The sequence below is a fragment of the Clavelina lepadiformis genome, chromosome 9, assembly GCF_947623445.1.
Source record: "Clavelina lepadiformis chromosome 9, kaClaLepa1.1, whole genome shotgun sequence".
In the NCBI taxonomy this organism is placed as follows: domain Eukaryota; kingdom Metazoa; phylum Chordata; class Ascidiacea; order Aplousobranchia; family Clavelinidae; genus Clavelina; species Clavelina lepadiformis.
In genome coordinates this window covers 10003273-10114416 of record NC_135248.1, presented here as the reverse complement: position 1 = coordinate 10114416, position 111144 = coordinate 10003273, and the positions used below count along the sequence as shown (strand labels likewise).

Sequence of the window (111144 nt, the reverse complement as noted above, 5' to 3'; positions counted from 1 at the left end):
TTTTCATTATGTTGTTTGGAAAATTCTGATTTACTTATCTATATACCAGAATTTTACGTGTCCCGATTATATATCCTTGCCAACAGGATATAGATACTTGTTTTCCACGTAATAAAATTACGTTATACAGTTTCGTAGCAAGGAGATTACATTCAAATAAAACTGTTGTGTTCTGATGAATACTTATTTGAATGCAGAATTAACGTTAAAGTTTGCTGAGCCCGCAATAACGTTATTTTTTGGCTCAAACCTCGATTTAACCGTAACAAGCTTGCAATGCCAATTTTATATGTAGATCCCTGAGCACTAATGAGCCTGACAAAAGTCTGTCTTTTTTCTAAACCGTTGTAACTTTATATAAATGTCACATTTCATGTTTGTATTGACTAATTAATTGTCCTGTTTTTGTTTATTAAGCGCTCTCAACGGTGTCAAGGCCCACTTAATATATAGAGAAAATCATAAAAAGAAAAAAAAACATCGTAACAAGTTCGTACAGTACTTTCAAAACAATGCATTTCGTAAATAAGAATTGAAAAATATTCTAACTCAGGGGACACAGAGAAAAGTTGCAATCTTTAATTCACAGTAGAGTTGAGTTCTAGGGGTTCGGTTTGTATGTAAAATCACAGCATTTAAAATAAAATGACTTGTATCTGTTTTTAAGGTATTGAAACGAGAATTCGGTGCAACTACATCGTATTAAGACTGCATCACATACCACGCAGTAAACTGGTTTGTCAAATTGTGGGGCCATTTTCCCTGGGTCATTGCTCGGACTTGAAAATAATTTTTACATGCGCATCCGAAGTCTGTAGTTTCGTCTAGTGGCAAGTTGGCAAAATCAAATGACAGGTGATCTTTTTTACGACGTTGTGGTTCGGGTTTCTTTTTATTGTCGTTTGAGTCTCCGCTTATATCTTTTCTTTTGTTTCCTCGGTTCTCCTGCTGTTCATTAGAGTTGTTGCTGTTCCGAGGGTCGTTCATTAGAGTCGCTCCTCTCCGCATTATGGGATCTCTCGTTTGTTGCTCCGAGTCGTAGCTCATCTGTTTAGGCAAGGCTAGAAGTTCTTTTGTGACTTTCTTTGGGGGATGGTGCTGATGGTGGTTTTTGCTCGTCCAATTCCGGAATCTAGGGAGTCATTGTCGGAGGATCTTGTCCATGTGTATTGCTGGTGCTTGCTTGTATTCGCTTGGGGCATTCTTTAAACTTGTGTCCTTGTTCCGTGCAAAAAGAGCAGGTTTGGATTTGTCCATCATAACTTACTGCGCATCGTATCTTGCCCAAGTATAGGTAGGATGGTCGCTGGTGATGTTTCATCTTTTGTTTGTTCACTTTGTAGGTTCTCCTACCGTCGTTGATTCCGTGTTTGTCAACACCCAACTGGGCTGGACCTTGGATATCGAAGTTTGCAAGGATTTTATCCAGGTGTTGTTGTGGGTAGTCAATGGCTACCCATCGAATGGTGAGATCTATTCTTTCGTCGCGGTGAGCGGTGGCAGACTTTACCTCCGGCCTCTTTCTAAGTATATCTGCTAGTCGTATTTCATTGTTCTTTTTATCTAAGGTAATATTTACCACATTTCCGGGTTTCTGGATGATGTATTCGATGTAACGTATCGGTATTTGGATTTCATTGAGTAGTGAGTAGATATCCTCTCTCTTGTTTTCTGTTGCCAATTGGAGGGTAACTTCCCGGTGATTACTGTACTCTGCAGCGAGGTCGTTGTTCCATTTTCTTTTCACTCTATCTGCATACGTGAAGCTCTCGGCCATTCTTCACATATACTTTTTAAAACTTTAAATCTTTACTTCTTGACAGCTTTTTTATTTCCTTTGCTCGAAACCATGTTGTTTGTGCACGTTTGTGCATGCAGATTGCATATTGACTAATTAATTATCATCACAAAATAATTGTAAGCTTCAAGCAAATAAATAAAAAAAACAAGTATTTCATAAATTTAAGAAGTTAAAACTACTTTGTCTATACCAAATATCAACAGTGCAGTGCAGCCGGAGCTGGCGAAGGTGTTGGAGCGGCTCTCCAGCGAGATCCGGCAGGATAGCACCCCTGACAGTGACTTTGTTACTTGTTGTTAAATTAAACAGCGATTATTCCATGGCTTACTGTTAAGTCCTTTACTATTCAAGTTAACTTTACTTTTTGACCAGCTCCAACATTACTTAGGTAACGTAAATAATTTAAAAAATTATTTGAGCTGGTCATTAAACCATTACGACAATATACATGGATATAGGCAATGAAAGACATAGGAGATTAAGATAACTAAAACTTTCAAGCGCTATAGCCTAAAACCCCATTAGAATGTACCTGCAACAACACCACACTTAATTTGGCGAAGAGTAAGTTATACTAATACACGAACAGATCAACAACGTCGTAATGGATCCATCGCTTCCAGGGAGCTTGCGGGAATTTTTACATAAACTGATTGTTCATCAACCGAATAAAGCACTCGTTCTCTAAGCCAACCTTTTTTGTATCGCTATATCTGGTCGACCTTATAGCCGGATCGAAACTAGGTGGTTTTAAAACTTTTTTAAATTGCTAAGTTCCAAGCAAGATTGCGTTTCCTTAACCACAAGGATTCAAATGTTAACAATAATATATCTGCGATAGAACATTTCTTGAAGAAAGAAATTTACATCACAACCAAAAGTTATCGGAAACACTAACACAGAAGTGCAGGCTCAAGAAACTGGGCCATGGAACAATAGCTTCAACTAAAAAACGGAATCACCAAATGCAGACTATAAGCACTAACACGAAACACATATTTATACATAAAACGGCTAATGTTAGTCAAATCTTTAATTTCAAAAACTTCGAAGATCCCTTCTGTAAAACAATCGTGGTGTAGCGGTTCAATTGTGTGATGTGGTGTTTGCAGTTCAAAAAAACAAAATCAGCAACTTCCCTACAAAAATAATTGTTATAGCTAAGAAAAAACGAAAACGACAAACCCTCCTTCAATAATTCTGAAGGTTCCAGACATTACCTCCATGAACATTCCCATTACAAAATATTTTGCAAAATCGGACATGTAATTAGCAACGAATTGTCAAGATAGAAAACTGAAGGTAGAAGTGCAAGCCATTACAAAGCCACCACCTTCATCCATCGCTCAACAGTTGCTTCTGCTCTATCTTTTCATAACTTAAGAAATTCTTTTTTTCATTTTCCGCCAACTCCTATTTCATTGATTTTTGATCTTTTTTTTCAGCTTTTGTCCTTATATAATATTTATATATATACATATACAGTCTATTAATCTCACGATATAGTTTTTCTGTTCGGAAGAGTTGATAATGGTTATTGTATGGTCTGAAACGTCTCCGGAATACACATTTTTTATTGTTCTGGCTTTTGTGTTAGATCCGCTTATAACTTTATCATTGGTTTATTCAACACTTTTTTCCTAGTTTCGTTTTTTTTTTAAATTTTTTACCGAGTTCTGTTGTAAGGATTTAAGTGCGATGTGTTAGCCCAATTCTCCTCCCAATAGGCTATAGTATATATTCAACTTTAATAAATTTAATGGTTTGCAAGAAAAGAATGGTAAGTTAAAGATAAAAAGTAAGCGCTGCCTTGAAGTATGAAGCATTTGTGTCTCCATCACGAAAGTCATCTTTCAAGTTAAGTATATTTAAAAGAAAGCTTTTACTGCAGTACTATATGGACTAACCCAGTGGTTCCCAACCGGGGAGGAATTCCTTCCTAGGGAGGAATTTTATGAGTTCAGGGGAGGAATTTCATAAAAAACTTTGAAAAAAATTTTTACATTGAAAATTTTACAGAATATTTTTGTATATACATTAGGAATGTGCATTATAATTTGGATCCAATTCACATTTGGAACCGGTTGTAAAGGATTCTGAAATGGACATCCCTAATTATAAGGTCTACTTGTATATCATCGATTAAATTAATCAAATATTTTCGTAACAAAGTTAATTATTTAAACAATCTTTGTATTTTGACAATCTGACTGTTACTTTGTTGCTTAAAAACTGAACAGTTTGTGATGATGGGTTTATGTAATACTACATCGCACTGATCGAATATAATGTATAGGCTACTTAATTCCTGGTTTGGAAAATCTGCTTTGCGAGGTGTTGCATTGTGCGCCGACGACTGCCTGTCTTCGAACATCTGCCTAGTCAATCATTGCATTGTGTGCTCAATTATTTCCTGTTTATTGTTTTAAATCGTGGCATTAAATATCATGCCTATATATTGCCTGAATTATTCATTCTTCCTTATTCGTTCATTCATTCGCTAACTAAGAGAATTGCAACATGGAGTTTTTTATGTTGTTGCTGTGCAAATGATTTGTGAGAACGTTATCTTTCAAAGAAGCTTCAATTTATTCAGTTTATACTGTTGTCATTCCTGTGAAACTATTATTGAATTCAATTTGAAGAAGTTCAGTATCAAATTAGACAATTTTGTTATCAGCTTCATAGAATAATAAGCCGATAAAGACTATAATTAAGTCCCAGGTTGAAAAGCAGACAACGACCTTATGAGACTCTTATACCATCGACCGCAATAAACAATTCAACTAGCAAACATTGTAGTGAAGTGAGTCGACGTGTCAAGTTCAACGTCACATACATCACCATTTCATTACAAGTTAACAGTTAGTAAACAGTAGGTGTAATGAAACTAGCCTAGAATCCTAGTTACATATCATTGTCTTGTGCAGATTTTAACTGTAGTCTAAGTTTTAGTCAACTGGCAGTATTTAAGAAACATGAGTAGTAAAAAGCGAAAATATATGAGATATATATGCAGTATGGGTTTACAGTAATCACTGAAAGCGGTGAGGAAAAGCCACAGTGCGTACTTTGTAATAAAGTACGTATTTAATACAACTACTTTCCGAGCCCAAACAAGAGCAAACTTCGAATTGAGTTGTCATGTAAAAAAAATTGATATTTCAAATTGCTATAATTTTTTAGGTTCTATTTGTTTTTCGTCTTATGGAAAGGAATGAATAGTTCGAATATGGGCAAAGGGAGGAATGTAACAAAAAAGGTTGGGAACCACTGGACTAACCTTTGAGAATGTGCAAAAAATGATGTTAAGTTTAACCTTTAAAACAATTCGAAAACTTTAAAGTTGGCAAAGCTATTGAATATGAACAAATTTTATGTATAGCAAGTTAAAGTGCAAAACCAAACCGGAATTTGTCAATCAAAACTATCTGAAGTGTCCCACGGGGCCTACAGCGGTACCTTGCGGACGTCAAATCGCAAGTAATTTTCACTCAAACCCAACATGTATATACAGTATAAAATCTGCCTTTATTTTGCGTTGGCGTTGCAAGCATGACTACATGAGTTTAATTGAAAAATTATTTGCTCTTAAACCAATAATCTATTTTCTAAGGCAGTAAATATATATTTTCCTATGCTACGCAATATGCCTATTGTGTATAAACTATATGAGATATTGTCGATTCTCTTGCGCTGTTGAAACCTAGAGCAATTGATAAGCGCAATGATTTAATGATTTTGTTTAATGTTTGAAGCAGTTATCGGTTATGCCTCTGCTTATGGTATTCTACTCTTAACTGCTTTACAAAAGCCCTAGATAGAAATAACGTTTTCCCTTTAATATTCAAGCAGCCATGAGTTGAACAAAACAACTTGAAGCAGATTATATACCTGGCCTATAAACAGTCTGACCACTTTCATCATACCCAAACATAACAGTCTATTGAAACCTTTCATAAAAAGCAGGTTATTGTCTATTTGAGCTTTCATCCAGATAAAGTGATGGTTTATTGACGCTAAGTCGAGCCCAACGACTGGTTAATGGATGTCGCAAACACTCGAAAGAAAAGCATTGAAAGAGTTACAATTACTAAAGTTTATTTGTAAAATTGCAGAACTCCAGCACGTACCGCTGTAATGTAATTATGCGGCATCAATTTTACGAATTGGCGTTATCTACGTTATCTGAATTTCCGTTATTAATTTTGGTTAAAGTCAACAGTAAGCTATAGCCTGCCGGCGAGAAGTTGGATACCGTTTGCCTATAGTTGCTTTCGGGTACTTATTCAAAATGTAAAGCTAGTTACCGGTTCATCTGTATTTTGCTTTTGAGAAAGGTTCATAGGCCTATATATAAAGGGCGGCTATATCATCAAATCATAAAAAGATTTGCAGACATTTTGTTGAAGAAATATTTAATTCTAAAAAAGAAGGCCTGAGTATTTAGATAAAATGATTGACATTTGTTATTGCACAGTCATATATATCTCACACAGAAGCCTAAATTGGACTGCAGCTGTGTAGAAACAACGTATTTTAATCACAAAAGTAGCACAGTGTAGATCAATATTTAGCACTCAAAGCTTCTACAAAGCTACAATTGAAAATATCAGATAACTGTAAAGTACGGTACAAAAGGAAAAGTACGCATATTTTTTCAAATTTAGATCTTTAAGAACGTACCGTACAACAAATGGAATAGACAAGTATCTAAAAAAAAGTGATAAACATTTTTCGAAATAGATAATACAGTCGTGGCCAAAAGTTTTAGACCAAACCGCGAAATTCTAGAAAAACAGTTCTTCATCCTATTTCTTGTCGCTTTTTTACTTATTTCTTGCTGAACTATATATAACACAAAGTAATAAGCATTTATATTGTATTTTGCATCAAACTCTCAAATTTTTAATATTTGGTGTGTCCTCCTTTCGCTTTGATGACGGCCGTGATTCGACTGGGCATACTTTCGATTAAATTTTTGCAAAGTTCTTCAGGAATTTCACGGATCCAGACTAACTTGATTAGACTGTGATGATATTATAATTAATGTAATATATATGTCGTGCTTGCCGTTTTTGCATGCGTTTAGTTTGCAGTAGGTATAAGTTTTCATTAGCGATTATTATTATTAGTATCAGTAATATTATGCAGTTGTCAATAAGTAAAAAGTCTACTAAGATTAATGCTATAAAATTGACTTCTTTATGCTGTTAATGTGCCAATGTTCTGTCTAAATGTAATCGTTCAAAGAAGCTTCAATATAATCAGTTTATACAGTTGTCATTCTTGTGAAAACTACTGTTGAATTCAATTTGAAGAAGTTCAGTGTCAAGTTGGACAACTTTGTTGTCACCTTCACAAGACAATAATTCGTTAAGGTGAACAATTAAGTCTAAGGTTGAGAAAAGCAGACTACGACCTTACGAGACTCATATGTCATCACTCGCAATAAACAATTTGACAAGCAAACATTGTAGTGAAATGGGTCAAACTGTCAAGTTCAACTACCATATACACCCCTATACACCCATTACAAGACTAACAGTCTAATTACGGATCCAGACTAACAGTCCTCCTGCTAACTGGCATACCGGCTTCATTCAAATTGGCCCTGATTTTATTGGCTGAGCATGTTGGAGACTTCACCACTTGCCTTCTCATGAAGATGTTAGCTCTAGGAATTATTTTCCGGGGACGGCCACTGCGTTTTGCATCAGTATAAGTTCCTGATTTCTTAAATTTCACAATTGCCTGATGCACAGCAGTTTTACTAAATCCAAGCCGCTCACCAAATTGACGTTCTGTGTAGCCTTCCCTGTGGACAATTTGACATCGCTGAACCTTTAGGCAGAAAAATACAGAAAAGTAATCTCTACTGGCTAATGTTCAATTGATATTTACTAAATAATGACTGATTACATCAGATTTCGACCCAGAATAAAGATGATGCAACTGAAACAATATCTGATGCAGTATTATGACGTAATAAAAAGCGTCATAAATCAAGTCTGGTTTTAAACTTTTGGCCACGACTGTCCATGTTAATAATTAATAGATAATAATTAATAGTTGTTAGGGTTCATTATTATACTAGTGATTTCATTGTAAATGGTCCTTCAGTGTTATACATATAAGCCTATACATCTGTATGTCAACCATCATGGCAGTTGCACAGAAATTGCTGCAAATAAAATGGTCGTTGGCATGGGCAAGGTAAGTCAGTTAAAATAGTCCAAGTGTTTACTATTTTGTACGATACATTATACCAATGTACGACTTTATTGCACATTTTATCTATATTTAGCGTCTGCGATATTATTTTAAGGTAGTCTACATACGTATCGAATAAAATTGAATGAGTTCTTATAAACACTAATTCTGTAGGCTATTAAAATCGACAATTTACTATAAGCTATAAGCTGATTATGAAAACCTATAGAAGCCCTTTGAGCAATTTTCTGTTTTCGTTATTGGAAATAGCCTACATTTGATCTAGATATATATAGGTGGGTGATGAAGACCTTTGTTGGAATGTATTAACGTTCAAAGAGTCTGTGTATTTTTAAGTTCTCTTCGTGTTTCACCCATAATTTTCATATGTTATAAGCTATTTTTGCAATATTTGCCATTTTACATCACGAAGCAAAATTTTTACTACTAAAGATATTAGCCTGTCATAGATCATATGCCGACAGAGCCAATTGGAGGGATGTTGCAGCGTAATACAATAATAAAAAAAACCTAATTTAATCATTCATTTCTTATTTTTACAAAACTATTACGAGTTATATCTTGCAATATACCTCGTCAGTATATATGACACCTAAAATGTTGAAACATATATCCACTTGTATATACGGTACAACCAAGAACTACATCTCGCCAAACAATTGTTTTTCAGGAAAATTTTCTTCTTTTGCACGCTTGCTACACTACTCACTTGCTTGTGGATTGATGTAAACTACACGTACGATGTTACTTACAGTAATAAGATAAACTACTTTCAACAAAAAGAAACAAAAGATGGAAAAGGCAACTTGAGTTCAATGGTGTTTAATGAAACGATTCGTCAACAGCTGAAAACGGCACTAAAGCTAGCATCTCAAGAAAAGGTATAGATTCAACTATATTTTAAGTAACTTTCATCGCACAAAAGACTTACTAAAAGTATACTGATAAAAGCTTTCTGGATTTTTTAAGATCAACATTGTTGTATGGTATCAGCCGTTTGGGAAATTTGGAAATATGTTGACTGATAAGGAGCACTGCGGTTTTTGCAATGTAACCGCTGACAGAAGTCTGGTAAGCAAATCTAGCGTACAGCTGCAGCTGTGATTAGTAGGCTATAGCTACTAGATTACTTTATTTCGTAATAGTAGTTTGCCGTGAGAGCAACCGGTAAACTTATTGACTGTATTCTTCAAGACAACAGGCCGAGTAGAGCTTCATTTTTGTCATTCAATTAATTGCATATAACTTTGTTGTATTTGATGAAATTCAGTAATTAAAACAAACTTATGTCGTAAAAATTTGATAAACTATACTTAAAATGATTTTGTATTCATCGTATTTTCAACCAACAACTAAACAATAATAAAAACTCCAACCCAATTTTTTTTAAACATGTATATTGTATAGCCTAAGCTATAGTAAGCGTAGTTCTAGTAAAAAAAATAATGAAACATAGCAAAAGTCCATTAACGGTTAACGGTGATTCCCATATGCTTTTAATTGGATATTTTAAAAACTTTGATTAGTTTCAAAAACGCATTTTTATCGAAACCAGAATATTTTTTATATATTTTTTGGTTTATTAAGGTCATTCTGACGATAGGTTGTGTAGTGTATTGAAGTGCTATGTTTATTGCATTGTCTTATGATGCCTATATTGGATCGCTAGCTCATGGCTTTGACGTCTGGGTTAATTCAGTCTTTATAGAATCATGTTTGTGACCAGCATGCTTATGATGAATACAATACAAAAGTAACACAGAACACGACAGGCTGACCTTAGATCCCAAAGCTATGTTGATATAAGTTGTGCCATGTCCTGTTCGTCTCTCTGCGAGTACTACGCAATCACTTGTGGGGCATTGGGTTTAGGCATAGACATATTATAAATCTTTGTAAAAATACTGATGTCTAGAATTAAAATACGTAAGTGCTTCCAATCACATGCAATTTCGAATTTGTTTTTGAATGAGGATTGAGGGTCAACTAAAATTAAACAGTTAAATTTCTGTGCTCTAAATGAACATATTTTAAGTTTTGGTATAAGGGTGATCTCTGCATAGGATGGAGATTTAACATAGAGCACAAAAAACACATAATTTATGTCTTGTGAACGAGAACCAATTGAACGAAATTCAAAGTGGCTGCTAAGACTGGAAATTTAGTTACATTTCTTGAGCTGTGCATACCGGTCGTCATAAGGTGTTTTAGCTGCCAGCTAAACTAGGGTTGCCATACGTCCGGATTTCCCCGGACATGTCCAGAATTTTAGTGTTCAAACTGCGTCCGGGGGGGAATGCTAAAATAAGCTTAAATGTCCGGAATTTTTTTAAATTGTTTGTTGCGTTACGGGTAATAATTTCATTGTTACGTCATAAACGACAATACAGTGCTCTATTTGGGATACAATGATACATGGATGAGTGGAGCTGGGCTATTAGCTGAAGGCCTTATATCTTGGTGGATATTGCAAAATTTAATTCTAAATTCTAAATGTTGTAAATTTTAGAACATGTCTGAAACGATAAGAGCGTATATTCGCTGAAGAAAATTATAAAGCAGTGAAAGCAGTAGAAAAATAGCGCAACAAGAAGTCTATTGCAGACCAAATGAGAATACCAAGGAAATTGTCGTTTGTTTAATGCTTAATGATTTCGAAGTGGGGCGCGGGTTTTGTTCGCACCGTCAAGCTGGGGCGCCTCTCCATAAGTTTTAGAACCCCTGTTCTAGTTGAAGATGCGAGCCGAATATGTTAAGTGGTAAAATTTAATTTTGTAATTGTTTTACTGTAGATTTAGAATATTGCTAAGCGAAAATGTAAATTCACGGATGAAATGCAAGCAAAACACCCATGCTTCAGAAAGGGTAGAAATGAATGGGAAGCAGAGTGTTTAGTTTGCAAACCGGGAACATACATCTCAGTTTCACACAAAGGTAGTGGAGATTTAAAATTACATCTCAGTTCTGATAAACATGGCAAAGCAGTAAGAGGAGCTTCAGGATCAACTCAAGTGACAAACTATTTTGCCACAACAAGAAGTAAAGCAGAAGATCAAGTCACTGCTGCCGAGGGTACATATGCTTTCACACAGTTAAGCATCACAATAGCTTTTTATCAATGGATTTTACGTCATCTTTGCTGAAAAAAACGTTCCCTGATTCTGACTTGGCAAAAAAGTTTTCCTGTGCCTGAACAAAGACGGAAGCTATTGTAACATCTGTACTTGCACTGTATTCGATAGATTCTGCCTTGAAAAGTTTTGAAGAAAATGATATTGCATATTGTGCAGTTGCTAGACGGATTTTAAAAACCGCTAGTGGGCACTAAAGAATGTCCGGATTTTAGGCCACGAAAATATGGTAATAGCTGCTATACGGTATCTGCAATGGTCAGTAAAGTAACAAAAACATTTTTATTCTCAAGAACCACAAGGAAGTATTAAATTGATGACCATAGCGTAACTTTTTGTCGTATTTTGGTAGGTTACAAAACCTTTTTGCCCGATTAACCTCTTTGGTACTATAGGCTAAATTTTGGCTAGTTTTTTGTCAACAAACTTGTTAGTCACTAATTGCTTTAGCAGGCTAACGGCTATCAGCCGGATTAAGCTTCCTAACCCCAACACAAACTAGAAGTTTTTCATATCGGGACATTATTCCGGGGTTAAAAAATTGCCCAGGCTTTTGTATAGCTTTGAACTTGAGGTCTACATTATGCTCCGGATAGTATAGTTGAAAAATCCACGCAGACTGCCGTCCTTGCGAATTGGTATAGCTCTAGAACGCAGATAAAAATAATTACATTGAGTAGAATGGAAATATACATTTGGACGGACAAAATGTTTGATGATTTGACTACTTTTTCAAACAGATTTACGAAAAAGAAACCAAAGCTTTACTGTTTCATTTCTCGAATATTAATTTTATGACAATGCCTCATTATAGGTATGTATGCTTACTAATTTAAATCTGTACTGAAATTTTACGCGCCACAAAAAATTGTGCTCATTATATCGGTGCTATTTCAGACGTCTTGATCAAAACTACGTTTGGTGGACAGCTGAATCTACGAGGTCTGTTCGCTTAGCTCACTGGTGGAAGCTCACTAATTTTCGTAACTACTTTAACCTCACAATGTCTTACAGGTATTTTAGTAGTATATTCTTCTAGATTATTGGGCATAAAGTATAATAAGTAGGGCAACCAGTTTTTTGACCTAAAAATTTTAAATTTTGACCTTAAAATTTGCAAATTTTGACCTCATTTTGACCTAAAAAGTTTAAATTTTGACCTCATTTTGAAAAACGCTATACTGATAGTCTCTACACTGTCTACAGCAACTTTCTAATCTAAAGCTGCATTTAAAAATGACAAAATGCTTTTCTAGTGTTGACTTTTTTTTCGTTTCTGCGTATTAAGATTGACAACTTGCAGTTTCAAATGCAATGACGTCACATCGTGACGTCACCAAACGCGTTGAAAAGCCTTCCCTCTCTTTGTGGCTTGGGTTCTAAGTAAAATTTGCGGGACTGGAATTGTTTGCGGTACAAGAAAAGAGAAAAACGGAAGAATAATATTACAAAATGGTTACAAAATTACAAGTTTAATAGATTTTGACCTAAAAAAAAGACCTAACGAAACAATTTGACCGTATTTTGACCTAACGTAACATTTTGACTTTATCTGACCTAATAACTTCTATACCACACGTCGTACAAAGCTGAAATTTGTTTTGTGCTTGTTTCATAGCATTCTGAGCAGGTAAAAAAAAATTGACCATATTGACTTTTGGTTGCCCTAATAATAAGTAAGACTTGTCATGGCAATGCAAATAATAATTAACTATACTGAATAGTTGAAGTCGTTTAATCATCATTTATCGCGATTCTTAAATTTTGTGTGATACAGTAGTTTAGTAAACTGTAGCTCATATACGATATCTATGATCGAAAGAAGTAAACTATTGTATATAACCGATGCGTTATAGCCAGTTTCAATTACTTATAGCCTAACTGAAAAAGACATCTTGGAAATGCCTGCACGGTTTATTCAGGTTAGAAGCAGATATTGTTCAACCTTATGGTACCGCAATTGGAAGTTTGTCGTCTGTTAGTAGTAGACTCAACCAAGACAAAGAAAGTTTGCTCAACGATATCCTGAAGAAGAAAGTAAAACTTGCACTTTGGGCGGTGTCAAATTGTGGATTTACATCTGGAGCTGTTTACCGGATGAAATTCGTAGAGCAATTAGAGGCGGCTGGTTTACAACTGGATTTGAAAGGAAAGTGCTTTTCGGGCCGCCAAGATGTCAATTTTGAAAACTACAAGTTTTACTTAGCATTTGAAAACAGCATTGACTGCGAATATTACATAACAGAAAAATTTTTTGTCAATTCATTAGCAGCAGGTGCAGTACCAGTAGTGCTTGGCCCTTCCAGGCACAGTTATGAAACAACAGCACCACCGGGATCTTTCATATACGCTCCAGATTTTTCAGTTCATGGTTTGGTAGAATATTTAAATTACCTGGACAAAAACGAAACTGCATACCGACAGTATTTTGAATGGAGATTTAGGTCTAAAGAAGACATGCCATATCAAGACAGAAGTTATGGATACTGTCAGTTATGTCGTGTTTTGCATGGAATAAACGTTGATAACTTGTATAATCCACTGTATGGTCAAAACTACTCGAATATTCCACTGTTTGGATTTAGCAAAAAGCCTAGAATTATCGCTTCCCTGGCCAACGCGTTTTACGGAAATGAAAACAGAGAATGCTTATTAAGTACAATGCATGAGTTGTATACTTTTAAATTATTTCTTTCCGGGTGCTTGTTTTTTCTGCTCTGTATTGTTTGCCGGTGTCTGGTTCTAAAAAAGTGGTGAATGTCGTATTTAATCAAAAGAAAGATACAAACTCCTAGAACAAATAATGTATAGCGCTAACATGGCTATATATTATAATGTAGATAACATTAAATAGTGTCACATCGTAAATCGTTACTTCAATTCGTTATTTGATTGTGCTTTGTTGGTTGCTTTATCGCATATTTGCACTCTTGATTGATGTTGTTCTGCGAATCGCGCTGTTGTTTTATGAAAAGTGCTTGATAAGTGTCCAATCGAGCGGAAGATTATAGTAAGCTGGTATTTTGTTAGATTCTGTAAAGTTTATTAGTTAACAAAATAACGACCTGGTAGGCTATAGTTGTTGGTGTGTTATACCATTCATTTATTGGATAGACATGTGCTTATTTATCAGCTATTGAAGAAGTTACAGCGCTTTTTAGACGCATATGCTTGTCTGCATGCCTTATTTTAAATATTTATGCAGTTCTTCTCCAAAATTCCAAAAAGATTCGCGGAACACCTGAAAATTTGTGGCAGCACACTAGTGTGCCGCGTAGGACAGTTTGAGAATCGCCGCTCTATAGTTTACACTTTAGTTGGATTTTATATGTTGTGAGTATAGGTTATTTGTATATATATATATATACATTAGGCTAACTAGTTTATGGTCAAAAAATGATTCATTTTATTTATTGTCATATTTGTATGCACTCCGAAGTATGGGAAGAACCCATGGTAGAACTTATTTAAGGGTCAAGATCAAAGTACTGAAACACAGTACAGTGATCATGGCTGGGGATTATGTGTAGACATAAAAATAATGAACCTTCTATTAGGACAGCAAGGTGGTTTTACACCAAATACCCTTGTTTTCTCTGCTACTGGGATAGCAGAGCCATAGATGAGCATTGGATAAAAGATAAGTAGCCAGAAAGGAGCAGTTTAACATCTGGAGAGAAAAATATCATTCATAACCCGTTAGTAGATACCAAGAAGATCATCCTGCTGCTACTTCCCATCAAACGTGGGGCAATGAATTGATATGCTAAGGCTTTTGATCACAATGGAGATTGCTTTAAGTAGATCTGCTAAGCCTTCCCAAGTCTCAGTGAAGAAAAGAAAGAAAAAGGCTGGAGTTTTTAGTGGCCCACAAATAAGGAAGCTGCTCAGAGATCCAAACTTTGCACCATCAATGAACACAGTTGAAGCAAGGGCTTGGAATGCTTTTTCTTTAGTTGTTAGTAACTTTTTTGGCAACAGAAAGGCAGAGAACTATCGAGACCTCTTAAAAGAAATGTTATCCAGCATGCAAGAGATGAAATGCAATATGAGCATAAAGCCACATTTTCTGAAAAATCATTTAGATTACTTTTCTGAAAACCTTGGGGACTTCAGTGAAGAATAAGGTGAGCGCTTTCACTAAGACAGTGGTTCTTAACCAGGGGGGCGTGAAGCATCTCTCAGGGGGGGGCGCGAGCTCTACAACAATTTCAATTTTTTTTAATTTCTTTAATGTCCTACGACCTATGCTGTTCGTCTTATTTTGTATTTTATCTTATTTTAGCTCATGAATGACAATGAAATAAAAATAATAGGCTACGGCGCTATGCGTTGTGGCAATGCTCATGCCTGACTTTTACTTTTGAAGCTGCATTTTCTGCTCTCGTTGCTATCAAGACCAAGTACAGAAACAGGCTGAGTGTTGAAGGAGACTTACGTTGTTCACTCTCTGGAGTTAAACCTCGCATTAAAAATCTAGTCGCTAAGAAGCAGTGTCAAGTATCTCACTGATATGTACAATAAACGGACAAAACAGCAATTTTGTTAGTATGATACTTATTTAAAATCTAGGGGGGCGCGAGGCAAATGACCATTATTGAAGGGGGGCTTGATAGAAAAAAGGTTAAGAACCACTGCACTAAGACATTATAGTTATATGAAAGAGCGCTACTAAGGCCGATGGGACTGCCACATGATGGCAGATTACTGCTGGAACTTGAAGAGAGAAAATTACACCACTACCCATAAACGAAAGCCATTAAAACGACAATTTTCGAGCACTTAAAGATTGTGGCATTTCTGTATCATTACATTGATTGTTCAACGGTTAGTTTCTAGTTATGTTTTTTAAATGATTTCGAGGCTTTGTGTTCGTGTTTTGCATGTTTAAGCGTTCCAGCAGTTTTGATTAAAACAACCTCTACATTTCAAGGCGGTTTCCGATTTGCGGTATTATTTATACTAAACATATATAATATCTCAAAAACGTGATGTGATTGAAAAAAAATAATGCCAGATTCGGATTCAGCGCCCCAAAATTAGTTAAAAAAGACCCCAACACAGTCTGCCGCAAAAATCGTGTTGACCAGTGTAATCTATTATCTGAGGTAGTAATTATATATTTTCCTATGCTACGCAATATGCGTATTGTGTATAAATTATATGAGATATTGTCGTTTCTCTTGCGCTGTTGAAACCTAGAGAAATTGATAACCGCAATGATTTTGTTTAATGTTTGAAGCTCTTATCGGTTATGCCTCTGCTTATGGTATTCTACTCTTAACTGCTTTAAAAAAGCCCTTGATAGAAATAACGTTTTCCCTTTAATATTCAAGCAGCCATGATTTGGACAAAACAACTTGAAGCAGATTATATACCTGGACTATAAACAGTCTGACCATTTTCACCAACCACTTTCTTTCAACAGTCTGACCACTTTCAGGCCTGAGTATTTAGATAAAATGATTGACATTTGTTATTGCACAGTCATATATATCTCACATAGAAGCCTAAATTGGACTGCAGTTGTGTAGAAACAACGTATTTCAATCACAAAAGAAGCACAGTGTAGATCAACATTCAGCACTCAAAGCTAAATGTTGATCATACCCAAATATAACAGTGTATTGAAACCTTTCATAAAAAGCAGGTTATAGTTGGGTTTGCTGGGTTACTTGGGTTACTCGGGTTTGCTTATAGTTGCTTTCGGGTACTTATTCAAAATGTAAAGCTAGTTACCGGTTCAGCTATATTTTGCTTTTGAGAAAGGTCCGTATATATAAAGGGCCGCTATATCATCAAATCATAAAAAGATTTGCAGACATTTTTCTCAAGAAATATTTTATTCTAAAAAAGAAGGCCTGAGTATTTAAATAAAATGATTGACCTTTGTTATTGCACAGTCATATATATCTCACATAGAAGCCTAAATTGGACTGCAGTTGTGTAGAAACAACGTATTTTAATCACAAAAGTAGCACAGCGTAGATCAACATTTAGCACTCAAAGCTAAATGTTGATCATACCCAAACATAAGTCTATTGAAACCTTTCATAAAAAGCAGGTTATTGTCTATTTGAGCTTTCATCCAGATAAAGTGATGGTTTATTGACGCTAAGTCGAGCCCAACGACTGGTTAATGGATGTCGCAAACACTCGAAAGAAAAGTATTGAAAGAGTTACAGGTACTAAAGTTTATTTATAAAATTGCAGAACTTCAGCACGTACCGCTGTAATGTAATTATGCGGCATCAATTTTACGAGTTTGAGTTATTTGATTGTGGTTAAAAGTGAACAGTAAGCTATAGCTTGCTGGTGAGAAGTTGGATACTGTTTGCTTATAGTTGCTTTCGGGTACTTATTCAAAATGTAAAGCTAATTACCGGTTCATCTGTATTTTGCTTTTGAGAAAGGTCCGTATATATAAAGGGCGGCTATATCATCAAATCATAAAAAGATTTGCAGACATTTTTCTCAAGAAATATTTTATTCTAAAAAAGAAGGCCTGAGTATTTACATAAAATGATTGACATTTGTTATTGCACAGTCATATATATCTCACATAGAAGCCTAAATTGGACTGCAGTTGTGTAGAAACAACGTATTTTAATCACAAAAGTAGCACAGTGTAGATCAAGATTTAGCACTCAAAGCCACAATTAAAAATATCAGATAACTATAAAGTAGGCCTACGGTACAAAAGGAAAAGTACACACATTTTTTCAAAAATGGATCTCTAAGAACGTACCATATAACATAAGTCATAAGGAATAGATATAAGTATCGCAAACAAAGTGATAAACATTTTTCGAAATAGATAATACAGTCGTGGCCAAAAGTTTCAGACTAAACCGCGAAATTCTAGAAAAACAGTTCTTCGTCCTATTTCTTGTCGTTTTTTTATTTATTTCTTGCTAAACTATATATAAGGCAAAGTAATAAGCATTTATATTGTATTTTGCATCAAACTCTCAAATTTTTAATATTTGGTGTGTCCTCCTTTCGCTTTGATGACGGCCGTGATTCGTCTGGGCATACTTTCGATTAAATTATTGCAAAGTTGTTCAGCAATTTCACGGATCCAGACTAACTTGATTAGACTAACAGTCTAATCACGGATCCAGACTAACAGTCCTCCTGCTGACTGGCATACCGGCTTCATTCAAATTGGCCCTGATTTTTTTGGCTGAACATGTTGCAGACTTCACCACTTGCCTTTTCATGAAGATGTCAGAGTTATTTTCCGGGGACGACCACTGCGTTTTGCATCAGTATAAGTTCCTGATTTCTTAAATTTCACAATTGCCTGATGCACAGCAGTTTTACTAAATCCAAGCCGCTCACCAAATTAACGTTCTGTGTAGCCTTCCCTGTGGAAAACAACAATTTGACATAGCTGAACCTCCGAAAGTAAGCACATTTTACCCATTTTAGGCAGATAAATAATACATAAAAGTAATCTCCACTGGCTAATGTTCAATTGATATTTGCTAAATAATGACTGATTACATCAGATTTCGACCCAGAATAAAGATGATGCAACTGAAACAATATCTGATGCAGAATTATGACGTAATAGAAAAACGTCATAAATCAAGTCTGGTTTTAAACTTTTGGCCACGACTGTACGACAGTGTACGTGTTAATAATTTAATAGATAATAGTTGTTAGGGTTCATTATATTATAGTGATTTCATTGTAAATGGTCCTTCAGTTTTATACATATAAGCCTATACATCTGTATGTCAACCATCATGGCAGTTGCACAGAAATTTCTGAAAATAGAATGGTCGTTGGCATGGGCAAGGTAAGTCAGTTAAAATAGTCCAAGTGTTTACTATTTTGTACCATACTTTATACCAATGTACGACTTTATTTTACATTTTATCTATATTTAGCGTTTGCGATATTATCTTAAAGGTAGTCTACATACGTATCGAATAAAATTGAATGAGTTCTTTTAAACACTTTTTCTGTAGGCTATTAAAATCGACAATTTACTATAAGCTACAGGTTAATTATGAAAACCTATAGAAGTCTCTTGGAGCAATTTTCTGTTTTTATTATTGGAAATAGCCTACATTTGATCTATATATAGGCTTATATAGGTGGGTGATGAAAACCTTTGTTGGAATGTATTAATGTTCAAAGAGTCTGTGTATTTTCAATTTCTCTTCGTGTTTTACCCATATTTTTCATATGTTATAAGTTATTTTTGCAATTTTACATCACGAGGCAAAATTTTTATTACTGAAGATATCAGCCTGACATAGATCATATACAGACAGAGCCAATTGGAGGGATGTTGCAGCGTACTAGAATAATAAAAAAAAACTAATTAAATCATTCTTTTCTTATTTTTACAAAACTATTACGAGTTATATCTTGCAATATACCTCGTCAGTATATATGACACCTAAAATGTTGAAACATATATCCACTTGTATATACGGTACAACCAAGAACTACATCTCGCCAAACAATTATTGTTTTTCAGGAAAATTTTCTTCTTTTGCTCGTTTGCTACACTACTCACTTGCTTGTGGATTGATGTAAACTACACGTATGATGTTACTTACAGTAATAAGATAAACTACTTTCAACAAAAAGAAACAAAAGATGGAAAAGGCAACTTGAGTTCAATGGTGTTCAATGAAACGATTCGTCAACAGCTGAAAACGGCACTAAAGCTGGCATCTCAAGAAAAGGTAGCCTATAGATTCAACTATATTTTAAGTAACTTTCATCGCACAAAAGACTTACTAAAAGTATACTGATAAAAGCTTTCTGGATTTTTTAAGATCAACATTGTTGTATGGTATCAGCCGTTTGGGAAATTTGGAAATATGTTGACTGATAAGGAGAACTGCGGTTTTTGCAATGTAACTGCTGATAGAAGTCTGGTAAGTAAATGTAGCGTACAGCTACAGCTGTGGTCAGTAGGCTATGGCTACTAGATTACTTTATTTTGTAATACAGTAGTAGGTTTTCCGTGAGAGCAGCCGGTAAACTCATCGACTGTATTCTTCAAGACAACAGGCCGAGTAGAGCTTCATCTTTGTCATTAAATTAATTGCATATAACTTTGTTGTCTTTGATGAAATTCAGTAATTAAAGCAAACTTATGTCGTAAAAAATTGATAAACTATACTTAACAAGATTTTGTATTCATCGTATTTTAACCTAAAACCTAAGAAACCAACAACTAAACATTAATAAAAACTACAACCCAATTTTTTTGAAACATGTATAGCCCAAGGCCTAAGCTATTGTAAGAGTAGTTCTAGTAAACAAAAAATAATGAAAAATAGCAAAAGTCCATTAACGGTTAACGGTAATTCCCATATGCTTTTAATTGGATATTTTAAAAACTTTGATTAGTTTTCAAAACGCATTTTTATCGAAAACAGAATTGTACCATCTTTTTCTGGTTTACTGAGGTCATTCAGACGATAAGTTGTGTAGTGTATTGAAGTGCTATCTTTATTGCATTGTCTTATGATGTCTATATCGGATCGCTAGCTCGTGGCTTTAACATCTGGGTTAATTCAGTCTTTATAGAATCATGTTTGTGACCAGCTTGCTTATGATGAATACAATATAAAAGTAAGACAGAACACGACAGGCTGACCTTCGATTCTAAAGCTATGTTGATATAAGTTGTGCCGTGTCCTGTTCGTCTGTCTGCGAGTACTCCACAATCACTTGTGGGGCATTGGTTTTAGGCATAGACATATTATAAATTTTTGCAAAACTACTGATGTCTGGATTTAAAATATGTGCTTCCAATTACATGGAATTTCAAATTTGTTTTTGAATGAGGATTGAGGGTCAACTAAAAACAAACAGTTAAATTTCTGTGCTCTAACTGAGCATATTTTAAGTTTTGGTATAAGGGTGATCTCTGCATAGGATGGAGATTTAACATAGAGCACAAAAAACACATAATTTATGTCTTGTGAACGAGAACCAATTGATGGAAATTCAAAATGGCTGCTAAGGCTGGAAATTTTAGTTGCATTTCTTAAGCTGTGTAAACCGGTGGTCATAAGGTGTTATAGCTGCCAGCTATACGGTATCTGCAATGGTCACTAAAATAACAGAAATATTCTTATTCTCAAGAACCACAAGGAAGTTTATTGCATCATAAAAGTACTGTATGTCATGCTACATCACCTTCAGTGCTCATGATGGAAAAATTATAATAGCAGGCCTAAATCTAAGCATTAAATTGATGACCATAGCCTAGCGTAACTCATTGTCGTATTTTCGTAGGTTACAAAACCTTTTTGTCCGATTAACCTCTTTGGTACTATAGGCTATATTTTTGGCTAGTTTTTTGTCAACAGACTTGTTAGTCACTTGCTTTTGTAGCAGGCTACCGGCTATCAGCTGGATTAAGTTTCCTAGCCCCAACACAAACTAGAAGTTTTTCATATTCGGACATTATTCCGGGGTTAAAAAATTGCCCAGACTTTTGTATAGCTTTAAACTTGAGGTCTACATTATGCTCCGGATAGTAGGCCTATAGTTTAAAAATCCACACAGACTGCCATCCTTGCGAATTGGTATAGCTCTAGAACGCAGATAAAAATAATTACTTTGAGTTGAATGGCAATATACATTCGGACGGACAAAATGTTTGATGATTTGACTACTTTTTCAAACAGATTTACGAAAAAGAAACCAAAGCTTTACTGTTTCATTTCTCCAATATTAATTCTATGACAATGCCTCATTATAGGTATGTATGCTTACTAATTTAAATCTGTACTGGAATTTTACGCGTCACAAAAAATTGTGCTCATTATATCGGTGCTATTGCAGACGTCTTGATCAAAACTACGTTTGGTGGACAGCTGAATCTACGAGGTCTGTTCGCTTAGCTCACCGGTGGAAACTCACTAATTTTCGCAACTACTTTAACCTCACAATGTCTTACAGGTATTTTAGTAGTATGTTCTTCTAGAATCTAGATCAGTGGTTCTTAAACTGGGGGGCGTGTAACATTCATAAGGGGGCGCGAGAGATGACAAACTGTCTATTATATGAGCTATGTCTAAACATGCTTTCTTGACTTTCGCTATAGGTTCATTTTTATTAAAATTTTAAAGTGTGTCACGATGGCAATTGCATTTTTGAAATTTGATTCTGAAATACGTCAATTGTTACGTCATAATATTTGTTGTCTCTCCGCGTTGAAGCGTATTGTTTTCCTTTACTCAGTCATGCAATCCTAGCTCGACTAACTGTTCTCTTTTAGCGCGACCTGTTTTTCTCACAACGGGGGGGGGCGGTGTAACAAGACAAACTTTTACAAATGTATCACTTGTAGAAATACTTAATTTACACTAAGTGCATTTTCTTTAGTTTTACAATAATGATGTACACAGGAAACCAGATGTTTTTGCTACTAACCTGTAAATATACGATCAGTTTACGACGTATAATTTTCGAGTCATTAACGATTGAAAACTTGTGTGCAGTGTCGGCCACACATAATAAAAATAGTAATGTCGCGCATCCGGTTTAAATACGGTAAAACCAACGTCAGCCAATATTAAAACCGTAAAATGAAGTAAAACTTAAATTTAGTATTGATTTAATAACCAGATATTTTAGTAATTAAACTAACTGCATTGAGTGGAAAAAAGAGAAAGTATGACCAAAATTATCTGACGTATGGCTGTATAGATACCACAGCGAACTAAAAAGTCGTACCGCAATGCGTGATATGCTTAGAAAAGCTAAGCAACGACGTTTTGAGACCAAGTCGTTTTCAGCGTCATCTTCATGAATATAAAACCAAAACCTAGGAACAAACTTGACTGTGCAGCCGACTTAAGATGTGCATTATCTTCCACAAAGCCTCGAATTAATCGTTTGGTTTCCCAAAAATAACTACATCCTTCTCATTAATGAAAGTTAATTGAAAATAAATTGTTGTTTTGTTTAATGCTTTTTTATTTTGCAATGAGGGGGGCGCGAAATTTTTAGGTACCGTCAAGGGGGGCGTGTACCAAAAAGTTTAAGAACCCCTGATCTAGATTATTGGGCATAAAGTATAATAAGTAAGACTTGTCATGGCAATGCAAATACTAATTAGCTATACTGAATAGTTGAAGTCGTTTAATCATCATTTATCGCGATTCTTAAATTTTGTGTGATACTGTAGTTTAGTAAACTGTAGCTCATATACGATATCTATGATCGGAAGAAGTAAATTATTGTATATAACCGATGCGTTATAGCCAGTTTAAATTTCTTATAGCCTAACTGAAAAAGACATATCTTGGAAATGCCTGCACGGTTTATTCAGGTTAGATGCAGATATTGTTCAACCTTATGGTACCGCAATTGGAAGTTTGTCGTCTGTTAGTAGTAGACTCAACCAAGACAAAGAAAGTTTGCTCAACGATATCCTGAAGAAGAAAGTAAAACTTGCACTTTGGGCGGTGTCAAATTGTGCATTTACATCTGGAGCTGTTTACCGGATGAAATTCGTAGAGCAATTAGAGGCGGCTGGTTTACAACTGGATTTGAAAGGAAAGTGCTTTTCGGGCCGCCAAGATGTCAATTTTGAAAACTACAAGTTTTACTTAGCATTTGAAAACAGCATTGACTGCGAATATTACATAACAGAAAAATTTTTTGTCAATTCATTAGCAGCAGGTGCAGTACCAGTAGTGCTTGGCCCTTCCAGGCACAGTTATGAAACAACAGCACCACCGGGATCTTTCATATACGCTCCAGATTTTTCAGTTCATGGTTTGGTAGAATATTTAAATTACCTGGACAAAAACGAAACTGCATACCGACAGTATTTTGAATGGAGATTTAGGTCTAAAGAAGACATGCCATATCAAGACAGAAGTTACGGATACTGTCAGTTATGTCGTGTTTTGCATGGAATAAACGTTGATAACTTGTACAATCCACTGTATGGTCAAAACTACTCGAATATTCCACTGTTTGGATTTAGCAAAAAGCCTAGAACTATTGCTTCCCTGGCCAACGCGTTTTACGGAAATGAAAACAGAGAATGTTTATTAAGTACAATGCATGAGTTGTATACTTTTAAATTATTTCTTTCCGGGTGCGTGTTTTTTCTGCTCTGTAGTGTTTGCCGGTGTCTGGTTCTAAAATAGTGGTAAATGTCGTATTTAATCAAAAGAAAGATACAAACTCCTAGAACAAATAATGTATAGCGCTAACATGGCTATATAATGTAGATAACATTAAATAGTGTCACATCGTAAACCGTTATTTCAATTCGTCATATTTGATTGTGCTTTACTGGTTGCTCTATCGCAGGGGTGGGCAACATACGGCCCGTGGCCGGATCCGGCCCGCGACGGGATTTTGAGCGGCCCGCAGACAGTTTCCGGTCTTACATGATAATGTGGCCTGTGGCCACATTCTGCCGCAATCCCTGTATTGCGTCACTGAATAAGTCCAAGTTTGCCAACCTGAGAAAGATGACCATGAATCTACTTGTTCTGTTCGGGTCTACATACATTTATGAGCAAACATTTTCGACCATGAACATTAATAAGACAAAGCTGCGTTCCAATCTATTCAGCAATCCGGCCCGCCAAGTACTTCATTTTCTCATATCAGGCCCGCCGACCGAAGAACTTGCCCGCCCCTGCTCTATCGCATATTTGCACTCTTGATTGATGTCGTTCTGCGAATCGCGCTGCTGTTTTATGAAAAGTGTTTGATAAGTGTCCAATCGAGCGGAAGATTATAGTAAGCTGGTATTTTGTTAGATTCTGTATAGTTTATTAGTTAACAAAATAACGACCCGGTATAGCTGTTGGTGCGTTATACAATTTATATGTGCATTTCATCTTATAATAGTAGAAGTTTTATTGTCTAATAAAACTGAATTGAAGAGTATATACTCTATACTTCTATAGCATACACCTTAGTTGGATTTTATATGTTGTGAGTATAGGTTATTTGTATATATGTATATACATTAGGCTACGGTAACTATTTTATGGTCAAAAAGTGATTCATTTATTTATTTTCACATTTGTATACACTCCGAAGTATAACGCTGAGAACATTGACGATTCCATAATTTAAATATACGTAGTCAGAAGAAAAGGTTTGGTAAGCGATGCGATATCTATTTTTTGTATTTGCTACTAAGTTATTCAATAACTGCTGTTGTTGTTGTTACATTTTGGCGTACCTTTTCTACGTTTTCACGCAAATTATTTTAACTTCTGCAAACTGTGCAGTTTATTTATACTGCAAGACGTAACTTACTAAACAATGCAGTACCGCTGACACAATATATCGAGTGTTTCTGGAGAGTGAACCTTGCATGTTCCCTATAGTTGTCAATTAAATTAGCAAAGGTTTTAGTTTCGACAGGCAGTTAGGCTACGTGTTTCCAAGATTAAAACCTAATCTATACTACCATAGAGACGTTTTATCAGAAAAATGATCTGGACATGGACATTATTTTATTTATCTGGAATTATTTTTATAATTGATGAATTTCGACTTCCCAGACTATTAATGATTGGAGTTACTGTTTTAAGTTTATAGTTCCTGTTGCCGCTGCTGTGCGACTGACGAGTTCGGTATTTTTTGAGGTTTCTGCATGAAGTTGTTGTAGTTTAGCAAAAAATGTACAGGAATATTTAAATTCGGAGATAAAAAAATTAATAGGCTATTTTGGCCGAATTCCCAGTTTTCATACGCTATGTCTTGTAGGAAGTTGACAAAAACACCTGAAAAAATAATATGTCTTACTAGGCTGGAAGAGATCTACTGTAGGTCTAACTCAAGTATAGGAGTCGATTGGAAAAGATAATTTTTTCTAATTTTCCAAAAAATTATCGTTTTAGAGATACCGTATTTTTAATTGACAGGGCAGAATTGTCAACGTAAATTTTATTGTTCAAAACTCGTGTATTTTAAATCAGTTTTACTAAACGGGTGTAAGTTTCAGAAAATAATACTAATAAATTTACAGGAGGATATATTTTTTGTAGCGATTTCGTGAATCCGGTAGAACCCATGGTAGAAATCGTTGGAGGGTCAAAATCAAGGTACTGACTTTTCACAATCGGAATACTTACAATACTTTAAACTGAAAACTCGCTAAATGGCTGTCATGGTTTAGCGTATTTTAACAAATAGTGTGATGTAATTAAAGAGTAACCATGATTCGCCATGTTGAAAAGCGCCAAGAATAATTAATTAATTATGTAAAAATTCTATTGTTGCTCAAAAAAGAACAAGTACAATCCATAACAACTTCCAACATAATCATTGCACACTTGAAAAATTACAGCACTGCTCATTGGCATAAAATAGTATCGTGCAGTTTTGCATGTTATAAAGAAAACGAAAATGTTTTATTTAAATGAAATCCTAAGAAAAAATCTGCATGGCAATACTACAAGTACTGGTGAGATTTTAGAAGTACTTTACATACTAAAACAGCAGGTCATTCCGGCATGTACTCAATACAAAGCAGTCTCCATGATAGTAACCTTACATTACTAAAGTTTGCAACACAGGTAAAATAGAAACAGAGTTTAAGAATTAAAAATGGGTAACAAGTAATCTTTTTTTGTTAGGGGATTCCATGCGGGTTAGATGCTTATTATACTTTTCACTAACCACAGGATATACCCTGGCCAACGATGTATGCAACATTTCAGAATATGTATGAATAAAACAATATATCAAGTGCCACCCTGAGAACCATAATAATTTCTGTGCCAGACTGGTTAATGTAAACGACTGTAGGGCAACTTCATTTCTTCAAGTATCCCAAACGGCGCAAGTAACGTACTAGTACCGTCACTGATACGACAGTAATGCTAATACGAATTGGCATCAAAAGCTGTATTGAGAAATACAAAGTTATCCTTAGTGTCGCTAATTTCCTCCAATGACATAAATGGTTATAGGCAATGAAAGACAGGAGATTAAGATAACTAAAACTTTCAAGCGCTATAGCCTAAAACCTCATTAGAATGTAGGGGAGACCGGGGCTAGTTGGAAAGCGGGTTAGTTGAAACATCGCTGTTTTAGTACTCCCCGAACATCTTTGTAAATCTTTACTGCCCCTTAGTGATTGACAACTATGTTAACTATTCGCCATATTAATTTTATTGGTCTCAGAGCAGAAGCATAAGAGTGGTACACGTTTTTCTGTTTTTTACACTTTGAACTAAAATTCGAGCTTGTTGGTAAATATAGCTTAACATAGTGCTTTAGAGAGATAAGTGAAAGTTCATTAGTCTATATTGACCGTAGATGCCATGGTACCAGAAAAGGCAGAGGCAATTAAATTACCTGGTTTAGTGGCTACATAAAAAGTAAGTTTTCTCTCCCATGTGTATACGGGGTTAGTTGGAAAAATTTGAATGGGGTTAGTTGGAATATGTAAAATCATATGAGTAAAAATTTATTTTATTAATGCTTGATGGAATTCATATTTTTTACTTATACAGCCTCGTACAGTTAAGTTGGAACTTGTTATTTGATACAGATCGATAAATAGCTACACTTTATAATTGAAAGTATGCGCGAGTATAAACGCAAAACTCAACGTGGATCTACGCGGATCAACGAAACGCTGTCAGCAGAAATTTGTCTTCCTTGCTGACTAGTCGGGCTAAAATCCACAATAGATTGATTGACATTCAAAGAACAGACACTTTTGAATACTGTATATAACAAATCGATGTATGTTCAACTAACCCCGTGTGGTTTTCCAACAAGCCCCGGCTTCGAGGTTAGTTGAAACACGTGACTGAGGTTTGAAAAATTAAAGTTTGTGCGTAAACCTGTAACAATTTCTGGTCAGTCTTTTGTAATAAGTTGTAGATGATCGTAGTCATTATGCCAGACCTGATAAAGGTTTCGAAGATCATTCTGAATTTTGGTGGTTTAAATTTTCCTAAAATTTTTTCCAACTAACCCCGGTCTCCCCTACCTGCAACAACACCACACTAAATTTGGCGAAAAGTAAGTTACATCAATACACCAACAGATCAACGACGTCGTAATGGATCCAACGCTTCCAGAGAGCTTGCGGGAATTTTTACATAAACTGATGGTTCATCAACCAAATAAAGCACTCGTTATCTTAGCCAACCTTTTTTGTATCGCTATATCTGGTCGACCTTATAGCCGGATCGAAACTAGGTGGTTTTCAAACTTTTTCAAATTGCTAAACTCCAAGCAAGATTGCGTTTCCTTAACCACAAGGAATCAAACGTTAACAATAACATATTTTCGCTAGAACATCCCTTGAAGAAAGAAATTTACATCACAACCAAAAGTTATCGGAAAGACTAACACAGAAGTATAGGCTACTGGAACTCGGCCACGGAACAATAGCTTCAGCTAAAACATGGAGTCACCAAATGCAGACTATAAGCACTAACACGAAATACATATTTATACATAAAACGGCTAATGTTAGTTAAATTTTTAATTTCAAAAATTTCGAAGATCTCTTCTGTAAAACAAACGTGGTGTAGGGGCTCAATTATTGTAATTGCAGTACAAAAAAGACAAAATCAGCAACTTCTGCACAAAAATAATTAATTGTTATAGCTTAGAAAAAAAACGAAAACGACAAACTCTCCGTCAATAATTCTGAAGTTTCCACCGGACCGGGTAAACCTGTACTTTGCGGACGTCAAATCGCAAGTATTTTTCACTCAAACGCAACACATATATACAGTATAAAATTTGCCTTTATTTTGCGTTGGCGTTGCAAATATGACTACATGAGTTTAATTGAAAAATTATTTGTTCTTAAACCAATAATCTATTTTCTAAGGCAGTAAATATATATTTTCCTATGCTACGCAATATGCCTATTGTGTATAAAGTATATGAGATATTGTCGATTCTCTTGCGCTGTTGAAACCTGGAGCCATTGATAAGCGCAATGATTTTGTTTAATGTTTGAAGCTGTTATCGGCTATGCCTCTGCTTATGGTATTCTACTCTTAACTGCTTTACAAAAGTCCTTGATAGAAATAACGTTTTCCCTTTAATATTCAAGCAGCCATGAGTTGGACAAAACAACTTGAAGCAGATTATATACCTGGACTATAAACAGTCTGACCACTTTCTTCATACCCAAACATAGCAGTCTATTGAAACCTTTCATAAAAAGCAGGTTATTATCTATTTGAGCTTTCATCCAGATAAAGTGCTGGTTTATTGACGCTAAGTCGAGCCCAACGACTGGTTAATGGATGTCGCAAACACTCGAAAGAAAAGTATTGAAAGAGTTACAATTACTAAAGTTTATTTATAAAATTGCAGAACTTCAGCACGTACCGCTATAATGTAATTATGCGGCATCAATTTTACGAGTTTGAGTTATTTGATTTTGGTTAAAAGTGAACAGTAAGCTATAGCCTGCCGGTGAGAAGTTGGATATTGTTTGCTTATAGTTGCTTTTTCGGGTACTTATTCAAAATGTAAAGCTAGTTACCGGTTCATCTGTATTTTCCTTTTGAGAAAGGTCAATATATATAAAGGGCGGCTATATCATCAAATCATAAAAAGATTTGCAGACATTTTGTTGAAGAAATATTTAATTCTAAAAAAGAAGGCCTGAGTATTTAGATAAAATGATTGACATTTGTTATTGCACAGTCATATATGTCTCACATAGAAGCCTAAAGTGGACTGCAGTTTTGTAGAAACAACGTATTTCAATCACAAAAGTGATACAGTGTTGATCAGGGATGTCCAACCTGGGACCCGCCTGAGATTTTTGTGCGGCCCGCTACCCGCTGGTCATTTTCACTCCAAGTGGTATTTTGTACTTTGAATTTTAGCCTATTTAAAATGCACCAATCAGATTTTAGGGCCGCAGTAATAGTATAGTATGGGAGCAACAGGATTACATGGAACTATAGAACTCAAAGAATTAAAGCACGCGTTTAGTTCTTGGGTTTCCTAGTTTTTAATTGTTTCCTTATGTACCCATTCTTCTTGAAATTTAATAGGTTCTGCGGCCCATTGAATTCTTTCAGGTGACAATGCGGCCCACTATAATAAAAGGTTGGAAATCGTTGCTCTAGAATCCAGATCAACATTTAGCACTCAAAGCTCCTGCAAAGCTACAATTGAAATATCAGACAACTATAAAGTACGGTACAAAAGGAAAAGTAAGCAAATTTTTTCTTCAAATTTGGATCTCTAAGAACGTACCGTACAACAGACGGAATAGACAAGTATCTAAAGCAAAGTGATAAATATTTTTCGAAATACATAATACATGTTACTAGTACTACACGAGTACATGTTAATAATAGATAATAAATGTTAAGGTTCATTATTGTAGTGATTTTATTGTAAATGGTCCTTCATTTTTATACATATAAGCCTATACATCTGTATGTCAACCATCATGGCAGTTGCACAGAAATTGGCACAAATAAAATGGTCTTTGGCATGGGCAAGGTAAGTCAGTTAAAATAGTGCAAGTGTTTACTATTTTGTACCATACATTATACCAATGTACGACTTTATTTTACATTTTATCTATATTTAGCGTTTGCGATATTATTTTAAAGGTAGTCTACAATACATACGTATCGAATAAAAATGAATTAGTTCTTTTAAACACTATTTCTGTAGGCTATTAAAATCGACAAAGTACTGTGTGCTACAGGTTAATTATGAAAACCTATAAAAGTCTCTTGGAGCAATTGTCTGTTTTTATTATTGGAAATAGCCTACATTTGATCTAGATATATATAGGTGGGTGATGAAGACCTTTGTTGGAATGTATTAATGTTCAAAGAGTCTGTGTATTTTCAATTTCTCTTCGTGTTCCACCCATATTTTTCATATGTTATAAGTTATTTTTGCAATTTTACATCACGAGGGAAAATTTTTATTACTGAAGATATCAGCCTGTCATAGATCATATACAGACAGAGCCAATTGGAGGGATGTTGCAGCGCACTACAATAATAAAAAAAAACTAATTAAATCATTCATTTCTTATTTTTACAAAACTATTACGAGTTATATCTTGCAATATACCTCGTCAGTATATATGACACCTAAGATGTTGAAACATATATCCACTTGTATATACGGTACAACCAAGAACTACATCTGGCCAAACAATTATTTTTCAGGAAAATTTTCTTCTTTTGCACGTTTGCTACACTATTCACGTGCTTGTGGATTGATGTAAACTACACGTATGATGTTACTTACAGTAATAAGATAAACTACTTTCAACAAAGAGACACAAAAGATGGAAAAGGCAACTTGAGTTCAATGGTATTTAATGAAACGATTCGTCAACAGCTGAAAACGGCACTAAAGCTAGCATCTCAAGAAAAGGTATAGATTCAACTATATTTTAAGTAATTTTCATCGCACAAAAGACTTACTAAAAGTATACTGTTAAATGCTTTCTGGATTTTTTAAGATCAACATTGTTGTATGGTATCAGCCGTTTGGGAAATTTGGAAATATGCTGACTGATAAGGAGCACTGCGGTTTTTGCAATGTAACCGCGGATAGAAGTCTGGTAAGTAAATGTAGCGTAGAGCTGCAGCTGTGGTCAGTAGGCTATAGCTACTAGATTACTTTATTTCGTAGTAGTAGGTTTGCGTTGAGAGCAGCCAGTACACTCATCAACGGTATTCTTCAAGACAACAGGCCGAGTAGAGCTTCATTTTAGTCATTTACTTAATTTCATAAAACTTTGTTGTCTTTGATGAAATTCAGTAATTAAAGCAAACTTATGTCGTAAAAATTTGATAAACTATGCTTAAAATGATTTTGTATTCATCGTATTTTCACCAACTAAGAAACCAACAACTAAACAATAATAAAAACTCCAACCCATTTTTTAAGCATGTGTAGCCTAATCTATTGTAAGAGTAGTTCTAGTAAGCAAAAAACAATGAATCATAGCAAAAGTCCATTAACGGTTAACGGTAACTCCCATATGATTTTAATTGGAAATTTTAAAAACTTTGATTTGTTTTCAAAACACATTTTTATTGAAAATATTTTCTGGTTTACTGAGGTCATTCAGACGATATGCTGACCTTCGATTCCAAAGCTATGTTGGTATAAGTCTATAAGACTATAAGATGTGCCGAGTCCTGGTGGTCTGTCTGCGAGTACTCCGCAATCACTTGTCGGGCATTGGTTTTAGGCATAGACATGTTATAAATCTTTGCAAAAATACTGATGTCTGGATTTAAAATATGTGCTTCCAATTCCATGAAAGTTCCAATTTGTTTTTGAATGAAAATTGAGAATCAACTAAAATTAAACAGTTAAATTTCTGTGCTCTAAATAAACATATTTTAAGTTTTGGTATTAGGGTGATCTATGCATAGGATGAAGATTTAACATACAGCACAAAGAACACATAATTTATGTGTTGTGAACCAGAACCAATAGATGGAAATTCCAAGAGGCTGCTAAGGCTGGAAATTTAGTTGCATTTCTTAAGCTGTGTAAACCGGTCGTCATAAGGTGTTATAGTTGCCAGCTATACGGTATCTGCAATGGTTACTAAAATAACAAAAATATTCTTATTCTCAAGAACCACAAGGAAGTTTATTGCATCATAAAAGTACTGCATGTCATGCTACATCACCTTCAGTGTTCATGATGGAAAAATTATAATAGCAGGCGTAAATCTAAGCATTAAATTGATGACCATAGCGTAACTCTTTGTCGTATTTTGGCAGGTTACAAAACGTTTTGCCCGATTAACCTCTTTGGTACTATAGGCTATATTTTTGGCTAGTTTTTTGTCAACAAACTTGTTAGTCACTTGCTTTAGTAGCAGGCTACTGGCTATTAGCTGGATTAAGTTCCCTAGCCCCAACACCAACTAGAAGTTTTTCATATTCGGACATTATTCCGGGATAAAAATTGCCCAGACTTTTGTATAGCTTTGAACTTAAGGTCTTCATTATGCTCCGGAGAGAATAGTTTAAAAATCCACACAGACTGCCGTCCTTGCGAATTGGTATAGCTCCAGACCGCAGATAAAAATAATTACATTGAGTAGAATGGCAATATACAATGCGACTGACAAAATGTTTGATGATTTGACTACTTTTTCAAACAGATTTACGAAAAAGAAACCAAAGCTTTACTGTTTCATTTCTCGAATATTAATTTTATGACAATGCCTCATTATAGGTATGTATTCTTACTAATTTAAATCTGTACTGAAATTTTACGCGCCACATAAAATTGTGCTCATTATGTCGGTGCTATTGCAGACGTCTTGATCAAAACTACGTTTGGTGGACAGCTGAATCTACTAGGTCTGTTCGCTTAAGTCACGGGTGGAAACTCACTACTTTTCGCAACTACTTTAACCTTACAATGTCTTACAGGTATTTTAGTCGTATATTGTTCTAGATTATTGGGCATAAAGTATAAGAATTAAGACTTGTCATGGCAATGCAAATAATGATTAACTATAATGAATAGTTGAAGTCGTTTTAACCATCAATTATCGTGATTCTTAAATTTGTGTGATACTGTAGTTTAGTAAACTGCAGTTGACATATGATATCTATGATCGAAAGAAGTAAACTATTGCATATAACCGATGCGTTATAGCCAGTTTCAATTACTTTTAACCTAACTGAAAAAGACATATCTTGGAAATGCCTGCAAGGTTTATTCAGGTTAGATGCAGATATTGTTCAACCTTATGGTACCGCAATTGGAAGTTTGTCGTCTGTTAGAAGTAAACTCAACCAAGACAAAGAAAGTTTGCTCAACGATATCCTGAAGAAGAAAGTAAAACTTGCACTTTGGGCGGTGTCAAATTGTGGATTTACATCTGGAGCTGTTTACCGGATGAAATTCGTAGAGCAATTAGAGGCGGCTGGTTTACAACTGGATTTGAAAGGAAAGTGCTTTTCGGGCCGCCAAGATGTCAATTTTGAAAACTACAAGTTTTACTTAGCATTTGAAAACAGCATTGACTGCGAATATTACATAACAGAAAAATTTTTTGTCAATTCATTAGCAGCAGGTGCAGTACCAGTAGTGCTTGGCCCTTCCAGGCACAGTTATGAAACAACAGCACCACCGGGATCTTTCATATACGCTCCAGATTTTTCAGTTCATGGTTTGGTAGAATATTTAAATTACCTGGACAAAAACGAAACTGCATACCGACAGTATTTTGAATGGAGATTTAAGTCTAAAGAAGACATGCCATATCAAGACAGAAGTTACGGATACTGTCAGTTATGTCGTGTTTTGCATGGAATAAACGTTGATAACTTGTACAATCCATTGTATGGTCAAAACTACTCGAATATTCCACTGTTTGGATTTAGCAAAAAGCCTAGAATTATTGCTTCCCTGGCCAATGCGTTTTACGGAAATGAAAACACAGAATGCTTATTAAGTACAATGCATGATTTGTATACTTTTAAATTATTTCTTTCCGGGTGCGTGTTTTTTCTGCTCTGTATTGTTTGCCGGTATCTGGTTTTAAAAAAGTGGTGAATGTCGTATTTAATCAAAAGAAAGATACAAACTCCTAGAACAAATAATGTATAAGGTACCTGTGCCTAATAAGGCCCGGTCCCTAATAAGGCCCATTGCTCATATTTCGCAAACCCGTGCAAATAAATGAAAAATTTTATCCCTATATAAAAACTAATATAAATTCATGATGGTTTACCAGATTTCATCCTTGTCACGTAATCAACCGATTCGCTAGAGCACCACAAAAATTTGATATTTGCAGTTAAGGTGGTTTTGTTAATTTAGAAAAAAAGTAAGTGAGAATTTGGCATGTTAAATGAACTGTTGTCAGCCGGCTGAAGTTTTCATGTAACAACCAACTTAGTATTGAAAAGGATAATGCACTTTTTTTTGCTAAAGTTTTTCTGATAATAAAAATGTGACATTTTTTTCGTGAATGCCACATGCGCCTAATAAGGCCCATGCAAGGTGCTTGGCTAATTGATTTCCAGACTTCAAGAGTGGTTCCAGTCATCAGTTGGCAAGTTGTTGCAGTTACTTTTTTTTTTCAACCCACGTTTGTTGGTCGTTGTCTTACACAAATTGGTGGTTGCTGTCTTGTTTTATTTGCTTAATACGATTTTTCAGCTATGTTTTCAATCAAAATACTCACAAAATTGGTGGGCCTTATTAGGAGCCTATAATCTCTATAAGGCCCATTGGCCCTATGGCCCTCCTATAATAAGGCCCATTTTCTGGAATTTTTAATTTCTTTATAAAAATTTTTTGGGGGGTTGTCAGGTATTGTGGTTTTAATATGTTGTAGTCATATACCCTCACTAATAGAATACGATTTTTCAGTCTATTCTCATTTGTGGTTCTTGAGTTATTTTCAAAAAAGTGTTAGGTGGGCCTTAATTGGTACAGGTACCTTAGTGCTAACATGGCTATATATTATAATGTAGATAACATTAAATAGTCTCACATCGTAAATCGTTATTTCAATTCGTTATTTAATTTAATTGTGCTTTACTGGTTGCTTTATCGCATATTTGCACTCTTGATTAATGTCGTTCTGCGAATCGCGCTGCTGTTTTATGAAAAGTGTTTGATAAGTGTTCAATCGAGCCGAAGGTTATAGTAAGCTGGCATTTTGTTAGATTCTGTAAAGTTTATTATTTAACAAATAAAGACCTGGTATAGCTGTTGGTGCGTTATACAATTTATATGTGCATTTCATCTCACAATAGTAGAAGTTTTATTGTCTAATAAAACTGAATTGAAGAATATATACTCTATAGCAGGGCTTCCCAAACTGGGGGTCGCGACCCCGCAAGGGGTCGCGTAACGAACTTCAGGGGTCGCAGAGCGTATACCAATTTTACACGAAGTACAAAATACAATCAAAACAAAATATACTTCCAGCCTAATAAACATAGAAACCGCCTTGAGACCAGCATTAACAGATATTGAGCCACGGCTGGACTTGCTTTGTAGCAGAAAGCAGTCGGACCAATCACACTGAATAAATGTGTGTGCTTTTTTGTTTGCAGTAGCCTACATATGTGTAAAGTAGTAAGTAGGCTTTGAGTACTGGTTGCTTGAATTCAGTCTTTGCATCTCAATAAATGTCACTAATGACTAATGTATATTTCGCACTGCTTATCAATTTAAACGTGAAGGGTCGCGGAAAACTTCAGAAGTTTGAAAGGGGTCGCGAGCAAAAAAGTTTGGGAAGCCCTGCTCTATAGCATACACCTTAATTGGATTTTATATGTTGTTATACCAGATTGCATTGTGGTGAGTATAGGTTATTTGTATATATATATATATACAACAGGCTAACTATTTAATGGTCAAAAAGTGAATCATTTTATTTATTGTCACATTTGTATTCACTCCGAAGTAAAACGCTAAGAACATAGTCGATTCCATAATTTATAGCCTATATACGTAATCAGAAATAAAGGTTTGGTAAGCGATGCGATATCTATTTCTGTATTTGCTACTAAGTTATTCAATAACTGCTGTAGTTGTTGTAGTTACATTTTGGTGTACCTTTTCTGCGTTTTCACGCAAATGATTTTAATTTCTAGAAACCGTGCAAGATATTTATACTGCAAGACGTAACTTACTAAACAATGCAGTGCCGCTGACACAATATATCGAGTGTTTCTGGAGAGTGAACCTTGCATGTTCCCTATAGTTGTCAATTAAGTTAGAAACGGTTTTAGTTTCGACAGGCAGTAGGCTACGTGTTTCCAAGATTAAAACCAAATCATTTGGTAGGCTATACTACCGTAAAGACAATGTATTAGAAAAATGATCTGTAGCCTACATAGGCCCACCGTTTTATTTATTTGGTATTATTTTTATAATTGATGAATTTCGACTTCCCAGACTATTATTGATTGGAATTACTGCTTTAAGTTTATATTTCCTGTTGCTTCTGCTGTGGGAATGACGAGTTCGGTATTTTGAAGGTTTCTGCGTGAAGTTACTGTAGTTTTGCAAAAAATATAAAGGAATATTTAAATTCGGAGATAGAATAATTAATAGGCTATTTTGGCCGAATTCTCAGTTTTCATACGTTATGTCTTGTAGGAAGTTGACAAAAACACCTGAAAAAATAATATGTCTTACTAGGCTGCACGAGATCTATTGTGGGTCTAACTCAAGTATAGTAGTCGATTGGAAAAGATAATTTTTTCTAATTTTTCAAAAAATTATCGTTTTATAGATACCGTATTTTTAATTGACAGGGCAGAAGTGTCAACGTAAGTTTTTATTGTTAAAAACTGATATATTTTAAACCAGTTTTACTGAACGGGTGTAAGTTTCAGAAAACAATACCAATAAATTTACAGGAGGATATATTTTTTGTAGCGATTCCGTGAATCCGGTAGAACCCATGGTAGAAATCGTTCAAGGGTCAAGATCAAGGCACTGACTTTTCACAATCGGAATACTTACAATACTTTAAACTGAAAACTCGCTAAATGGCTGTCATGATTTAGCGTATTGTAACAAATAGTGTGATGTAACTCTAAAATAGTAACCAAGATTCGCCATGTTGAAAAGCGCCAAGAATAATTAATTAATTATGTAAAAATTCCATTGTTGCTCAAAAAAGAACAAGTACAATCCATAACAACTTCCAACATAATCATTGCACACTTTAAAAATTACAGCACTGCTCACTGGCATAAAATAGTATCGTGCAGTTTTGCCTGTTATAAGGAAAACCCTTTATTTAACTGAAATGCTAAGAGAAAATCTGCATGGCAATACTACAAGTACTGGTGAGATTTTAGAAGTACTTTACATACTAAAACATCAGGTCATTCTGGCATATACTCAATACAAAGCAGTCTCCATGATAGTACCTTTCATTACTAAAGTTTGCATTACAGGTAAAATATAATCAGAATTTAAGAATTAAAAATGGGTAACAAATAAATCTTTTTTTTGTTAGGGGATTCCATGCGGTTTAGATGCTCATTATACTTTTCACTAACCACAGGATATAACCTGGCCACCGATGTATGCAACATTTCAAAACATGTGTGAATAAAATAATATATCAAGTGCCACACCAAGAACCATAATAATTTCTGTGCCAGACTGGTTAATGTAAACGACTGTAGGGCAACTTCATTTCTTCAAGTATCTCAAACGGCGCAAGTAACGCACTAGTACCGGCACTGATACGACAGTAATGCTAATACGAATTGGCATCAAAAGCTGTATTGAGAAATACAAAGTTATCCTTAGTGTCACTAATTTCCTCCAATGACTTACAAGAGCTCAGTGTTAAGCGTAACAATTTAAGTCAATAATTAATTAAATTATTTACAATAACGGAATCTTACCTTGTGCACAGCATATGCAATAACCATTGTGCTTGCACCACCAGCTATGCTTGAAACCTCAATTCCATATTTACTTAGAATGCCAACAACATCAACACCACTACAAAGAAATAACAATTCATGAACATATTTATACAAAAACTGAACATTGTTGTCATAAGTAGGTCACAGGGCTTGTTTTTAAAAACGGACCATTAGTTTGAGAGAAATCGTGCATATTTATTCAAAGTTGAAAATTAGATTACAATAAAAATATTGTAACTTCAAAACTAAGCTAACAGGGAATCCAGAGCAATAGTTTTACAGCATTTTCTTAGTATAGTATTGACAGTCATATGGAATATACACTGAAAACTTTCTAACACATCACTGATTGAGGGATCAAGTAAATCATAATTCAAAATATTCAAACCTTGAGATACCTGAAGTTCAGTGAATTGGTGGCAAATATACAATAAAATGAGACTTGGTGATAAATAGATACATTTTAAGAAACCAATCTTAACACCATGCCATCACCATTGCATAAAGTTTTATACGTCGGTGCTTTTTAAACGTTTTCAACTTGCGGCCCTCTTTCGCTGACTATTTTTATTTTGAGGCCCACTAATTTACCACAGTCACGTAATACAAACGTTATCAATTTAAAAACAGTCTGTTTTGAAAACACATTTCATACAATACCTGGAAACAATTAAATAGCAAATTCCAAGGGAGACAAGTGAAGTGACAATATGAAATGCAATTCCAAACGAGCCATAGATAGCAAAAACTTTCTTTAACTGGTTAGCTTTCGAGGCAGGATTACCATCATTTGGGGACAAATCTTCCTGCTTCTGCGAATCATTCGAAGCTAAGGAATGAGAAGTACGATACCATCTTTTCGCTGAAAAATGAAGTTTCCATATATCTATGGTCAACATTGGCTGGAGACAAAACATTCAAGGTCAAACAAATATACCATATCAAGAAATGATTTACCTAATTCAACATTAAAATGCAGAGATACCAACATTTTTATATGCAGCTGTAGTTGCATTATATCATATATATCGGATGCATATATTTAAGCTTAAAATCTTTTGCAAAAATTACCTTCATAGAGCCCATAAATATTGTGCTGTGTTAGTTCAGAATTATGTAATAAGTTGCAAAATGTAACTGGCTTGTGGTCATAATAGGGATGGGTAATCTTTTGCTGGTTACCTAAAGATTTGGCAAGGCATTCTGTGTTTTTACTGGCCAACATCAACAAACTTGAATTACACTTAATTTCTCTTTCTTTAAAAATTCCTTCATACTCCTTACAATATTTCAGAAAAGAGTTTTCAGTTTCTGTTGTAGCAGTTGAACTGTAGCATTTTTTTGCTTTTAGTAAACCATCAGCAGAGACAGTACTAGAAAAGTATGCACTAATAGACAGAAGTTTTCTACCCTTCAGAAATTTATTAGAAATCAGTTTTTGACAACGAACTGTTACATCTTTCAAGCCCAACGACATGTCAATGGAAAAGAATCATGCAGCAGGTCAGTTCCTTTTGCAAGTCTATAACTTGTAAGAAAAACAATATGTGTGGTTACAATAACAATAAGCTACATTATAATGGTCCCTTCCAAGTTTCATCCATACTTCTAAAGATAGCAATGACGACATATATAAACATAGGCTAAACTACAGTAATTATCCCTAATCTGATTTATTATATTGTTTATTTTTGGCTATTATATGTGCAAAGATAAAATTTATATTTTAAATCATTCAGAACTTAGGTGGCATACTCAGTTATGCTAGGCGGTACTGCATTTCTGACATCTCCAGGTGTTCTGTTTCTTACTGATTTATAAACATATTTTAATGAGAGTGAATATTTTCACTGTAAGTAGGCTAGCTCACGCAGCCTGTTGTTAAAGATAGGCGCTTAGGTTAGGAGAATGGGTATGCAAAAAGTTTATTTTAGCTAATTTAGGTTTTAACGGAGTTAAAGTTAGATTACGAGGTACTGTAGATTTAGTTAAAGTTTAGTTTACTATGTCATAACATTTAAGTTAGGTTGACAAGAAACTACAACAGCGGTTGCAGTCTATGTGCCAAGAGCTTGCAAAAAAATTTCAGCCATGATTGTGGCTCAAATGCGCTACCAGTATGGCTCAGATGCGCCACGTTTGTTGCTCAGATGCGTCACGATCCATGCTGATGGTTCTGATTTGATTCTCATTCATGAGAAGGTAAACGGTTTAGAAGTAATAGTAGACAAATGTTAGTACGCGTGAACTTTCATGTACCACAAAAATGGTATTCGACTAATTCGAGTAAAGCAGCTCGGCTACCGAGACGTTGACGTAAGACCATTAAAATGAATACAAAGCATTGACAACAAAACTGGGATATGTTGACACATAATTGCACGGAACAATGGAGTATAGAATACTTTATAAAGGAAAATACTGAACAATAGTCCGCAAGATTTTCATTGATTACTACCAACTATTAGTTAGAAAATAATTACATCAAATATTGGCCGTGAGCAAGATGCGCCATAACCGAGGCGCAAAAATGTGGCTCAGACACCATAACCCATTTCAAGCATAGTCGTAGCCAGGGGGGGGGGGGGGCGAAAGGGCCGTGCTCCCCCCCCCCCCCCCCCATTTTTGTGCCTATAGGCTTCTACATCAGGTGGCGGTGTCTTAAAACAAATTCTTTGTAGTTGCCTTGAATTCATGAAATAATTCGATAGCGGAAATCATAAAAGGCTTCTCTGATCTTCGAAAATTAAAAGTAATTGAGGAATGTCGTTCAGGAAATCTTTGCCCGAAAATAACGTCTACACAACATTTATTCATTGCGTCCAGAGTGGCGTGGCGACGTTTTCCACAATTATGACAGTGGCTTTCGTGAGCGGGACAAGAATTCTTATGAAAGAGGAAAATAAAATAAAAATAAAAACAGCACAATAAACTCCATAAAAACCACAATAAAACTCCACAATAAAAACAGCTGTTTCGAGTTTTAGATAACGATGCTTTAAATTAAACGATGCAAAACAACAATTCCCATAATTTGACGGCAGTTTAACTGCGGCCCCGGAGGCAATTGTGACCAGCTGGGAGCACATTCCGATGCCACTGAACTCGACTAAAGATGTGCGCGTTCTAATACTTCAGCCAGCTCCTCTAAAGTAAATGTCCTCTACTTCCAATAAGTGTTGCCGTATAGTCTAAGCCAGGGGTGGGCAAATGTATTCAATGGAAGAGCCATTTGCAGAAAATACAAGTACCAGAGAGCCTCAAAATTATTTCAATACAAAAAATAAGCCTTTGTTTTGGCTCAGTTTTGTTTTGCAGACTAGACACAGAGGTTTATTTCCTTGACTAGTAAACGCATTTTTTTCTTCCCACTGTAGGTTAAAACCTCTGTTTTCATCTTCACATTTTCGTTTTTTGCTGGCATTACATGTCATCGTTTTCGTTTTGTAGTGTATTTAAGTAGACTAAACTGAGCTAAAGCTTACTGTCTTAGCAATGAAATTGCGTTAACTTGCTGTTAACTAAGTCTTCGGATTTTATGTCTATTGTTACGTCATAAACGAAATCCTGACCTAAATAAAGAAAAGAAAAAGAGAGAAACATTCATAAACGGTACTCTTGGTAGCCTTTACAATTTTTTTGGAATTTTACAATTCGACTAGAAGAGCCACAAACAACATGCCGGAGAGCCGCAGTTTGCCCACCACTGGTCTTAGCACTCTAAGACATTAGGGTATTCCATTTATAAATGGCAGCGTCTATTTCACCGGCTGCCGGTTACCGAGTTTGGAAAAAGCTACTTCGGCAAATGGTGGCCGTTAAAGCAAACACTTATTTTACCGCCCGCTGTTTACCGAAGTATGAAAATACGAATACGGTAAACGGCAATTAGGCTTGTCTGTGAATTGAAACGTATGCTAATTTTCAACATAAAACGATTTACTAATTTTTGCAAATTCTAAATTAACCTAAGTTTAATGCTTTCTGCCCCAAATACTCACTTAAATTACTAAGTTAGGCTGCTAATTGAAATGAACGCTATTTTCAACCAAAAATGACAACTTTCTTCCAAAGTTTAAATGAATTTAAAGCTAATAACCTCCAACCCAAACTCTCATCTGTCATGACTAAATTACATCAAAAATAAATTTAGACAAAAAACAAAGTCAAAATTAGTGTTACGGGTTTATCGCGTCCGTTCCTACCACGTTTTACTTGAAACAACAATCAACCACCCCTCCAATATAATTAATATGAACAAGGCTTAGGCTATATAAGCTACTGGGCGTGCGTAAGAATGCTTGATAAGAAAAGAGAAACGAGCAAAGCGATAAAGCTGCATCACAAACACAAATCAAACCAAAACAATTAAAACATGTTGAAATGAGCTACTCAGTAAAACCTGAAAAAACATAAGTGTGAGATCATTGATATTTCTTTTACAATAGCAAGAAACGAACTAGATATTTCCAGAATACGTGCCCCATCCTTAACCACTACGCTACTTTATTGTTTTGAAAATCGAAAACCGAAAATCTGCCGGTCACCGTAAGTTGTGTGATTAAGCAACTTCGATAAACGGACGCCGGTGGAATACTCACATCGTTTATACATAAATGAGTCTCGAATTAGCTCGTCACGCTACTTTCACGACTGGCAACAACGTGTTCAAAGGAGCAGTCTTTGGCGTGTGTCTACAGAGCCCGCACACATTCAAACGACGCTTTTGGAATACACTAGTCAATGTATCAAAAATATTGTATTATATTGCAATCTGAGTCTTAAGAACAATTAGAAGGTTGCGAATTCTGTCTAGAGTTTTCCTAGACTTCAGTCGAATATTTATAATATTAAATACCGAGAATCCGACTAATTTTATTTTTAATACTTTACATTATTACTTTAAACAAACACGAAAAATTACAACAATATTACTGTTGATAAAAAGAGTTTTAAGAATCCATTAGCACTCAATGCACCGGCTCTACATCTGACGATCACTTAAAGAAATTGTTCACAGAGCTATTGCGATCTATCCCTTCTCATTCAACAAATTCTCAGAACTTTAAACTGGATACTGAAAAAGTCAATACTGAAATCATTGCATGCAATAGTACATATATACACTGAGTGAGAGCATCAAAGAAATAGAATTTCAACTTTAGACTGTATAACATCACAACTTGGAAGACAACGGAAACGGCGTCTTCTATTTTCTCCAGCAGCTTGCTTTCGGCTGATTTGAAGGTACCAGGCATAGATATTGTTTCTTTTCTTTTGATACTGTTCCTTTGGTTTCTTTGAGAAGGTTGCCAATAGCGTCAAAATTGTTCACATCTTTGACACTGTATTGTAGGTAGGCCTACGGTATTGTTTATTTTTCGCCATTAACTTTGCGGAGCGAAAGTTACGATGCTAACCGTTGTAGTTATAGCCAAATAAAACGCATGGTCACGAACAGTTACCGAGCAGGAAAAAGTGACAAAACCCAACGGCTTAAAACATGCAAGATATCAATAATATAATTGTGCTATAAGATGGTAGGTTAGCGTGGCCACTAAACCCATAAAACAATTCCTAAGTTTACCGAATTTTAAACCAAAATAACACAAACAACGAAACAACTACAATTACTACACTGCTGGAAGATGTAGAAGACATTTTCCCTATAGATAGATTTTCGGCGACAGATTTCTTGCAATTATAGCTTTTGTTTTTGTAGGCGTATTCGCTGTTCGCAATTCTTCCAGGGTGACGATGTAATCACACATAAACCTGGAGTCCATGACAGTCATACCCTTTTAACTTTCTTAAAAACTGCGTTACGCTCCAATAAATTTTAATGTTTAGTCATCCATGATAGCTATGTTTGTAAACAAAGTTTGGCTTCATGAAGCAGTGAAGCACACAGTTGGACTGCAGAATATAGTCTTTTTCAGCAAGATGTTATCTGCGCCAAACAACCAAAAATGATTAGTGCGGTGCGCGAAATACTCAGACGCAATGAAAGTGCGCAATTAACCTACACAGCGACATACATTGATTGATTGATACAAACTTTGACTTATTTTATCTTTAAATCAATTGTAAATTGATTGCACAGAAGTTCTGTTCAAGTCATTAAGAGGAAAATAACGCACCTGAAGTGCTAAACTGAAGCTCATGAAAATTAGTATTGAGGGTGGCTATACCAAACTTTGCAGTCTGGATACCCAGTATAGAATGTAAGTTTTTTGTGCACGGGACAGCGTAATTTTCAAACACTGGTATGCACTATATGTACCAGTTTGTCAGTATATATAGGCAACAAAAAGTGTGCACCAGATAGCTACGTTGTGCACTGTACAGATTTCCATATCATTGAAGTACTTTACGCTATAGGCCTAAATACGAGGGAAGAAAATAGTTGCTCTCTTATTTTTTGGAACTTTAGTTGGTGTGATTTGTTTTGTGCCACTTGCAGACTTATATTTTGGACGTTGAACAGTACGCTAACTCTTGAGCAGAAAATACCACAACATTTTTTGGTAACGTAGCTCAGTCAGTGCAGGGAAGTAAGCAAAACACCAATAGTAGAAATTTGAAAACAAGGGAAAGTGGTTCACTTTGACTTTACCCCTCTTTGCACATAAGGGCGAAATATTAGATTCTCCATTGCCGTTGGCTAACAGCAATACAAAAAACAATGATTTGTGTGTACCTATACAAAATAAAATCTTTCCAATTAAAGTCCATAGTGGAAAGTGACATGCACAAGATACAGGGACATCTATGCCGAATATGTTACTCATCACATTAACTTATAATAAATAAACAGAGATTTAAGGCTTCGATGCACACCATCACACCAAAATTTGCGTTTGCGCGTAGATACTTCTCGAAAACTGCAGTACCTTTTAGTTGGGCTAAGCCGAGGGCCACATTAGAAAGTTTGCCAAGTTTGCAGGAGATAAAATTCAATTGCGCTTATAATGGCTATTGTTCCATCATGTTGCGCATTAGATTTTTTAATCAAAAACAGCAAACTTTCCAATCTGAGGTGAGGACCGTTCAAAGAATGAAGACCTTTGTTTGCAAAACGTGCCTGTATAGTGTCGTGCTGGGGTCGACTGCTCACCCTATCTTGTATTTGTGCGTTGTTTTTGTTATGGATTTTTTGTACAACTATAGCTATAAGCTAGAAAACAAAAGTCAGTTCCTTACCAAAGCTTATCTTTGTAGCAAAAAAGTATTACGGACCACTTTGCCGCATATGGTTGGAGCAAATTGGAGTTTTATGTGATTTTTTGATCAAAGAAATGCTTGTACATGATAAGTAAATGCAAAATCCTATGGCATAACCAAAATATCCAAGTTTCCACGCAAGCTACATTGCAAATGAATTTGGGAAACTGACATGAGATGCTTGCAGTGGTTCGCTTTGCACCGCTTTCCCCAAAGCCACTGTATGGGAAACAATTGCATTTTGTCTGGTGTCAACACAAGCCTTTAATTTAAACCTGTGTCGTTGTTGTGGGACTACCATAGCAAAGCCTACATGAGAAATCATAGCAGTGTTTTATAATAATTTTTGTTGAAAAGTCAAATTTCATACATTTCAAAAACGAAGTTTGCTGTTGAATAGGTGGTAGGCTACATATCACATTGTGCATTAATGCAGATTACTGTTTAATTTCCAGTTTTACCAACATTTTTGTATATTAGTTTTAAATAAAATGGATTATTATCAACGAAATATGCAGTACTTTATGAACCAGCGCTACCAGCGAATCAAGAAATTGTGCATAGGAACTGCATCTTCTTTCGAGGATCAAGAGTTTTTGCCTGAAGCAAACAGTTTATTTTTAACAAGACAAGATGAATCAGTGCTTTGGAAACGTCCAAAAGTATATATTTTACCTGTATCATAATGCAGTAAATCTATATATATATACAGTATATAAATCTATATATATATATGAAATTTATTCAGTCTGTAAGTTACAAACCGGAAAAGCTTTTAAACGGCGGGGTCTAGAGATGCCAAAATTTTCACACAAGGTGCAACTCATAACGGGAAAGATTATAACACACTTCGATTTTCAATGGACTCTCGGCGTCTGCGCTAGAGGCATAAAAATAGCCCCGGAATCCTTCTCTTGGACCGTTTTGGAGAGAAAACAAGGGAAAAAAGCATGTGTACGTTTGCGAATCCGGCACGAAAACAGGCCTGAAATTTGTTGAACTTTTCGCTATTACTCGACTTAGGTTGAGTCGATTTCAACAATTAAACATGGCAAGACATTCCTCTTTCCAACCCTATAACTGCTTTCCATTTAATCGCAGCAACAAACGAGGAAACCGTACATATAGTAGCGCTTCTCTGGCAAAGCAAAACCAGCCAGCAAGTACTGTTGCAATTTCTCAAATTTCAAATCACAACTTTTGTGACGAAAGTGAAAGCAAGACTATTTCGTCGTACAGACAGGTACATTACATGACCTGTTGCTGAAGATGGGCACTTTAGTGGGGACAATTGACAACATACCAACGATATTACTTTAATCAATGGGAGGTAACAAAGACGCTTTGGAACACAGCAGATGAACATACAATGCACTGTATGTGGGGCAGCTAGAACAGGGCAGACGAAAATAAATACATTAAAAGGAATTTTTTTAGCAAAGGAAAGTTGCCATCCAGTGGATGGCAAGCAATCTAATATGTTTTGTATATAATGTAAAATATGTCACAAAATTTTACTTTTATCAGTTAGAATAAGAAGTGATAAAGTGGCTACACTCTTTTGTTTTGTAGGAGCTGAGTAGTAATCCCCACTTTGTAGTAGATGGAGTTTCATCAACAAATTTTAGCATTGGCTCTTGTGGAAGTTCATCTTTTGTGGCAGCTTGTTCTATGTTGTCTAATTATCCTGACTTTTGGAACAGGGTATGTATTCAAAGGTTTTTATGTATATTGCATAGTATCTCCCTAGGAAATACCAACATCTAAAACTATTATTTGCTTACAAAAATACATATCGCCTTGGTAGCCGAGTGGTTTGAGCGCTGGCCTCACAATACAAGCAGCTCAGGTTCCGTGTTCAATACCCAGTTATGCCATACCATTGTAATGCTCTTAGGCAAGGCATTAATGACGTTTGCTCCTGTTCCGTGAACCTAGTGGACAGTTCTAAACTCGGGCAATACTACAGAAAAAAAAAATTGTATTGCAATTAGAACTGTCTCAAAAGCTAGCTTGGTAACCAAGACTCAAGTAACAAGGAATCATTGTCGGCTTTAAGTCGTGCTAAGACTTTCCTCAGTCCGAAGTTAAACATTATCATATTATACCATGTTATCAATACAATCAGTTACATATATACCAGTACGTATTTAAAATAGGCTTATTAGTAGTGTTTAATTGGTCAGAATGTTTTCATACAGTGATGTATTGTGTGGTTGTTAACACTAGCATATATACCCAGTATATCTTCAAAATTGATGGAACAATTTTTGGTATTGTTTTCAAGGTCGTGCCTGATTTACCTTCCCAAGAAAATGTTATCAGTGTTAATTCAATGGAAGATCTGGGTATTTTTAGATTTCGGTACATTGATTTAAAAATTTAATATGTCAACAATAAGCCATCACTTACCAATTACATTTATGTACTTAGTGATTTTATAACTAAACAAATATTCAATCAATATTCAGACTAATAAAAATTAATGCAAGTACAATTGCAAGAAATATGGTTTTGTCAAGAAATTTCATTTGCTAAGTGCTCACAAGCTTGTTAATTGCACGAGGTAAATTTATGTTCGATTTAAATATTGAACATCAACCTAACCTAAACTTTATAACATGGTTATAGGTTTTGGAGGTTTGGAAAGTGGTTTGAAGTTGTTGTAGATGATCGACTTCCAACACTTGGAGACAAACCGTTTGGGGTGCATTCAAAAGATGAAAATGAGTTTTGGTGCCCGCTATTGGAAAAAGCTTATGCAAAGTTAGTTTGTTTTAGATATATACTGAGCAAGGACTTAGTTTTTGTCGTTTATCAAAACGTTCTAGTGTTTTACGAAACTTATTATTGTGTTTATGATTAAAAATCTGTTTACCATCGCTGTTTATGTTTAGCTTGAAATTTTTTAGCCAGTCTATAATTAAAGCGCACATTTTAGGAAGGAAGTTATTTTGTAAATTTTAAATCATGAGTGTGGGCTTCCTGCAAAGTGACATGTTTTGGTTCTCTTTTTTATCCTGGGAAAACAGCACTCCCAATCAAATTTTAATCGACTTTTCTTTATATCATTACATTGAGTGGTTGTGATAATTTCATTGTGTGCTTGTAGTTTTCTTATTCCCATTTAAGTTATTTTTGGTTGATCTGTTTCTAATTGCTTTCAAACTGTCTGTGCTTTGTTTAAAATCGTATTTGAAATATCTATGTGTTTAAATAATTTTTTATAATGTTGTGTTTAAATACTGATATTTGTTTGAATAACTATGTTTAAAACCAATCAATTGATTGCAGATTTGTTGGATGCTATGAAGGTATTGAGAATTTAGATGCCGGTTTGATTCTGCAAGACTTCACTGGTGGTATACTTCAGCATTTACAACTAACTGAAAATGCATCTAATCTTGACTGGCAGTACAACTTTTTCAATGATTTACAAGATTCAAAGCAAAAAGGAAGAACGATGCTTACCAGCTGGATCAAGGTAAAAAGGCATGAATGTAGGAAATCCTATGAATCATACATATTACAGTTTTGCAAATTGTTGAGTAATGAATGCAGAGGTTGACATAGTTTGTAACTGGTTTCGTTGTGTATTTCCCCTGTGCCTGACTTAACGTTTTAATTATATTACAGTTCTGGAATTTTTTTACGTACTTTGATTTTTGCATTTGAAATTATGTTATCCATATCTCTTTGTGTGTAAAATAGGAAGTGGATAAAAAGTGCTGTTATGCTCACATCATGTAATATCAGTGCTGGAGTTAGGTTTATGAATTTCGAGACAAAATTATTTTATGTTTCAAAGAAAGGGATATCGAAGTAAATCCTGAGCCATTACATTCTCAATGTTGTCGTTGTTTTTTTTATAAATTTAGTAACACACTTTGTGCGAGCATGATTTTGAGTTTTTGTGCAGCAAAAATTATAATGGATACCATTGCTAGGAATAACTTGATGAAAATTTTTGTGGAAGAGCATTTAAGTCCTGCCAAAGAATTTTTTAGACATAGTAGTTGTTTCTCTGTGCACTGCGTTTGCAGTATATGTGTCACATGGTGTCATACCTTGCAGTATCAATGGTTAAATGATCGGTGTCTGGCAATATGTGACCTTGCAGTTTACTGCAAGAAAAATGTACGACTATTAATCACATAGGACTTATAATAACAGATCGCAGTACCACAAACTGGATCCTAAATTTAACATGCATAACAAAGAATACCCTACTCATACAACATAACAGTCACTACTCACTGGTAAGCAAATGTCTTTAAAATCAATTTTTCAGAGCTTTAGCTTTTGTTTAAATTAGTATTGGCTTCGGCTCGAGCTCTGCTATAATTTTGAGTATTGCTCCAGCTTAATAGACAATGCTAGCACCCCAAGATTTCAGCTTCATGAACCTGGTTTTAAGCAGAGACTCAAACCGCACTTTTAATCTGTTTCAGGTTTTGCACAATTTTTGCTTTAACACTTCTTCTCCAGTTCGGGTTTGCATCCGGCGCACGCATATATTCCAGCCTGCATTTAGGTTCAACAAACTTGTTAATATATGATTTGCTTGACATTTCAAATGACATTATGTGGCTAATTATTTTTTAATTTGTTTATTACACTGCACAAGTAGCCCTTGATTAGCTCACAGAGTTTCGTAAGGAGTGGGTATTCTTAGTTTAGGATTTTTAAATTTAAAAATGGGCTTACTACAAACATGGCCCAATTCCAGTTTGACACCCTGGTTCCAAGACTCTGAGTCGATGACCCATATTTTTTGCATACTTGTATTTACATTGATTAGAAGAAGTTGATTTCGGCATGTTTGGCTCATTCATTTTAGAATTTGCTACTGCCCTTAGCTTTACTCAACCGTCCGGTTTGTATAATTTTTCTTCTTGGCTCGTTTAAAATATCTTTTTGGATTATTTTTACACCTAAATCAGGATCACCATGCAGTTGCAAGATTACGATTTATCATATGCTAATGCTCTAAACTTTTCTATTAATGCTAAAGTTAGTTTATTCTTTCCGTGAGTTTTGTAGCAGCAAATACATTACAGATGTACACGCTGTAACAATAGTGAAGTAGGGTATATATTGTCAATTTTGTCCAGTGAAGTAGACACAGCTACACATATGTGGGAGAAAAACTGTGCTACAGCATATAAGCCAGGTATACAGTAACAACGTTATAACAGTTCAATAAAAATAGGTAGAGGGCGTATGCAAAGTAATATTCAGGTATTATACATTAAATTTTGCTGGGCCTGTTAATTTAAAATACAGTATATCCAAAAAGATAATTGTGTAGAAAAATTTAGTTTGCAATTGTGTCCATTTCGGATTAGATATTAAAGAACAATGTACAGTGCGATCTTGTTATCCTGAAGTTTATAAATCCAATAAAAGACTTTTTATGCAATATTGCTATACACGCAGGCAGAAGGTGTTTCAACTGCACCTTCAATTCGTCAATTTATGTAACTATTAAAAAGTTGATTTGCAATGCATCAGTTGTAAAATGCAATATCAATACATATGATAATATAAAGGAATGTAATACCGTGTAAATGAAACTGTTGTCCACGTATTGTTTTCCGATAGAACTTCTTGTTTTTTCGGGACATATAATATGCAAAATATTATTTGAAAAAGATTTTTGAGGAAACTTTTTACATCGAAACAGAAAAAGCAAACTTTGAAAGGAGGTGATGGGATCCAGACACAAATTAAAATAGGGAAAAAGCAAGCGCTAGTTAAAACTTTGTTTGCTTTGTCTGGAAATTGGCTAAATTGCAAAAACTTATCAGAACATGCATAACTGCATTATTACTTAACAGAATTTCCAGGGAGACAACATTTTCCCAACTACTGGCAACTCCTCAATTGTGTAACGCTGCTATGATTACTATATACAGTCGAATCCGTTTAATTCGGACACCGGATAACCCGGACAACCGCTTTATTCGGCCAAAATGCTCGGGAACGGAACAAAAGTAAAAATTGAACGTAAAAAACTCCTGTTAATTCGGACAATTCTCCGCTTAATTCGGACACAGGTTCGCAATTCCATCGTTAGGTTATGACACAATAAACAGTACTTCGTTCGTTTTAAGAAAGATTCAATTGCATTATAAGTGATTATGGTGAAACAATGACGATCCATGCAGTAACAATCGACAATGAACTCATATAACGCCGTGCCAGCTTCATAGTCGCTTTTACTTCTGTACAATTGCGTCCATCTTGTAGGACAAAATTGTACAGAAAAGTTTAGCACAAAAAGTGAAATTGCTCACTAAAGTAAACGAAGATGTTTTATGCGATCAGTGCCAGTTACTGCAGTATAGCGCAGCTGCAATTCATTTATTACGCAACACTACAGTATTTTAAATGCGTTTTTTGCCTTTATGCATGACCATGAAACGAACAATTGATTTTCCGCTTAATTCGGACAAAGCCATTTCTCTGCTTAATTCGGCCAAAAGTGAGCGGAACCAAAGTGTCCGAATTAAGCGGAGTCGACTGTAGCTTAAACTTATCCTGACTATATGTCTATGTTTCACAATTATGTTTTTTGTCAGCCTCGAGAAGTTGGAGAAGAAGGATCAGAAACAGCCCAGGGATTAATAATTGGCTGTATGTATGCAGTGACTGCATTGAAAGAGATAAAACTTGGTACTGGCCTTTTAAAATTCTTCAAGTGAGTATTACCTACTGAATGTTACATGTGATTACCTCAATTTATGTTCTATCAATACCACACTTAATGGTACCTCACCAATATGCCAAGCAGTTTAGTTTAGTTTAGTTTAGTTTAGTTAGACTATATTTATTTCATTTGAATGATTTTTTATGAAATTGTTTATTTTATATGATTAGTCACCAGACCGATGCCCTGGCTTCCATGGATTGTAATAACATAACTAAAATGCCTAAATTCTGCCGACTTTAATCTTTCTAGTTTTCAGTATAACATCTAATGTATGCAGCACCACGTTTCCCAGTCAGCATGTATTTTGTACTTCATTTCGCACTGAGCTTATAAATATAATACATTAGTACTTGGCATTGCCACAGATTATTTATTTGCATAATTTTTATTCATTATTATATGTCAGTTTTGTCCTAAGTCAGACAGTTAGCTAACCAGCTAAATGATTGAAAAATCCACAATGCAAACCTTTAAGCGTGCTGGCGATTTAATTGATTATTTATTTATTTATTTTGGACTTATTGGGTTTTCAGTAAGTGTTAATTGCTAATGCCAGACTGTGCACTAACACATGTACAAAACGTTTAGGTCTTCAAAGGTTCGTATGATAAAGTTACGCAATCCAGTGGGATCCACTCAGTGGAGAGGATCTTGGAGTGATAGGTAAATTTTTTGTTTAGGATTGTGTGCAAAATGTTACGGTTCCTGTTAGATTTCAATGTTAGTGGTTGTTTATAATATTAAGGTCTGATGAGTGGAGTTTAATCAGTGAAAGCGAGAAGAGGAAAATGGGGCTGACTTTGGATGAAGTTGGCGAGTTTTGGTAACTAACTAAAAGGTTTAGCAACTCGCTGTTTATAGTAACACCTTCATCAATACAATATTGTGGAAGCTCTCTTTAAGGGACAGACAATACTTGTATATTTTGTTTTATATCCTCTTTAATATATTTGATTTTGTGTTTTTCTTTACAATGCCAAATCTGTGAAAAGATCACTTCTCATCAAGGCTAAAAAATTAGCATGTTAGCTTATTAATAAAGCAAATCTTCAAGGTTATTACTTTGCAATGAATATAATTGAAGGCAACCACAATATCAGACCCTGATACCACAAACACACTCCGAATGAAATGAAACTTCAAGTTATTGAACTTCAACAATTAGCTTTAGATGTTTACATGAATTTTAGTAGGCAATTCACCGGGATGTAATGTACTTTCATAACATATAAATCAATAAAGATAATATTTTTGTTGTCAAACAAACAGAAACTGTAAGAGTTTTATGAAACTTAGGTTGTCTTTTTCGGACTTTTGCTCTACCTTTACTGACGTGTCCATTTGTGGTGTCGTTCACTCCAGTGTACTTGTAAGACATTCTTGGAGGGAATCCTATTCTTATGGAGCATGGCAGTGGCAGACTGATCCATATAGTGGTGCTGACACTGCTGGTGAAACATTTCTTCACAGCCCTGTAAGAAGTACTGTATGTGTTAACAATAAGGAATTATCAAGTTATTAGCAGCCTAAATTTATCAAATTCATTATTATGTAAAATAGTAAGTAGAGATATGTCACAGAATTTTTTAATGTGATGATATTCAAATTTTGTAGGGTTTTCAGTTAAATTGTAATCACAAATTGATAGTTTGTCTGTTTCGCATGTTTATTTGCAGCCGAAAAGACCCAAGTAAAACACATATGTATTAATTAATATATATATTAGGGTTGGGAATTTAGTTGGTTTTCATTAGCCATTAGTTGGCGGATAGCTCCCATAGTCGCTGATTGTCAGTTCACACAATTGCAAGCAACACTACTATTTATTCGTAGGAAATGTGATGAAAAGTGTTGTATTAGCAACTAATGTCATTGTAGACCAAAGTTTATTAGGAAAACTAAGTATTCAAGCAATAAGATTATTAACAGTCAATGGATGACCAAAAATTTTGCTTTAAATTCTATACCTACATGTATGTTTTTGGCTAATCACTAACAGAATCTTTAGTGGTTAAGACCTTTTAGCCATTCGCAGCTATTAACCGGCCAAATTTTCCCAATCCTAATATATAAACAATAGTATGTTTTTCTATGTAGGAGAAATATCTCCAGAATGCACAGTACAAAATTGATGTACCTGATGATTCAAGAAAAAAACTTTTCATAGAGTTGCAACAGAGCGAGCCAAGATTGCATGCATCACATGACAGAACAACACTTCTTGAAATTGGCATGCACATAGCTAAGGTATGTCAAGAATGTAGACAGATGCTTCAGTTATTATTGAAAAATCTTGTGTCATGTTTATTTACTGACAACTATTTTTTGATTTGTGTTCAACTTGTTTTTGCACTTGCCCTTCCCTTTAAATTTCCCTAGTTTTAAATACAGCTTTACACTAGCGAACCATAATCATTAACGCTTGAAACCTACGACATTTTGAAACAACTCCCACAATTCTTACATCAGCTTTGAAAATAATGTAAAGGTAATAATCTGTCAATAGCTTAAACCATAAGAGATTTTAAATACACCAAGGTTGTGCTGTGTTATGAAACTACTCGCTGCATGCAGCCAATTCTCCCCTAACAGTTCTGTCCATCTATCAGGTGGTTTTCAAAGTATGCACGTTTTTCGTTGTTTACAGTGATGTTGTAGAGACAAATCAGCATAATTATTTGAGCCAATAAAACAATACAATGCCTGACTGAGCAAATCATATGGTTGTAAATATGAACTACCAATCTTTCAGTTTATATTCTGCCTATATTACTCACTAAGAACAAGCTAAATCGAATTAAATTTGATCGTTTTGAGGTTTAGAACAGTTAAATGTTCAACTATTTACCTTTTCAGAAAGAAAGGGCCAAACTTAGTACAACAAACTTTCATAATCAGCAAATAACGATGAAGAACCACGATTCATTACCATTATAATCCAACCTTTCAGAGGCCAACCTAGCCTTGCGAAATAAGTTAACACTTTGTGGGCACTGGACAGTTTCTGTTTTTAGTTTTCATGGTTTTTGTAAGGAGTCAAAATGAACAACAGATGTGATGAAGATTGTAGTCCTCTCAGAAGCTGCTCATATGATGTCAAAAAGTTATTTGTTTTTAAGGTCGAAGAAAATAGGAGCTTCAAGCTTCGAAAGTTGCTTGAAGGCGGCACAGATTATCCACCAGTTCGCAACCGGAATGCATTTGCCGAGTTGTCATTATCTAAGGTTTGTACGTTTTGCTTAAAAAATTTTTTGTGGTTTAATGCAGTGCTTTTCTACCTGTGAGACTGTACGCACTTGTGACCTGTGAGACTTGTGCGTATATAAAAAAATCTAGTTTGGATGAAATTCGTCCATCTGATTTTCAGTTATTCTTAAGCAACGCTGATTGGCTGTGCAAGTTTGACGCTTTCACGCTTACCCTCGCGTCGGACTATGGTCGAGGCAAGCTAATACGTAATGTGCGTTGCACAGTTATCACTAAGCAAATCCAGTTTTTTCAATATATTTTCCATGAATAAGACTGTCAGTAAAAAGAGCATGACAGATTGGTGAAGGGGCAAAGATAAAACAACATTGAAGTAACGAAGCATGTTGATATCAATTAGTAACAAAGCGATGGCTTGTATCTCGTTGCTTTGTATTTAGTTGAAAAGTAGTCGGGTTCTCGTTTACGTAAACGGATTCTGGTACGGATTGTTTTATATGTCATGGTACGGATTGTTTTATACGCCACGTCATGGAACACGTCACGTGCGGATGAGATTTTCGTGACACTAAAAAGTGCGAATCGTCATCAGAACTGTTGAAAAGTACTGGTTTAATGTAATTAATGCATTTAGATACAACTCTTATTTATTAAATGTTTAATGGCATCTTATTAGTTTCATTTATGATTTGTAGAATATATACAGTATGTGATTTGGTTGGAAAAGAGTATATTTTTATATATTGCCGTTTGCCCGCATTTCTTAACCAAATTTTTCAACCCAAAATTGTTTGTAAAGCAGCAATGACTACATACAACCAAAAAGACATATACTGTTCAATTACCGGTATTGTAATAGCTGTGGCTGTTTATGAGCAAAACATTCTCCTAACCTATCAGTACAATTCTGGCTACCAACCTTATGGTTACGACATGGTTTGCAATTATGCAAATACTTGTATATTTATAATATTTATTGCATATAGGGTCGTTATGTCATCATACCATATACATTGGCCTCAGAAGTATCAAGTAAATTTCTTTTAAGGGTTTACTCTCAGGCTAACGTCAGTTTTAGGTAGGTCCATTCGTTTGTATAAATTTTTGTTATTGCATTCATACTCCATATTAATCCGGAGAAATCTGATCGTTGATGAATATTGTTTAAGTGTTTTATTTCTTAGTGAACTCGCATGGCGATACCCAGATCAGACCTGCTGGGCTTTCTGCTTTGGCTATCCTAAACTTGTAACAAGAGTGCGTGTGGCTTATGGCAATAACTGCATCAAACTGGAAGGTAAAGGTAAGAAGGTATAATGCATTTACTCGTTGTTTGACAGTTTTTTTGTGTGAACATTTGCTTAAAACTCTTCTTTGTATGAAGTGGCAAATCCCTACGTTGTGATTGGCTGTGAAGGCAAGACTGTGAGATCCAAAACCTTCAAGGAAAATAGAAATCCCAGTTTTGATCTTTTTGCTATTTTTTACCGCAAAAATCCTGATGCTCTCATTGTTTTGACCGTAAGCTTTGTTTTTATCTTGATCTTCGAGGGGGCGGCCAACACTTAATAAGTTCTATTTTTGGGTTTGTAAAATTCGTAAAAAAATGAAAATTACTCTTAATTTTGCGTTTTCTGATAATGTGCACATAGATTTAGCATGCATAAAGCTATAACGTTATGAAATGCTGACGAAATTCCTATTCCAATTCCTGTCTTCGAAAAATACTTCGTGGTTATGTAGTTATCGGCAAAAGAGAACCGCAAAAACTCTCAGTTTTTCAGCCTTACCGTGGTTGGTCTATAGGCTGTCACCTATCAAGCTCTTGGCAGTTAGAACAACCTATACAGCTGTAACAGATATATATGTGATATGCAGTCGGTATTGCTAAATGTATCAATTTGCAAATGTTGTCTGTAATTACTTATGACATCACATAAGCCTTGATCTACGTCACGATTAAAGCCAATTTTGCAATTTTCTTTTGCTTATAGTTACCTAAGCAAGAATTTTTTTAAGACTATTTTATCAGCATATTCAGTGAGTAGTGTTCTTTCATATAAGATCAACCTGTTTTTGAACTTGGGCCTCACTTTAAACTACAGTCAGTTACTTGGTTTTTCAATATTTTTTTAGAAATCACAATTTTTGGGTGTTTGTCGCCTCCTTGACGTGAATAGCCGATCCCTGAGCTACTTAGTGTAGTTTTGTTTTCGAAAGAAAATATTTTAGGATTGCAATGTTTTGACGTGAAAAGCGGTCATCGTCACCACATGAGAGATGATTTGCTTGTACTCCTTAGGTATACAATGATGGTCTCCTTTGTGACAGTTTCATGGGACAAGGTACGATTGCAGCTGGGGTTGACGATACTGCTAATTCTGTTGAAGTCCCTTTGTTTGGTCGTAGAAAGCAAGAAGGAGTGAAATATCCTGGCTCATTGTTTGTTGATATTGCATCAAGTGAGGATATTAATGAGTTGTAGATGACGTTACTATTGAGTTTTTCTACCAAGTTTTAACCAGATTTTGTGCAGTGAACTTTTCCTTTCTTGCATTTTAATAATATGCAGTAACATAATATGTGGTAACTGTAATCAGTGTTTATGTATTTACTATGTGTTTTATAATTTGCGTTACCATTTTTTGTGAGTTTCCGAATTTAATCAGTAATGCGGTTTTTCTTGTTCTATGGACTGGGATGTTGCTTTGCATACAATATACATGCAGGAATGCTTAGTAGCTTCAACACATACACAATCATTGTTCTACCACTGTGCTAGTTACTTTACTTAAGCGAGGCCATTGTGTTGTATCGTAAGTATTCTTAATTATCAAACAGTTGTGGAACAACTATTTTTAAATGGTATCTGTGCAATAATGATAATCTGCAATGTACAGCAAATTCTGTTTGCTTGTGTCCCATTACTGCCTTACGAAAGTATTTTGCACGTTTTTAAGTGTTAACATGAATAAAGTTTGCAAATAAAAGTTTCTTCAAAGCTGCCTTGTAAAGCACGCAGATCATGCTCTTTTTAATCTTATTAGCAAATTAAAACAAAAACATCGATTGCCAGCAGATAAATGAACTACAATATAGAATGTAAAGCAACTTACACAAAAAATTGAAAATGGTTGTGGAATCTTGGCTAATAGGATAAGGAAGCATATAACCATACTAAACGAAAAATAACACAGCTTCTAACAAATCCAAAAGGGGACAATAATAGCAGTTATATTGTTTAAGGTAAAGATATGAACCAGCATTCACATGGGCCCTAATTTCAAGTTAGCAAGGATAGATGATGTTTTTCACACCTGAAGAAAATATTTGCTTTACAATAACGCTGGTACAAAAATGACTATGCCCAACATTTCACAATCATTTGACAAGACATTAAACTAAGGTAAAATCACGGGCACAGTTCGCATAATACTAGTAGTGCAAGCTTTGTGCACGATTTAACAAATGAACTCCGGAAACTCCCAAGTACATAAACAACATGAAATAAAATTTGATTGTAGTGTAGAAGTACAGTATGTCTATTGTGTTAATACGGAAATTAATTGTTTTTTTCATTTCGCTGGAAAATTTTACTTTAAAAAATCAATAATAAAAGCACTTGAGACAGTGTGGTGAATGTGGACTATGTTATGGACTATTACAGAATATCGCATCACCCTTTGTAAATGCAAAAAACACAAGTTTAAATGTCTAAGACAAGTATTGCTTGGGCCATTACTCTGTACATAAATTTCGCATCTCCTCATAACTTATTGCACAAAATGTCTGTGGACCACGGTGTTAAGAAAAAAAATCCAATGCATTAGGAAATGACATATGCCATAACTATACTTTCCATCAACTTTATGTCTGTTTAAATTCGTGTTTTGTCAATATAACGGCTTATTCAACTGGTAATAATGAAACAACGTGACAAAGTTATGAGATAACAAAAATATATGCTGAACGGGCGGGCCTCAAACGTCCAGTGGATAAATTTACCTTAATTATCATTTTCCACTGCACAAAAACAACTTCACTTGATAAAATTTTAAGTTGAAATGCAAATATTTTTGCGTACTATCCCGAAAAATAATACAAAAAGATAAGAAAACAATCATTGACTTCCATTCTTTAGCATGAACAGATATGGCATTTATGGCAATTTTTGGATAAAATGTGCATCAACCCAGAAGGATGTGTGCTTGACAAAACTTACATGATAAAACACACTATACTGAAACATGAAGAAGGAATTCAATAGATATAAAGTAACAGGCTTGAATGCAAAATACAGTAACTGTACTTCATATATTGAATAAGATGTGTTATCTCTTTGTCCAACCAAGCTTTTGTTGTGTTACCATACCATACATACGATTACTGAATCTGGACTAATACGAATAATATGTCATTGGGCGATAATGAGATGCTGTGCCAATTTTTCAACATAATTTGCACTGTACAGCAACTAAGTCTCCCGTGATAAAAAAAATTTAAAACATTCATGAATGTGTCAAAATTTCGATTATAAACATGTGCCAGAGATATTAATAACATAATGGCTAGAAATGCTTCTTCAAGCAGTTTCCAATCTCTTTGTATGCCACCTTGCAACAAACGATCCATACAACAAATTGTTTCATCTTTCATCCATGATGTTTTGCCACTTCCTTTGCGGCAAGAATCAATGGATTAAGCGATGCCAGAGGGGCTGCCTTTTGCAAAAATGGATGCTGGAAAAATACATAAGAATAAACAGTTATAAAGTTATATATAATGACTCCATCAGATATTATTGAAGTTTCAAATCGATCTTATTAGAAAGACTTACAGATAGAAGTTCAACTGCACTTGAGCGTTGGTCAACATCCATTTCAAGACAGCAATGAAGAAAATCGTGGAAGACATCTGAAAGCCTTTCTGGCTGCTGAATTTCAGGAGTCCCATTGGTCGCAATCAAATACAGAGCCTATGAAGATTTGTTATATGATGAAGGGTATGCCGTTAAATATGAAAACATACTCATTTGGTACAGAGTAATATACGTAGGTAAAGCTACGATATTCCACAGGAAATAAACTAAAAATCATTTCTGTAAATACAGTACCCTCAAAGGATTCTCATTTAGGTATGGAGGTTCGCCCTCAATCATCTCAATGGCCATAATACCCAAGCTCCAGATATCCACCTTGTAAAAATGAAAAATTTAATAATTTGCTTATGTACAAATAGAAATATTTTTTTCATAAGTGACGTCATGTCAAATTTTTAAACCTTACACAGAAATCACTTGTTAGCAAATAAAGTCATGACATGAAGTAAAATAATAAATTAAGCCAAACTGAATAACAAAAGCACTAACTTTTGGTCCATATGCTTTCCTAGTAACAACTTCTGGCGCCATCCAGTAGGGGGTTCCAACCATTGTTGAACGCTTGCTCTGTTCAGGTGTAATTTGTGCACAAAAACCGAAATCAGCTGCAGAAATAAATTCTTATGTCAGGATTTAACAGCATCAAGCTTACACAACTGCATTTTGTACTTAAAATAAGATGGTTGCCATATATTTACGATTCAATAACAGAAAGAAAATAGCTCATTCCAGATGGGTGTGCTCAATTATCTGAATGTATGGAAAAGCAAAAGCTTGGTATGTCCCATTCAAATACTATATTGGGCACTAACTTCACAAATTTTTGTACAAACTTATTAGTACAATGTACAGTATGCGACGTAGCTTCAAATATTAATAAATCTTTCAGTATTAACACTTTTGACTTTTTACATGAAAAGCATTCCAATAAGCTCACTAAAATTTCATTATTTTCACAGATAACACAGTTTACACTATCAATTAGCCTTCTTTCAGAGCCCTCACTCAAATTTTGTGACGAAAAAAAAGAACTAATTCGATTAGGACGCATCTGGATTAATTGACGTTTAATGGCATGCTGCGTAGCTGTACAACACTAAACCATAGCGAAATACTAGAAAACCGTAGTTTGCTGAAGTTTGGTTGATTTTAGTGAGGTCAGGCCAGTGATTTCAAAATTACATCCCACATAGCAAACTACTGCCCAAAGATATACTGCCAAAAACATGTAAGTAAGTGGTTTAAGCAAATTGGCACACCAGAAATATCCGTATCGAATGTAGATTGGTAATTTCTTTCATGTAAATAAGGCAAGTATATCTAAAGGCAAACATCTCAGTTTACAATCACCAACAAATGTCAAAAAGGTTTATGATACATTCATGATCTAGTATCATATGATTAGAATATGTTCCTACATGAGTTCACTCACTTTCGTGTGCTCATTTCATTTTCAAGAATGGCAATGACAAGTTACAAAGTATACTAAAGTTAGAAAATGAAACCAAGCTTACTCAGTTTCACACTTCCTTGCATTCCAAGTAAGATATTATCACTTTTGATGTCTCTGTGAATCACATTCCTGCTGTGAAGGAATTCAAGCGCTTGCAGGCACTGTAATTTGCATTAAATTTATATGAAATTGGTATAGATTCAAGATTTTCAAGAACTTGATCTCATGTGACTACACAGAAACAAACCTCTCTACAAACAGAAGCGATCTGGCCTTCATCCATGCAAGTTTCAGTGACAACATCAGTGAGTGATCCGCCGGGCAAATATTCCATCACTACCCATAGTTCTTCACCCTACAAGGGCAATCAAAAAGAACAAATAAAAGATGGCATTTACTTCTAAAGGGATATGTTAAGCAAGTTATACCACAATCAGAACACAACTTTGCTTACAGACTCATACCTTCAAATAAGAATCAAGATAATTCACAATGTTGGGATGTTTGTTTTCTCGCATTACAATAATTTCGTTAATAATGAGTTCTTTCTTTGGTTGTTGCGCCAGGTTCATTTGCTTAATAGCAACTTGATCACCAGTTGACACGTCCTCAGCAGTGTAAACTGTCCCTGATGCACTAAATGCATTTTTAACTTGTGAAATTATGCAAGTGCTGCTGAAGTAACTTAACATTCACTGTGAGTAAATTTCACTATCAGTAAAGATTCGGTCTTCTTACAGTAGAACACACTTTCCAGTGATCACTTACCCTTGTCCAATCTTTTCAAATTTTGTGTAGCGAATTTCAGGATTGCCCACACTTACAATTGTTCCTGAAATGTAATAAATTCCTAAGGTTGCGATACTTTCATTACTCTTCACATATTTAATTATTTATCTTAGAAACCCTGATTTACAAAAAAATGTAAAAACTAACGCAATTTTGCTAAAACTTCTTCATCTGATATTTTCTTTTTCTTTTGTCTCTCAGCCCTGTTATTTACAGCAGCAGTGTTGGCTGCAGGTGCAGTGGTAGTACTGGAAGGAGGTGGGCCAAACGGCTCAATAACAGACCTTGTGTAAATCTGAAAAGATACATCATATTTCGAGCAAGCTACGTTACAAGTATGATAAAAATTAATAGCATTTAATTCAATGTTGGATAATTATGCGATGGCGTACAGATTTTGTGTGGTCAGGCCTTGGAGCAATTGCTGGAGGTGGACCTTCTTCGTCAGATTCACTATCTTGCTCACCACCTGATTCTGTCTGCTGTGGTCGATGAGAAGCTGGCACAGGTTCTGCTTGCTTCAATGCAGAATTAGTACCAATACTGGGCTGTTTCAATGAAATAATAGATGTTTTCATCAATGCCACATACTTCAAAAACATATTACAAATATCAGTGTATGATATAAAGGCACTTCTTAAGTTGTGAACAATTGACACACATACTTTTACATGTAAAACTTTGCAAACACTTTATTCATTTCTAAAATGTTGTACACTTGGTGTGAAGAGACAATGCTAGTTATCAAGTGACTTTGGTAAAGTTTTTGAAAACCTAGCGTTACACAAAAAAGCTTGTGCTGCTTTATGGTCTCTGTAAATAACTTGTGTAAGTTGTTCAGACATTTCAACTAAAAGCAATTATAAGTCCAAATTATAACACATCCTTTTCTTTTGCAAACCTTGCAGTGTGGCATATACCCTATATACTATATAGGAACATTTTTTAGGAAAGACATTAGTTTCTCTTGATACTAGAACAACACAAAAAAATGTTATGTTGAAGACATGTTTTATGTAAGAGATTCACAGGTTTATCCTGGCTTTACAGTTTTTCAATCAAAACAAGGTTGTATAAGCTACTGTGCTGGATATAGTTCTTTCACCAAGGTACCAACCTTAAGTTAAGTTAAATAAAATATTTTATTGAAACAAGGAATGGGTGAACTCAGGAACAGGCAAATAAAGGGGCAATGAAAGGAACAATTTCAAAGTGTTGTATCAATTGTTGTCAACAGTTTCAAAGTGTTGTTTCAATTGTATCCAAGCTCCAAGTGACAGTTTGTTACTTACAGCCGGATACAATTCAAATTTGCACTCAGGACAACTACAAACTGCAGGACACGGCAACACAGGTAGTGATGGGTATATTAGAATATCGAATCCTTGAGAACCAAATCCTAAACTATTCGATTCTTATTTTTGGAACCGATATTATTCTGATAACAATCATTTCCCACAGAGCTTTTGATTTATGTCGCATGATCTTTTCGAACACGATTATTATTACATCACACGGTTTCACTGAACAGTTATTAGGCTACTACGTACTAACATTTAAGTTATAAAATTAAAAGCACTTAACCGAGTAATGCACCGAATCGCAGCGAAGGAAAAAAAGGCAGCAAGTGTATGTGTGACAGCACCTGCGTTTGAATGAGCTTGGGGTAACAGGAATGAACGCAAACGAAACGGTCATTTGTTGAAAAAGCCAATCAAGGTAGATTTGAACACCTCTAAACGATCTACTTCTAAAAACACATGAACACTTGTATAGAATGGCGTGAAAGTCGGTTTTTAATCACCCCTTGCTTTCATGAATTTACTGCTATGTTAGCTTTATTCACATTTGCATGGTGGTGCACGATCCAATGCAACGTTATGACATAAAAATACTTAAGTACGTGTAGCTCGGCTTTCAGTTACGAAACTACTCCAATTAATATTACGAACTTGTAAGAAGTTCCGCTTAAGCATACAAAACAAAACTACTTGCCAATACTACAGAGCTTTCTTTAGATCACATTAAGCAACATTGGAATGCAGACAATTACGATGTTAGAAGCCAAATTTTCTGGAAGTCATTTAATAAGTTTGCGGGAAACAAGGCAACAAAAACGTACGATGTTGACCAGGCGTTGCAAATAAAGATTAAGTCTACAATACTTACGCTCACGATTTCTTGCTTTTTTATATAATTATTAGTGAGTGACTATTTCACTGAAAGTAGGTCACGCAGCCCAAGGTTAAAGATAGGCGATTAGGTTAGTGCAGTGCAGAGGTAACTAAACTATGGCCCGCAAGATTAATTTGTCCAGCCTGCCTCATTGAATCACAAATGAGTTTATTGTACGGTAGCCTTTTAAACAGCGTAGGGATGTGGCTCGCCATCATCAGTTTTTATGATTATCAGGCCCTTTGTTAAAAAAGTTTGGTGACGCCTGGGTTAGAGGGTTGGTATGTAAAAACTTGATGCTAGTTCTTTCGGGTTTAAGGCTGGAAGGAAGATTTAGGTTAGGTTTAAGTTAAGTTACTATGTTATAACATTAACGTTAGCTTAACAAAAAACTGTGAAAAAGAGCTTTACATGCACGATTTTTTTCCGTTGAAATAGAGGCAGGCTAATTGCTATCACTGTTTAAGATGGCGTTTATCTTTGAAAGATCCGGTGTAATATGGGGTCAAAGGCTGACGTCGTTTATTGCAAGCAAAGTCAGGTATAAGTATAACTGCAGTCAAGTTATACACGGTAACAAAAACATTAACCGTATAGGAGAATATAATGAAGTAAAAAGAAAAATGAACATTCATACGGCGACTTTGCAGCTATGGATCTCCACAGGGATTCCCCTTGGGCCCTTCATGTTTGTTTAACTTAATTAAACAGGCGAGGGAGAGAACTGTTGAAGTTAAACGTAAAATCCTTTAAGCAAAAATATGTGTGAATTCATCCTTTTTACTATGATCATAGTATATATCATATCAGTGAAAAAATGACCAACTAAACTGTTTTCAGTCAAAGAAATGAACAACTGCAAGAACTTCATCTCGCATTGTCTCTCATACCGGATAATTGTGAAAAAGAAGTTTAATTGTTATTAGTTTATATTTAGAACATACATTAATTTTTAAATTAGTAGCTTATTATGGGAATACCCATTCGAGCAATCCCAATGTAATACTGTATACCATATGCTAGGTAAAAATAGCTTCAGGTTGTTCTGTGTGCTATCATGCAGCTGTACATTGTAAGATCCCCATAGACTTAGTCTTCCTAATGATTTTAATTCATGAGTAACAAAACGCAAGATATAGGACACTCTGGGGTTAACTTTATGTTTAATATCTGAACACGAGCTTTCACAAGCATTAGCTTGGTTTAACAGGTGTACTAAGAAATGGCAAAAATTATTTCAAAATTGCTAAGCTATGGTCTGCTTGGAAACAACAAACGCAGTAGTGATGCTACATCTACTTGCATCCAAACAATCACAAAGTACTTAACGAGTTAACACAGTGTGATAGATGGATGACCTCCCAATTGCGTTTGTTGTTTTCAAGCAGGCCATAGCTTAGCAATTCTGAAATATTTTCTGGAATGTAACTTGTTTGTTTCAAGTGCTTGTACAGTCCATTCAGATAATAATAATAACAACAATATATATACAATGTATATATTTAATTAAATCTAGGCATAAATGATAATTACTTTCTGTTACGTTATTATAGTTAAGAAAAAGTTGAAGGAAAATTCAGATATCATGTAATTTTGGATACAACACCTTTTCTTCAAGAAAGAAAAATTAATATGAAAAGCAAACCATATACAGCACAATGAAGCATTTTACACTAGAAGAGGAAAGGCAAAACAGATACAGTAGATGGACGTTTTAATAACTATATGGTGCTGGGGTACCAGGGAAAATGAAAACGAGCAAAAATCTTATCCCACATAATGAGCTAACAAACAAAAGTGTTAAATGCATAAAAGAATTGGTTGAATAAAAAACTAAACAATGGTAATAATAGCACATTTTTAAGAGGAAAGACATATCACTTTTAAATGTTTGTTTCATGATCAGTTTTATATCGGTTTAAAACTTTGAATTGATTCAAAGTTGATTGATTGAACTTTAATTTTGTGTGGAATGATACACAAATAACATTGGTTAAGTGTGCATTATTTTTCTTACATCATGTTCTGTTTATTATTAGATATATATCATAATGCTTCTAGGTGTGTCATTGTCAAAATGGCAAGACCAGTGTAATGTACTTGGAGGTGCAAGTGTACTACAACATATTGCTGAAGTACATAAACTGACGACATTTGCAATTGACAGCAAAATTATATTTTCTTACATAGGTAGATACTTTCTATGTAACTGCTGTTTCCATTTGATAAACAAAAACTGAAAATTTTTTTGATATTGTTTTACGGGATGTATAGTTTAGATTACCTTACCAGTTTCATAGTCAGATTATTTCACTAGGATAGAAAGAGAAATTAAGATGTTGCACACTACACAACAAATCTGAATACAACCCATGCCACTAAAGTCCACTTACTTTTAATACAGCTTGAGACTGTGCATAGTTTGTACTATTTTTCATCATATGTATGTATTTTTGATCCGGTCCCTTCTTTTCTGTTCGATCATAAAATTCTAGAACCTACAACAACATTTGCCATGAGCAGGGAACTGAGAAATACAACAACAAAAACTGCAAACACTTTTATAAGTCTATACCTGCAGTACGGCCTTTGGATTTTTCTGTTGCTCATATTTACTAATATTTGACGTTTGCAGTAAGCGAGACCATTGTTGTGGCATGCCCTGAAAAATCCATCATAAAACCGCCATAACATAGTATTCAGTTGTATATTTACATTTTTGTTTACATTTACCGTTCTGTTTCCACACGAGGAAACTTTTACTTGTCTTTATAACTATATCTCAAAGAAGTCATTGGAATGTCAAGAAACTTACAAAACAAGCAATCCTTTCAACCTACCGTAAACTCTCCAGTGATTGCATCAAACCCCACGTGCACAGTATGCTCGAAATCAGATGGATATGATATTTCAGGTCGTTCTTTAATTTTGTCTTTTTTAGCTGCATAAAAGGATTATACAGTAAATGTGTGCGTGTTACACACTTAATACTTTAAGTAATAACTGATACAGCACAAACAGCAAACATAGACTTCAAAACATTATTTGTTGTTAAGCTATAACCGCTAATCCGCTATTACAATGAAGTAAAGATGAAAGTTGAAACTCTCATTTAAGTGTGTACAGCTTATGTTGTACTACCAGTTGGACGCACTTGCAAATCAACAAACATTTCTAAACTAGCATACAACATGAGGCTTGTACATTTGAGTTTATAAGAGAAAAAGTGACATACGTTTGTCATCGCCAGTGAAAATGTTTTTTAAATTTGTCCTCTTTTTCTTCTTATCAGTCTCAGGAACTGAAGGCAAGGGCTTGCTCAACACTGTCTGCGTATCTCCTTTATGAGATGCACTAGTGTGTCTGACTGGAGGTGCAGGGGGCTTATCATCAGTGTCACTGTCCATTTTCAATCAATCTGTAAAAATAATTACAAAGTAAAAATTGAAAATTACCCAGACCGGAATAATATAAAAGTAGTATGCAGTGGCTTTCTGACATTTATAAGCCATTTTTACGTTGCGCAATATCAATATCAAATTTCTTTTCTACACTTGGATAAATCACATAAAAAGCAAAGGGCAAACTTTCATATACTTTTTCAATAGCCATGTAGATACATAAATGGTTGAAAACAAATATATATGTCAATTTATATCATATACCGATATATTGTTACTAAAACTGAACATTACTGTGTTGTTAAACTTACAAAAGAGTGAAATATTATTTACAAATTAGGAACAGCTTACTCCTTGCATCTTCAATAAATGTTTAGGGTTACAAGTTAGAAGTTACAACCAGAGCTGGGCACAAGCAAGTTCAAAATTGAGCACCTCATGTCCAGCTCCATTTATAGAAGCAATTTCGAGAGAGAAGCTCTTTTTTCAAGTTAGGATCGAAACCACAAGCACACTCTTTTGTAAGTGCTATCCACTCACCCCTCATTTTTTACACAAACAGTACTGTGAATGCATGAAATGGATGATAGTGGTTTAATAACAGAAAAAATTGAAGTCTTTTTATTGACTTCTTTGAGAGTAATTTTATTCGTTGCAACAATCATTATTTAAGGAGGACATAAGCATTAAAATTTCTTGTAGGAACTATTCTCTTTATGTATTCATTATATGTGGCAGATGTGACCAAAACAAAACTCTTTACCATCAGTTTCCATGAAATTTCATAACATTTATAAGGCTACAGTTGAACACCAAGTTCTACAATGCAACTTTGCAAAAAAACGAATGCAACTGATTTTCGAAACAGCTCTAAATGAAAATACATTGCAATTGTTAAAAAAGAGCGAGCTTCTTTTTTTATAGAAGAGCAAAAACTTGAGCGACTCTCTTTAAAAGAGGGGTTGCCCCTCTCTGGATACAAAGTAATTATATGTCTCTACAAACACGAACCCGAATATATTTGAATATTAGCAAATTTGTGGTATTCGTGCGAACACAAATAATGTGCACTATTTGTCAACAAATGCAATGTATGAATGATTATAACGTTATAGATCCATCAGGGGAAGCTTTCGTGTCAAATTAATCGTAAATCGCTTTAAACGATCCTAGTCTCCTTACTTTTCCTAAATCAGAGAAAAACGTTGTTTTCTTTTTATTATAGGCTTTTATTGTTGTAGTCACGTACACTTGCAGAAAAGCGAAAACGGATCGTGAGTAGGTTTGCTAAATAATTGGAATTTTGAAAACTGGCAAATACCTGTTTTAACCGTTTTTTACCCAATGTATTTTTGAATAATATCCATAACTTTAAAATGTGGTCTATTTTAGGGATGGAACAAAACCGAAATTAATCGGTAGAATAATTAACTAGTACCATTAATATATTGTTATACGTAAACGACAAATAATACGGTATGCAACTTACCAATATTTAAAAAGTTCCACAGCTATGCAGCAAATTAAAACTTTTCAACATAAAATTTAAGACAAAACCTTGGCCTAATTGATTCTGTAAGGCATAACGAAATTGATTGATTTCTCAAAACTTTTAACAAAAAAACCAAGACAATACAACCAAGCTATAAAAATAGCAATTTAAAACTGTAAAAAAGTTGAAAAAACGTAATACTAAACTACATAGTTGAATCTGCGTATTGGATCCAGCACCTAAATCAATCCAGTCATATTCATTAGATTTTCAAGTACAAAATATATCTACTCGGTTAATAAATTCAGACTTTAAATCTAACATACATGTTACTCGTATCTGTAAGTATACAAGTTAACAGCTAACAAACAAACTGGGCCTACTGTGGGTGCAGGTATGTTTTTAGAATTGCTGAGAGGAAACAGGTACCAGCAGAGCAAATTTGTGACTTAATCTGAGCAAATATGCAAGTATGAAGTAGGAGCAAAGAGTCATAAAGAAAAGTTTACATGACAACCAATTCACAGAAAGTAGGTACTTACAATACTATACGCCATTTTAGAGTGATTTATAAAGTTAGTGTACCTATTTATATAGAAAAGATTCTCAAGTGGTTAAACTCTAAATGCTGAAAACGCAACTACTATTGCAGGCTTGACTGCAGAGAATAGCAGTTTTTATGCAGAATAGGGCTGTGAATTTAGCTAATTTTCTTTAGCCGTTAGTTACCATAGTCGCTAATTGTCATGTCACATTGTTAAATGCACGCAAAACTTTTAATAATTATAAAGAAATTTGATACAAAGGGTTGTATTTGCAACTTATGTCATGTTAAACCACAATGTTTATCGAGAAAACAAAGTATTCAAACACTTCAATGATTAACAGGGCATCAAATTTCCATGAGTTAATGGATTACCAGCAATTTTACACCAAACTCTGTGATCTATGTACGTTTTAGGCTAATGGCTAGCAGAATCTATCGGATAATAACCAGACAAATATTCCCAGCCCTAGTGCAGAAGCAAACTTCCGATGAGAGGTGTGCTAGAAAGCAGCTGGTGATGCCAGTGAGAAACGCAAGTCATTTCTGGTATTCATGGTAGAGATGGTGGCTAGGTGCTGAGATGAGGACTTTCATTCAGAAAAAGAAGCAAAAGATGAATCTCTTATTTTTAGAGAGTTCATTCTTCTTCCACTGAAAAACTGGCATGTTGTTTTACCTACTGGTATGTTGGTGTGTGATACCGTTTCGGCCAAAAAATTACAGAAGTGCTACTGCCATACTCTGCAGTCTTGATTTAAGGTATCTACAAAGTATTGAGAAAATTGCAGTGTGCATTGGAACCCATGGCCAAGGCATGTCAGGCATTGAGGGTAGGCAAGGTACTAGACAAAGGAGAGAAAAAAGTATCTCCTTTTATCTTTAAAATCATCACTCTTTTTCCACTGAATGCATGCCATTTTATCCTACTGGTGTCAGTGGAGTATCAGGTGTGCAATAGCCTACCATTGTGCCCGACTGGAAAGTACATCAGTACTTTTAAGTACATATAAATGAATTTTTTTGAATAAAATGAAACAAATTACAACACACTTAACATATAGTCTTGAAACATTAGGTACGAGTTTTACTTTGCGCACGTTACGTCAGAGTTAAACAACCAAAGGTGAAATGTGAACCGGATTCGATTTACAGTTGCGCTACCATTGTAATTCCCTTTGGCAAGGTGTGAACAATGCTTCCTTTTTGTGTTACATAACCAATACAGTTCAAAATGTTAACAAAAAAACTTTTTTCAATCTTATTCGCCTTACAACAGTGCGAGTACCGGAATGTATAACCTACACGTCAAACGATCCCATGCACCTGTAACACCGGTCCAGAAGATTTCATTAGTGATGTGTGTAGGCTATAAAAAATAAAAATCAACACTATTTATCAACTAAATATAAAGCAATGAGATAAGTCATCACCTTGTTATGATGTGAAATCATCAAGTGTTTTATCACGGCAATTTCCATTAATTATAAAATTCTGATCGTGCAGTGATCACAGGATTATTGTCTATTGTAAAGACAAGCCTAGATTCAAAGTTAACTATCAAAAAACCATTTGAAATAAAAAAATGTGTGACAATTTAAATTTCCGTAAAGGCCAGCCTAACTCGGTAACTGCGGGGCTCGACCCATGAGGAATCATCGCCGGGTTTAAGTCGTGCAAAGACTCTCCTTTGTCCGAGGATAAACTTTGTCATACTATATAATCCCTTACGAAACTGCACGATATTTAACAGAAATCGTTGGAACAATAAACATGAAAGCCAAACCCACATATGGGAGGGAGGTAAGTAATAGACGGACTTCTACGGATTTTTACGGATTCCGTAAAATAGGTAAAAGACGGACTTTTACGGTCTAACCAATTTGGCTGGCTAAACATTCAAATGATTTTTTTTCTAATAGATGAGCATTTTAGTTTAAATTATGTAACTTGAGAAATTGTGTTTATGTTATGATCACAAGGCCCTAGCTTTCTTAAACGTGTCGAAAATGATATACTGTAGGCCTACACAATTTCCTGTCTTATGCAAAGATGTGCACGGTTTTCATGATACAAATATAAGCGTTCACCTGAATCATCCCTTTCAGTCTAATTTGGAATTTCATCTTTGGACTTCTTGTACTCGAGCCTGTGTCTCGTGGTGTTATTTGATCTTTATTGGACGATCGATCAATATATTACGATCTCAATAAAATGAACTTTAATATGGACAGAGTGTGTTGAGTTGAATGCAAGTTCAATGATATCAGAATACTGGCTGTGGTAGATTTCACGACCGATATAGATAGGAGACTCTTGAATATGGCTACAAGTCCATCGCTTATTATATCAACGAATTGTTTACGGACTTTATCTATACTGAGACGTTCAGTATGAAGTCCATCGCTTATTATACCAACGCAAGTGTTTACGGAATTTTTCTATACTGTGAAAAGCAAAGAGATTTAAACACATGAGTGGAAACTTCTCTTTTGCGCATGACGTCATTTTTGTTTCTTTTATTCTCTTGGAGCATATTCTACTTTCGACACGGTCACGGTTCACTACATAACAATAAACATGCAGACGACGACAATGATTTTCAGATCTGTTTGCTGCTGGAAGAGATTAGTCTTATTATTACGGTGCAGTTGTTGGGATCCAATAGGTGTTAATTTTAATTGAAATTAATTAATGAAATCAGGTGATAGTTTTAGGTTCAGCAATTAACTTAGTTTCGGTTCCTTGAACTGATAATGCTGCTGTTTTGTATCAAGGCATGGCTTAGCCTAGCCTACTTGAGTTGCGCGGGCAGATTTTTTCGTTCCCCACATTTCTCTTCGACCAGGCAATTACCAACTAAACTCATTAGCATAGGCCTTATGTTGCAGGTGTTGTGTCATTAAAATAGGCTACTGAAAGTCTGATTTCAGATCTTGTTATTGTGGTGCAGTTGTTGGGATCTAATGGATGTCAATTTGAAGTTAATTATTGAAATAGATTGTGACCCAGAAGACGATGCAGCAAACTTCATGTAAGATAGGATATGCCTATTAATCAATTAGCCAACTGCTGTTGAGCTTGTCCTGTATGGCAGTCACCCAGAGTGTACGTTCTCGCCAATTTATAATAAACAGCCAAGCAAAACAACAAATTAATGTAAGTCGTAACGAATATTTGAAGAAATGCTGTACTGATATATTGATGTCATTTAATCTGATAATGAAAATATTTATTTGCAGATGTGGACAATGTTTGCATAACTGCACAAGTAATGAAACTTTGCTGGCTCATCAAAAAACTGCTCACGGTATATTTGTTTTTTGTTTGAAACTTATTTCATTTGGAGCTCTATCATTGGCAGATTCCGATTAAAATAATCAAACAAACTTAATTTTACACTTGTCTTGCAGAATCTTCTTGCAATAATGTTACAAAAGAAAAGCTGATGGTATGGTGGGAAACAGTGGGTGGCGTTAAAACAGATCTAACTGCAGATGCGGTTAACTATTTTATGAAGCTATTTTCTTCGTACAGTTCACCGGATGAACTGTTTCATAAATTCTCCTGTGATGGAATTACGTGCATCCCATCACTATTTTTCTTGCCAAGAAAATTGTCATTATGTTTAACACGAAAATTGTTTGATGTATTTTTATCACACGTTACCACTGTTGCACACAACAAAAAGGGGAAACACTTGACATTACACAAGTTAACCCGAGACGAAGAATTCATAATTCAGTACATAGGTGGTTATATTTTGCAGAAACTCACTAAGCGCTGTATAAATCCGAGAGAAATAGATCTATTGTCTTGTTTAACTGATTATAGTAATGAAACCACTAATAGTTCCTTGATTTCCGCTTTAAATAATAACAATTATGGACATCTTACAGTTCCAGCAAATCACTAGTGAAATTGTTGATGTACGTAGAAAGTGTCTTTAGGAAACAAGACATAAAGGAGCACATCATGGAAAGTTGCATGTCTTCTTTGAGTGTTTGTAACATAAAAAATATATTTGAAAATCTTGTTTTTGATGAATGTTTGCAAAAATTGTGCATGAAAATATGTAAATTTTACGTGAAGATTAGATGCTGTCAAAAAGCCAATTATTTAAATTCAGTACTGCATGTAACCTCTGATCAAAATGTAAGTCTGAGAAAATCATTAAAATGAATGTACATTACATAGTTGTCTTCTTACATGTACTTCGTCAGTTTTAGCTCAAGAAGGATTAAGTGTTACTGTATTGCACAAGCAGACTGTCAAAACACTCGAAATCAAGTTATTTTTTTCGCTTCGGCATTGGATCATCGCAAACATCACCATGTTTCCAGTCAATAACGTGATTTACATTTGACCCCTTAAGTGACTTGATATTCTTTTTGCACATTATCACATTTTCAAATTGTGCATATTGGTGAATATCAGGCACTTCATTTCGACGGCCAGTTTGTCTCATATGACCGAAATAGGCCTCCAATGGGTCTTGGTTTAAGCGCTTAGTTAAGACGTATGAACCTTCTGGGCTGTTCATGAGGTCAAACCACCAAATGTTGATTGTACTTCATCATTCTAGCTCCACCTGGATGGCTGGATCTCACACAGTTACAGGCTGTCTTCAGCAAGTGTGGAGGGTCACTAATCAAATAAATAGGCATTTCTGGCTGATAAATATTAATGCACTTATAGGGGACGGTCAAATTAGAATTGTTGAGCAATTGGAACAATTTTCGATTGCAGGATGCACCATCAGCAACAAGTGCTAAGACTGTAAAACCACATCCAGCCAAGGATTCAACCACTTCCCAGAACATGCTAACCAAGTGAAATGCCTTTGTATTCTTGGTGGCATAAAAGACAATAGGCCGGGAAAAATTGCTAAGGATACTCCTACCATAAAATTGTAGGGCATGTGTGGCAGGAGCTTCATTATTGTATTGTCTGTCGACACCCAGATCAACAAATCCTATTATTCGGTCTGTTGCTGCATTATACACAATATTTTCTTTCACTGTAAACAAAATAAGCATGAATAAGAATCTTACACAGTGTGATTAATAGTGTTAAAAATACCAAGAAAAGTTTCACCTTTCATTTCATCGATTGATATAACGAGAAATCGTTCATGTGATGCTAGACTGAGACTTTTGGATTTCAGTTCTTCTAAAACATTATCTTGAATGCCAGGTGCAGTGCAGTAAACGTTTCTGAAAACAGTACAAAAGTGAGCAAGTGAAACAATTGCTCGTAGGTAGCCAAATTGCAAAGAACTGAACCCATACGCTACCGATAGTCATTTAGGGTGCGTGAGCTTGGTAGTCGTAAAATGCCACTTTGTCGTAATTCTTCATAGGCATTTTTACTTTTAGCAGCTAGACTCAAACAGAACCTATAAAGAAAATTGCAAGGGTTGATTTTAGCACGCTTTTACGAAATAAACAAAAAATTGAGGTCAACTGAACTTAAAACATGTTGATATCTTTACACCAATTACTTCAGTAGTTTATTACTCAAGGAGACCTAAACCTACTTTATTAACTCAGGGTGATATCTTTCCCCATTTCTTTATGTAACAAATGCAATAGGCACAATTGAAAAACTAGTTTCACCTGTATGCAAGTTTCCTAACTGTTGGTGCATTTTCAGAACTGAATGGTGTCATAGATCTGGTAGTCATGTGTGGCAGGCCACTTCCAGAATTATACAATCCAGAACATATTGAAAACGATTCAATATCTTTTATGGGGCCGTGTAGTGTTTGAGTAGTTATGTCCAGGGAGTAAATACAACTTGAGCGAGGTGCTTTCCAGCCATAATAGCATATCCTTAATGACATGTCATATAATACTCCAATCGAGTATTTAGGTTGATCACAGCCATCATAAAAAGAAAAAACAACATTTTTGTTTTCAAATGACCTCTGCCAACCTTCCGGCAAGCGAGCAGATTTCAAGGACGCAACAGATTTGAAATGTATTTTTGTTTCAAAGATACGCTTCTTCGGCGGCTTTCTTGAATGTACCTGCGCCAAAGTCAGCTTAGGCAAAGACAAAGTGGGTACTGCTCCTTCACGTAATTCTTTACGGGAACCCTCTGCAAAAAAACTCTTATTTGTGCATACATGAACATTTTCAATTTTGATACTTGTAATCGTACATATATTAATCTGAAACCACAGTGAAGGTTTGCACTAATAGCTTGTTACAGATGCAGTGTTATGCTGTGCTCACTCGCTAGTAAATTTTATGAAGTTCTGCATCAAACCATCTCATGGAAAACAAACACTGCATCAAACGCTAGACATGGCATTACATTACATATCTTTCCTCAATACACTAGCTACACTACATGTAAGTGTATGTAAAACAAATTTTACTTAAAACAATGTCAGATCTTTCAAAATGCACTTCACACATTTTCACAGCATCTCGAGCAAATAGATTTTTTATGTGCTCGTCGCTTCTGCAAGCCAGCACGATACACTCCAACCTTTCTGCCCAGCTTTCCTTCTCTTTTTTTACAAATTTTCTCGAAGGTATCTTAAAGAGAGTCACGGCAGGTGACCTGTTGTTGCACATTGGTAAACAGCACAAGTTTGCCATTATTTCAGACTATTTAGCTTATTTCAATAACTCAAAACCTGCAACATAAGACCTGTACTAATGAGTCTTAATCTGTAAAGTTTTTATTCTGCGCGTGGAGCGTAATTTTATGCGCAGATGAAACAATACAATATGACTCGGTCTATCTAAATTTTACATCCATTCATTTTATTTTTCACCTTAAATGTGGTGAACGAAAAAATCTTCCCGCGCAACTCAAGTAGGCTAGGCTAAGCCATGCCTTGATACAAAACAGCAGCATTATCAGTTCAAGGAACCGAAACTAAGTTAATTGCTGAACCTAAAACTATCACCTGATTTCATTAATTAATTTCAATTAAAATTAACACCTATTGGATCCCAACAACTGCACCGTAATAATAAGACTAATCTCTTCCAGCAGCAAACAGATCTGAAAATCATTGTCGTCGTCTGCATGTTTATTGTTATGTAGTGAACCGTGACCGTGTCGAAAGTAGAATATGCTCCAAGAGAATAAAAGAAACAAAAATGACGTCATGCGCAAAAGAGAAGTTTCTGCTCATGTGTTTAAATCTCTTTGGTGAAAAGTAAGAAAAGTAAGCTTGATTTAGTTTAGCTACGAACTTTTTCACGGACGCTTGAATGGTAGCAATCAGATACATTTGTGAACAAAAAAGGAACTTTTCATTTCACAAGAAAATTAATGCATGAATTAGAACTAAATTAAACTATAACTTAATTAGAACTATTAAGGTATGAATTGATGATTATATTTCTTGACAAGCTGTTTGATAAAGGAGTTTGGGCAAAGTTCGCACGTTCTATTCGCACGAACATGAATATTAATATCTAAACTGTTCTAAATTTGACACATCCCAATAGCAACAATTGTTTTGTCACAAGTTAAATGATAAAACTAAATTGTCAAAGGTAATTTTTGCGACTGCATTGGGCCTCGATTTGCTGAGCATCAAACCAAAAACACCTTATGTTTTTCCCTCTAAAACCCATAATAACTAAAATTAAGAGTCTGGCCACCTCCAAAACCGGTCATATAACTGAGTTAGGCTAATATGCTTTTAAATTGCAGCTAATATTTATCCAAAAGTCAGTCAGAAATAAATGCCTTTTAGCAACCTTTAATTATTTTCACAGGAACGTTAGAAGCTTGTCACGACGTGGGAATCTCTTGTTTCACGTTTTTCGGCCTGAAAGCATTTCATCTTTGCCCTACAAAGCATCAACCAGATTTCATTGGAAAAAGCAGAAAAGGTTAGGCTTACAAGCTATATAAGGTTTAAAACAACAGAAAAGCTAAAATATAACCTTATGTTTTTTAGGAAATTTACCTCGAAAATAAATATGTCCAAGTTACAAAAACATACATCTTTTTACACTTACGATACGACGCCGATCAAAGACATTCAAAACGATAGGCTCCTGTCAGCCCTTTTAACCAAACAAGAAAGAAAGCTAATGAACAAAAAATGGCCGACTTTGCCAAATCTTGAAATTTACTTTGAAAATAAATAATGAAAAAAATGTCAATAAATGTTACCAAAACAAATAAACACTTGCGTTGGTATAATGAGCGACGGACTTCGAAGTGAACATCTCAATATGAAAAAGTCCGTAGCTAAACTAAATCAAGCTTATTTGTCACAGTATAGGAAAAGTTCGTAAACACTTGTGTTGGTATAATAAGCGATGGACTTCATAGTGAACGTGATTGCGGATGGTCGACAGCTATAAAAAAAGGATTTTCTATTTAACCGACCAAATTGGTAAGTCCGCAAAAGTCCGTAGAAGTCCGTCTTTTACCTATTTTACGGAATCCGTAAAAGTGCGTAGAAGTCCGTCTTTTACCCCCTCCTACATATGGGTGCCACCAAATTATTATATAAGCTCACATATATGAGCAGATGCATGGAGGAATGTACTTGTGCATTGCGCAAAGAATCACAGTGCGAATAGTGCAACAACAATAACAATCTGGTAAAATAGGCCTACCATATTTTCATTGCCAAAAAAGAGGACAATTTCTCCAGCAAGTACAATGCAAATAAAGTTTTATGTTTAAAGAATTTATCACATGTTTTTGGATAATTATACGCATATGCACAAGTAATGCATTCAGCTTCAAAATCATTATTTCCTTTTCTGAAACAAGGATACTTCTGCCGCAGTTCGTCAGAAAACACAGTGTTCCTCTTTGGCATTATTACTTAGCTTTATTTAGATTTTATGTTTGTCTAAATTAAAAAAATGATAAGAAAAATGATTAGACCACATGCTGTCGCAGAAAAGTCATTTGACTTGACTTAGGCCTCATGCCGAAAAGTCACATAAACATATAATTCTGTTGAAAATATAAGCAAGAAAGTACAAAATGCAGAAAAGGAGGACATTTGGGCATTTTTCAGTGTCCTCGGAGGACAATTTGTTTTTCTTTAGAAAAGAGGACAAATCCTCTTAAAAGAGGACATATGGTAGCCCTAGGTAAAAGCACACGTACAGTTTGTTTTAAACATGATTCAAACAACTATGTCCTAACAAAATACATAATTTGCACCTAAGTGGAGAAGGAAAAACCTAACAATAGCGTATTTAAGGGGCCACTGAACAATAGCTCCTTTCCCACGAAACCAACTTTTTTTGCCATAAGATTTTGTACGTGTTTATTCTTTTTCGTCTAATGCATTTTTTTTTGCTACTGCTTATCAGCTATAACCTATCGTCCTATCCTATACAGCTATACTGGTCAAAACATATTTGTAAGCGTTTATATGACGTTTCAAAATTGTTATATACGGCCTTAAAAGTTTTACAAGGCGTTTAGAAAGCGTACATTATCAATTGACCGCTATTGTACGTATAAAGGTGAGAAAAGATATTATTTTAAGAAGTTTTGAAGCGGTGCCTGAAAAGTAAAAGCCCTAAATTTTTACACTTGCACGAACTTAGAGTGGAGTGGACAAGCACGGAAATTTTAGACCTGACACTGGAAGCTCTTAAAACATTTGGCCATTCTCTCAACGCAAGCCAAAATACAGTTTTCCATTCCACCAACTCTTACTGCTTAGAGTTTTTGAGATGTTGGCCTATATAGTGCATTATTATAGCGACATTTTAGACTTCAATTGAACCTTTTCAACCCATGTGCAAGCTACCGAAGTTATCAATACGATCCGAGTGGTCCATGCGAACCTTTATAATTTGGAGGTACCCCGTCCCCCACTGGGTTAACAGGGTTAACTGGATTGCAGTTGAGGGGTCCGAATAAACCGTTTCCGAATTACTCTGAGTGACAAAACTTTTTCGATCGCTTTGTATTTAACAATGGAATTATCGACCCATTTCCATTCTGTTTTAAATTGCAAGCGTTTTAGGCATCTGATTTTAAAGTTATGCACAGGTAAGTAGCACATGAATTTTTTGCAAGACAAAGAAAAACATCGAACTTTTTTGTTTTGGCTAGTATTCATTTTACAGCACTTTGAATTCTACGCACTGGACTTTTTCAATATTAGGAGCAGTATATAGCTTAGCACGCGACAAAGAGTGCGTAGGAGTGTGCGTAGTCTAATATCTGCTGCGCGTGTAAAATTAATAATTAAGTTTGTATATTTACTGTTGATATATTAATTGCTTTTCACTTTTCTTTATAAATCAAACAAAAATGAGTTCTTTTGAAAGGTCTGGATATAAAAACGATCATATGATTTATGTTTCGAATGTTGTTTCAATTTGTAAAAACTTGAATAGTAGGCTACAAAATATTATACTTTGAAAAGGATTTCAATACGTTTTTCTGGTTTTTTAGATTTAATGGCAAAAATATTCCATGCCATATAATTACTTTTGTATGAATTATAGTTGCATGATTTTTTGGCACATGTACAGAATTAGTGAACACTAGTGTGTAAATTTAAGTTCCCAGTAATCAAGCATTGTTTATCCAATTTCACTAACACTACTTTAAGCTATATTAGATTACCAATTTTCACCTTTATAAAATTTGTCTGCTATGTTGTGCGTGCAATGGCCTATACAAAAACACAATAGGCCTGATATATTCATCAACTTAACTTTTAACATTTTTTCTTTTTTATAGCTTTAATCTTGTATCAGCCCTGTCCTAGTGCTTCCAACTGCAACTATAAAATATTAGCTATAGCCTAAGTCTTAGACCTTTACACGGAAATAATTCTACTACAGGCCCACAAGGGAAACTTCATTAACTTTGGAGGTAATTTCGATGTTTGTGAATAACTTTGGTCGTTTGGGTTATTTGGGGCGGGGCAGGCGTAATAAATAAAATTATACAAATTTCCAAAAAAGTTAATTAGGATTTTTATTACAGAGTTTAGGGTGTTTCAGCTTTGCATTTAAGGTATATAGTGAGCCTCGTTAACAAGTAGCGTAATGAGGCAATTCATGTTTTTAAAATTATTTTTGGCATTAGCTGATGTGAAGATCTTCGACGTTTTTAATAAACGACTTAACTAAAATTACACTTTATTATTTGAAACTGCGGCATTGTAAAAACAAAAATAATTTTTGATTAGCCTTATCTATAGCGTCGCTAACAATATGGCAAGGTGTTACACAGATTTCAGTTAAGTTTTGTATAGGCCTATATGATATGAGCAGCAAATTAAAACTTTAAAGTCAAAGGTTGATGTGAGATAATATCAGTATAAGACATTGTTTGACTCGCCGATTTCTCATACTTCAACATATCATGTTTCGCGTGGTTGGTTGCCAGGTTATGAAGCGTACCATTGTTGAGCTGAAGTGTAGCGCTTGTATTTTGTCAATAAAAGTAATTAGGTTTTGAAAATACTTTAACGCGCTTAGAATCGTGTAAGTTTCTGGTCAGCACGTGTTATCAATAATGTCAGGACAAGAAAATTGTTAAATAAACCGGTAAAAAGTAAAGGATTTTTGAAATGTGTTTCATGTTTTGGAAACAAGCAGGTAATGCTGAATAGATCTACGTTTGCCTTTATTAGTTATTTTCGGTATATAGTACACACAACAAGAAAAGGTTTAAAAAGTTAGTGCATACTGTCACTGTATTAATTCGTGAGAGGCGTTCGTAAAATGCCTATAACAAGCCGTAGCATCATAACCGAAAGTTAGTAGCCTATCTCAAGTGTATTTATATAGCGATTGATTTTTAGTTTCAACAGTCAATTGATACGTTTGAAGTCGTCATGATACAAAATAAAGTGGTCCTAGCCCGCTTTAGTCTTCTGTGTTGTCATCATAGGCACAGACCTCTTACGCTTCCAAAAAACTAAAAATATATTTCAAACAAAACATGGCATAAGACGTCAAACATTTGTTTTGTTGAAAATGGATAAAACACAATGTTTTTGATATTTCATATTTACAGACTATATTAGTTTGTTTTAAATGACAACTGAAACTTACAAGAATACATCTTGATGCTTCTAAGTTTTGCAAAAGATGTCAAAAGTAAAACGAGAAGCTGTGGGTCAGTACAATTACTTAATTGCTACCCCACCGCAAATCACTGATGCAAGGTATATATTTAGCATAACATTAAATTGTATTTGTCATTTAAATGATCCGGACTAAAACAAAAATTCTTCCGTTTTTGACAAGGAAACAATTCAAGCGTAACCATCCTTTTGTTGCCGATGTCACCGTCGAAATTGTAGACCCAAACGCACTACAATTATTTAATGTAAGTGTATTTTAGTAGGCCTAAATAACAGTTGTGTAGAATGCACAACCGTATAAATTCAGCATAACAGCTTTTTTCGTATGGGCTATATTATTTATGTAAACTGTTGAAAAACTTTTTCACAGTTTTAATGTTCTTGTATTATACATTACGTTCTTGTAAAAAAAAAGAAAAATGTCTTGGCTTATATACAAACTTTGCCAAAGGGTAGGTTTGTAAAAATTTCAATCATAGGAATTTATAAAACTTTACAAAAACCCTAATGGTAAAATTTATGAGCGTGCCTTGCTAATGAAAAAGCCTCCACCGCTCTACTTTGCTTTCATTTTATATTTCCCCAGCTAAAGCCGCCAAAGATATTTGATACTAGTTACGAAAGAGACTACCGCCACCCGCCGGTGGAAAATCTTATACCACAAAAAACACTGGCACGAGACAAGAATTTAACCGCATACGATCAGAAACCGACTAATCCGATTACGGGTACAGTATATATCGTGTTGCTCATAAAATAATTAAAAACATTCTGAGACGTATATCAATAATTAATAAATGCTTCAAATCGGAGTCAGCAAATTTGAGTGTTTAGCTTTTTTATGTATAAGAGGTTCGAAGTACGCATTTCTAAATTTTCAGGTAAACAAAAAGGGACGAAGCAGCAAACGCCTGCCTGCCTGAGTTCAAAACAATCACCTTCTGATCGTGTTGTTAAAAGTGCAAGAAAAATCGAAGTCTCTGTCTCTTCTGCGTCAAAGAAACATCCAGGAAATGTCGCCCGCTCGCAGTCTGCCGAGCCACGACAGCGGCCAACAAAAGAAGACAGAATAAACACCGAGGTATTTTACCGAACTTTATTATACCATCAATTGAAAGTAGTCTTGTAATGCCAGCATAAGGAAACATAAAACGCATATACGGGTAATATTGGCGAACAGCAAACAGCGACAGGTACATTAAATATAGGCGTTGCAAGATATTATATATTAATTATATTACACGAAAGAATATACTGCATAAGAAAATGCTATGTTGTTACGAATGCAAGCAACGCCCATGATGTTTTATGGAAAAGCATGCACTGTTACTCTCATATTTAACTCATATAAAGAGTATATATAGAGACAACAACATAAAAAATGCCATAGCCTACTCTTTAAAATTCTTTAAGAAATAATCAAGCGTTAAAAGTTGTCGTAAAATTGATTACGATCTTTACGTTTTCTGTGTTTGTAGTTTTACAGAGCTCTTCTCAAAGCCCGTTCAGGAAGCGAATGGATAAGACCACCAGATGTTAGCTACGACGTTCTTAATCCTGAGAAACCAAATCAAGACCGCAAAACAAAGCCATACGGTGCTCAGATGGAGAAAGACCAGGTGAAACGTAATTAGTTTTCAACATTATTGATAAGACAGATATTTCTGTGACGAAAGTTTCTCACTTTTTTATTTGCAGTCATACAAAAACACTTTCAGGTGATTTTAAACTTTCTTGCTTCTCAGTTTCTGACGTTGTTTATAACGATTGCTTTGTACAAAAGCACTCTCCGTGCTTTATTTGGAGGTCACTTTTATGTTGCTCCACAATACTCAAGAAAAAACTGTGTTTATTAACATTTTTGTTGTTGTTGCTATTAATAAAGACCGGATTTGTCTACTTCCAGTAGCTGGCGTAGCGGTACAAAATTAACATGTAATAGAGCTTGGTAGATACCAACGAAACATTTTCAGCAAAAAATGCTTATTAAGTTATAGTAAAAGATGCGTAAACCTTGAAAAATATGTTTCGAACTCAGGAAAATCTAGCTGCAATACTGGAAGAAAGAAAACCGAAGAAACGACCATCAACGTCCGCCGAAGTGAGTTCAATCGCTCCAGCTCAAAAGGCATCCGCCTTAACACCACTTCCAGCAAAGGCCATCGACAAAGACCTGGAGACAGCAGCAGAAGGTGGACAACAAAAGGCTATCGTTAAGCTTAGATAATCTTCTAAGCCCTAATCTAACAGGAACGACATCGTCCGTTCTGGTTTATTTTACTATTTACAACAAAAATAAAAAAAAATATTTTTCTTTCAGCAAAATTAACGGTTCAGAATAAATACTTGTCAATCTTTTCAAAATATTTTGTGCTTTCCGTAGTTGAAGCTGCATCAAACTCAGTCAGTAGAATGTCAACCGCTAGTGGTCGGAGTGGTAGGCGTTCAAAGACACAGGACCAGCTGAGACCGGCTACAACCAGCAGTAGCATATCAACCATTGGGGATGATTATCTTTTGGAGACCGGGTTACATCTAAGCGAGCCTCTAGAAACGATACAAGAAGAGGAGTACAATATTCAACCTAGACAAACATTTTTTTTGAAATCAGGCATGATTCTATTCTAAATCCTAATTTTTTTTAGAATACTTGGACAATATGCCACTCCAGGTCCAAAAAGTCCCTATGCACGTCACACTTCTACCAGAAAGCAAAGAGGACCAAAATTGAAAAAAGTAGCTTAAAGCATTAGGTTTATAATACATACAATACACTATGCTATAATACATACTCTACACACAATACACTCAGGCGTTATAATACATAGCCACAATTTTTATTTCTAACATGTGGATTTGCGTGACTTCAAAATTAAACATACAGTAAATATTTTTTATAGCCACACCCACCTGCGGATCTTTTCAAGAAGCGGGGACCTGATCCTAGATTTTACGCATCGAAAAAGAATTTGAGAACTCCCAATGAAATGGAGAGATTTCGAAAAGCTCGTGGTCGCACATTCATGCGCAACGTTGAGCAAGCGATTCCCGAACTTGATTGTAAAGATCACGAAGTTAAATACCAGCCAGAACGACAATTACTTCAGGTAAATCTATTTTTAAAAAGTTATAGGGAAGATTGATTGGAGGGTTTCGTTGTTATAACAAAGACTAAGCCTTTGACACGGAGCAAAATTTCAAGTTAGGATTTTGTGTGCATTATTTTAATTTGAATACATTTGTGTTTGAAGATGTTTACGCCTTCTTTGTGTGTTCAACATCTGGGCCTTTTTGGATCAATAAAAACATTTTCTCCGAAAGTTCTGTAATAAACCAGTTATACCTAATTCGTGAATATTTTTTCCCAAATTTTCTATAATAATCACTGCAGTTTTGGAAAAAAATTCTTACATTCCTTTTCAATAAACTAAGCAAAACTTTATACTTTAGATTTAGAGCAATGTTAACTAGCTATTAGCTTGGCATGAGCTAACAAAAACAGTAACTCAGCTTCAAACTATAGCAAACAAACTGCTTGCAATTAGCAAAATGGACAGCAACCTAGTTTCTCCAAACCCTGATTACATCAACTATATTACAGGATGCACGCTGGAAGATAAGAAAAGATGTTAAAGATGTTCGGGATAAGAATTTACATAGCTTGGTCGACAGGTTTGAAAAACGTCACAACATTGTTAAAGAAGAAACTAGGACTAGACTTGGTGATCCAACGTATATAGGTGAAGACGTAATACGGTGTTTCTAAAATTTTAAACAAATTTTTCCATTTCTATAAACGCCTTGGATTCAGAAATGTATGTTTGAACAGTGATTTATTTAATGGCCAAATATAAAGGAAGATTATGTTTATATACGTTATATCATCTGTATTGTATTGTACCGTATTGAATGGTATCGTTGTTGTATTTGCGTAGGCCGTAATCCGGTCAGTGTATACAAGCTTCAAGAAGTGACAAACCAAGCAAGGGAGAGGCAGCCAGATTTGGGCTTTCAAGTCAAATATCCACTGCACAACAGACGACGTGTAACACCCTCACTCGGCTCCGTGCAAAGAGCCAGAAATCTTGGTTCTCACGCACAAATATTTAACCAGGCGTGTGCTCCACCACACTGGGGACCACAAAAGGTTGATCATAGCATCTTTCTGCCGCAAATGGCACAGGGTATTTAGGCTTCATTGCGTCACGTAATGACTTGAACTGTTTGAATTTCTTTGCTTTCTCAAATTTCACGTAACTTGCATGCATAACTGAACTTGAAGATGATGTTGTTTTTACTTCATATTTCTCAGCACGTTGCCTTTTAAAGGCGAACACACTTTCTTACCTAGAATAATACAGTTTTATTTAGCAAGCTAAATGTACAGTTTATGTTTTATGCTAATAAACAGAAAATTTTCCTTTTTGTGCATTTATTAGTGCTACAGTATAATCATAAAAGTGCCTTTAGTTGAACTTTTTTCTCTTTAGATATTGCCCTTGATAACTTGGCTTCATACAAAGCATTTCCTAGTTCTTTGTAAATAACGTTTGGAGCAGTTAGTAAGTCACAGCAGAAATAAACAGCCAAGATATTTGTAAAAAGAAAAGCAGCAGACCTTATGTTAATATCTCTGTAAAATTATCAACACCATGTCGATGAACAAGTGGTTTAATTAATCGTCTCGTTTTCTGATATAACTATAATGGCCCCATTCCAATTCAACCCAAGGACGATTAACCCACAACGACCCACCCAACCTTTGTGGGTTGAATCGTACTTGAATTGAATTGTCCTGAATTGAATTATCCGTTGGTGGAATTGACCGACCACCACCACAATGAGCTTACTAAAACCATCATCAATGCGTCCCATTTGACGCACACTCGCTTTGTAATAACCGTTAAGTTGAGCTTAATAATGATTTACTCATCCGCTTGCTAAAGCTATGATTCAGTACCGTTGTATACCTTTGTAGTACTGTGGCAGGTACAGTATGTGTTTAGAAATGATTTGAGTATTGCTATAATATCACTGTAGTGTGTGCACACAGACAGAGTGTGGAACAGTAAAGCTAATGGCGTATACAGTACAAACCCTGTTAGCGATGCTCTGACAAAAGTAAGACCTAAATCATTTTGACTTGAGACACGAACTTGATTTTGACTGAATAACAGATTTTACAAATTTGCTGTCTGCCTGAGCATTGATTACTTTTTTCAAAGATTATTTGCAAAGATGTATTTTTGAACTCAGATTGGTGGCAAAATGAATCAAGGGAAGTTTGTGTCACAAGTACAAATACTTAGTTTACTTAATGCCTAGTACACAAAGAGAAAATAGTTAGCGGTTTTGCCGTTTGCGAAAAAGGTGTATTTACAGAGCTGTTTCCCTTTGCAAAGTTATAGTTATGTAGATATTATCTTTCACTGTTGTGCATTATATGCATCGTGCCGTGTGATCCGTAGCCTCGTTATCTCATCGGTAATATTGCCTAGCAGAAGAACTTCGTAGATTTCTCACAGCTCATATTGTTATCACAACACCGTATTCACTGAAGCGAAATTTCCAGCTACAAAGGTCACCTGAAAACGACTCTTATGACTAAAATTAAGAAAAGAAAACAACGGTATATCGCAAAATGCTGCCATTTCGTATCCAGATTAGTTACAAGCAGTAAGAACAATTATAAACACTCCAAAGTTAAGTTTAATTTACGTTTGTAACTGTTGAACAAATGTTAAATTTCATTGGAGGATTGTTGCTGTTTTGAAACAACATTAAAAAAACGAAATTCAGAGCTCTTACTCAATCTACTTATATAGTTAAGCAGATTATATTATATTATATATATATATGTCATACAGATTCTACTTTCAAAATGTCATGAATCTGCCAAACCTACAGCAGCATACATGATTATGACTAAATTAAATAAATATGTCAGTTACAGGTTTGAAAAAGAAGCGACGCTGCTGCCACTTATTTATTGTTGTATAACACAAAATTGAGAACTTGCAATGACAAAATTGGTTGATATCATCAAAAAATACATTGTGTTGATCTCGCTGTCCGTTCCAGCTCTCTTTGCATACCTAAGCATGAGGGTTTTGCTTTGGATTAGTATCATCCAATGCAACATCACCAGCAAAAACAAAGGTAACTACGTATAGTTAAAAACAATAACTTTCTGCGGCTAAACGCCATGTAAGCGTAAATATTTTTTCATGTCGTTTCACTATTTAAAACAATAACTTTAATTTGATATAAATCCTTTCTAACTAACAAAGGTTAGGCTAGGGTGAAGTCTTCTATGCCAAAATGCGTTTTTCCAGACCAATCCCCACGAGTGTAAATTTCGCAAAACCTTTGCAAACTTTTACGAACCATGCATTCGATAACTATATTTATTAGGGAATGAAAAACCTATACGTAAGATATAGTAAACTTTTACGGGTTTATTTATAGAATTCAGTACATTAGAATTATTAAACTTACATCCGCTTTAAGTAGTTAAAATATTTTCACAGCCATGCGGGTTTCAGTTTTTATCTATGACGTATTAAAGTCCTATATTAAAATGTTTCATAACTCAAAGAATAACGTTTGTTCGTAACTTTCGCGACCAATTGAATTTATATAGGTTTGTATATAACCATGTATGATGTAGCATTGGTCATGCGATGACGTATAAGTATTGATCTATAGCTGTTTAGCTGCTAATCGGTGAAAACTAGTTTAGTTTGTCCAGCGCTTGGTCATTTTACCTTACAGCCAACAAAAGCACAAACTCGCTTTTTAGTAACACATAGAAAGTTTTTAAATGAGAATAAATTCTAACTTTATATCTAAAATAAGGTCATAAGATACGTTTTAAGTTTTGAAATGAAAAAATTGGTTGAAACTACCAATAAAATAAATAATAACAAAAAAACAAACAAAAAGTCAATCCATCAGTATTTTCCGTAACGAAGCCATACAGCTAAATCGTGATGAAATAAAAATGGAAAAATGAATAATCTATATGCAACTAAATGACACAGTATCCAAATATTTGACTGAGTTTTTTACATCATTATCTTGTGCTTGCCTTTGATACGTTTTTATTTGACTTTTGGCTGGTAATTTTTGCTTTAATCTGAAACATTTGTACATCTACAACAAATGTAAAAGCATGATGTAGAAACCATAAAATTAACATGTGGGTAGAATTAACAAAAATTTATTTGCAACCATTTTGTTGTTGTTGAATAACTTTCAGTTGAACTAAAGCCATTTCAAAACCGTCGCATGGTCGAAGTGAAAAGTTTATCTAAGGAAGAAAAAATTGACTTCAAAAAGCACAGATCCACAACCTACATTACTCAGTTAGTATTTGGTAGCCTTTGGGAACTTTCTAAGTTGGCAGGAAACCAGCAAATTGTTCCTTTAATTTCCGATGACGTTTTATATCGAGTTCTTCACAACGGTGTATTCAGCTACGGTTTATCACGCTCGGAGAATGGTAGGGAGGTTTTTAATCTACAGTAGGCTATACACTATTGAGTACTAATTCTGACTTCTTTCATTTTGCAATGCTTAAGTTATTGAATCGTTTCAATTTAATTCTACATAACTTGTTAAACATTAATTTTTCAGGTCATTCAGATGTTGAGTGGACAATGCATTTTGATATCGATAGTTACAACCTCTTTCAAGGATTTTACTGGGATGTTACCGAAATTAAGCTCCACGAGAACCAAACCCTCAGCATAACGGATCGCATGGGAAGGTTGCACAAACCAGGTTCTAAAAATTGGAATCTAGCAAAAGCTCACGCCCAGGCGCAGCTTGGCTTCTTTGGTCCAGGTCTTACACACGATAACGTCCATTTTGTGTTTCCTTCCATAATGGCAGCTCAAATTCGACTTATACTGCCAAAAAGCTCGGTGCTGAGACAACTTGTAGAGCCGCACACTCGTTTTACGCAGTATATTAATCACAAAGCTTTATTTGTAAGTACTCCTTCCATAGAAGGAAAAGTCATGCTAAAGTTGTATATCTTTTAAACATGCATTAATCAAAAATAAATTGTTAGGAAGGCCAATCTACTTCCAATACTGGAAGTTTGGTGGATAAACTATTTCGGCCATGGCTTAGTTTTCCAATCAACAACAATGACTTCATTAACGGACTGCAGAAAAGATGTGAAGTATTTTACTACGAAAAACAACAGCTCGCACCAGACATGGAACAGGAGTTGCCTTATCACATCTTCCTAGCTTCAGTAAATCATTTCCCGTTCATCAAATCATCACCAGTTAAAAGTTTGAATTTCAGTTAGTTTTAAAGTTGAATGCTTACGGTGAAACGCCTATAAAACCATAAATTTTATTTGGTTTATACTTAAGTTTATCATAATACCAAAGTTTCTCCACTTCAGTACAGAAGAGTTATCAGAGAATATGTAACACAATTGGCCCCTCTGTTAAAAGACGATTTTGATATTTTGCTTCCTCATGTGGCTATCCATTTACCCGCCATAAAACAATACGAAATGATTGATGTTGTTACCATACTGCTTTGGAAAAGTGCGGTGGTACATTTTTGCGACCACTACACTTATTTGGAACAATTTGCCTACAAGTACGGCTGCATAGCAATGAGGTTGGTATGATGAAAATAAGTAACAGAATTTACTACATGGTACACAAAAAAATGCAATAAATTGCAACGATAACTAAACATGAATCATGACAATTGTTACATGGCTGACTCAAGAAGTTCATCATAACTTCCGGGACTCTAAAGTTTTTAATCATAGAAGGAAATTATTTCATCTAGCAGTTTAAAGGGAATAACGCTTTATGACAAACAATACCTTTTGTATTTTACCTTTTTTATGATCAGAAAACCTTTAGTTGGATATGTGGAAAATCCAAATACGATTTCCGAAGTCATGCCATATTTTCACCCTGAAGATGTTTACAGAAGCCGTTGCTTTTTTAACTGCTTTGTACGTTACAACCCGAATACCGATTTAGACCTTGGACTATCCTCAACTAGGTCAGAAAAAATTAGACTAATGATTTTTATAACATTGCCGGTAGTATCAACCATGATGTCTCGGTGATTATATTAACATTTGTTTTATCTAAGCTATTTCTATTTTATCAAATTAAGGTACAAATTCACAAATGATCACGCCAAGCAATGCGCAGAAACATTTCAACGTAACCTCGGTGACCTGGATAATCAGTTGCAGAAGAGTGGCAAAGCAATGGTTCCTTTAGATAAAATTATTAGAAGTGTTTGTTTTTAATGGCCCAGCAGCTGGAGTGCGACACCAACAATGAACGGCGAATCTCTGTGACCCTTGAAACATGGAACTTTGCAAAACATTCGTGCCAGTTCTCCGTGCATTCAACCTATACTTCCTGTAATAAGTAACTGATGATATAACTTAATCTTTGCACATTATTGTAGAGTGTAGACTTTTCGTGGAAGATTACAAACTGAATAAATAAATAATGTTATGATGAATAAAAAATAAATAATGAGTGTCATTAAAAATAGCAAATATATGTATGTATCTTGTCTCTATAGATTTCAGCATAATTTTAAAAGAATAACTCTCTTCATTGGCTATAAAATTACGATAAGTATTATTATTTCGTATACACAACGTAAGTGCAGTTTAACCTATAACATACAATGGCATTCAAGCTGAGGGACAAGCAGCATTTACATACAAAGATATATTATGTATTTGGAAAAACACAGCATTAAGAAATTAACGGCTTTTAAATAGGCTTAAAGCAACTGGTACTTTCTACTTGCTTACTATTGCAGAAAAGGCAAAGTGCAGGGCAAGAATACAGTAAGTGTTGGGCAATTTGCCTGCTTCCGCAATCAGTGACTTCACTGTTTTGTGGGGATGGCGGTGTGGCTTGCTTTTAGGTTGGCCTAAAGCCAAGACTATTTGTCTTACTGCTAGACTCCTATAGATAATTGTCTTTGACTCCGTTGCGTTTGCTGTCTCTATAATGTTTCTTCAAATCAACACCAACCTCATAAAGTCTAATTGTTATATTGTCCGAATAGGTTGTATCAAATTAGAAACATTTACACCATCTTTCCACATTTAAACCAAGCTATAACTCAAATTCAGTAATGATTTCAATTCCGAATAATTCAGCAATCACTTCAATTCAGCAGAACAGAAGAAATAGCTAAGAGCGACAAAAGAGAAGAGAGAGATTTAGATCAAACCTTAGCTTTTATACTCCCGTATTTTAACCAATGAACGAATGCCACGCTAGCTTTTACCATGACACGCATACATGTGTCCATGTTACATTCTAAGCTTTTATCACAAAGAATTAAAATCGATTTTGCACCGGGTACAGAAAACCACTTGACACACTTAACTACGTCACATGTCGATTTGTAACTAAGATTGAGTAAGGATTAAACTAGGAACAATACATTTCAAATTTGTTTAGAATTTAACTGGAGAAACAAAAATTGCTTAACAAATGCCAATTATAGAACTTGTTTAATTTGCTTATATCCAAACGCCACAGTTTGATAATTGGATTATTATAATAATCCAATTTCATGCATAAAAAATTAAACTGACCGAAACCAATTTTGAATCTGTTGAGCTCGATCTAGCATTTTCTTGACATCTGATGGTTGGTTGGCAAAGCTTATGTAAAAAATGAAACATTTGAAACTTTTAGTCATTTGTTTCTGCAAAGCTTTTAAGATAAGAAGAGGTCTTCTTTACTTCGGTCTTAAAGTACCGTAGATTGCATTATGCTAATGAAACCAAATCGAACCATTATGCAAGCAAGAGGACTGCCAATGAAAATTATTTTTTGAGATTATAAATTAATAGCAAAAATGCATTAAAAATGCATTTGGGGCAAAAAGCAATCTGTAAAAATAACCAACCAAAAATATATGTGAAGTAAAAGTAGTAAGCAACATTTATTTTTCGCTGTTGAATGTGGAAAGCAAAAACTGATGCTAACCTTTGCGATACCTTTACTATACAACAAAAAACATGCTCACAAACATTGAACGAACGGAAAAAAGGGCAAAACCTCGACGGCTTAAAATGTGCAAGACATTAATCTCAGGTAACTTGATACGTATCTTACGCTTAAATAACAATTTAGTTGAACTAACTCCAGTAGTACTATGAGCAGTGGAACGACGCATCAATAAATAAGTATTAATATTAATTTTTCAGCCCTTGCCCTCTACACTGACGTTGATCTTTATTTAAACATCTTTATACATTTGCTTAAGGCGATATTGGTGTGACTTTACGATGTTGAATGCCCTGCACATTAAGATAACTTTTGAATTGACCACTTGTAAATTGAGGGCCATTGTTACATCTAATATACGGAGGTAAGCCGTGCATGGGCAGTAAACATTCGTTGAAGACTACCTAATATTTTTGTCGACGTAATCAATATCATTACATCCACTTCAATATGACGACCACAATAATCAACAACAACAAAAATGTTATCTCCTGAAGGCGATGGGCCAATTAAATCAGCTGCTAAGTGTTGCCAGAGTCTTAATGTTAATTTAGTAAAACTTATTGGTTCAGGACTAGCTGGTTTTGAAACAAATTGGCAACCGTAACACGATTTACAGAGCCTTTCGCTTTCTTTGTCAATGCCAGGCCAACATACCATTCTCGTAGTCGACGCTTCATTACGACTATGCCTGGGTGTCCTTCATGCGCAAGTTCCAGCACACATTTACGCAAAATTTTAGGTACAGCAACTCTTGTTCGACGAAAAATGACCTGTCCAGTATTCGTCAGCTCATTCCGAATAGGTAGATACAGCCTCACTTCTCCCTGGTCCAATCAATGCCAAAAATTTCATCAGCCAGCGACTGCATTTCTGGATCAGCTCTTGAGGCTTATTCAATCTCCCTTGTTTTCAACACGATAGGAGTTGATTCAACGGCAAGAAAAGTGAGTTATTCGTTGATCTCTCGTCCCCCGTTGTTACTATTGTCCTCATCTAGCAATCGAGATAGTGGATCAGCAATATTCTTCACAACGGTGAGTGCCGTACGACGTTCGTGGTATCTACAAGATTGCAACTTGAGAACCTATCGTTCCATTCTCGCACTGGGTTTAGAACGTGGAGAGAATAAAAATTCAAGCAGTTAATGGTTCGTTACCAATTGAACGTCCGAACCGTATAGGGACGTATGGAACCTTTCACATGCCCATACCAAAGCCAAAGCTTCCTTCTCGGTCAGAGAATATTTCCGCTCTATGTAGGACAGTGTTCGACTAGCATAACTTATGATAAGATTTTGTCCCTGTTGCTTTTGTATAAGCACTCCAGCGAGTCCAAAAGGGCTGGCATCTCCCATTACTTGTGTTTTACAGTTTTTGTCAAAATATGCCAAGACCTTTGCATTACACAGTCTATTTTTAAGGGCTTTAAAAGACTTGTCTTGTACATCTCCCCATACAAATCTAGCTCCTTTTAGAGCTCGATTTTTCGATTAACCTGCGTAAAGGTTCTGCTATGGTGGCTAAATGTTGAATAAATCGACCGTTGTAATTAACAAATCACAAGAAGCTCTTCACTTCACTTGTATTTTTTGGCGATCTCGTATCAGCCATAGCCTTTGCCTTGACGTTCTCGTGTCCAATTCCTCGAGTTGACCGCACATGTCCCGTAAAGGTAATTTCTGACATGTTGAACTGGTACTTCTTTCGATTCAGGGTAAGTCCACTTTTTTGTAATTCAGGGTAAGTCCACTTTTTTCCAGAACCGCCATCAGTCTTTTATCATGCTCCTCTTTACATCTTCCGTACACAATGATGTCACCCAGGATGTTTTACACCCCTTTGCATAGCCTGTTGTATCACACGTTGCTACATTTCGGGTGCACAACTCACACCAAACATGAGCCTTTTATAACGAAAGAAGTCTTCATGAGTGACAAATGTTGTTATTTTCCTAGACTTAGGTTCCAATTCGTTGTTGATAAGCCCATTTGATATCCAGTTTACTAAACATTTGACAATGGTTCATGTCTTGTAAGACTTCATCAATGGTTGGTATTGGATTGGTATTTCCCATCTTACAGTTTTATTAGCTTGCCGCATATCCGCACAAAGGCGAATGTCATCATCCACTAACCTTTTTAATAATATGAATGGATTTCATAGTTCCTTCAGCTTCCTGGTAAACCGGTCACGAATGTGGTAAGGGACAATGCCTCCAAAACAGGAATCATACTTATCTAATAGCTGCTCAGTTGAGATACAAGTAATATCTGCTTTAATTGAAAGAATGCCGAGATCTGTTACGGTCCGCTTTCCAAGAAGTGCATCTCCGCTTCCTTCGAACACCACGAATTCCACAGCAGGTAGAGCTTTCCGAGGAACGCTCACATATGCTTGAAAACCACCCATAACGTTCACGGGTTTATCACAACCGTAAGCGTAAATTTTTCTATCTGTAAAAAAAAATTAAGTTATATTTTAAAGATATCGAGTTGAAATGTTCCCGCAATGTATGATTTATTTATAACATTGCAAGATGTTCCTGAATCAACAAACAGTTCAACTTTCACCCCATCAACTTCAATTTTGGCTCTGCTACCAAATTCATTTAAATATTGTATAGACACTTCACACTCTCTCCGCCAAAAAGTTCTGTAGTGGCCTTGCTCACCTCCTACACATTGATAGGAGCAGTATATGCTGAAATTTTGCAATTTCCGGGATTTTGTCGGACTTCTACGTAATGATTAAAAAAGTGTGTTGCACTGATCAGAGGCCAGCATGGCGGTGTTGTTTTTCAATGCGAGAATTACATTAGCAAATGAAGCGTTAAAATCTTCCAGGTCACATGTTTACGTTGGCCTAAATTGTAGGTGAAAATTGATAAAATTTGACTTTTCCGGCCCACAAATGCAGTCTTGACTTCAATATTCTATTGCAAAAGTTAGAGAAATGTGATTATATTATGATTTCATGAAATAACAGCCTAAGCCTCGTAGAACGTCCAACAAAATCATGAAAAGCCCCATTCGACAATTTTTGATTAAATGCATTTTTTAGTAATATCACTTTATAACAAGATAAACTAAGAAATGAGGCCTTTTTTTGCAAGCATATACGGAGCCTCATAGAGTGATGGCGAAAGGATACAACACTTCTCTCACCGCTCTGCCTATCGCAATTTTGTCTGGGTATCGTTACTGTTTGTACAGTTGCCGTATAATGATAGTATGAATTGGCAATAAGTTTCCACCCTTAATAGTTCTGCTATAGCGACACTTTCTAGTACTGCCAGTGGCTTGAGGCGTCAGATTCAATCCAGTGTACTACCTGGGCGTATTGTTGGGGTTGTGAGCAGTTGTTTATTATTGTTTGATCGGTTGTTCGCTAATCTAACTCCATAGATAGCGCATTCATTAACCCCTGATGGCCAGTTAAGCATCACAGCACTAGAACCAAACTGTCAAAGTCTTTGAATCATCATTTGTTATTGGTTCTCAACGAAGCGGTTACTGTTTTCAGAGCACAGAATAAAGTTGCGTTCGGTAGACTGCAAATTACCAACCAACCGACATTACACCAGTATGGCCTATTTAGGGTATTTATTCGGACAGTGCAGCGGTACATTTCGGTAGCCAGTGCGTCGCTAAAAAGTAAAACCAAAAAATTTTCCCTGACCACGCTATGCCACAACGTCAAATGCAAGTGACACGTTACGGCTAAGCAAAACGGGCATCACGCTGGGCTCAAATCTGAAAGGTGCGGGTTCAGCGGCCGTCAAACAGGTAAAACTAAGATCTCTATTATTTTCTTGAACTCTTACGTAGGGCTTTAAAAAAATCTATTTTTACAAGTCGGAAGGCAGCATGGTTGGTGTTGTTTTCTAGTTTGGGAATTACCCTAGCAGTTTGCGTGCTTGAATATCTTAGGTCGCGTGCAGAATTAGGCTAAAATTGTTGTTTTTAGGCCAAAAATTCTGGTATCAATTTTGCGCCTTTGTTAAAAAGTTTGAGTCATGGTTTTTTGATGGCATTTTATGGAATGGTAGTCCAAAGCATACAAAAGTGTCATGCAAAATTTCAGAGAACCCTGTGGAGGAATTTTCGAGTAATCAGTTTTTTAGTAAATTCACTGTATAATAAAACAAACAAGACTTTTATGGCATTTTTTGGTGTTTGACGGCTCCTTCAAATCGTAGTGGCGAAAAAGCGTTGACGGCAAGTACTGTATAATTGTAAGCATTACTTGAACATAACTCGAACAATCAAAACCAGTTAATTGCAACTGACGTTCCGTCACTTGAAATTGTGTAGATTGTTTCAGTAAATATGAAAGCAAATCAACAGTGTTCAGCAGAATATTCATTTGACGTGTACAGTTAAATATTGCACACAAAAAATCATGCAGCAAACATAGTTATAGGTAAAGATTGAAGTAAAACGATAAATCAATGGCAATGTTAAATTTTGATCACAAGAACTTTTTCGAATGGAATCGTATAACACTTTATTTGACACAAGAATACAGAAAAACAATCAATTTTTAATCAAACGTGACGTAAAAGATTGTTTCAAGGTGAAAAAGAAGGGCAAACGTTTATCGGCAGCTTTTTGCTGTTTACAGCTTCAAATTGATGAGAAAATAGTCGTATCATTTTTTCGCGTTCAGTATAATCGCGGAAAGACAGTCTCCATTGTGCCGGGTTTGACGAGTCCAAGTTAAATTGCATGCAAATTGTAACGTCAAAGCCGACAACCCCGTCTATTTGAAGGTATTGCACATCAGCTAAACTGGCGATTTGCAAGCTTGTGTGACGCTGGCATTCTGGTGGTGTGAGTGCAAAATCGGGTAATGGATAAGAGACCAAATCTTCCTCACAAAGGCAGCAATAGTCAGATGTGAGGAAAAACGACTTAAGCAGCGTGCTCCCATTTTCATGGACAAGATGGACAAGGGAATACAACACTAACTCAAACTCGTTCGATGATGAACGTTTTTCAATTTGTCGTTGTATTTCCGCGGATGCAAAATTGAATTCCGTCATCGATTCCTCATTGCACAAAGTAAATCGAACTCCACTCCTTGAGAGAGTTGTTTCAAAATCTTCCAATAATTCGCATCTGTCCAATATGCTGCATGAAATACAACGAAAAGGTGTTACTATTATTTTCATACAAAAGCTAGAATAAAAGTATTACGTGAACGTTATACCGATGAATATACAAAAACATCCATATTAACTACCTTTCGACATCAGATTTTGCTGTAGTTTGACTAGAACCATCAAGAACTTGAAGCAAGTAGCGGGTGATATTGTCTGTTTCTTTGGAACTTCTTGTCAGAAACGTGAAGGTATCGTTAGAAGTCGACCCGGTGATTCGAACATATTGCTTAAAAAGGCCCACAACAACTTGACTTAATGTTGAGGTTGCACATTCAGTAAGTGGCAGTCTCAACGACCGCAACTTAGATGGGTCCCGGCAATGATCAAAAGTTTCAAGGGTTAGGATGTTCTCAAATATAGACTCTTCCACATCCATGAGAAGATATAATGCTCGAGTAGAAAGGAATATGGCACAGGTCACATTATTTCTTGGACGTCCATGAAATACAACGTCACACCAAGTGACATATAGCAGAGTTTCGCTTGACACTTCGCCAACTGAAGATGTAAAATAATGAAGAAGTTGAGACTGATTGTACATGGACAGATGATGCATTGGTGGTGAAGCAAACTGTAAATTCATAACTGGAGAAACATAAAACCTACAAAGTGAGGTATGAAGGGCTGGGTTTGACAAAGAATGCGAGCTGCTGTCGTTGACTTTCTGTTGAATGTCATCATTTTTGAAGTATTCTGTTCTATTTGAAGTTGTGCGTTCACTGACAGATAAAATACTCTCAATAGGTTCAACTGAGCTATCATTGTTTTGCAAATCAATGTTTTGCGGACAAGCATTAATATTACTGTTAAAATCTGGTTTTATTGGAAATAATCCACTTTCGCCATTCAAACTGGATGAACGCGGCCAACTGCATTGCTCTTCTCCATGTAATTTCCGGTAGAGTGGAGCTGTATGGGCACGTGATTTATTCTCCAATATATAGTGAGCAGATGCTTCAGTAACCTCACTGCTGATTGCAACATTTTCGGACAGACTTTCAATTGACTGTTTGTCTTGCAGGGTGGTGACTGCATCCTTATTTTCTTCAATATCTTCAACGTCTGTTGGTATTTCTAACAAAGGCTTTAAATCTTCCACAGAGGACTGTCTTTTGCTTTCATCCTTGCAAATCTTAAGTTGATTTGAAGAACTTTGAAAGATAGCTTCACCATCATCAATTCCTAACTCAGAAAGTCCACTTACCAACTGCTCATTTTCTTTCGGCTCACCAGCGTTGTAACATAAATGTCCTTTATCCTGATGCACTTCACTGCTTAGATCTGCAACCTCACTTGTTGGGTGGATCTCATCTTCTTCTTCCTCATCTTTAACTTGCTCAATTAATACAATTTTGCTGTTTTGTGAGGATAATTCAGGATCAGAAAATTTAACGGGGGGGATATTGTCGATTTCTTCGTTGGCTTCATTTTTATCAAGCTCTGCAGTTTCCAACTTTGCGTCAATACATGATTGACTAGATTGGCTTGATGCTTCAGCTTTGAAAGGATTTATAAGAGAAGAATCAGAGAGAATATTATCTTTTGGTGATACTGGAAGTGGTTGTTGGTACACATCAGGTGAACCGAAATCTGACTGAGGTACTGAAATGTCAGAAAAAACTGTGTAAGTTAACATTTGTATGTTTATTAACATTAAAACTAGCTATTAAACTTTTGTAAATCGTATCACTGATGTTAACGGTAAAAAAGAAACATGCTAGTTTATTAATAAAGTAATATACAGGTTGACCTCAAAGTAGGTTTACAGTTATTCAACTGTATATTTTGCGTTGATATGTTAACAGTTTAGATCTTAATCATAAATAATATCAAACCATTATGCTCTGCTAATATTTAATTTCCTCAAACTCCCATTTCCACTTATAATTGTTTTATTTGCAAGTTAGTAGGCGTGTGTAACGTTTGAGTCGTGGCATACATTTTAAACCAAAACCAGAGATTGGAAATTGTGCCGCAAAGCAAAGGATGTTCTGCAGAGGTTTGAAGAGTGTTGCAATGTTGAAGGAGAACATTTTGTGCGTCTGAGTGTGTACACAATAGTGATTTTAAGAGAAATGTGGGAAATGGTTTTACAGTACCTACTTTCAGTACCGCATAACTGCAACCTACTTTTGGTTCACCCTGTATAGTGTGTATATATATATAGGCCAGCCAATACCATTGGTATGAAGAAGTTGATTTTCACTGGAATTAGAATAACGCAAACGTCCAGGGGCAGACATGATAGTGTTACTACCACCACTATGGTCCTGAAAATGAAAAAACAAGAAAAAAGCTTAAACTCCCAAATAAAAGCTTCCCACAATTATACCAACAGTTCTAAACGGAACATTTTTTGTTGTAAAAGTGGTGGTATTGCACAAAAATCTAGCCAACAATAACCTTAGCCTCAATGAAAAAACTAAACAGTTGTGCTACGGACAACCTGGAGTTGTAACCTAGTCGATTTTTTTGGACTCGATTTAACCAACATACAACTCGATTCGGTGTTAAATTTGCATACATCACTAATGTGCAACGTCATCTAATGCACTAATGTCAACCTGGTTATCAATTAATTAGTCAATGCAGTTTTGAAGTTAGCTTGGTTGGAAAATGCTCAATCTTTTATGTCAAGAAGTGATATTTGGCTTCTACAAATATTGGAAGTCATTTTTAAGTCAAGAAAACTCACCTTTTTATGGTGAATACGTATTGGAGATGATATTCCAAAATTTTGATGGCTTGCTATGTTACTTTTTTGACTGCTTGCTCGGCGTGACTAAACAATTGCTATAATTAGATACCAAATTATACTGTGTCAATAACTATACATTGAATTGATGTCTATGTATAGTGGAAATGCGCAAATCCAACTGACATGAATCTGATTATTATGCATGAATACTGAACATATTATAGTGAATCACAAAAACATGAAACATTTTTCCACATAGTTTAAAAACTATCTCAATTTTCTATAGAAAAGGCTGATTTTTATCATTTATCAGCTAGACAAGCAATTATAAAATTTGTTCTTCGCTGGTCAATTAAGGAAACTTGGCAGATTAACACCTAATTTCTCACAAAAATGATGTAATGTATTGTCATCTGTGACATTCCTATGCAGAAAGTAAACATTACCTGCTACTAATGAAATAACTATGAAGACGTATTCCATCTAAAACGCATTAGCTAGCTGCTAGCCTACCATACCTAATACATACTTAAGTTATAATCAATACTGTTTTTACATTGTGACGTCATAATAACCGTCCTCCTCATCAAAATAGGAAGCCAAATTTGTGATACAATTTTTGGAATAACTGATCAACCACAACATATTAATATTAAAAATCTTTTCACCAGTATGTCTACTGACAACCACTCTTTGATTTAAGGCCAATTTGTTTTTGAACTTATCCCTCACTTTAATATGAAAATGCATCGTATAAAGATAAACTTGAAATCAGAAAAACTAAAAATGTATCATATGTCTCAAAAAATTGAAGTGCAAAAAAGCAATAATATCGTTTTTGAAATCCGTACCAAAAACACTCGTAAAACCAAACTGACCACTACTAAAATTTTGGCATTGACGAATGGCTGTCTAACAAAAAAATAATATATTATGTTTATAACATTTTACTTTCATTATGACATAATATTTGCAGGGTAAAAAGTTTAAACCCTCCCCACGAAGTATAAGCTTTGACAAATTACCTTGACAATAGCATGAAGTACCGCAGCCGTGTCCAATTCTTTTTGTGTTGATTCAACGTTATCAAGACAAACCTCACAAGCACGTGACCCAAACCGAGATAAAGTCTGAGTCCTATAATCAAAGTCATGGGAGATGGAATTGTTAGCAAGGTTAATCTTGGCTAAACATGGGAGTGATGCAATGTGATCCACTTCTGTTATCTACAAATGTTTATGTTTTACTGAAAACGCAAGAGTTGATGTCAATATATTTTCGTTCACTGCTCATAAAATGGCACAAAAAGAATTCCATGCTTTTAATTATAAAAACTAGCGCAAAAACATTAGTTTTTGAACTAGTATGAGAATACAATTACCTGAGAAAATAATTGTTCATAGATTAAAGATATATATAGAAAGTAATGATAATACCATACCTTGGAAATAAAATTTTCAGAAATATCAACGGTTTCTAATGAATATAACTTCCCCAGACCTTCAAGTGAATGCAGTCGATTTTGGGACAAGTTTAATGTTTTTACATTTCCAAGTTTGGCATGAGCTAAACTTATATCTTCTATTTTGTTGGAACTGAGATCAAGAAATGTCAAACTGGAAAGATGCTGCATGAAAAACAAAAAAGCTATTTCACAAAACAAAGTGGAACTCTTTAAAGAAAACAAAAAGATGTGCCCAAATGTTTTTGTAATAGAAGCAATATCATATGAAAAAAAATACAACCATAACTTTAAAATAATATCATACTTCCAGATTCTCAATTTTGGTGATGTTGTTCTTGCTTAAGTCCAAAAACTCCACACAGGTCAAACGTTTCTACACAAGCAAACATTTAGGAGTACTCTGCGCTAATGCGCATTGTGCAACAGACTAAACAGGTTGACTGAGTTGTAAATGCTCACCAATGATGCGTCCAAAGAGCTAATACTGTTGTTACTAAAGTCCGCTGTTATTAGTTTTGACCAGTTAAGTATGTAATCTTCTACTCCGCAACCACCAGTCAGTGCACTCTAATAATAACCAAAATTAATCCATTTGTTTATTCACATAAAAATAAGATAACCAGCATATCAAAAACTCATTTCAATACATTCATCACTATCACACGATATACTACCAAACTCGATGCAAAACAACACATGACTACGAACACCTGCAAATCTTTCAAACTCTGGTGAACACTAAGAGAACTGATTGTATTGTGAAGACTGGCCAAGCATGTCACTTGGTTGGGACCACAGTCATCCACTATCAACTGCTGCAAGCTATGGAATACTGACAGGTCAAACAATAAATCTTCTGCGACAACATTACTCGCATCAATGAAGCCTTTTGTGCATTTGATCTATGGAAAAAAAGTACATTTCTTAACTCTGTAATTCAAGTTCATGTATATTTATTTTTTTATTTCTTATGCGATTTACTTTCTACAACATATTTCCATAATAAAAATATTAAATGCCGGCAAGTATTATAGGTACAGACATTTTTACAAAAGATTATTTCACCCATCGACTAAACTACACAAAAGTTACATACATGCAAATGTTTGAGTTTTTGTACGAAGTCCAACACATGTCCAAAGTCATATTTTGGATCATCAACATCTACAAATAACTTAATAGTTAGACTAGGGTTAAATAAGCAAATAGCCTTGCACAGTTCAGTACAGGAACATAAACTCTTTTAAAACAACACTACCAAAAGGCTGGTAACCAAAGAGATTAAAATTCTATCTTAAAAACTTATGATTTAATATTAACAGAATATACCTTGAGGTTTCTTTAACATCAAACGTTCTGTAATACACCATAATTCCAATGGAGTCAATGTATACGAGCTTCCAGATTCTAAAACTTTATCACCATTTTCGTAGAAACTAACTGCTAAATACTGACATATCATTTCCACATCCTGCAATGACACAAACCAATTGAAAAATTTCATGCTAAAAACTACAAACATTGGTAACAGTGGTAAGACTTACGTAAAGATGGAAATGCAAAAACTTTCGAAGGGGCCGTGGAAGCCTGTTGATATATTTCTGCTGTACCAGAACTTGCAGGTAAGCCTCTAATTCACCTCTAAAAAATAGATTTGCTTACATGTAATTGGACTGCTTACATGCTGTTTGTTGGAGTAATAAAGTAAGGAGTAAAACCTGGATTAAAAAACAATAAAGTATCTCGAATTGGTATTTAAATTTGCAAGAATCAACATGGCAGAATCTATCAAGTCTCAAGGTTCATATACTTCCTAATAATAAAAAATCGGTTTGTCCAACTAAAAATTACAAATGGTTCAACTAATGGTATCTACTAATAGCTATCAAACACGACAGTCAACTAATATGGTATCGTACCAAAAATCCAAAAAAAATAAATTAGCATAATAATAATTAATCAAAAAACTGGCAGAGCACTATAAATACTTTGCAAAAAATTCAACATAATGAGTATGTATATATACCAAAAAAAATTTTTTTCAATTGTATTTAGTGGTTAAGCAGTGATTGCCAAAAACCTTTATGGCAAAATTATAAACAGGAATGTATGAAAAACTATAATATATGTACTTGATGGATTTTGATGGTGCAAAAGCAATATTCATTGCACATCTATGGCTCTAACGCCTCTCACTTATCTAAAATCATGAAATTCTATAAGGGTTAAATAACTGTATTTAAAATGATTCTAAAAGAATCCATCTGACAAGCATAAAAAGATCGCTACAATATCCTGGAGTTAGTGACAAACTAATTCCACTTCAAATGTATAAATTTACCTAGTAATTTGCAATATTTCACAACACTTGTATAATATTATATTTGAAAAGCATCTGCATATTATTGACTAACCTACAATTCCTATAATATAATTAATTCAACCTACAGACTACAGTACTACGGTATATACACAGCACTGTACCTGCGTTTGTCAATAAATGTTGCAGACATTTTGCCAAATATCTTCTTTGGAGGAAGTAAACTCTTCTCCAGAGAAGGATCCTTAGATCGAAGCTAACAATAAGTTGCAAAAACCATTTACACTACTTTTAAACAAATTTTATTTTGATACATATACACATCATTTCCTTTTAAAGTTCTCAAAACAGACAGCAGTTTAAATATTACGTAACTATGTATATAACCTGGCCTACCCACCTAGCCGTAATGAGAATGATCATTTATATAGCAGGGTTCATTTAAATGATAAAATGTTAAATTTTTGTAGTGTTATATGATTTATGATTCATATAATATAACGTACATACCAAAGAAATGATTTTAAAAGTTAAGTACTTAAGGCATCATAGTGATTCTATATTTCAGTAACAAAAGTAAGCATGATACCCAGTGATCTGTAATATATGTAGGCATTAATATGTAAGCATGATATCCAGTCTTACCACATCATGTATTTCCTTAAATTCACTATATCGATGTTTTACTGTCCAAATAAATCCAACATGGTGAACCTCTATAGTATATTCCTAAATAAAAAGTGGCTTTACAAATTAAAGCTGATGTTTAAGCTTATTAAGTCATTTTAATGTATGCAGCTTTAGTAAAATCCTATAAAACAATGTACATGCTTAATAAAAACCAATAAAAAAAAACTGTCCAGAAAAACAACCCCAGACAAAGGATCATTTGAATGCAATAAAAAAACTTTTAAATAAGCTTTAAGCATTTTATTATCGACGTGTACATTAGTGAGATGGTAGACAATGTGATAGCGAGAACATTACACACAATGTGATATTTTAATTTAATGGATTGTTAAAATTTTTGAATGGGTAAAAATAAATTTTTGTTTCATCTCTTTCATGAAAACTGCACTTACGTGTACCAAAGCCTAACTCAACCACCAGGGTTATAAAAAAGTTTTGCTTCTTTAAAACTTTAAGGATGCGACAACAATAACGATACTGGAATGTATAATTCGGCTGATACAATTTGGTTTTTTTTTTTTAAAATTACATTTCAGAAAAATCAAATCATATTTAAATCAAAATCCAGGATTGGTTACAACCTTTCAATATACTAAACCATATGCTTTAAATGTACATACATCTATACACATTTTTTAATAATAATCACAACAACTGTCATCATAAACTAAACACACATTTAGCAAACTTACTGTGTAATCATCTACTTGCTTTGATTCTGTCACATACACCAAAGATTCAGTAACCATACTAGTTTAGCTCAGCAGCACATTTATCAGATATCTGCAACAAACTTTTAAACATAAATTAGCCTACCTAAATATAGTGAACCGATGCAATGAGTCCAAAGGATATTTACAAACTTTGCTTTCACATTTAAGAGAAACATAGCCAAATTTAATGCTGTAAGATGACTGTACTACTTAGCTATTTTGCCTAAGCAAGTTCTTCTCCCAACTAGAAGGTATGACAGTTTTAGACAAGAAATCATGCATGCAAAGACACAAATTTTGGCATGATCTGAAGCCTTTACTCTTTTTTTTATTTATTATAAATCAATGTTCAAGCAACAAACTTTACCCAACTTGTTTATTTTGAATTGCTATAAACAGAAAAAAGTTTGGTTAGCACAATGATTCTTGTAAGTGCATGTGCCACGCTTTCCATTATGGATGCTCCATACATTTTTTGGGGGTTTACCTTTAATCCATTTACTCCTATATTGGTTTTAAGACTTCGATCGACCATTCAACCAAATGATAGAGCACTAAACTTAAAATAATTTGAACCATGTCCTAAGTGGTGCTACCATTGGGCGTGACATTAAAGACGTTTGCTCCGGATCGCTGGTACTGATGAACAGTTACAAATTCGAGCAATAGAAAATAAAAAAATCAAGTTACCCATTGTTATATGCTTATAGGCCTATTTGCATGAAGAGTATCTAAAATCCAATTTAATCACCATATTTGGCAAAAAGTAAATTGTGACTTGTTGGTGACTTAGCATGTTTTAGGACTTGAAGTTGACTCTGTGAAGGGTAACAGTAATTTTAGAAAATAGGAAACTAAGGAAATGAGAAAACCTAAGAAATACCCCAAACTTTGATTTCAAGAAATCAAGGAAATCTCATAATGGTGGACACAAGAATTAGGAAATCATTAAGCATGTCAACAACATGTGTGGAAACGTGTTAGCTAGGATCTTATACCAATGAAGAAAATCGATTTGAACTTGCAAGGAAACGTAGGAAATTAAGGAAACGCCTAAGTCAATTGTATTAAACTTATACAGGGAAACATAGGAAATTGAATAAATATGTCAGTTGTCAGCTAGGACCCATAGTGGAAATTGTGGCAACTGCACATACAAGGTTCATCAACGTACACACCTGACTTTGTCATCTTTGAACACGTCGATTTATAACAAATTAACTAAAAAAACAGGTTGTTTGAACATCAATTTATGATAAATAAACAAAGAATTGAAGCTTCAGTGCAAGCCCATCACACCCAAATATTTGTCTCTGCAATTGCCCCATAATTTCTTGTCGAAATCTTTTGTACTTTCCAATCTGGCCTAGAGACTTACAGGCCTTAGCAAAAAAGTTGCAATTTCAAAGCGATTGTGTTGTTCGCAATCGCCCCCTTTTTTATGTGATCGACCTCACGAGTTACTACTGCGCAATGTAACATTCAGTAAGTTTTGTCCGAAGGGGAAAGCCTTTGTATCTGATAAAAAATAAAATGGGAACTTTATAATTTAGTAATTTGTATAGACAGAATTACGCAACTAACAGCAATAGTCACGCCGTTTGAAAAATGAGAACTCATACCATCAAAGCAGAAGCAAAACAAGTTATCAATCTTCAATCGTCCTCACTCATATTGTAACAATAGCCGCCAGTGTATGCGGTCATTATGACAGATATGTTTGTTGTGTTATTTGTGTAATACTTCACACAAGTAATACACAAACGAACAAAGTTATTTTGTCATAATAGTAAATTGTAATAAGTTATATAATTGGCATTTTAATAAGCGATTGTGTGTTCTCCAGTTAGATGAAATGTAATATTTAGACAGCTGTGTTATCCTTGGTTAATCCTGTTAATGTTATTCAAAAATTGAATCCCTAAACCGACATATTGACCTAGTAAATAAGTGTTTTCAAGTAGCGTCGCATTTTAGAGTGTATGAAGTTTGATAGTGCTTGTAGTGAAAAGCCTCGGTGACGTAGAATATGTTACATATCTATACGTAGCAGGATGCAAATAACATGTCTTTCGCTGACTGGCTCAGATAAAGCGATATAAAAACTTAGGCTTGGTTCAAACCCGGAGCTCTTCTCTCTTTTCCCTTTTCGCTTATTCATCATTCAAGTCAAGTGATAGCGCTTTTCGGATTAGAAAATGGACATGAAATTGTTTCTGATGTGACTACGACTATATTTTAGAAAATATAACAATTTCGACTTTATGAATGTTGTGCTGACTTAAAGAAACAATCAGAGATAGCATATGTAACGGAGTCAAAGGTAAAATAGTCAAGTAGTTCTAAAAGAAAGACAAACGCCTTTGGCTTTAGGCCAACCTAAAACAATCAACATCGCCATCCCCACAGCTCCCTAAATTTTGTTCCATGACCCCGCAAGTTTACTGCAAATTTACAACTTAGCCCGGACCAGCAACCAGCTATCGCCGAAACCATAACAAACCAAACCATATCGACGTCTCATGTGCATTGGGACCGGAAAATTTCTTACATTGTTTAATATGACGCTTTGGGTCATCGTCATGAACGCAGTGTTAACCGCTTAAAATTTGTCTTCCTAACTGGAAATGACCCCTCAAGAGGTGAAAGAAGAATGCAATCAAATTATACATGTCACCGACTTACATAAACGAGAGAAGAGAGTCACGCAACCGCTCAGGCGAAACGACACTTTTCTCTTGTGACAACTAGCATGTGACGATCGCCATAATCGCCCAAAATAATTTGAAAAGAAAAAAGCATTGCTTAAACTGTTTAATAAAATAACGTCTAAATTTATTTGCACAATTTTCCGGCCTAAAGACATGGCCTTTATTTGGGTCATTCTCTTGTATCCAAATGCGCAATTACAATGATTTGTAAACTTAGTTACAAAAATTACTCGTTCGGCAACTATTACAAGAATCATAGTCTAATGAAAGTGTAGCTAAGGTAGAGATACCGTAGAAATTTAGATATCAGTAACGTGAAACCAGGTGGTAGTCTGGTCGCACTGCTTGCGTAGCTTGTGCGGTTAGTAGGAACATAATCTATTAATGGCGACAAACATATATACAAAACGGTATAAATACACATTCGGCACAACAACATTTTTAAGCGGCATACATGCAAGCTATGCACATGTGACACACAATACACGCAAATAATGTCAACACCTTGCTAAATACATGCAACGCAACAAACATTATTTTCTACAAAATATCCTTGTTTTGTAGCTTAGACTGAAGCGGATCACTTACCGAAGCACTTCGTTGAAGGGATGTTTCAAGTCGAATGCAACCAAATAAAACATGTCGCCGGTTAAGCTGAACGAAAGAAGAAAATCACGCAAGCTCTCGAGTGGAGTGATGCGTTTCTATTTTGTCGCCCATGCAAAATTCTTGTTTCAATTGCACAAATTTCCAGTCTAAGCACAAAGCCTTCATTTCGAGGCTTATCTTGCTTTGAAATGCACAATTACAACAATTCTTAATCTCAATTACCAAATCTAATTTTTTGGAAATTATCACCAGGAGGATTGAATGAAAATGTAGCTAATGCATAGCTATTGAGATCTCAAACATTTCATTTCTTTGTTGCTATCGAGCGCCTAATACTTTATAGGTTTGCAAGCAGAGAACACAACTTTTTCTTCATCTTGGCAAAATGCGTTAAATCACCTGAGCTTTTAAGCATCAAGCTATTTAATGAAAGTATTATCAAAGCAGAAGGGGCTAATCCACAGGGAGGTTCAATTTACATAGTTTTCCCCTTTTCTGGATGCAGTCTACACAGCAATTTAGCATGAACAAGTGAACTCTTGTCCTGAAAAAGTGCGACTAGTTAAAAATAATATTTGTATGCAATATTTATTTCTTTAAACCACGTATTCAGAAAAAGGAGTGCCTGTTTGGAGTAGGGCTCTAGGCGACCACCTCGTTCGCAACACCCTAAGCCTGAAAAGCACTTTGACATATAAGAGTGTCTTCACTTAATTTTCCTGTTCAATTATCTGACTCCATTGTTGCGTGAGGTTATACTCTAACCTTTTGTCAGCCGAAAAGTTTTAATTTTACAACAAAAATAGCTCACAAGAAAAGATTTTTATTATAGGTGCCATACACTTTCTCAATATGACGAATAACCAAGAGCATAAGACCATAAGTAATACCAATGCTTATAAGATATCTAATACATGAGTTGCAATTGCCATCACTAGCTTGACTACTAATCTATTGATTTCGCTGATTCACGCAGTTAAAGCTTTCCATCTCGATGATTCACTCAAGTAAATCTGCTCGCTGGTAGAAGTGCGAGCTAATATATCGTGAAAACGATGGGAATTAAAATGTTTAATATGAAAAAGCTATGAGTCGTTGCAGCTGCAATGGATAAAACAATGTTTTTACAATGGGAGATATATATAGTTAAAGCTGACATATTCAGACATAGATAAATAGTCAGTTTAAAAGTTAAGAATCGGGCATTTCCAATAAAGACTTCTTATCAGCACAGACGC

General features: G+C 35.1%; 10 protein-coding genes and 2 long non-coding RNA genes across 27 annotated transcripts; 8 read left to right on the top strand and 4 right to left on the bottom strand.

Annotated features, from left to right (window-relative positions):
- The first annotated feature begins 7880 nt into the window (after positions 1-7880).
- LOC143470900 (uncharacterized) lies at positions 7881-13106 on the top strand. The gene is made up of 5 exons (XM_076969194.1): positions 7881-8017; positions 8706-8916; positions 9005-9106; positions 12064-12180; positions 13089-13106. Exons 1-4 carry the CDS (start codon positions 7953-7955, stop codon positions 12070-12072), a joined length of 387 nt encoding a protein of 128 aa, XP_076825309.1. The 5' UTR covers positions 7881-7952; the 3' UTR covers positions 12073-12180; positions 13089-13106.
- Positions 12170-14788, top strand: LOC143471377 (4-galactosyl-N-acetylglucosaminide 3-alpha-L-fucosyltransferase FUT6-like). Its single transcript, XM_076969840.1, has 4 exons — positions 12170-12180; positions 13089-13822; positions 14300-14440; positions 14724-14788. Exons 1-4 carry the CDS (start codon positions 12170-12172, stop codon positions 14786-14788), a joined length of 951 nt encoding a protein of 316 aa, XP_076825955.1.
- Positions 13924-25485, top strand: LOC143470899 (4-galactosyl-N-acetylglucosaminide 3-alpha-L-fucosyltransferase FUT6-like). 5 transcript variants are annotated; one of them, XM_076969190.1, is made up of 6 exons: positions 13924-18973; positions 19664-19874; positions 19968-20069; positions 21837-21910; positions 21994-22110; positions 23486-25485. In XM_076969190.1, exons 1-6 carry the CDS (start codon positions 18909-18911, stop codon positions 24312-24314), a joined length of 1398 nt encoding a protein of 465 aa, XP_076825305.1. In that variant the 5' UTR covers positions 13924-18908; the 3' UTR covers positions 24315-25485. The 5 variants fall into 5 exon arrangements, with proteins under 5 accessions (XP_076825305.1, XP_076825304.1, XP_076825306.1 ...); XM_076969189.1 differs by having other exon boundaries at positions 23438-25485; XM_076969192.1 differs by lacking the exon at positions 13924-18973 and adding an exon at positions 18980-19274 and having other exon boundaries at positions 23438-25485.
- A 1357-nt stretch (positions 25486-26842) lies between these two features.
- On the bottom strand, positions 26843-40445 carry LOC143471150 (uncharacterized protein C18orf19 homolog A-like). 2 transcript variants are annotated; one of them, XM_076969528.1, is made up of 4 exons: positions 39624-40445; positions 39213-39414; positions 38529-38628; positions 26843-27040 (listed from the first exon to the last, which is right to left on the bottom strand). In XM_076969528.1, the coding sequence occupies exons 1-4, from the start codon at positions 40027-40029 to the stop codon at positions 26951-26953; spliced, it is 798 nt and encodes a 265-aa protein (XP_076825643.1). In that variant the 5' UTR covers positions 40030-40445; the 3' UTR covers positions 26843-26950. The 2 variants fall into 2 exon arrangements, with proteins under 2 accessions (XP_076825643.1, XP_076825642.1); XM_076969527.1 differs by lacking the exon at positions 26843-27040 and adding an exon at positions 37651-38400 and having other exon boundaries at positions 39624-40429.
- LOC143471121 (4-galactosyl-N-acetylglucosaminide 3-alpha-L-fucosyltransferase FUT6-like) lies at positions 29034-36838 on the top strand. Of its 8 annotated transcripts, none has more exons than XM_076969489.1 (8): positions 29034-30341; positions 30559-30636; positions 30848-30936; positions 31323-31533; positions 31622-31723; positions 33290-33363; positions 33447-33563; positions 33861-36837. In XM_076969489.1, the coding sequence occupies exons 4-8, from the start codon at positions 31468-31470 to the stop codon at positions 34693-34695; spliced, it is 1194 nt and encodes a 397-aa protein (XP_076825604.1). In that variant the 5' UTR covers positions 29034-30341; positions 30559-30636; positions 30848-30936; positions 31323-31467; the 3' UTR covers positions 34696-36837. The 8 variants fall into 8 exon arrangements, with proteins under 8 accessions (XP_076825604.1, XP_076825603.1, XP_076825601.1 ...); XM_076969488.1 differs by having other exon boundaries at positions 30814-30936; XM_076969486.1 differs by lacking the exon at positions 30848-30936 and having other exon boundaries at positions 31407-31533; positions 33861-36838.
- Positions 40446-46207: 5762 nt separating the features above from the next.
- Positions 46208-58699, top strand: LOC143469984 (calpain-5-like). Of its 2 annotated transcripts, none has more exons than XR_013119249.1 (15): positions 46208-46438; positions 47349-47480; positions 48064-48140; positions 48408-48542; positions 49071-49260; positions 52361-52479; positions 53080-53154; positions 53237-53314; positions 53788-53965; positions 54589-54738; positions 55611-55715; positions 56685-56776; positions 56883-57009; positions 57083-57219; positions 58001-58141. XR_013119249.1 is itself a non-coding variant. In XM_076967804.1 (15 exons), exons 1-15 carry the CDS (start codon positions 46268-46270, stop codon positions 58181-58183), a joined length of 1941 nt encoding a protein of 646 aa, XP_076823919.1. In that variant the 5' UTR covers positions 46208-46267; the 3' UTR covers positions 58184-58699. The 2 variants fall into 2 exon arrangements, 1 of the variants encoding a protein (XP_076823919.1); XM_076967804.1 differs by having other exon boundaries at positions 56883-57001; positions 58001-58699.
- A 4-nt stretch (positions 58700-58703) lies between these two features.
- LOC143469985 (serine/threonine-protein kinase PAK 2-like) lies at positions 58704-72079 on the bottom strand. Of its 2 annotated transcripts, none has more exons than XM_076967806.1 (15): positions 71865-72079; positions 68230-68412; positions 67835-67935; positions 67570-67656; positions 67388-67492; positions 63212-63367; positions 62967-63114; positions 62799-62862; positions 62495-62666; positions 62278-62385; positions 62092-62191; positions 61067-61182; positions 60812-60892; positions 60536-60673; positions 58704-60437 (listed from the first exon to the last, which is right to left on the bottom strand). In XM_076967806.1, the coding sequence occupies exons 2-15, from the start codon at positions 68399-68401 to the stop codon at positions 60351-60353; spliced, it is 1635 nt and encodes a 544-aa protein (XP_076823921.1). In that variant the 5' UTR covers positions 68402-68412; positions 71865-72079; the 3' UTR covers positions 58704-60350. The 2 variants fall into 2 exon arrangements, with proteins under 2 accessions (XP_076823921.1, XP_076823920.1); XM_076967805.1 differs by lacking the exon at positions 71865-72079 and adding an exon at positions 69885-69970.
- A 1186-nt stretch (positions 72080-73265) lies between these two features.
- On the top strand, positions 73266-74341 carry LOC143471199 (uncharacterized). The gene is made up of 3 exons (XR_013119503.1): positions 73266-73465; positions 73674-73741; positions 73845-74341. It is a non-coding gene; the product is annotated as an uncharacterized LOC143471199 (long non-coding RNA).
- An 8088-nt stretch (positions 74342-82429) lies between these two features.
- On the top strand, positions 82430-86915 carry LOC143470581 (uncharacterized). The gene is made up of 11 exons (XM_076968807.1): positions 82430-82576; positions 82659-82740; positions 83082-83223; positions 83377-83576; positions 83974-84114; positions 84534-84687; positions 84879-85065; positions 85141-85231; positions 85396-85602; positions 86097-86235; positions 86431-86915. Exons 1-11 carry the CDS (start codon positions 82500-82502, stop codon positions 86685-86687), a joined length of 1677 nt encoding a protein of 558 aa, XP_076824922.1. The 5' UTR covers positions 82430-82499; the 3' UTR covers positions 86688-86915.
- A 1495-nt stretch (positions 86916-88410) lies between these two features.
- On the top strand, positions 88411-92051 carry LOC143471179 (uncharacterized). Of its 2 annotated transcripts, XM_076969572.1 has the most exons (8): positions 88411-88654; positions 89757-89999; positions 90134-90280; positions 90392-90489; positions 90573-90761; positions 90918-91141; positions 91385-91540; positions 91658-92051. In XM_076969572.1, the coding sequence occupies exons 1-8, from the start codon at positions 88516-88518 to the stop codon at positions 91794-91796; spliced, it is 1335 nt and encodes a 444-aa protein (XP_076825687.1). In that variant the 5' UTR covers positions 88411-88515; the 3' UTR covers positions 91797-92051. The 2 variants fall into 2 exon arrangements, with proteins under 2 accessions (XP_076825687.1, XP_076825686.1); XM_076969571.1 differs by having other exon boundaries at positions 88419-88654; positions 90134-90489.
- LOC143471180 (uncharacterized) lies at positions 90573-92721 on the bottom strand. Its single transcript, XR_013119500.1, has 2 exons — positions 92319-92721; positions 90573-91911 (listed from the first exon to the last, which is right to left on the bottom strand). It is a non-coding gene; the product is annotated as an uncharacterized LOC143471180 (long non-coding RNA).
- Positions 92722-97747: 5026 nt separating this feature from the next.
- Positions 97748-110676, bottom strand: LOC143470625 (uncharacterized). Its single transcript, XM_076968875.1, has 16 exons — positions 109886-110676; positions 106566-106656; positions 105829-105912; positions 105348-105439; positions 104408-104504; positions 104193-104334; positions 103960-104027; positions 103574-103765; positions 103323-103430; positions 103168-103236; positions 102840-103025; positions 102424-102624; positions 101396-101482; positions 100880-100970; positions 98781-100302; positions 97748-98668 (listed from the first exon to the last, which is right to left on the bottom strand). Exons 2-16 carry the CDS (start codon positions 106620-106622, stop codon positions 98107-98109), a joined length of 3558 nt encoding a protein of 1185 aa, XP_076824990.1. The 5' UTR covers positions 106623-106656; positions 109886-110676; the 3' UTR covers positions 97748-98106.
- Between the last annotated feature and the right edge of the window lie 468 nt (positions 110677-111144).

What these genes read in the sequence shown, in the direction of transcription:
- LOC143470900 (XM_076969194.1), top strand. Translation starts at nt 7,953, where the DNA reads ATGTCAACCATCATGGCAGTTGCACAGAAATTGCTGCAAATAAAATGG. An exon ending in TGGTCGTTGGCATGGGCAAG is followed by an intron (nt 8,018 to 8,705) that starts GTAAGTCAGTTA and finishes ATTGTTTTTCAG; the next exon opens with GAAAATTTTCTTCTTTTGCA. An exon ending in AGCTAGCATCTCAAGAAAAG is followed by an intron (nt 8,917 to 9,004) that starts GTATAGATTCAA and finishes GGATTTTTTAAG; the next exon opens with ATCAACATTGTTGTATGGTA.
- LOC143471377 (XM_076969840.1), top strand. An exon ending in AAACAGAGAATGCTTATTAA is followed by an intron (nt 13,823 to 14,299) that starts GTACAATGCATG and finishes CTTATTTATCAG; the next exon opens with CTATTGAAGAAGTTACAGCG. An exon ending in GCAGCACACTAGTGTGCCGC is followed by an intron (nt 14,441 to 14,723) that starts GTAGGACAGTTT and finishes ACCTTCTATTAG; the next exon opens with GACAGCAAGGTGGTTTTACA.
- LOC143470899 (XM_076969189.1), top strand. Translation starts at nt 18,909, where the DNA reads ATGTCAACCATCATGGCAGTTGCACAGAAATTTCTGAAAATAGAATGG. An exon ending in TGGTCGTTGGCATGGGCAAG is followed by an intron (nt 18,974 to 19,663) that starts GTAAGTCAGTTA and finishes ATTGTTTTTCAG; the next exon opens with GAAAATTTTCTTCTTTTGCT. An exon ending in AACCTCACAATGTCTTACAG is followed by an intron (nt 22,111 to 23,437) that starts GTATTTTAGTAG and finishes AATTTCTTATAG; the next exon opens with CCTAACTGAAAAAGACATAT.
- LOC143471121 (XM_076969484.1), top strand. Translation starts at nt 30,572, where the DNA reads ATGTCAACCATCATGGCAGTTGCACAGAAATTGGCACAAATAAAATGG. An exon ending in AGCTAGCATCTCAAGAAAAG is followed by an intron (nt 31,534 to 31,621) that starts GTATAGATTCAA and finishes GGATTTTTTAAG; the next exon opens with ATCAACATTGTTGTATGGTA. An exon ending in ATGACAATGCCTCATTATAG is followed by an intron (nt 33,364 to 33,446) that starts GTATGTATTCTT and finishes GTGCTATTGCAG; the next exon opens with ACGTCTTGATCAAAACTACG.
- LOC143471150 (XM_076969528.1), bottom strand. Translation starts at nt 40,029, where the DNA reads ATGTCGTTGGGCTTGAAAGATGTAACAGTTCGTTGTCAAAAACTGATT. An exon ending in TATTTATGGGCTCTATGAAG is followed by an intron (nt 39,415 to 39,623) that starts GTAATTTTTGCA and finishes TTCATTTTTCAG; the next exon opens with CGAAAAGATGGTATCGTACT. An exon ending in TGCTATTTAATTGTTTCCAG is followed by an intron (nt 38,629 to 39,212) that starts GTATTGTATGAA and finishes ATTTCTTTGTAG; the next exon opens with TGGTGTTGATGTTGTTGGCA.
- LOC143469984 (XM_076967804.1), top strand. Translation starts at nt 46,268, where the DNA reads ATGGATTATTATCAACGAAATATGCAGTACTTTATGAACCAGCGCTAC. An exon ending in ATCCTGACTTTTGGAACAGG is followed by an intron (nt 47,481 to 48,063) that starts GTATGTATTCAA and finishes ATTGTTTTCAAG; the next exon opens with GTCGTGCCTGATTTACCTTC. An exon ending in CCGAGTTGTCATTATCTAAG is followed by an intron (nt 55,716 to 56,684) that starts GTTTGTACGTTT and finishes TATTGCATATAG; the next exon opens with GGTCGTTATGTCATCATACC.
- LOC143469985 (XM_076967806.1), bottom strand. Translation starts at nt 68,401, where the DNA reads ATGGACAGTGACACTGATGATAAGCCCCCTGCACCTCCAGTCAGACAC. An exon ending in GGCCTGACCACACAAAATCT is followed by an intron (nt 63,115 to 63,211) that starts GTACGCCATCGC and finishes GTATCTTTTCAG; the next exon opens with ATTTACACAAGGTCTGTTAT. An exon ending in TCGCTTCTGTTTGTAGAGAG is followed by an intron (nt 62,192 to 62,277) that starts GTTTGTTTCTGT and finishes TGCAAATTACAG; the next exon opens with TGCCTGCAAGCGCTTGAATT.
- LOC143470581 (XM_076968807.1), top strand. Translation starts at nt 82,500, where the DNA reads ATGTCAAAAGTAAAACGAGAAGCTGTGGGTCAGTACAATTACTTAATT. An exon ending in CCGCAAATCACTGATGCAAG is followed by an intron (nt 82,577 to 82,658) that starts GTATATATTTAG and finishes GTTTTTGACAAG; the next exon opens with GAAACAATTCAAGCGTAACC. An exon ending in TGGTGATCCAACGTATATAG is followed by an intron (nt 86,236 to 86,430) that starts GTGAAGACGTAA and finishes GTATTTGCGTAG; the next exon opens with GCCGTAATCCGGTCAGTGTA.
- LOC143471179 (XM_076969571.1), top strand. Translation starts at nt 88,516, where the DNA reads ATGACAAAATTGGTTGATATCATCAAAAAATACATTGTGTTGATCTCG. An exon ending in TTTATCACGCTCGGAGAATG is followed by an intron (nt 90,000 to 90,133) that starts GTAGGGAGGTTT and finishes TTAATTTTTCAG; the next exon opens with GTCATTCAGATGTTGAGTGG. An exon ending in ATCACATCTTCCTAGCTTCA is followed by an intron (nt 90,762 to 90,917) that starts GTAAATCATTTC and finishes TCTCCACTTCAG; the next exon opens with TACAGAAGAGTTATCAGAGA.
- LOC143470625 (XM_076968875.1), bottom strand. Translation starts at nt 106,622, where the DNA reads ATGGTTACTGAATCTTTGGTGTATGTGACAGAATCAAAGCAAGTAGAT. An exon ending in AGCAAGTAGATGATTACACA is followed by an intron (nt 105,913 to 106,565) that starts GTAAGTTTGCTA and finishes CTTTTTATTTAG; the next exon opens with GAATATACTATAGAGGTTCA. An exon ending in TACGTATTCACCATAAAAAG is followed by an intron (nt 100,971 to 101,395) that starts GTGAGTTTTCTT and finishes TTTCATTTTCAG; the next exon opens with GACCATAGTGGTGGTAGTAA.